Genomic DNA, 144179 nt, shown 5'->3' with positions numbered 1-144179 from the left:
CAAACACGCGGCCCGCGGGCCAAATGTGGCCCGCAGGACACTAGTTTGAGGCCCCCGCCTTGATATGAAAGTTTAATGTTAGTGCGGCCCGCGCAAGTTTGATATGGATGCTGTATGGTATCATGTACCCAGAAAAAATTATTACGTTTGATTAACGTTCATGTTAAAGGTTAAATAACTGTTAATAGTTATCCTCCCTATCCGTGTGGAAGTGGTAAGTTTTCGGCAATTTAAGTTTAAAGGAAATAACTTGAAGGCTACCGTTTAGGTCGCTAGCTCTCTAGTTTGCGAGTTAGCATATGTGTCAAGATCCTGCAGTTGCGCAATATGTTGTAAATAAAAAGATTATAAATGTGACTATAGTCGTGTTTTGTCATGTCTACAGGGCTCTAATAATGCTTTGTTCATTTTAATCTGAAAAAAATAATTTGTCTACCCACCAACTATATGTGGTTTCTTAAGTTTTATTATGTTAAACATTCCACTGTTCTCCAATATCTTACTTTTTATTTTTCTGCATAAAATAAGATGAAAAATAAATAAACAAATCAAGAATAAAGAAAATCAATCAGTAATAAATAAATATAATAATAGTAATAAAACGGAAAATAATAAAAATAGCTTTTATTGTAGAAAATCGGAACCAAAGCACTGAAAAAGTTTGTATATTTTTCTGTTTTTAATAAATGCGTTTTTTTTTTTTTTGGAAAACCTGATGCGGCCCAGCCTTACCCAGACCCTAGCTCCAGTGGCCCCCAGGTAAATTGAGTTTGAAACCCTTGCCATAGAGCATGATTTTGGATCAGGGGCAAATGATAGGTCCTTCCAAACCTTGGTGACTTATTAGTGACTTATCAATGTAACAATCTATTCAATTTGACAAATAAAATGAATGCATTTTCAATTTGAATGCATTAAAACCCATCCCCTATCAATGTATGGTACGCTATAATATTGCGGATCTGCAGGAGAGATCTTGTATCTTTCCTTGCAACCTTTCCAATAAATTCTGTTAAACTGTGCTGTGGTGGAACAGCTTGGTTGGGGAGGCAACCTCAGGCCCAAATACGTATGTCCCGTTGAAGTTTACTATGTGGGTTGTCATCAAGCATAGCAAGTATGATGTGTCGTTTGTGAATGAGATGGCTGTGTACAAAACTTCTTTTCGGATGTCGCATTCACACCACTCTGTCATTATTGTGCCGTGCCTTTTTGAGGTACCGTAAGCACTGGTTGACAGACAAAGTTTGTGTTTGTCGAATCATTGTCTCGCTTGATTCACCTACGTGAACACACTGGCAGACAAATGGACCTTGCTGACACCCAGACAGAGATGTGAACAAGCTGTTTTTCCGTTTGAATGCTCAGCCAAACCGCAAGCCACAATTACACTTGTCCTTGTCTGTCTGACTGCAGCTTTCGGTAGAGCCCTGACATTTTTTTGGGCTTCAAGATGCAAAATGGTGTATGACCCACAGTGTTGGTAATTTCATTAACAACACAAATCACATTTGAGGCGTTTTATGCATCTGCGGGGAAATAACTTTTTAAATCTTGAAGTAGTTGCTTTGGAATGTGTTATAAATTATCTTTAGAGTCATGGTTCTGTTAATGCTGACTAGGATTTCCTGAAATCATTTCTTATCATGTCAGATCAACCTGTGACTGCTCCCTCCTCACTGATAGCACTGCATGTGCTTAGCACTTAATACAATTAGGGTTTGGCTTCATGCATGATTTAGGGCAGGGGTCTCAAACTCAATTTACCTGGGGGGCCACTGGAGCTAGGGTCTGGGTGAGACTGGGCCGCATCAGGTTTTCCAAAAAAAACAACAAAAAATGCATTTATTAACAACAGAAAAATGAATAAACTTTGCTTTGGTTTCGATTTTCTACAAGAAAAGCTCTGATAAAACATTCCACTGTTCTCAAATATCTTAATTTTTATTTTTCTGCACAAAATAAGATGAAAAATAATAATAAACAAATCAAAAATAAAGAAAATCAATCAATCAGTAATAAATAAATATAATAATAATAATAAAATGGCAAATAATAAAAACTTAAGAAACCACATATAGTTGGTGGGTAGACAAATTATTTTTTTCAGATTAAAATGAACAAAGCATTATTAGAGCCCTGTAGACATGACAAAACACGACTATAGTCACATTTATACTCTTTTTATTTACAACATATTGCGCAACTGCAGGGTCTTGAGACACATGCTAACTCGCAAACTAGAGAGCTAGCGACCTAAACGGTAGCCTTCAAGTTATTTCCTTTAAACTTAAATAGCCAAAAACGTACCACTTCCACACGGATAGGGAGGATAACTATTAACAGTTATTTAACCTTTAACATGAACATTAATCAAACGTAATAATTTTTTCTGGGTACATGATACCATACAGCATCCATATCAAACTTGCGCGGGCCGCACTAATATTAAACTTTCATATCAAGGCGGGGGCCTCAAACTAGTGTCCTGCGGGCCACATTTGGCCCGCGGGCCGCATGTTTGAGACCCCTGATTTAGGGCCTTTTCATTTCTTATCATCTTGTGCAATGTTGCACAAGAATAGCAACATTATAAAATAAAAACATTAAACTATACCAGTGTATTTGATACAACAATGAACGCTTTCAATGATGTATAGTTCTTCATGCTACAGAGTGAAAATAAATCATTCTCTCTTTTAAAAAAAAATGTAATCTACAGTATTTGTGACACACTAAGGAGGTTCTGTGGAATTTGCAATGATGGATCTTTTATAGTCAATGTGCACTTGACTCCTACTGGAATATCTTGCAATCATTCTTTTATCTTTTCATATGAACCTGCGACTGGTACCTCACAGCAGGCCTACACTGCACCACTGCCAAGCCTCCCAACCACAAATCTTAAGGTGCTCTAAATATTTCCATGCATACCTGCAATGGAATGCAAAAAAAAGGGCTATCGCTGGTGCTTAACACTTTGTAATTCTTTGCTTTTGAAAATTTGAAGAACTGATGCATTTACAGTAATCCCTCGTTTATCGCAGTTAATTGGTTCCAGACCTGGCGGTGGTAAGTGAATTTCCTCCAAGTAGGTTTTCCTTATTTATAAATGGAATCGGATTAAGAATGTGAAAAGTCACATTGTAGGCTTTGTTACATTTAATCATGCTACAACTTATTTCTATCTATCTACAGCAGGGGTCTCAAACTCAATTTACCTGGGGGCCACCGGAGTTAGGTTCTGGGTGAAGCCGGGCCGCATCAGGTATTAAAAAAAAACCCAAAATTTATTAAAAACTGTAAAAAAAATCAATAAAAAAACTATCTTCAATGCTTATGCTTCTGCTATACCCTACACTTTTTCAGTACTTTGGTTATGGTTTTCCACACCAAAATATCTGATAAAACATTCCACTGTTCTCAAATATCTTAATTTTTATTTTTCTATACACAAAATAAGATACCAAAAAATAAATAAACAAATTAAGAATAAAGACAATAAATCAATCAATCAGTAATAAATAAGTAAAATAATAATAAGCAAATAAGAAAAACGTAAGAAACCACATACAGTTGGTAGAGAAATTATTTTTTTCAGATTCAAATGTACAGTATTAACAGTTATTTAACCTTTAACATGAACATTAATGAAACTTAATAATTTGACCCAATTAGCAAGTTAGCATCGCACTCAGTTCCAATCTGGGAGCAGCGCCGTAACTTTAACAACATGTTCGATGAGAGGCTTTATCTTGACGTGTATTTTCCCTTTTATTCCAAATCATTTCCTGCATTTATTTGTACCCTAGCGTCATAAGCCTTTAGCTTCATTGCTAATCCAAAGCAAAACAGGGCGGGGTAACAGGGTAGGGTAACAGTATGGGTGGGGCAAAATCATGTTAATTGTGTCCGGTGTGCACACAGCTTTAAGCTTTGGTATCAAGGTGGGGGCCTCAAACTAGTGTCTCACGCGCCCCGCATTTGGCCCGCGGGCCGCAAGTTTGAAACCTCTGTTTTACAGTATGTAACACTATCTATACCGAAATAAGATTATCCCCCTACACACACAAGCAGAGGAGTATTTTATTAAATAAACGGAACGCTGGGTCTCTTGGTGTTAGTCTCCAGTTTTTGTTTTCTCAAAGGAGAACACCAGACGTATGATTTACAGAGCAGCTGGATTCTTGAAGAAATGTTAAATCCTTGAGAGATGGCCAAGAATGGAACTAAGCGTGTGTGCATTCTTGTGTATTTGTCTTGGTGAAGATGAAGATGAGGACATTTTTTTGAAGATGGTGTTTGGACTGGACATGCTGCAATGCGTGGATTTAAAGTGTGTTATTCTTAAATCGTTACTTAGTTATGAAGGGTACTGCATAGTCTAGTCATTTTTACTATGTCCTCATTGACTGTTTAGCAAAGATCTAGTGACCACACATGTAAAAAAAAAACATTTATGTGTGGTCTCCTCCGTCACTACCACACAACTCTTTTGTCTCATTCCTTCGTTCTTACTCATCTTACTCATCTGCCCCTGTTTTTGCATTCCTTCCGGCTGTATTTTGTTTTTTCATATTTTTTCTTAGTCCCTTTTTTTTCTCCCAGTGGCCCACTTTCCCTCTCCAAGGCACAGTAGACTTGTATGTACCTGGCTATGTATTTTATTGTCCTGTCCGGGGCCTGCAGAGTAGTTTCAGCACATAAAAACTGTCCGGCGCAAGAAGAAAGCAGCGGCATGAGGACATTGGGTATAAATTTATTGGAACAGTTTTGTTTTGTTTTTTTTTTTAATGAACAGCTATGATTTTTCCTTCTTTCCCTCCTCACTGCAAAGAGCGTATGACTGCAAACGCTCTGACTGAACACACGTCTGCAAACCTAAGTTGAAACTTGTACACCATTTGACGTTAGTTTATACAGCGTTCCCAACATGCAAGATTTATGGTTATGTATTATGATGTTGTACACACAGTGCACTCTGTGTGTGGTGGAGGATGTGGTGTGGCGTATTTGTAAGTACTACTTGCTACCACAGACCACAGTGTTGTTAGCGAGGCAATTTTGGCTGTCGATCATGTGGCAGGTAGTCTACAGTTGTCGACTTACAGCACAACAATAAATACGAGTTCAGTTTCAGAAAACATGAAAAACATAAGATGAGTAAAAAGAAGTTAAATACAAGAATGAAATTTATTCATTTTCTACCGCTTTTTCCTCATGAGGGTCGCAGGGGGTGCTGGAGCCTATCCCAGCTGTCTTGGTACACCCTGTACTGGTCGCCATCCAATCACAAGGCACATATAGACAAACAACCATTCACACTCACATTCATACCTATGGACAATTTGGAGTTAACCTATCATGTTTTTGGAATGTGGGAGGAAACCGGAGTACCCCGCATGCAAACTCCACACAGAGATGCCCGAGGGTGGAATTGAACCCTGGTCTCCTAGCTGTGAGGTCTGTGCGCTAACCACTCGACCGCTGTGCCGCCTGGCTGTAGACCACTGAGACTCAATCTCTTTTGTGCCGAGTGCCATGTTTCGCTATTTATTAGTATTTGTATGTTTGCAGTTTTCTTCCCAAGAAAACCCACGATGTCGACAAAACGTTCCACGCCCAAAAGGCAGAGGAGGATGCTAACCATCGCACAAAATGTTGGACTTCTGGGGATGCTGAAGGAATTTAGAAGTCTCAGTCTAAACGGTGCCATTATGGAATAGTATGTTTTAACAAGGATACAAAAATGCTACAGTACAGCGGTATAAAACCAGTACAGTACAAAATAAATCAATGATGAATCAATTATCCAATTCAAATAATATTATTTGTTATTTTAACATGTACTGGTAGCTCCAAATCGTCCATAGGTATGAATGTGATGAATGAAATTATACTGTAATAATAATAATAAAAAAAGTTCACATTTGCAGAATCGGCCAGCCCTGGGTTGAAGTGGTTTCTTCCAGGAAAGCAGTACTTCCATCCACCTACAGTACATCACAAAAGTGGATGCAGTAAATACTTGAAGTTCAGTGTAAAAATTAGCAGAGCAAATCACTGAATCTCAACCCAGAAGATCCCAGTTTGAGTTTTGCTTTCCTTCACCAACAACACCAAAAAAGGCAATATGTTTTTGTAAGGAGGGAGTCCATCCATCTAGTAGTACTTCAGACTTGTACAATCTACTCCAAAGTAGACTGAACTTGTTCTGGCAGCTCCAGGCATATTATGTTGGTTTTTCCCTTTCATTTCTCATTTGTCTTGAAGGGAAGGGCAACATATGACTGCTTCTCTCTGGTACACCACACATGTATTTTTGTGGTATTCTCAAGAATCTGTCTTGTATTTCTTTTCACTCACTTCATTTTGTAGGTAGCAAACATGGAGGTAATTGCATCCATATCGTGCTCATCTCCACCAGACTCTACTTTTTGTGTCTCCGTAGTCCTTGTATGTACTGTAGTACACAAAATCTCTTAACTTCCTTTAAAGGGGACTATTATGCTCATTTTTTTGGCTGTTGCATTGGACTCCTATAGAGCAGCTGCACACAATAACCAGCACAGAAAGGTCTGTAGATCTTCCAGAATCCGCACCTATTCCAGCTTTGGATTTGAAGAACACAGCTGTAGCACCTTGATTTTGGTGTATGTAATAAGTACATATGTAATAATATAATTTCTGTGTGGAGTTTGCATGTTCTCTGGGTACTCCGTTTTTTTGGCACATTCCAAAAACATTTTGTCTATGTGTGCCCTGCCATTGGCTGGCGTCCAGTCGAATATGAGTGTGTTTACACCGTGTTGTGCTATTAGAATGCCTGCTGATGTTGTGCAAGTTCTGAGTGAAATTAGGTGCAATTCTTGCACATAACTGTCACTATGAGTCTTTTAGAATCAGAATCAGAATCAGAAATGGTTTTATTGCCAGGTATGATCAAACACATACAGTAAAGTCTTGTTATATCGATATTGTCGGGAGTTGGAAAAAATATCGATATAACCGGACTGTCGATATATCCGATCCTGCGCCGAACTGCATTAAAAGTGGGCAATAATGCACTCGACATTGTTCTATACTATAGAACAATGTCGAGCAACTTAAATCAATCTTTGCTTAAGGATTTCAATACCAAAAAGAACACGGCGAACGGCTGCTTCCAGTCAACTTTATTTTTCACACTTCCACCACCAGAGCGCAGCACACACACCATTTCCCGCACTTCCTGGTTCACAGGTCATGCTCAACCTGCCCCACATAGCTGGCCAAACACATGCCTGCAACAGAAGAACCAACGAACGCCAGCATGTACATATGAAAAACAGTGATTATTGCAAGCGATAAAAAGATATCTGAATACAACACAATTAAATACATGTATTTGTACGCTTGTGTCTTCGTTGGAATAGGTGTGTATGCTATGTCAGTTGGTTCTTCTGTTGCAGGCATGTGTTTGGCCAGCTATGTGGGGCGGGTTGAGCATGACCTGTGAACCAGGAAGTGCGGGAATCGGTGTGTGTGCTGCGCTCTGGTGGTTGAAGTGTGAAAAATAAAGTTGACTGGAAGCAGCCGTTCGCCGTGTTCTTTTTTGGTATTGAAATCCTTAAGCAAAGATTGATTTAAGCTGCTTTTGGATCGATATAAGCAGACCAAATTGGCTGGCGGGAGATGAAAAGGGCATCGTAGTAACCGGATTATCATAATAACCGGGTATTGTACTAACGGAACAAATTATATCATAAAAGACTAGAAATGTAGAAATGAAAATAGTATCGTAATAAGCAGTAATTCGTTATAACCGATATCAATATAACAAGACTTTACTGTACTAGGTATTTGTTTTGGTGAAGTAGGTGCAGACACATCTATTAAAAAATGAAAATACAAAATGAAAATACAAAATATTCAGAATACAGTATAAATATATATGCATATACATATATTTAAAGCTTGTTTACACCTCTGACATCAATGTGAATGCAACCCCGCTCAGCACAGGAGTTTTTTCAGGTGCTTAACAACACCGGAATAGTCTGGTATGAATTTGGAGCATCAAGACGTCATCTTCAGGAATGACCTCACTTTGGGCAGGTCTATAGGTGGAGGTGCTTGAGACACAGCTGTCATATGTGAGCTGTCAGGCTGTAGTGTTTTCATGGAACTGCATCGCCCAGAAAAGACGGTTCTGTCTGTCTGAAATTGCATTTGGAGTGATTGAGCTGGACCCCAGCATCCTGTCTACGTCAAAGCATAGCTTTTAGTCTTTTGTTATGTTCCTCGGTTGCTGCACCTGAGACGATTATGTCATCAAGGCAACCCCTATCTGACCTTTGATGATGGTTGAGGTCATTCGCTGGAAACAGCTAGGCACGGATGAAGTCTCTTGTGGCGTTAAAAGCCATTGTGTGTAATGAATGCAGCTCCACTACGACAGCCTTCGTATAACTGCATCTGGTAATACGCGTTCTGGAGGTCTAATGTGGAAAACGCCCTTGCTCTTCTCAACTCGGAACATTTCCTGTGGTGTCGTGGCAAACCGTCAACATCTTTTTTTGTGGTGACTACTGTAGGTGAACTCCACTGTCATCCTCCTCTTATTAGGAGGATTAACTGAGACGTTTTAAGCATACAAATGAAAATATAACCATATGACTATCGGAGGGCTTATATTCAATCTCGGGACTGGTTTTAAGGAGTGTTTTGGTGTTCACAACCATGACTATCCATAATGAAGCGATTAGATGTCGATGCAAAAGTTGCGCAGCTCTCTGTGTGGGACCACTGTGTTGTACAGGCACCCAGGGGAGACAGTATAAACCAATGAGTTGGTAGTAAACATAGCCTAGAATAAAGAAAATCTTTGTTTCTGGACACACTGACAAGCATGCACTTTCCCCTTTTGTCAGAGTTACTTTCTTTTTGGGTTTCTACTGAGGAAAGCATGTGTTGCGAGGACAAATTCATGTTGTCTTTTGTAGGTACAAGCTCTGTTTGTTTTGACAGTTTCGTTCCATTGTACATTATTTAAAAAAAAACAACCAAAAAACAAAAAAAACAACAACCCCCCCCAAAAAAACTGGAAAGCAGGAAGTGAACAAATGTAACAGTTACTGATTGTAAAAGTACTAGATGGAGGGGTAGAATTAAAATTAAAATTAAAATTAAAATTAAAATTAAAATTAAAATTAAAATTAAAATTAAAATTAAAATTAAAATTAAAATTAAAATTAAAATTAAAATTAAAATTAAAATTAAAATTAAAATTAAAATTAAATACTGTAGTTAGCCAATAGCTTGCCAATGCTAAAAGCGGCGGCTGTTTCTTGTGTTCATGCCATGATCAGGCTAACAAAGTGAAAACAACTTCTCCTCCCATTCCGTGTGGAAGTGGTAAGTTTTTAACTTTTTTGTCCTTCTTGCCCACTCCGTTTGAAACACTTTGAAGTGTTGGAGGCTAACTACTGTAGTTAGCCGGTAGCTTGCCAATGCTAAAAGCGGCGGCTGTCTCTTGTGTCCCTGCCATGATCAGGTAGCCTGTGCGCAAGTGTTTTCAGTCACTTATTTTGAATCCATATTTTTTAAGCTATATTTTTTTCCCAGGCTGAATTAATTGGACGCTTGGGGGATCTCGTTTCTGTGCGTGAGTGTCTGAAAGGGGATATCTATTACTGCAAAAAGGTTTCAGGAAATGCCACTATAGGAGCCTGATGTTGCCATAGATTGCAAACAGACACACACACACACACACACACACACACACACACATATGCACTTAGAACCCCAGTCACAAGTTGGCTCAACTGATTTTTACTTTTCCATGTGTCAGCAAGCATGTGTAAATCACATTGGAGTGTGTGTGTGTGTGTGTGTGTGTGTGTGTGTGTGCGTGAGCTAGCCTCTGAGGTCATTAGAGGCAATTAGCTGTGGCACTGCAGGGCTCGTTAGAGGCCTGTTGATGGATTGGAAACATCCACAGGGCAGTCACACTAGTTGCACTCTCCTCAACGCTCCTCGATGCTATTGTTAACTCAAGTTTGTATATGTGTGTCCGTTTGTGGCAAAGCAAAGCCATTACAGTATGTGTGTGTCCTTTTGTTTGTAAGTAGATTTGATTTCAAAGGTATGTCTTAGGCCGATTTGAATCATTAAATGTGATTAGTGGAGAGGGAGGCACCCCCCTCTACTTTCTTTACACCCACAGAGGGAATAATTGACTGTACTACCAGGTGGTATGGTATAGACAAAGAATAGAAACAACCCTCTTTTGTCCTTTGACTTTCATTATTATGCTCTTAAATTGATTTTTTTTCTTCCTTCCACATTCCAAAAACATGCATATTAGGTTAATTGGCGTTACTGTTTTAATACATTGAAACAGACCGTTTTCGCGAGAAGCATGAAATCCAAAGAAATACAATTGAATAGGTACAGATTCTAGAACAGGGGTCTCAAACTCAATTTACTTGGGGGCCACTGGAGCTAGGATCTGGGCGAGACTGGGCCGCATCAGGTTTTCCCAAAAAAAAAAAAACAAAAAAAACACATTTATTAAAAACAAAAAAATGAATAAACTTTGCTTTGGTTTCGATTTTCTACAAAAAAAGAGATAAAACATTCCACTGTTCTCAAATATCTTAATTTTTATTTTTCTACACAAAATAAGATGAAAAAAATAAACAAATCAAGAATAAAGAAAATCAATCAGTAATAAATAAATAAATATAATAATAACAATAAAACGGCAAATAATAAAAACTTAAGAAACCACATATAGTTGGTGGGTAGACAAATTATTTTTTTCAGATTAAAATGAACAAAGCATTATTAGAGCCCTGTAGACATGACAAAACACGACTATAGTCACATTTATACTCTTTTTATTTACAACATATTGCGCAACTGCAGGGTCTTGAGACACATGCTAACTCGCAAACTAGAGAGCTAGCGACCTAAACGGTAGCCTTCAAGTTATTTCCTTTAAACTTAAATAGCCAAAAACGTACCACTTCCACACGGACAGGGAGGATAACTATTAACAGTTATTTAACCTTTAACATGAACATTAATCAAACGTAATAATTTTTTCTGGGTACATGATACCATACAGCATCCATATCAAACTTGCGCGGGCCGCACTAACATTAAACTTTCATATCAAGGCGGGGGCCTCAAACTAGTGTCGCGTGTTTGAGACCCCTGTTCTAGAAGATATGTCCCGTTTAAAACTATTCCCTTAACACTGATCATGCTATAGTTAAAGTGATTGAGTATTGTTCAGGTTAATATGCACCAATGTGTTTTCTACTGGGATATGGTAAATGGCATAAAGTCATTAGACGGGGCCCACTAATCCCTGTGTACCTTGGAGTGGGCTCAAAATCACATGACTATTACATATTTGAAACATAAAATGTAGGCTATACAGCCGAGGACGGAATGTAATGCCCTGTAAATAAGTATAATAAGATTTTTTTTTTTACTAATAAATCTCCATCAAAATTTTTATGTCCTTGTGCCACATACCCATAAAGCTAAAATGTGCTTTTAAATAATCCGTCTGGCAGGCCACAGTCTGAGAATGCAGTTTGGTTGTTTTATGCATTTGTGCCCAAATAATGTGTTCTTCCTTAGCATGTACAGTGGTTGATTGACCACTTGATTACTTAGTTGGACTGTTATAACAATGTATGTATGTCAGATGCCAGTTAATTATGGAGAATATTATTGTGTAGTTGGTTGCATTTGAAAATATTTTTGTGTGTGTGTGAACGGCAAGTGTTCACTTTTCAATGTACGTGTTTAAAGGGACCTATTATGCTCATTTTCAACACTTTGTATTGAGTTGTGGACTCCTATAGAGCAGCTACACACATAGAAAGCTTTCTAGATCTTCCAGAATCTGCACCAATTCCAGCTGTATTTTCTTGGATTTCCAAAACAATCTGTTTTGGAAATCTGTTGTGATTGATCACACTTGTACGGCTTGTACGGCGACCAGCTTGGACCTGGGCATGCCCATATAAGGAAGTCTGGCTCACTGTGACATCACAGGGAGCAATGTTAGAAAAAACTCTCTGAAACCGAGCATTCAAAGCCGCTCCAAACTTTTTTCAGGGCTCACTTCCAAATGCGCAAACCTCATTATCTTAAACTTTAGCCTCGTTTGACACAATACTGCAACATTCTAACAAAATGTATAGGTCAGAAAAGTGGAAATAACATAATAGGTCCCCTTTGAACAGTATCCTTGACGTCTTACTATGGTATTACTTTCTGCTATTGTGAATAGCTTATTATATTCTTTCTTCTTAGATTTAAAGGTGTGATCTCTCCTTGGTTTCATGGGGGCTGATAGATCGGAGCATCTCTAGTTCTAAATGCATGTACTGTAGATCCTGATGTCATATTGTAGTACTTCTCACCAATGCACCCTCACTTTGCAAAATTGTCCATCAGGTATAAAAGTAGATATCACAACCATTCTGGATCAAAACTGAATTGAGTGGGATCTGCATCTTATATGCAGATCGTTAGTCGGTACATTATACCATAACCACCTATGCGGCGACAAACTCTACACACATGCTCAGCACTCAGTGGACAAACTAGCCCCTTGGTTGCCAGAGCATATGCAGCCCTGTGTGGAAAGATGTTTGGCTTGAGTAGTCGCGTTTGATGAAAACCCTGTGATTATCATCCACGCTCTTACATTTCTGTTTCAACCATCTGATGTCATTTTGTTGGCAATATCCACTTACACGTCTCTGACTGTTTTGCTGTTTAGAGGTTCAAGAATCTAGTCAGGTACATTCTGTCATACGACAGAAAAGTCCTTGTTCATTGTGTCAGGCATTCTTTGCCTGTGTTGTCTGTGTGACAGAGACACTGAGCATATTTTTTTTTTCTCTTGTGGATTTGCGCATGTTTGTGTTAATGTGGAAACGACCACAGCGTTGTAGTCTCAAATTAGCCTGTGGTTTCTCTGAGCTTTGGAATAGAGTTTTCTTAAGCAGATGCAAGAGATTGGATGAAATGGTAGAGTCGTGCGCGCACATCTGTGTATGTTCGCTTACTTTGTTCACCTTAAAATAGCCATTGAAATAGAAATAGTTTTATTACAGTAATAATACATTTGAGTTTCTGTACCCAAACCAAAACAAGAAGTAGAATTACTTTAACTAATACATTGAATACAGTGATTGTGAAACGCAAAGAAACTCAACGGTTCTTCTTCTTTCTCTTTGGGCCTTTCCCTTCAGGGGTCGCCATATCACTACATGCCACTACATCCATAAACCTCCTCTTTGGTCTTCCTCTACGCCTCCTACCTGGCAGCTTCCTTCTACCAATATATTCACTATCTCTCCTCTGGACATGTCCCAACCATCTCAGTCTGGCCTCTCTGACTTTATCTCCAAGGCCTCTAACATGTAATGTCACTCTGATGTACTCCTTCCTGATCCTATCCATCCTGGTCACTCCCAATGAGAACCGTAGCACCCTCACCTCTGCTACCTCCAGTTCTGCTTCCTGTCTTTTCTTCAGTCGCACTGTCTCGAGACCAAACAACATGGCTGGTCTTTTGTAAACACAAAGATTACAAATAAAAATCAAAACAGGCCAATTTTTTTTCCCAAATTTTTCACATTTCCTAAAGATGACTCTTACTCACACAGCAAAGACAGCCAATGATGGTGTAGTTAGACCATTCTGAAAGGTCTGAGATGATAGCTAACCAAAGAAACACTCAAGAAACTCAAGTCTCAGGGCAGTGGAAGAATACAATATTGTCTAAAATTAGTAGTTTTCTTCTTAAGGTAATTTAATTACTAGCTGATTTCTAAATATGGAAGATGCAGCTACCCCCCCCCCCCCAAAAAATATATAAAAATAAATAATAATGGAGGTGTTGCAGTTGGATGGATACTTTGCCAAAAAGCAAAGGCCAACAGTCTTAAACATGAAATAGAGCATGTCAAGGGAAGGCCGCCATAAAGTAGAGACATATGATATTGATAGAAGGAGAGGTTGAGGCTGTTAAGAAGGACCTGGCTGGAGTTTAACAAGTCTGTCAGAGAAATGTGCACACGGCGGATGAGAAAAGCCACGGATAGTAGAGAAAACACAGGCTACCTACATGATTCAGCTAAAAGCTAAATAGGTTTTACTGCTACTAATTCTACTGCTACGAATGTCGCCACACGCAGTTGACCTTGATATTTGTGCCTTGAATGACCTTGCATGATTTGAGGTTGGATATTGACTCTAATCAAATTTGTCACATGGGTGAGGTTGTCTTTGTTTGAAAATGTCTTTGTTTGTAAACGGCGACTTTGACAATTAGAGACCTCTAGCCATGAAATAACACCCCTAGAGTCACCTTTGCACTTATAGTACCTAATATAGTCAACATCCATACATTTTCTGTACTGCTTATCTTCATGTGGGTTGCGGGCATGCTGGAACCTATCCCAGCTGTCTTCGGGCAAGAGACGGGGGTCCACCCCGTCTGGACTAGTCGCCAGCCAATCACAGGGCACATACATAAGACTGGTGGTCTTGTGTGTTGCTATAAGTGTGTATTATATTTATCTGTAAGTGCAGTTTCTTTGAATAAGGTTTAAAAACATGACATTTTGTTGCGTGTTTCTTAAACTACCTGTCCACACACACAGTTTAGAGTTTTTCAAAAATCTCCACTCTCGCTGGACTTTTTGCATCATGGCCTATTAAGGAAATTAGACAATGACACAATCTGGCCCCCACCCCAACACCATAGATGCGTTTAAGTCCTGTGGGAAACACCGAGAAGGAAAATGTAAAAAGAAAAAAACACGGTTGAGTGGAAAAAGAGAGTGTTTAAATGTGTGTTGCCGAGGCGCAAACATATTTCTAGTAGTTTACAAGCCCATAACGAAGGAGCGGTGTTGCTGTCCCTGCTGTGGTTGCATGAATGAGAGATGAGGATTATAAAAACGAGGAGAGAATTGAGTTGTGGTCGCAGCTGCAGCCGAATCAAAGGCTGGAGCGAGTGCTTCTGTGTGTCAACATGTGTTTCGGCTGTATCTCAGGGCTGCTTCATCTGTTCCTTATTTGACTTAAAATGTTTGGCCGTTTCTGTGTGTCTGTTTCTGTGTATGTGTGTGTCTGTGTGCTTGTGATTGATAGCAACAATGGAAAAAAAAAATGCAATAGTCTGACCGTGATTCTGTAGATTCTAGTCTGATGTAGAATATATATGATTTTGGATATAGTATCATCACACTCGTACTATTTGAACAAACCTTGTTCTGTTGTATTGTCATTTTGTGACAGTGTGTCTTCAGTCAAAACATCAGAATTCTTATTGCTCATGAGTTGTTTTATCTGAATGGAAGAATACACTGTAAATCAGGGGTCTCAAACTCAATTTACCTGGGGGCCACCGGAGCTAGGTTCTGGGTGAAGCCGGGCCGCATCAGGTTTAAAAAAAAAAAACAAAAAAACAACCCAAAATGCATTTATTAAAAACTGGGGAAAAAATCAATAAAAAAATGCTTTAATGCTTTTGCTTCTGCTATACCCTACACTTTTTCAGTACTTTGGTTCCGGTTTTTCACACCAAAATATCTGATAAAACATTCCACTGTTATCAAATATCTTAATTTTTATTTTTCTATACACAAAATAAGATAAAAAAATAAACAAATCAAGAATAAAGAAAATCGATCAATCAGTAATAAATAAATATAATAATAATAATAAAACCGCAAATAATAAAAACTTAAGAAACCACATATAGTTGGTGGGTAGACAAATTATTTTTTCCAGATTAAAATCAACAAAGCATTATTAGAGCCCTGTAGACATGACAAAACACGACTATAGTCACATTTATACTCTTTTTATTTACAACATATTGCGCAACTGCAGGGTCTTGAGACACATGCTAACTCGCAAACTAGAGAGCTAGCGACCTCAACGGTAGCCTTCAAGTTATTTCCTTTAAACTTAAATAGCCAAAAACTTACCACTTCCACACGGATAGGGAGGATAACTATTAACTGTTATTTAACCTTTAACATGAACATTAATCAAACGTAATAATTTTTTCTGGGTACATTTAATTAAGAATGAAGGCAATAAAGACAATAAATCAATCAATCAGTAATAAATAAGTAAAATAATAATAAAACAGCAAATAAGAAAAACATAAGAAACCACATACAGTTGGTAGAGAAATTATTTTTTTCAGATTCAAATGTACAGTATTAACAGTTATTTAACCTTTAACATGAACATTAATGAAACCTAATAATTGTACCCAATTAGCAAGTTAGCATCGTACTCAGTTCCATCTGGGAGCAGCGCCGTAACTTTAACAACATGTTTGATGAGATGCTTTATCTTGACGTGTATTTTCCCTTTTATTCCAAATCATTTCCTGCATTTATTTGTACCCTAGCGTCATAAGCCTTTAGCTTCATTGCTAATCCAAAGCAAAACAGGGCGGGGTAACAGGGTAGGGTAACAGTATGGGCGGGGCAAAAATCATGTTAATTGTGTCCGGTGTGCACACAGCTTTAAGCTGTCATTTCAACATTAAACTTTGGTATCAAGGTGGGGGCCTCAAACTAGCGTGCGGCCCGCGAGACGCAAGTTTGAGACCCCTGCTGTAAATGGTTCATGTTCTGTAATCAGTTCAGACTCAACACACACTTAGAACTCAGTGCTGGTTCTCAGGCTGTGTAATAATGTGGGGTCAGAGTTGGGGCTTCTCGTCAATCAGCACGTCATTAGAGTGCTTTAATGACCCACACCCCATTTTTCTTCTCTCCTTTGTGCCCCCTCCCGTATGTCATTAACTCCTCTTCAATGATGTAAGGATGCTACTAATCCTCGGGTAAATCCTAGCGTACCCAAATGTTACATATTGTGGTCATGAAAGCTTTTTTGTCTGATTTTTTTTCCAAAGACCAAAGTTACTCAAACCAGGATACGAGGTCATTTTTGTGACCATAACTACTCTTATCAATGTGAAACTAAATATGTCAGTCTTGCTTGGGTATCTATGTCATTGTCGATAAAGACAAAGGACCAGTTGTATCACTGCTTGCATGCTACCGACCCTGTTAGGAGTGCAACGGTATGCCATAATCATGGTTCGACAAACAACCATTCACACTCACATTCATACTATATTCAAATAATAAAAACTTAAGAAACCACATATAGTTGGTGGGTAGACAAATTATTTTTTTCAGATTAAAATGAACAAAGCATTATTAGAGACAAAACACGACTATAGTCACATTTATACTTTTTTTTATTTACAACATATTGCGCAACTGCAGGGTCTTGAGACACATGCTAACTCGCAAACTAGAGAGCTAGCGACCTAAATGGTAGCCTTCAAGTTATTTCCTTTAAACTTAAATAGCCAAAAACTTACCACTTCCACACGGATAGGGAGGATAACTATTAACAGTTATTTAACCTTTAACCTTTTTCTGGGTACATGATACCATACAGCATCCATATCAAACTGCGCGGGCCGCGCTAACATTAAACATTCATATCAAGGCGGGGGCCTCAAACTAGTGTCCTGCGGGCCACATTTGGCCCACGGGCCGCATGTTTGAGACCCCTGTGCTACATTATTCAGTGTGTCTATAATACAGTCCACATTCACAATGCCTTCTCCTCTGATTTCAGTTCTACATTTGCAATAAAAATGTAGTTCCAACTGCAATAGTTTTCCATTTCACCCTTTTAATTACCATTTTTCCAATCCCCACAAAGTAAACTAACAAGAACCCTGTTCTCCCAAGAATGTTCACATAACATTTTCAGGTTGTAAAAGTAAAAGTTAGGTATAATATTCTATTCACGCTTGGTCTGTCTTCCAAGAATATGATGGTCTCGCAACCTCAAGAAACACAACATGCTTGAGGACACAATTTTCCGTTCAAATCCTCACTGTCATTTGATTACTTGAACGATAAGACTTCGGACAGACGCCAGTGTCGAGTTGCAACCACTTCATGTGTCACAGTCTTCCGAGTGGAACCCATGAGACCTCTCCATATCTCCAAATAGCTTGCACATTTTCCTCCTCCCCTTTTTCTTTTCCAAATGGCAACAATAATCATTTTCCACTGTTATTTGTCCTGTACCCCCTCTTAGGTGGAGACCAATTTGTCCGAGACGTGTGATTATTACAAGTACAAGGAATCACATACTCTCGACCAGGGGTCTCAAACTAAATTTACCTGGGGGCCACTGGAAAAAAAACAAAAACATTCCACTGTTCTCAAATATCTTAATTTTTATTTTTCTGCACAAAATAAGATGAAAAATAAATAAACTAATCAAGAATAAAGAAAATCAATCAATCAGTAATAAATAAATATAATAATAAAACGGCAAATAATAAAAACTTAAGAAACCACATATAGTTGGTGGGTAGACAAATTATTTTTTTCAGATTAAAATGAACAAAGCATTATTAGAGCCCTGTAGACATGACAAAACACGACTATAGTCACACCCTTTTTTTAATTTACAACATATTGCGCAACTGCAGGGTCTTGAGACACATGCTAACTCGCAAACTAGAGAGCTAGCGACCTAAACGGTAGCCTTCAAGTTATTTCCTTTAAACTTAAATAGCCAAAAACTTACCACTTCCACACGGATAGGGAGGATAACTATTAACAGTTATTTAACCTTTAACATGAACATTAATCAAACGTAATAATTTTTTCTGGGTACATGATACCATACAGCATCCATATCAAACTTGCGCGGGCCGCACTAACATTAAACTTTTATATCAAGGCGGGGGCCTCAAACTAGTGTCCTGCGGACCACATTTGGCCCGCGGGCCACATGTTTGAGACCCCTGCTCTAGACTCTAGTCTTCCAGTCAGTACCTGAGGAGAAAGATGAACTTTCCTCACATTATTTAACAATCGGCTGTGCTCGGGGCTTGGAAGGTGTCAACATTCTTGTCCCATGACATGAATTTGTATGGTAGGATGGTACTTGCGGTATTATATGGCTCCACATGAGCTCCACAGGCAGTACTTTCTTTCAGATTATACTCGGCGGGTTTGATTTTTAAGACCCGCAAGTCAAACAGCACCATTATTTATAGCTGATGTGAGAATTGGCTGCAGCCGAGGGTGCCAAAAGAAATACCTGTCTGAGGCTCCTTCCAGACCCCATTACACATATAATTGGCTTTAGTAAATAGGAAAAATGAGTTCCAACTTGCATGTCTTTTTTATGATGACAAATTTGATAAAAACACATCAAAAAATAAGACAGAACTACAATTCTCAACAATGTAAGTGCCACCCACTGTGTTTATATTGTTTGAAGTCTTTATTCTTCTTAGTGCCTGCATTGGGGAGGCGTACTACACACTCCTTCCAGTACCATCTGTCCAACCTTTTGACTTGTTCAAATTCTCTCCATATTATTCACAAGAGTCATGAATATACAGTGCAATTAATGAAAGTGGAAAAAGTCCTTTGACGGTACAATGAATAAGCACGGTTTGTATTCTACCAGCTGCCCTCTCTGTGTTACATGTGGAAGCAATATAATATAAAATGTGTTCCTCATTATGGCAGCAGCAGCAGAGTATATAGACATGGTTTGGATACACAGACAAATTAGCTCATTTCCCCTAACACACACACACACAGTCACTCACACACACACATACATACTGAAACATTTGCAAACTTGCATACACACATGGTAAAGCATGTACTTATCAAAGCTCAGTCTGCATTTAATTTCATTTCAGACAAGTCAATGTAAAGCTGAAGGCATTAAAACAGGGGTCTCAAACACGCGGCCACTAGTTTGAGGCCCCCGCCTTGATATGAAAGTTTAATGTTAGTGCGGCCCGCACAAGTTTGATATGGATGCTGTATAAATACATACAATCAACCATATTAAATGTATTTTGTGTTAACTCCGATTCAGATTCATTGGATTTGCATTACTTTGTATGGGAAACGTTTTCAATTAGTGTATGTTTCAGGTTTAGTCGGACCTTATGGAACAGTTTAACGATGGTAACCATGGTTCCACTATAATGGCAAACTATTGTGCAATTTGAAGTCTTTCTAAACTGTCTGCTACAAGAACTTAGCATTCAGCATAGAACAGCTCACTCAGATAACACATGGACTCAGGAAAAACACCCTGCCAGACACATACTCACACAAAGACTGTACAAACATTGCTCACTCGGTAGGTCTGAACCAAGATCAACAGTGAATGTGACATGAGAATGCGTGTGGCTATTTGAGGTGGTATCCAATTTAATAGTGCGCACGCACAAACCTATACGGTTAGTGCACAACTTCCTCAACAAAGTCATAAAAAAAGACCATTCCCCCCCCCAGAAAAAAGTTCAACAGTGTGACTCTCAGATTCCAGTCTAATAAAAGTTGTTCATTGTGTCACTGATGTAGTCATTTCTCACTTTGCCCCCCCTCCCCCCCCCCCAATCACCCACCTAACCCCAATACAACACACATGCACAAATTTTCTCGCTGTAAAAGAAATGTGAAGTTGATTAGCGGGTTTATGACGAACAAATGCGACAAGACTGAATGAGCCTGCATTGAAGGGTTGTCGTTACTGCAACTTTGTCCAAGACACAGGAAGCCAAACCCTTCCGTTCTAATGCATACACACCTACACACACACACACACACACACAATGACACACACTTACAGACATAATTTAAGCTTGCTCACTCACAAACACACACGAGGGGAATAAGTAGGGTGATTTTTTTTCTAATCTTTCTTCAAGCAAAGCCTCTGTGCTTGGTTCTGCATGACCCCGATCATACTAAACGTATGGATACAATATACTATGAAACACATTTTAATGCAGGGGTCTCAAACTCAATTTACCTGGGGGCCACTGGAGCTAGGGTCTGGGCGAGGCTGGGCCGCATAAGGTTTTCCCCAAAAAAAAAACAAAAAAACGCATTTATTAAAAACAGAAAAATGAATAAACATTGCTTTGGTTCTGATTTTCTACAAGAAAAGCTTGTTCTCAAATATCTTCATTTTTATTTTTCTACACAAAATAAGATCAAGAATTAAAAAAAATCAATTAATCAGTAATAAATAAATATAATAATAATAATAAAACAGCAAATAATTAAAACTTAAGAAACCACATATAGTTGGTGGGTAGACAAATTATTTTTTTCAGATTAAAATGAACAAAGCATTATTAGAGCCCTGTAGACATGACAAAACACGACTATAGTCACATTTATACTCTTTTTATTTACAACATATTGCGCAACTGCAGGGTCTTGAGACACATGCTAACTCGCAACCGCCCATGAATGATACGGGAAAAGGCCCAAATGATACTGTGTCAAAGCCCAGGGCAGTGATACTGATAAAATATAGAGTTTAACCATGTCCAGTATCAGCCCCCACGTAGCTGTCCACTCAGAGCGCGCTGCTCTGGTATCGTGCCCGTGAAACAACCAATCAGATAACAGCGCACGAGTGCTTAGTGCCTAGTGCTATTCCAGTCACCAAAAAACCCAAACTTGATTAATGGAACTTTAATTGTCAGACATTGATAAGATAAGACTGTTGATAAAATATTATTGTTGAAATATTTTTGCAATTATTGTGTTTACACTGTTTAGATATAATACATGTAATAAACTGAACATTTTCTGGAAACAAAATGGTCTTTTGATTAAATAGTACGTGATAATAAGCTCATGATTAAATAGTATGTGATAATAAGATCATCATAATATCATCATATGGTTTGTCTGTATGGTTTGGTTTGTCCCCGCGTGCCAGTATGATACTGACACGTGGGGGCATGATACCTGGCCTGATACCAGACAAACCATGTGATAACCTATAATGGTTAAACTCTATATTTTATCAGTATCACTGCCCTGGGCTTTGACACAGTATCATTTGGGCCTTTTCCCGTATCATTCATGGGCGGTTTCTAGGGTACAGGACCAATTAATACTGTAGTATGTAATATAATAATAATTCTTGATATTGTTCGATATTCTATCATGGTAGTAGCTTATCTTGCTTCTCTCTGCAGCATTTTTGTGTGTGTATAAAATAATTTGTGAGAGGCGCATGTGTCTTTTTATGTATGTGAGCCGAAACTACGCTGATAAGAAGAGTTACGTGAAGAAGACAGACAGAGCTCGTAAGTCAAATAAACAAAAAGGAAGGACGAGTAGATAAGAGAACTCTGTAATTGCGAATGAGTACACGAGTAAGATACGAGAAGACAAGAGGGAGGGGGTGACAAATTTTTACAATGGTGTCAAGCTAAGCGAGTTAATGATCAGACAGATGTCCGAGCTGCTCCTCTCCCTCTCGGTCTAATGAGGCAGGAGCACTCAGCCTAGACTAATGCAGCTTTTATCCTTCCTCTTTTGTAAACCCTGCTGCTTTTTATGGGCCTGTTCGCTGTTTAATTAGCGGTCAGAGCAAGGGACGGCTTGACTGAGGGAGAAGCTAAGGAGTTGAGGAAAAAGAGGCCGCCCAGATCAATAACAGACAGGCAAGGGCTATTAAACTTGTCGCTGCCTCCTTCTGCTGGTCTCGTCAACTTTTCCATCCTTGCCACACTTGTCTGCTGTGGATTCTAACCCAACCCACCCATGTTAAAAAAAAAAAACTGTTCCCACAATGTCACAGTTTTGCTTATCTCCTACTTGTGCTGTTTAACTGGTTAATATGTCACAGGCAATTCACAGACACCATTTAAATATCTGCCTAGGGGTTGTTAATAGGATAGAGCGGTGATTTTCAACCACTGTGCCGCGGCACACTAGTGTACCTTGAGAAACAGTCAGGTGTGCCGTGAGGAATTATCCAATATCACTTTTTATAATTATCATTTATTAATCATCATTTGCAAATATTATGTCAATAGCCATGAATATATGGACCCAAATATTCCAATTGCATTTGCTTTATTTGCTCAAACGGAAATTGAACAGGGATGGAATATTCCTTTAACCAATCCGATTGAGGTATCTTGTTGAAAGTTTTCAGGGTGCGTTCTTCTTCGTGGTGTTTTTCTTCTTCTGTTGTTTATTGGCGGTTGGCAAGCAGCTTTTGTGTGCATTAGCGCCATCTGTGGAACAGAATCTAAACCCTTCTATACGCCATTCACAAGTCCAGTTTTATTAAATAAGAAAATATATATCTATCTTGGTGGGCAGACATTATTTTTTTCAGATAAAAATTAACAAACATTATTAGAGCCCTGTAGACATGACAAAACACGACTATAGTCACATTTATACTTTTTTATTTACAACATATTGCGCAACTGCAGGGTCTTGTGACACATGCTAACTCGCAAACTAGAGAGCTAGCCACCTAAACGGTAGCCTTCAAGTTATTTCCTTTAAACTTAAAAAGCCAAAAACTTACCACTTCCACACGGATAGGGAGGATAACTATTAACAGTTATTTAACCTTTAACATGAGCATTAATCAAACGTAATAATTTTTTCAAACGGAAAGAATTGAACCTTTGTATACGCCTCATTCCGAAATAATATTGCCAATCCGAATAAATATATAATCGGATTAACAGGGGTGGAATATCCCCGATCCGATTTGAGGTATCTTGTAGGTCGCTCAAACGAAAAGTTGTCAGGGTGCGTTGTTCTTCTTCTGTACTTCTGTTGGCAAGCAGCTTTCGTGTGCATTAGCGCCATCTTTGGAACAGAATCTAAACCCTTCTATACGCCATTCATAAGTCCATAAGTCAAAAGAGAATATATATCTATATAAAACATGTACCGAGTTGAATTATAAAATATTAGCAAGCTTGAATTTGATCCTTTCCTGGTTAAATTTATCATATCGCATGCTCAGATATGACGTAACACGCAGATCCAGACGTTCTTCAGTTTTAAAAATGGAGGCCAGCAATCGGCACTGGACTGATGCGGAAAGTTTGTTTTTGATCCAAACTAAATTTCAAGACTGGACAAACGAAAAACTGTCAATACGGAATTATTCCAACAAGTGAAAGAACAACTCGGGGAAGTCGGTATCACGTGATGTTGGTGTTTACGCTTTACTGGGCATGCCCCATTGACTATTCTGGTTGATTATAGCGACGCATGTAGACAAGAGATTGGAATATTCCTTTCCATGTATACCATTGTTTCCGGAAAAGTCATTCGGAAAGAGAAAAACTCCTCATGTAAACATGGCTACTGTGGAGTCGGTCCGTGTGGCAACACCTAGCTCGTTCCTCCTATAGACTTAGTAATGTTTTCCAATGTAAAAAAACGTGCCGTGGCTCAAAAAAGGTTGAAAAACACTGGGATAGAGTACGGCATCAGACACCGTCAAAGCACCGATCCTCTGAAGTGATTCCATGATATTACCAAAACTCAATTTACTGTATGAATTCAAATCAGTATTGCTGCAATATGTGGTTAAATTGAGTGGAGAATCACTAATTTATTTCAATGATTTCACAGCCGTATGAGCTCAACATGATTATAATTGGACACGAGTTGATCTCCAAGTAGCCGGCTGAGTCAGAGCAATTATGGCTGTGTGATGGAATGTTCTCACAACAGACGAAACAAAATCACCTTTAGCTCGTAAAACCTTTCCAGAGTCAGCCGGTATATGCGGGTTGTGACAGGAGTCTAATTTTGCACTGAAAATATCAAAGTTTGAAGAGTAGTTCTGGCATTTTGATTGAAATCTGTATATATATAATATCATATAGCATCGGGAGTCTTATCATAGTCTTTTCTTACTGGAACCTTTGTATTTTTCCTATAGAAAGTACCTCAGTGGGCAATGTTTTGGTTTAAATGTGCTGGTTGACTATTAATTGACTATTTCAGTCGTTAAATATGAATTGTTGAAATGTTGTTTCTATTAATCAAGTAATCTTTAAGGCCCAAGACGGACGCCTAAATAATCCATGAATCCATGCTGGAGCCTATCCCAGCTGTCTTCGGGCAAGAGGCGGGGTAAACCCTGGACTGGGCACATATAGACAACCATAAACAACCATTCACACCACACTCACATTCATACCTATAGACAATTTGGAGTCACCAATACATGTTAAAATGAAAAAATACTCTCTACTGTAGCATTTTTGTATCCTTGTTAAAACATACTATTCCATAATGGCACCGTTTAGACTGAGACTTCGAAATTTCTTCAGCATCCCCAGAAGTCCAACATTTTGTGCGATGGTTGGCATCCTCCTCTGCCTTTTGGGCGTGGAACGTTTTGTCGACATCGTGGGTTTTGTCGGGGAGAAAACTGCAAACATACAAATACTAATAAATAGCGAAACATGGCACTCGGCACAAAAAGAGATTGAGTCTCAATGGTCTACAGCCAGCCAGGCGGCATGGCGGTCTAGTGGTTAGCACACAGACCTCACAGCTAGGAGACCAGGGTTCAATTCCTCGGCCATCTCTGTGTGGAGTTTGCATGCGTGGGTTTTCTGCGGGTACTCCGGTTTCCTCCCACATTCCAAAAACATGCTAGGTTAATTAGCGACTCCAAATTGTCCATGAATTGTCCATGAATGTGAGTGTGAATGGTTGTTTGTCTATATAGTTGTTGGTTGGTTATGTACTCAGCTGCATGGCGGTCGAGTGGTTAGCTAGGGGACCCGAGTTCAATCCCACTCTCGGCCATCTCTGTGTGGAGTTTGCATGTTCTCCCCGTGCATGTGTGGGTTTTCTCCGGGTACTCCGGTTTCCTCCCACATTCCAAAAACATGCTAGGTTAATTAGCGACTCCAAATTGTCCATAGGTATGAATGTGAGTGTGAATGGTTGTTTGTCTATATGTGCCCTGTGATTGGCTGGCGACCAGTCCAGGGTGTACCCCGCCTCTTGCTCGAAGACAACTGGGATGAAATGAATGAATCGGGCAATGAATGGTCTACAGCCAATCAGGATGTAGAAGACAGGGCGGGGCAGACAGACATTGATACACAGAGAGAGAGACACTGAACTTCCCACAATGCATTTCTTGCATTTCAAGCATTGAGCAAGGCAACACTGTAATACATATTAGATTTTCCTCTATTGTTGAATACTGCATTCATTTGTGTAAATGAGATAATGTGGGCCAATGAGTTCAAACACTCGTAGGACACGGCCAGTGTCTATGAAATGATTTAATTATAAAATGATTTGATAATGTCAGGATAATTAAGCTTTGTTTCCTATGCACGTATCACCCGATCTGCTCCAGTGATCATTCATCCCACCATCTCCGTCTCGCACTACTTTTCCGCTCTGCGGGATACCAATTGGCTGGACCACCTGTTGCTGTTGGCGACAGCGCCCTGACAGGAGAATGTGATTGGATGGCGAGGTCGTTGACCTCCGCTTAGAGAAGGAGGTGAACCCCGGCAGGAGGGGGGCGATGAGGACACACATCGTCTTAATGAACACACACACACCCCTGCTTACACTTACAAATACCCAAGCCACGGACACACAGACAATCACACACATTTAAACACACACTCTCCTTCTCTTCTAGTGCTTTTCCTCCTCCGCTCAGCCAGCGTTTAGCAAAACAGCGACCGGCTCCATTGAAAACCGGCCTCTTTTCTCTTCTTCTCTTTGTCCACAGCTGATTGGCAATTTGTCTGGATAGGAATTAGTTAGCTGGTTTCACAGGAGCGGCTGAATGGAATAAAAGGCCCAGAAGCCAAAGAATTAGTGAGCTAGTTAAGAGAGTGGCATTGAACGACGAGGCCGAGCCAGAGAAAGGCAACCGTTCTGATTGCAGGAGAGGAAGGTTGAAAAGAGTGAATAAGAGTGTTGATTGAAATGCCGTCTATGGTCCTCTGAAGCCTTTGAGCCGGGACGGAGTGCTTCGGGCAATTAAAAAAAAAAAAAGACTCGCTTCTGCTCGGCTTCCATTGTCATGGATTGGAAGCATTTTGCATACCTTAAAGCATCGGTCTCAAATATGCGGCCCGCGGGCCAAATGTGGTCCACAGGACACTAGTTTGAGGCCCCCTTGTTGATATGAAAGTTTAATGTTAGTGCGGCCCGCGCAAGTTTGATATGGATGCTGTATGGTATCATGTACCCAGAAAAAATTATTACGTTTGATTAATGTTCATGTTAAAGGTTAAATAACTGTTAATAGTTATACTCCCTATCCGTGTGGAAGTGGTAAGTTTTTGGCTATTTAAGTTTAAAGGAAATAACTTGAAGGCTTACCGTTTAGGTCGCTAGCTCTCTAGTTTGCGAGTTAGCATGTGTCTCAAGACCCTGCAGTTGCGCAATATGTTGTAAATAAAAAGAGTATAAATGTGACTATAGTCGTGTTTTGTCATGTCTACAGGGCTCTAATAATGCTTTGTTCATTTTAATCTGAACAAAATAATTTGTCTACCCACCAACTATATGTGGTTTCTTAATTTTTTATTATTTGCAGTTTTATTATTATTTTTATATTTATTTATTACTGATTGATTGATTTTCTTTATTCTTGATTTGTTTATTTATTTTTCATCTTATTTTGTGTAGAAAAATAAAAATTAAGATATTTGGGAACAGTGGAATGTTTTATCAGAGCTTTTATTGTAGAAAATCGGAACCAAAGTAAAGTTTATTCATTTTTCTGTTTTTAATAAATGCGTTTTGTTTTTTTTTTGGAAAACCTGATGCGGCCCAGTCTCACCCAGACCCTAGCTCCAGTGGCCCCCAGGTAAATTGAGTTTGAGACCCCTGCCTTAAAGCTTTTATGGTACTTTGCGTGGCTCTTTGGTTCACTTGCATTACATTTGTATTTTTTACCTTAATGCTATGATAGCAACTTTAGCACCAAATAATAATGTGAGGTGTATAAATAAATTGAAATGTATTTGTGCCTCCTTTGTGGAGGAATTACCCATAAAAGATGAGGGTTAAGACTGCTAATCCATTGTTCTCTGCATGTGTGGGATTGAATCCCATTGTAGGTTCAATTGTGTGAAGTCTTGTTTGACTCTTTGAATCCTCTTTGTGCTGATCCTTGTCGATAAATCAGCAAGGCCCCTCGCTGTAGTGGAAATGAAACAAGAACGGCATGATACAATCCGCACGAAATCAAGAGTCATAATTACGTGGGTGCCACCCTAACAAGTAGCTACCTGCCGGCTGTAAGCCTTGATTGACAATAGAAGATGATGTACGTATATGATGCACACTGGTTGAATGATAGAGTTTAAAGCAGGGGTCTCAAACATAAAGGTTAAATAACTGTTAATAGTTATCCTCCCTATCCGTGTGGAAGTGGTAAGTTTTTGGCTATTTAAGTTTAAAGGAAATAACTTGAAGGCTACCGTTTAGGTCGCTAGCTCTCTAGTTTGCGAGTTAGCATGTGTCTCAAGACCCTGCAGTTGCGCAATATGTTGTAAATAAAAAGAGTATAAATGTGACTATAGTCGTGTTTTGTCATGTCTACAGCGCTCTAATAATGCTTTGTTCATTTTAATCTGAAAAAAATAATTTGTCTACCCACCAACTATATGTGGTTTCTTAAGTTTTTATTATTTGCTGTTTTATTATTATTATTATTATATTTATTTATTACTGATTGATTGATTTTCTTTATTCTTGATTTGTTTATTTATTTTTCATCTTATTTTGTGTAGAAAAATAAAAAGTAAGATATTTGAGAACAGTGGAATGTTTTATCAGAGCTTTTCTTGTAGAAAAGCAAAGTTTATTCATTTTTCCGTTTTTAATAAATGCGTTTTTTTTTGTTTTTTTTATTTAAAACCTGATGCAGCCCAGTCTCGCCCAGACCCTAGCTCCAGTAGCCCCCAAGTAAATTGAGTTTGAGACCCCTGGTTTAAAGATATGGTAGACATACGTATATATATATATAAACTGTATATATATATATATTCTCCTTTAACCATTCTACCCCGAGCAGCTGTGGAGGAGTGGCTAAGAATGTGGTCTGCAAAGGGCCTTGGGTTCCCAACTGCTCCTCTGGTACTGGAAAGCTGCCCACCGTCTCCTATGTTTCATGTTGTATTCACTACTGTGCCCGGTTACACGCCGATGTCACATTTCATGGATTGCATTAACATAACGGTAAAAAGGTGCTCGGTGAGGGTTTGTTTACATAACACTTGTAAACAAAACAACTAGGGATAAATTGTCATTTGGACGTTTGGTGCATAGGAGTGTTGTGTTTCTTTATAATGGTACATGTCCAACTGCGAGCCTGGCATGCATATTACGGTAATTACAAGAAAAGTTAAAGGGGGAAAAAAAGGATCCTTTTTTCAACAAAGTACAATATTCCATTCTGTTTTTTAAATCCCGGATGTCTACAAAAAGCAGACCACTGTTATCCTCAGCGAAACCTCAGCGATCCAATATTTATTTGGATCGACTGAGCTGAGCCCATTATTTGTGATTAACTGTCAACACATACCCACTAGTGGACTTCCTCTGGGATGCCCCTGATTCTGTTGTTGTGGCATGTTTGATGATATTAACTTCCATGATGGACAATGGCTCTTCCTGAAAGGCTGGGCATGATATCCTCAGGCTCAGTTTCATGCACATTTTCTACTTGTCCATAAGCACTTGATGCCTATTTTTCACTTTTTACTACAGTTAATTGGTTCCAGACTCGGCCGTGATGAGTGAATTTCCATGAAGTAGGATTTCTTATTTATATATTGAATATTTTCGAAGCGAGACCAGTCCAGGGTGTAAGACAGCTGAGATAGGCTCCAGCATACCCATGACCTTAGTGAGGATAAGCGGTATAGAGGATGGATGGATGGAGCATAGAAAACCTGTTTATGTCACCCAGTATAGTAGACACAATAAGCGTAAATAAGCCATTCAGGGCATATATAAGAATGTTGCTATGAATGTGTTCCAGAGGGGAGCAGAGTTGAGTTTTCCCTATTTGTGTTTTAGTTCATTTAGTCATTTTATGCTTTAAATTTATTAATGGCAGACCTCACAGCTAGGAGACCAGGGTTCAATTCCACCCTCGGCCATCTCTGTGTGGAGTTTGCATGTTCTCCTTGTGCATGCGTGGGTTTTTTTTCCGGTTTCCTCCCACATTCCAAAAACATGCTAGGTTAATTAGCGACTCCAAATTGTTCATAGGTATGAATGTGAGTGTGAATGGTTGTTTGACTATATGTGCCCTGTGATTGGCTGGCCACCAGTCCAGGGTGTACCCCGCCTCTCGCCTAAAGACAGCTGGGATAGGCTCCAGCACCCCCATGCGACCCTCGTGAGGAAAAGCGGTAGAAAATGAATGAATGAATTTATATGTATGAATAATGGGCGGTCAATCATGAAACAGTGGTTATTTATGAATTAATTTAGGATGCAAAGGATGATGTATATTTGTATTTTAGTTAATTTAGCCATTGTTATGCTTGAAAATGCTTACTTTAGGCAAGAAATATATAACAATTGCTTAAATGTGCATATGTTTACATTAATAATATTGGTCAACCATGAATTACCCAACCACAAAACACTATGATTTATTAATACAGTTTAATATAGTGACATGATGTTTTGACATCAGAGCAAAAAGAAGCCGTCATCATTTCAAGCCAAGCGTATGCTTTGTCTAATTTTGTTTTGCTACACTCAGGTGTTGCTCTCTCCTACTTGCACACACGTCCACAATCCAAGCTGTTGCGTCTATCAGTCGGTGTGCTTAAGTGCCAAGTGTTGAAACGCTAAGCACACGTTGCTGTGTTATTTCCTCTGATACGGAACATATCCGTGTCTACATGCTGTTGTAATAATTGTCCAAGTGCATTTTTCAGATGTCTGCCGTTAGACCACCTCATTGCTGCTGTCAGCACGGGAAGGGCCAAAGAGACAACAATTAGACGGTTGAGAAGAGGCTTATTTAAAAAAAAAAAAAAAAAAAAAAAAAGTCTTAAAGGTAGAAATGGAGCTAAGGAGAAGCAGCAGGGTAGAGAACAAGAGACAGGGCTGTTTAATCTAATGGAAATGCACATCTGTCATCAAGGCTCAAGTCCAAGAAATATCCTACATGCCCTTCATTATATATGGATTAAGCACGCACACATGCACAATTGAGGAAACATGGTCAAATTACAATATTATACCCCAGCCAAGCTGTCCATTCACAGCAATGTTCTCAATCGATGTAATTTGTTTCAAATGCACCCCATTCACCAATCAAACATTCTAAATCAGGGGTCTCAAACTCAATTTACCTGGGGGCCACCGGAGCTAGGGTCTGGGCGAGAAGAAAAAACGCATTTATTAAAAACAGAAAAATGAATAAACTTTGCTTTGGTTCCGATTTTCGACAATAAAAGCTCTGATAAAACATTCCACTGTTCTCAAATATCTTACTTTTTATTTTTCTACACAAAATAAGATGAGGGCGGCACGGTGGTCTAGTGGTTAGTGCGCAGACCTCACAGCTAGGAGACCAGGGTTCAATTCCACCCTCGAGCATCTCTGTGTGTTCATGTCTTGCATGTTCTCCCCATGCATGCGTGGGTTTTCTCCGGGTACTCCGGTTTCCTCCCACATTCCAAAAACATGCTAGGTTAATTGGCGACTCCAAATTGTTCATAGGTATGAATGTGAGTGTGAATGGTTGTTTGTCTATATGTGCCCTGGGATTGGCTGGCGACCAGTCCAGGGTGTGCCCCGCCTCTCGCCTGAAGACAGCTGGGATAGGCACCCCCACGACCCCCAGCACCCCCACGACCCTCATGAGGAAAAAGCGGTAGAAAATGAATGAATGAAAATAAGATGAAAAATAAATAAACAAATCAAGAATCAAGAAAATCAATCAATCAGTAATAAATTAATATAATAATAATAATAATAAAACGGCAAATAATAAAAACTTAAGAAACTTAAGAAACCACATATAGTTGGTGGGTAGACAAATTATTTTTTCAGATTAAAATGAACAAAGCATTATTAGAGCCCTGTAGACATGACAAAACACGACTATAGTCACATTTATACTCTTTTTATTTACAACATATTACGCAACTGCAGGGTCTTGAGACACATGCTAACTCGCAAACTAGAGAGCTAGCGACCTAAACGGTAGCCTTCAAGTTATTTCCTTTAAACTTAAATAGCCAAAAACTTACCACTTCCACACGGATAGGGAGGATAACTATTAACAGTTATTTAACCTTTAACATGAACATGAATCAAACGTAATAATTTTTTCTGGGTACATGATACCATACAGCATCCATATCAAACTTGCGCATACTTGTTTACATCAGCTACCACAAAGCATTTGTTTATGTTATAAATTGAGTTGGCGTCAAAGTGGTTTTAGTGCTAGTTGGCCACCATGTACAATCAATATGCACGTTGGCATGAGGCCCAGTACCTTTTTCATAAAATGTAATAAATGTAGGTTGCTGACATGCAGCTGGCTCCCACCCAACATAGCATCCTGTATTATACACGGAAAGACTGAAGGTACCTTCTAGTTTTCCCCTAACTCCCAGTTAGCCTTTGTTTCTGTTATTGTCCACTTTTTCTAGGCTGTGTGAAGGGCAGTCGGGTCACATGTTCTCTTTTTACTGGCTCTGTTTCACCCATCATCATCCATTATAAGTTTCCCCCTCTTTCGCTCTCGCCTGCCCCCCCCCCCGCACTCAGCGTCTGACTCTTTTCCGATAAATTATCCCTCATTCTGCAGCAAAAAACAGCAACTCCCATGTGCTCTCCATCTTTGTCTCTTTTGTGGCTGCATCGTTTACTATGTCACATCATTTTTCTTGCTTATTCTCGCGCGCTCACATTTCTTCCCCCAGCCGCTCGCCTCTCTGGTGGAAACAATACACAGGAATGGGTGTGGATTAGAGGTAAAGTTGCTTTTATGATGTTAGTGATGTTAGGGACATCCTGTTGCACACACACACACACACACACACACACACACACACAAAGAGGATGTTTGCTGGACAATGGATAGCTCTCAGGAGTGTTTTGGAGGAAAGGGGCCCGTCGATACTTTCCCTTCAACTGCCTACACATTAGCCACGTTTACATGAGTTTTTCTCTTTCCGAATGACCTTTCCGAAAGCTATGGTATACATGGAAAGGAATATTCCAATCATGTGTCTCCATGCGCCGCTATAATCAACCAGAATAGTCAATGGGGCATGCCCTGTAAAGTGTAAACACCAACATCACGTGATACCGACTTCCTCGAGTTTTTCTTTCACTTGTTGGAATAACTCGGTGTTCCCAGTTTTTTGTTCAGCCAGTCTTGAAATTTAATTTGAATCAAAAACAAACTTTCCGCAGCAGTCCAAAAAAAAAAAAAAAAACGCATTTAATTAAAAACAAAACATTTTTAAAAACTTCGCTTTGGTTCCAATTTTCTACAAGAAAAGCTCTGATAAAACATTCCACTGTTCTCAAATATCTTACTTTTTATTTTTCCTGCACAAAATAAGCTGAAAAATAAATAAACAAATCAAGAATAAATCAGTAATAAATAAATATAATAATAATAATAATAATAATAATAAAAAAAGAAAAATAATAAAAACTTAAGAAACCACATATAGTTGGTGGGTAGACAAATAATTTTTTTCAGATTAAAATGAACAAAGCATTATTAGAGCCCTGTAGACATGACAAAACACGACTATAGTCACATTTATACTCTTTTTATTTACAACATATTGCGCAACTGCAGGGTCTTGAGACACATGCTAACTCGCAAACTAGAGAGCTAGCGACCTAAACGGTAGCCTTCAAGTCATTTCCTTTAAACTTAAATCGCCAAGAACTTACCACTTCCACACGGATAGGGAGGATAACTATTAACAGTTATTTAACCTTTAACATGAACATTAATCAAACGTAATAATTTTTTCTGGGTACATGATACCATACAGCATCCATATCAAACTTGCGCGGGCCGCACTAACATTAAACTTTTATATCAAGGCGGGGGCCTCAAACCAGTGTCCTGCGGGCCACATTTGGCCCGCGGGCTGCATGTTTGAGACCCCTGCTCTACACGCTCTACCCTTTTTGACAACAGAAACACAAAAAATTGCATACCATAACAAAGTGAACACAAACTGTGCTGCTTAGCTATTAATCTGACTGTAAAACCTATACAAATACATATTCCCATATCCACTCACAGTGGAAAAACCAGTTCATAACTATTTGTTAAGCAAGTGTCAACTGAAAAATACAGAACAGCTGGAAAAGCATGTGTAACTGAGACATAGTGTGATTAAAGATATGTAATATGAAATATATATTTTTCACTATACAGTCCGTGTACTGCTTTCCTCCCCGTGGGGAGGGACCACTTTGGGACCGTGTTTCCTGCGAGTTCTTGTGATTGGAGTGGGAACTCTCGGGTCCGAGTCATCCAAGCACGACATCGCCAAAACATATGTTAATGAGCTTTTGTTGGCTTTATATAAAACTTCCAGTGTATGCGAGGAGGGTGTGATGTGGAGATGAATGGAGGTGGAGATTGAGAGATGGGGGAGAACGGGGGAGAAAAGGAGGGGAGTAGCGACAGAGAGGGAAGGGAGCAGCGGCCCCCGGTGCTATTGTCCTGTCTGTCAGCTGCTGGAGGGGAGGAACAAAGCAAACTGGTGGCCTGTGGCATATCAAATGTCTGTCTAACTTGCTCTGACTCTTAGCCATGTTATTCACTCTCCCACTCAGTACATTCGCCCCGGGAGATGGGTGACTCTCTTGTGTTTGTTCTGCCCCGCGGCCCCCCGAATCTCTTTTCTCATTCTTGATCTTTTCCCTCATTCATTTTCCATTTCCGTCCCCCGTGTGCAAAACATTTAGCGAGCGCCTTCCCAGGTGAGTTATACCACTATGGGACTATCCCACAGGTAAGGAGTTCCCACAAGGCGAGTACGTGCCACACCCGTCCCTCGGTGGGTTTCAGTGGATGAATAGAGGAATGACACACCTGTTCCGAAACGGTTCCGATTTTCTTTATCAAGTACCGTGCAAGGGCAGATAATATCCTATACTTTCTGTACTTACTGTATTTTTGTACTAGATGGAGAATTTAAAAATTAAAATTAAAATTAAAATTAAAATTAAAATTAAAATTAAAATTAAAATTAAAATTAAAATTAAAATTAAAATTAAAATTAAAATTAAAATTAAAATTAAAATTAAAGAATGAAAAAGTTGAAAAATTGAAAAAAACTAACTTAAATTATATTAGGAAAGCAGGAAGTGAACAAATGTAACAGTTACTGATTGTAAAAGTACCAGATGGAGGGGTAGGATTTAATAAGCTTTGCTTCTTCCTACTCCTTTTGGACATGTGGAACTGTGAACTGATTATGGGATGCACTCAATTGTAATCTGATGCATGTTCAAAAAAAAAAAAAAAAAACATTACCATTACCATACCAAAGATGCAGGTATATAGTTTTATATTTTTATGAACATGAATGCCGGATCCCAACAACAGATTTAGACGTCTGTTACGTTTGTTTTTGACTGAGAAGTGATGATGCAACCGTCCACTAATGCATTTCAGCTCAGAGCAATTTTACAAAATTTCAAAACCTCATTTTTTCTCTCAAAGAACGAGGAATTGATCTGGGTAGAAAGAGGGTCATTAGTTAGTTGGAGTGGTTTGAGGTAGTGGTGGGCAAAACCGTTCATTGCAGTGAACCGGATCATTCTGGTTGATTCAGTAAAAAGATCAGTTCATTTTGGTCATTTTGTTCATTTTGTTCATTTTGGTCATTTTGTTCATGTTGTTCATTTTGTTCACTTCGGTCATTTTGTTCACTTCGGTAATTTTGTTCACTTCGGTAATTTCGGTCAATTGGTCGTTAGCCTTGTGCATATACCCGGTCAGCCGTGTCGAGTCAGTCCGTTCTCTCATTTTCACGTTCATTGTGTCGGTCATGAATGAACGGCCGATCAGTGTCAGTCAATCTCTTGGTCTCTGTCTTTCAGTCAGCTAACCCCACCCACCCACAGAGCGAGGTGCGACGATAGGCTACGACAGGCAAGCACGCAGATAGTCCCGCCATGCAAAAGGAACAGTAAACTGACTCTCCAGCCAATCAAAAAAAAAAGCATTTGCAACTGAATGTACTGAACGGGTATTTTAAGGGCGGTGACCTCGTTCATTCTGTTCACAAAAAAGAACTTCTTTTGACCTGTTCGTTCATGACTGACACACCACTAAACTGCTTTGGAATCCTACGCTTACCCTATTTCGAAATAGTCCGGGACCTCTTGATGTGCTCCATACTCAAGTTATAGACATAATTGTAACAATTTTATGGCTTTTTGGTAGAATCCAGTTGGCTGGCTACTTAAATCCAAATGTAAAGTCTTCAGTGAACCTCCATGTTTTGCTGGTACTGCTGAGAATCCACACAAGCACAGGGAGAACACACAAGCAGTGAAAACAGAACTGTCTTGCTGTGAAGCAGCTGTGGTTACCATTCTTCCACTGTGCTGGAGCACGTTGGCCTTAAAAAGGAACATCCAGCCCATCATCATACGGTAACACAGTATGAGGTGTTCAGTGTCTTAAATGCAGTACTTTGTTTTAGGTGTTGCTTCTGTGTTACCCCATATAAGACAGAACTCTCTTCTTCTGTGTTAGCTTCATGGTATTGACAAGCTCAGTGACCTGAGCGCCATTTCCACGGAGGGGAATCCCTACTTATTTGGCTCTGAAAACACACTGACTCATGTCGAGGTCAGAAGTCGAAATCGAGGCTCCTTTTTTTCTGATCTGTCATCTACTTCACCGTTCTTCCTGTTTATGAGCTACACTGTACTGTAAAATATCTGTGGGATGGATTTTCGGGAGAACATTTGTGGTTTCCAGATAGCGTTCCAATAAAAGCAGACCTCCACCTTAATTTCTGTCAATTGTAGCTGGAGCTTCAGATGTTTCTCGTCTGAACTCCAGCTTGGCTTGCTTCTTGATGAATGCGCTTCATGTGTATTGGGAGATATATCTTTTGCTGTTTACCTGGTGTTACCTTCTGGAACACCAGGAATGGTTACCTTCTCAATTTGATATTAAACTTAGGCTATTTGCTATTCGGGAGTCAGCTTTCATGACCTCACAAACAGTATATTACATATTATATCTTAGTCAATAAATTATTGCTGTTTCGTGGTTGAAAATGGTTTATTATTAAAGATCGACCGATACATCGGGCTGATATTTGCGTTTTTTCCTTGAATCGTATCGGCCGATATATTTTTCCGCCGCATGATTTAGAGTCAGGCATCCGCGGGGGAAGCAGAGGACCCCGCAACACACGCAGTCGCGGTACCCCGCCGCCACTGTTGAATCACATCAAGGGCGCATTTTCACAAGTACTAGAATTAGCTTGCTTTTTACACCTTACAGTCATCACATCAATGCTAGATAAATTGAAACTACGACAAATGTTTTGCACATGGTTGAATATTTATAATTATTCATAATTATATTAATATATTGTATTCATTATATTAATATTTTTTATTTTTTATTTTTTATTTTTTATTTTTTATTTTTTATTTTTTATTTTTTATTTTTTATTTTTTATTTTTTATTTTTTATTTTTTATTTTTTATTTAATTTATAATAAGTTGATAATGCCGTTTAAATGTGTGTTTAAGAAAGCTGAATCCTACTGTGTTCAGTGTTTACATTTAAATAAATATTTGTTTAAACATGAGACCTGTAATATTTGTTATCATGGTCATTTTTTCATGTAAATTGAGGGAGCAAAAGCAGTATCGGCCCAAGCAAAATCGGCCATCGGCTAAGCGTGATGGAAAAAAAATCGGTATCGGCATCGGCCCCCCCAAAAAAAACATATCGGTCGATCCCTATTTATTATTAGTTCAAAAAACATTAAAAGACAAATTATATGTAGTATTCTAGTCAGCGCGCTATCAGTAATGTCTACATCTCAAAAATATAGGGTTACTATTTTTGTGTGAATCACAATATGGTGGAAATTTGGGCTCTTGGCAGGGCTCTTTGTTGTTTTTTGATGATGGAAATTCCAACGGTGTCCTATTTTGCTTCATATAGTGGCTCATAGTATCCAGAATGATTCTATTATCTGGATCAGTCTTGGATATTTATACCTGTTCCTAGCTGTTTTACTTAATATAAAAAAAAACAATGGTTGCAGTTGTTTTTAATACATCCAGACCCCTGCAAGAAAGGTGATAAAATCACCATGAGAGAATTCTGAGCAGCACAAATAGCCTTCACAGCATGCATCGCTTGTTGATAGACAGATAACATGGCCGCTGCTGCTATTTGTTGACAGGATGCAGGCGGGCTTTAACCTTTGACTCATGCCAGTGGCCAACTATGACCTCCTGACCTCCTGCTTTGTGTGTATTTTTTTTCCCCCTCCTTTTCGTCTTCCTCTTTCCTCTTGTTTTGCCATCTAGATTTCCCAGGAGGTAACAGTACACAGAATGTGTCGGGTTTCTTTCGGGCTCCACGCCACGTGTGTGTTTTGGCTAATGCTCATTTTTCCCCTAAATGTGCTCGACTCCTCGACTTTGCACAGATCACAGTCATCACAACATCAAGCAAGTACAATGGAAACTTTGACTATCAATTAGTTGTGTGACCTGGGCAAACTCTCATAACTTTCATATTTATTAAGTGTTTCAAACAACATTTTTAACATTTTTTAGCAATATCAGCATGAATCGTATATCAGAGATTTTAGATGTGTGTCGATAGATAGAAGTGTTTTTGTGACTTCACTCGAAAATATACGTATTATGAAATCATCCTGTTTTGTAAGTAAAATAATATACATTCAAGCATAAAAATGACTAAATTAACTAAAATGCATTTCCAAGGCTTTCAGAAGATGCATTCAAAGACGCTGTGAATGAGACGTATTATTCTCCACAGGTGACAGCAGAATAAGTGTTATGTTTGGTGAAACACACAAATGCCAGACCTGATTGCCGGACCAGACTTTATTATTATTATTTTTTTTTTAATGTTTATTTATTTTTATTTTTATTTTTATTTTTATTTTTATTTTTATTTTTATTTTTATTTTTATTTTTATTTTTATTTTTATTTTTATTTTTATTTTTATTTTTATTTTTATTTTTATTTTTATTTTTATTTTTATTCTTTATTTTGTATTTTATTATTATTCATTCATTCATTTATTATTATCATCTCACCACAGGCACAATAATACCCCCTCCCCCCCAAAAAAAACGATGTTGGGACGATGGGGTGTTATTTCAAGTTTAGACGATTGTAATGTTTTTTAAAAAAACATATTTAGAAGGTAGTACACAGTTTTTCTATGCACTAACTATGAAAATATTCAATTTCTAAGGAGTCCTACTTGGTAGACATCATGATGTTTGATGGTTATATATTTGTCAAGCATATGCATATTTATGCCATAGTTACATATCATTTGCATAAATTAAGCATTTCCAAGCATAAAATAGCATAAATGAACTAAAATACAAATATAAGGCATTCAAAGATGTTGATTTGTATAATATTGTGTAGTATTTTGCACCTCTTCACTACATGTCAGTAATGTCAAGTGTCGTGTTTGGTGAGACACAAGCACCAGACTTGATCGCTGGAACAATATAGCCTTGTTTATTATTGGAATTGTCTCACAACACTTAAAATAATCCCACATAAAAAAACATGGCATACTAAAACTTAACACAAGTCTTATTCATGTCTTAAATGGCTTATCTCTTATGCCTACTATATTGGGTAATACGAGCGTAAAAGTGACGACATGTCTACAGGGCTCTAACAATGTTAAAACCGTATTTAGAAGGTCATAAACAGGGTTTTTGTGTGCTCTAAGTATAAAAATGTTCTATTTATAAATAAGGAATCTTATGTGGGATTACTGTATCGCAAAAAGTCATATCAAATAAATCTCTGAATTGAGGCACTTTTGACATTTGATGCCTGTTTAATATAATGTACGTATATGTATGTGTGTGTGTGTGTGTGTGTGTGTGTGTTGTGCAAAGAATCTGACACTGCAGTACACAGTCAACCCCATCTTGCAGTTCTGTCTTGTTAAGTGCATGCGTGGACCCATGGGGAGTGTTTGTGAATGGAACTGGGGTGAAGGTGATTTATGACCCATATTTTAGACACCTTAGAGCTGAACTCTGACCCCCGGTGACGGATTGTTCTGCCAGCTTGCGTTAAGTGACACCACCAGCACACATACATACGCCGAAACACAGAAGCTTTGCAATAGACTCCATTTTTGACTTGTCGTTTGTCATTTATAATCTATTAGAAAAAAAAAAAAGTAGATTGAAACCAGACCAGATCTGCGTTCGTGATAAATACTGGAAAGTATGAAGACTCTGTCTGTCCTCCCTGAAACAAATGATGACATCTCCCAAGTGTATGTTCTTTATCTCGCTTAACTGTACGTGCCTCAGGGGATATAAATCTGTCACACATAAATCAGTCCCATTTTGGAGGTTTGACTCCCTTTTAGGGGTCAAAAAGCGATCTGTTGTGATACAAATGAGCAAGTTTTAGGTGTGAAAAAAATGCCGTCGTGGTAATGTTGAAGTGAAGTGAATGCAGTGTGTAGGCCACGACAAGAATTCAGTGAACGAACGTGTCCTAATAAAAAGATAACATTACACAGCTCGCTGTGTGTGCGTGTCTGTGAGCTGTATTTATGAAACCTAAGGTCAGAGGTTATCCTTTCTAAGCTACCCACCCTCCACAGATGCAAATGCACAAACATTCCTCTCCCTAATAACTCAGGGTTTTGTCTCCTAACTCAAATACTCCTTTGAAGACCCAAGAGAAACAAAAAAAAAGACAAGAATAGCTACTCTTTCTGTAGAGACTAATCCCTTGTCGTCACCATGGCGACAAACTATGGCCGCTGTGGTCACCAGAGGGTTCAGGGGGTCAGCAGGTGACCTCTACTGGTCCCATCTGGGTCAATTCTATGAGAGAGCACGACAGCAGAAGGGTTGGCGTGGTGGAATTAAGAGCTCCACAGTCAGGGGAACATCGCTAGGTGACGCTACTTACTGTTCTAGTTGTCGTTTTACAAAATACTTATTGTTATGTACTTTTATTTCATTTGAACATGCATCAGATTACAATTGAGTGCATCCCATAATCAGTTCACAGTTCTACATGTCCAAAAGGAGTAGGAAGAAGCAAAGCTTATTAAATCCTACCCCTCCATCTGGTACTTTTACAATCAGTAACTGTTACATTTGTTCACTTCCTGCTTTCCTAATATAGTTTAAGTTTTTTTTGTTTGTTTTTTCGTCGCGTACCGAAGTATGAGGTGATATGACCATAAAATGACATAATGGGTACCATAGTAACTGTTACATTTGTTCACTTCCTGCTTTCCTAATATAGTTAACGTTTTTTTGTTTGTTTTTTTGTCGCGTACCGGAGTATGAGGTGATATGACCATGAAATGACATAATGGGTACCATAGTAACTGTTACATTTGTTCACTTCCTGCTTTCCATAATACAGTTTAAGGATTTTTTTTAAATAATGTACCTCGTACCGAAGTAGGAGGTGATATGACCATCCAATGACATAATGGGTACCATAGTAACTGTTACATTTGTTCACTTCCTGCTTTCCATAATACAGTTTAAGGATTTTTTTTTAAATAATGTACCTCGTACCGAAGTAGGAGGTGATATGACCATCCAATGACATAATGGGTACCATAGTAACTGTTACATTTGTTCACTTCCTGCTTTCCATAATACAGTTTAAGGATTTTTTAAAAAATAATGTACCTTGTACCGAAGTATGAGGTGATATGACCATACAATGACAAAATGGGTACCATAGTAACTGTTACATTTGTTCACTTCCTGCTTTCCATAATACAGTTTAAGGATTTTTTTTAAATAATGTACCTCGTACCGAAGTAGGAGGTGATATGACCATACAATGACATAATGGGTACCATAGTAACTGTTACATTTGTTCACTTCCTGCTTTCCATAATACAGTTTAAGGATTTTTTTTAAATAATGTACCTCGTACCGAAGTAGGAGGTGATATGACCATCCAATGACATAATGGGTACCATAGTAAGTGTCAATATAACGTAGTCCTAGCATAGAAGTGTTTCAAATGTACTTCTTCCCTGAGATCATATTTCTCCTCTCTTGTAGAGAAGTATTGGATGACATTTTTAGCTAATTGGTTATTTTTAGCCTTATGCATTATTTTAGCTGTTTGAAGATGAACTATATCAGCAAGTTGAAGTATTTGTGATTTTAGAAATAAGGAGTTAGTATGTTCTCTGTAGGCGGCATTATGAATTATCCTTACTAGCCTTTTTTGCAGTACATTTAGCGAGTGAAGATTGCTTTTATAGTTATTAGCCCATATTTCCACACAATAAGTAATATATGGTCAAATCAGAGAGCAATAAAGAGTGTGGAGTGATTGCTTTGTTCAATACTGAAATATTTCTGGCCACCTTATGTTGTATATTTGTAATATGAGGTTTCCAGCTCATATTTTCTATCGAGGTGACGCTTCTTACTGTGCTAGTTGTTGTTTTACAAAATACTTATTTAATTAAGAGGATGAATTGGCCTAAAAAGTGAAGGCGAGAGAACATAATATGTTGTTAAATCAACAAACATACACACAAAGACGTGCATGCGAGTTCATACAGCACCACAACCTCCTTGTGATGTTATGATGTGATGATAAGATGTGACGGGATGTCCGACTTAGCCGTCTGGTGTGCTGTTTACAAAATCAAAAGACTGGAGAAAAATCGGTCTTTGAATTTTGCGACGGTGGTTTGTAACCAGATCATAAGTAGAAGCACCAAAATGCAAAAACAAGAAACAGGAGCAAGAGATCCAAAATAGAGAGTCTGTAATTTATTGAAAACTGCATGCGGATCAAAAGTTAAAGGCTTAAGCCTTAAAAATAGATTTGGAACTGTAGAGCACGCCGGTATATTAGCCACACCCACTGAATTTTAAGAGAATTAAAGATTTATACAAGTACAGGCTGCACCTATTTAGTAAGATGTTACACATAAGTGTTTTTTAAACTTTTGTTGAAATCAATGCTTTCCTTTCCAAACAGTGTGTATAACATGGCTGGTTAAACAGTACAGTAAAAGTTCATCACTGTTCTCATCATCCTCCTGGGAACTAAAACCCCAAAGTTATCCTCTTCTTCGCAGTTGAACAGCCTCCTCCGTCACACACACACACACACAGTCTCTCTCCCTTTCGTTATCGCTTTTCCATCTTGATGCAAAGTCCAAGCTTGTCAAAATGTAGGGTGTCTAAAGTCAGTCTTTGACAAGACAAAGTACTTTTTTGGCGTATTCTGGCTCCGTTTATTCAACGTAAGATGTGAGCACAACGTATCACAGCAGCAGTCTCCTTTATATGACATCATCAATGCTCCTTGTTTTCCAGGCATGACCAATCAACCTAGGCTGAACTGCGGAACTGTAGTTTTAGCCATAAATTAAACGCCTCACTGTACTTGAAAGTGTGACGGAAAAAAGTAGTGACTGGTACACTAGATATTACAGTAATTAAAATACTTCTATAATATCAATAAAATAATTATGAGGTGGGCTGCATGGTGGGGAAGTGGTTAGCCGCAGGTCTCACAGCTAGGAGACCTGAGTTCAATTCCATCCTCGGGCATCTCTGTGTGGAGTTTTCATGTTCTCTCCCCGTTCTCCCACATTCCAAAAAAACATGCTAGGTAAATTAGCGACTCCAAATTGTCCATAGGTATGAATGTGAGTGTGAATGGTTGTTTGTCTATATGTGCCCTGTGTTTTGCTGGCGACCAGTCCAGGGTGTACTTCAAAGACAGCTGGGATAGGCTCCAGCACTGCCCGTGACCCTCATGAGGATAAGCGGTAAAAAATGAATGAATGTTTTCTAGTGTTATAAATTATATTTTTTAAAATAATTATGTTCTGTAAAGAAGCCAATCCAAAATAACAAGACAAAATGTAGGTGTAAGATAGTAAGACAGCTGGGATAGGCTCCAGCGCCCCTGTGACCTTCATGAGGATAAGCGGTAGAAAATGAATGAATGAATAATAATGAGTGAAGGACTGCTACTTATATAGTTTTTCAGTTTATTTACTTATGTTTACATTGGTACAGTTGTTATTATGTTACCATGGTTTGGTGGCCTCTTACGATGCACCGTTGCAACCAAGGTTGGATGCAGTAAGATAGCGATTTTAAATTTCCTGAGGTTTATGGGACAATAAAGTCCAAGTGGTAGACCCCCAAAAATTGTTAAATACTCTAATCAGGGCTCTTCTTTGAAGACCCAGGCTGATTCTCACCCCAAATTAAGGCCCTAAAATATGCTGACTCTTGCCTAATAATCATAAAATGGCATATCAGAGAGAAGGGCTTGAAGATGTAGCTTCAGGTTGTGTAGTGGAATCTATTGGCAGCTGCATAAATGAGATTATTGTCTTATTGTTCTGTTGGTAGACCAGCTGCAACACCATTATACCTTTGTGATTCAAGTTAATACATAAATGGTGTACTATGTGTGTGTTTGTGAGCACATTTGTGTGTGTACATCCACTCCCAGATATCAGGTACCAGCCAAAATGTGGTGATGTCATGGCTGTCATGGCCGTTTGTCACAGTGGTGTCAAGGTTGCATACAGATGTTAAATTGTTAAGAGTTTTTTTTTTTTTTTTGCATTGTGCCTTCGATGAAGATGAGTTAAAAAAAGTACAATCACAGATGGCGAGGGACTCTGTAACTCCACTGTGCTCAAACAAGCCACAAGGAGCAGTAAATTATATGGTTTCCACCTCAACTGGTGTCCTCGGAGTATTCAACAATGCACTGACTGTCGATGCGATTCGTCCAGGTGTTTTGATATATGACTGTCCCATTCTTTTCTCCACAGCATAACACGATAACTCGCTGTTTGCTTTGAATTTAACATCTGCAAAAGAGTCCAAATGAATGTCTTTGTGGAGAGGTGTGAAATACCATGTCACTTGGTGGATTAAATGACTGGAAACTGTGAAACAAATCACCTCGTTTGTGAGGATAATCATGCTCGTACAGATGGTATGCAAGTTTTTTTTGGACTCATTTAAGTGTTGATTAAGTTTGATCCATTTTCTTGCATTTGTTAGAAGAGCAGATGTGCCGATCTGAATTTCATTCATTCATTCATTTTCTACCGTTTTTCCTCACAAGGGTCATGGGGGGTGCTGGAGCCTATCCCAGCTGTCTTCGGGCAAGAGGTGGGGTACACCCTGGACTGGTGGCCAGCCAATCACAGGACACATATAGACAAACAACCATTCACACTCACATCCATACCTATGGACATTATTTAATTATTTAACCTAGCATGTTTTTGGAATGTGGGAGGAAAAACCGGAGTACCCGGAGAAAACTCACGCATGCACGGGGAGAACATGCAAACTCCACACAGAGATAGCCGAGAATGGAATCGAACCCTGGTCTCCCAGCTGTGAGGTCTGCACGCTAAACACTCGTCCACCGTGAAGGCCACATAATCTTCATACATTTTTTTGTCATAATTTCATATTATAACTCCACCACCCCCAACATTACTACTTCTTCTGTTATTTGCTCATAACAACAAAACATTATTCTTTAATATTTCAACTCTAGGCTACTAAAAGTGACATATTTCCTCATAATAATTTTGACAGCAACTTGAGAAAAATAAAGAAAAACATTCAAAGTTGACTTTAGTTATGTTAGTTATGTCAAAAGCAAAATGAAAGCATTTTAGTTGCTACAAACTCCACAAAATATACTTCACACAGTGGAATCAAACCCTGGTCTCCTAGCTGTGAGGTCTGCACGTCTAACCACTCGCCCGCCGTGCCGCCCCGATCTGAATTTTTTTATTTTATTTTTTTGCACGTGTGCTGTGATACCCAATTCAAGTAAATAGAGAACTCGAGTCACCTTAGCGATTGACTCATAAAAAATTGAGTCATGAAACAAACATTTATTATTAGAGTGATGACAATAACAAAAACTACAACTACAACCATGAAACTAACCATGGAAGTCTTAGATTTATGTGATTTGTGACGTTCATGAGTCGTGTGTGTGAATGTGTGTGTGTGTGTGTGTGGCTGTGGGTAAGGGATTTGGGCAGCTGCACGCAGAGTGGGCAGTTTAGTTTGCTGATGTTGTTTTAGCATGCTTGTGACTGACAGTAGCCTGTTTTGTTTTTGCAATTAAGAGATCCGAGTAAATGTTACAATACTATCTTTACCCTTAGCTATTGTAGCGACAGTCAAGCAAAGTCGAGTAAATTTCACGTTTCTGAACTAAAATGTAGTTTTTACTTAATTTATGGGAGCGCCTACGTAACCATGTAACATCATAACATGGAATGCTGTAATCCAGTGGTGTACACGGCCTGGGGGACATTTGTGGCTCACAGCTCATTTTACATCGTCCCACAGCACTTTGTAGAGATGAAATTAAGCAAGCAAAAAAACAAACAAAACAATGACACCAACTGGGAGCAAGAATGAATGTAATGGTAATGGTAATGGTAATGGTAATGGTAATGGTAATGGTAATGGTAATGGTAATGGTAATGGTTTTATTTCATTTGAACATGCATCAGATTACAATTGAGTGCATCCCATAATCAGTTCACAGTTCCACATGTCCAAAAGGAGTAGGAAGAAGCAAAGCTTATTAAATCCTACCCCTCCATCTGGTACTTTTACAATCAGTAACTGTTACATTTGTTCACTTCCTGCTTTCCTAATATAGTTTAAGTTTTTTTTTGTTTGTTTTTTCGTCGCGTACCGAAGTATGAGGTGATATGACCATAAAATGACATAATGGGTACCATAGTGACTGTTACGTTTGTTCACTTCCTGCTTTCCATAATACAGTTTAAGGATTTTTTTTAATAATGTACCTCGTACCGAAGTATGAGGTGATATGACCATGAAATGACATAATGGGTACCATAGATTACAATCAGTAACTGTTACATTTGTTCACTTCCTGCTTTCCTAATATAGTTTACGTTTTTTTTGTTTTTGTTTTTTTGTCACGTCCGAAGTCCGAGGTGATATGACCATACAATGACATAGTGGGTACCATAGTAACTGTTACATTTGTTCACTTCCTGCTTTCCTAATATAGTTTAAGGTTTTTTTTTTTAATAATGCCGAAGTAGGAGGTGATATGAGCATCCAATGACATAATGTGTACCATAGTAAGTGTCAATATAGTGATATATATAGCACATCATGACTGGTTCAAGACTCTTCATCCTTGTATTTAGCAAACATCAACTGCTTGTATTGTTTCTTGAATTGGCTCATCGTTGTGCATTGTTTGAGGGTCTTACTCAATCCATTCCATAGTTTGATTCCACATACTGAAATGCTATGGCTTTTTAACGTAGTCCTAGCATAGAAGTGTTTCAAATGTACTTCTTCCCTGAGATCATATTTCTCCTCTCTTGTAGAGAAGTATTGGATGACATTTTTAGGTAATTGGTTATTTTTAGCCTTATGCATTATTTTAGCAGTTTGAAGATGAACTATATCAGCAAGTTTCAGTATTTGCGATTTTAGAAATGTGTTACAGAATGTTACAGATGCAAGCATCGTAAAATGCTTGTTTAAATTAACAAGCGGTAAATCACAACACTGTGTAAATACACACTTAGTCGTGCACACACAGTCACACTAGCATGCCCTGCTAAACTAAGCTAAGCCAGCCATAGGTACTGTACGTATTATTGCGTATTACGCCCCCTGTGCTGGGGTGTATTTACCTGCTAGGATATAGTATGCCTTGTGGCTATGATGGCTTTATGCTGTCATGTCTGAATGGAGGAGAAAATGGGCAAGTCAACAGATAGGACTTAGCGTGTTAGGAAAAGTGGGTTCAATATTACCATCCAATGTCTGGTTACAAATTTCGACGGGAAGTGAATAACTCTGCAGAGTCCATGACAGCTCCTTGGTGATCCTCCAAAGACACACGTGTATCGTAACGCCATTCATATGACTATGCGGCTCTATGCAGATTTATTGCTGCTGTTGCTTTGTGGTAACCCAATAAGGCTTGTATTAAATTTGACATCTGGACTTGGTTTGAAACAACAAGAAACAAATTTGCACCATACAGACTTCAACGGACGATGACTTGTTTGATCAAGTAAAGAAACGGTTCCTTCAATTTGGCGCTTGACCAAATTCGAAAACGAGAAGCGCCATGGAGTAGCGAAAGATAGATGTGAGGATCGGAAGAGAAACATGAGCGTGGCGGAGGATCATCTGTGGTTCCCATGATCCACAGAATGAGCTGCTTGTGCTCACATGGCTGAAGGTGTGTGTGTGTGTGTGTGTGTGTGTGTGTGCATGCCGTTGCGTTAGTGTGTATGTGACACTGGAGTCCCCCAGAGCGCATAGACCAAAGGGGTCTCACCGTGACACCTATTATCCCAACGAAACATGACACACCACCAGGGAGAAAGGCATAGTGAGAAGGGTGCGGGGGGGGGTGCACACATTCCCCTCGTTTCTCTCTCTCTTCAAGTGACAGTTTGCCTTAGCATTGATCATACGGCAACATTGAGCTGTGGCGTCTGTCTGAAACATCGGAAATCACATGAAGCCACGACTCAGTACAACGGTCTCATTCACGATGATGGAAGGCTAAAATCCATGCAAGGCTAAAATCATCACACAGCAACTTAACACTTAAAAGGTAGCTAAGAAATATACAAGAAAAGTACCAGTTGATGCCATGACTGCCCGGGCCACCAGAGGGAGCCATGAGCTCTGGTGGCTATCTTGAGTGGTTTATTATGCAAGGCATAATATTATACCCCCCCCCCCCCCCGTATTGGGGGGAGAGTGTCAATATTGCTGCAATGTTGCTTATGTTTGAGGGGGTGTACATTTTTAAGGTGGGTATATATAAGTGGAACCTCTTGGGAACGGGGTGTGTGTGTGTTGGGGGGGGGGGGTGCTACACGGAGATATTCTAAACTCAGGTCGGTCTTTGTTTTTAAGCCTGCTCAGATTTCCTAAATGCTGCCAGCTACAAAGCAATACGGAGCTGAGAGAGCGCCCAAGAACATGGGGTGTTTAGTGAGGTGGGGGGGGGGGGGGGGCGAGTAAAGTGGGTCCAGCAGGAGGGAAGGAAATCCAAAGGTATGGAACGTAAGGGGCTATTTATACAAAACCATTCATATGCATGACAGACTTCTTTACTTTCCATCCGTGGTAGCACTTTATTTCCTATGTATTAGTATCAGAGTACTCCCAAAAAAAAAACAACATAATTTTTACTACTTTGTTTTTTGTGGGAGGTAAAAGTAATGTATGAAGAAATCTGTAAAAGGCTATAGTGGGAGACTGCCATTAGAAAAAAAAAGAATAATTTATTAGTGGTGTTTTGAAATAAAACGGGTCATAGTCTGAAAGTCAAAGCAGCCCCCGTCTTTCTGCCTCTTTCACGCTTTCTTTCACTTGAGAGCCGTCAAAATAATGGATTGTCACGCTAAAAGGCCGGATACAAGAGGGCAAAGAAGTTGCCCGGGCAAGGGGAGTCAGCGAAGGAGGGGGGTCATTGTCGAAGGCCAAGTGGGAAAGCGACACACTGAGGGGTCTGCTATGCTTCCAAGGCAATTTATTCTCTATTAAGGAGTGGTGACAACACAACATGAGAGACCATTGTTATTCCAATGCTGAGATCGGCCTATTAACTGTTTTGAATTTCAGGTCGACAGTCCCTCGTTACGTAGCGGTGAGACATATTCGGTGAGACACACACCAGACTTGATTGCCAAAACAACAGGCTTTTATTTCAGGTGTAAATTATTTCACTACAGGCACAATTATAATTGTATAATAATATTAATAATAAGACTTTCCAGTCCACTACCTATTCTGCTCGCCTACAACCAGACTTGATTGCCAAAACAACAGGCTTTTATTTCAGGTGTAAATTATTTCACTATAGGCACAATTATAATTGTATAATAATATTAATAATAAGACTTTCCAGTCCACTACCTATTCTGCTCGCCTACAACCAGACTTGATTGCTAAAACAACAGGCTTTTATTTCAGGTGTAAATTATTTCACTATAGGCACAATTATAATTGTATAATAATATTAATAATAAGACTTTCCAGTCCACTACCTATTCTGCTCGCCTACAAGCAGACTTGATTGCCAAAACAACAGGCTTTTATTTCAGGTGTAAATTATTTCACTATAGGCACAATTATAATTGTATAATAATATTAATAATAAGACTTTCCTGTCCACTACCTATTCTGCTCGCCTACAACCAGACTTGATTGCCAAAACAACAGGCTTTTATTTCAGGTGTAAATTATTTCACTATAGGCACAATTATAATTGTATAATAATATTAATCATAAGACTTTCCAGTCCACTACCTATTCTGCTCGCCTACAACCAGACTTGATTGCCAAAACAACAGGCTTTTATTTCAGGTGTAAATTATTTCACTATAGGCACAATTATAATTGTATAATAATATTAATAATAAGACTTTCCTGTCCACTACCTATTCTGCTCGCCTACAAGCAGACTTGATTGCCAAAACAACAGGCTTTTATTTCAGGTGTAAATTATTTCACTATAGGCACAATTATAATTGTATAATAATATTAATAACAAGACTTTCCTGTCCACTACCTATTCTGCTCGCCTACAAGCAGACTTGATTGCCAAAACAACAGGCTTTTATTTCAGGTGTAAATTATTTCACTATAGGCACAATTATAATAGTATAATAATATTAATAATAAGACTTTCCTGTCCACTACCTATTCTGCTCGCCTACAACCAGACTTGATTGCCAAAACAACAGGCTTTTATTTCAGGTGTAAATTATTTCACTATAGGCACAATTATAACTGTATAATAATATTAATAATAAGACTTTCCTGTCCACTACCTATTCTGCTCGCCTACAACCAGACTTGATTGCCAAAACAACAGGCTTTTATTTCAGGTGTAAATTATTTCACTATAGGCACAATTATAATTGTATAATAATATTAATAATAAGACTTTCCTGTCCACTACCTATTCTGCTCGCCTACAAGCAGACTTGATTGCCAAAACAACAGGCTTTTATTTCAGGTGTAAATTATTTCACTATAGGCACAATTATAATAGTATAATAATATTAATAATAAGACTTTCCTGTCCAATACCTATTCTGCTCGCCTACAACCAGACTTGATTGCCAAAACAACAGGCTTTTATTTCAGGTGTAAATTATTTCACTATAGGCACAATTATAATTGTATAATAATATTAATAATAAGACTTTCCAGTCCACTACCTATTCTGCTCGCCTACAACCAGACTTGATTGCCAAAACAACAGGCTTTTATTTCAGGTGTAAATTATTTCACTATAGGCACAATTATAATTGTATAATAATATTAATAATAAGACTTTCCAGTCCACTACCTATTCTGCTCGCCTACAACCAGACTTGATTGCTAAAACAACAGGCTTTTATTTCAGGTGTAAATTATTTCACTATAGGCACAATTATAATTGTATAATAATATTAATAATAAGACTTTCCGGTCCACTACCTATTCTGCTCGCCTACAACCAGACTTGATTGCCAAAACAACAGGCTTTTATTTCAGGTGTAAATTATTTCACTATAGGGACAATTATAATAGTATAATAATATTAATAATAAGACTTTCCTGTCCAATACCTATTCTGCTCGCCTACAATAAAACTGTTTTAAATGGCGTATTTTGTTTGATTATATATAGTATAATGGGTAATATGAATATAAAGGTGACTATATTTGTGATATTTCATGTCTAGAGGTACTATGTGAAAATTCACTTACCAAAGCAGGAATCTGCAACCAATTAACCATCATAAAGGCGGGAATGCTAAGGAATACAGTTTTTATCAAAACATCTTTGAAGCATCTGTCAAAACATCCTACTCGTAGTTGGAACCAATTAAATTTGGATATTTATTCACTTTTCACTGGCTATACCATCTTATCACTTGAATAATCGGTATTGAAATTGGAACAACTTGGAGGTCAACCAGCATCCCAGATTTTGGAGGTCTGGATTTATTACTGCATGTTTAGCTCTTGTAATGTCATTTTGGCATGAATAATTTAGGTATATATAACATTTGGAGTTTGGAATTTAACTCAAGTGCGGCTACAATGCAGTAAGTTGGAGTCGGATATCATCTTGAGGTAAAACAGGTTTTTTGCTACATGTAATTGATCGTGGCGGTGCGCCACTATAAAATAAAAGTGCCTCAGAAACCACATGAGCAGGTACTTGGCGACAGAGGCAATGAAAAACTCCCTCAACAGAAGAACATAGGAGAAACTTTTCTTTAGCAACAAAAACAGTATATGTACATCCAATCACAAATTAAATTGCGTAAAAAAAATATGTTATAATGTGATTTGCCGTCCCACCCACTCATTTTTTTTGGCAAGGCTTCGGTTTTTAGCAAAATTCAACACAGCCACTTTACGCTTATGAATATTTTTTGGCAGTCGCCGGTAATATCTTTGAACAAGTTACAATGTATCTTGGCAGTTGAAGTGTTTTTGAGGTGAATTTTTTCCTGGCCCACTTTTATGCTGGTCATTTGAGGCTTCACAGTGCTTCGGGCTGCTTGGAGTGTGAAACTGAGTTGAGCCGCAAAACCCCCATCGTTGCACATCAGGAAGAAATGGGAGTCTGTGTCTAAATATGTCTTCTTTGACTCAACGATGTGTGATGCCTATACGCTGTTAGGGCATTATTAATGGACATATTTAAAGTAAAACGACCTACCACATTGTTATCTGTGAATAAAGTTTCAATACCATGCTTGAAGTACCACAGCTGCTTTGCTAAAGGCTGTTTGTTGGTGTTTAGAAAGAGAAGGCTCGTCTTTCTTTCTTCTTCTCCTTATGTTCCGCCCTAGCAGTGTGTTTGATGTATTTTTGATGGATCCCAATGTCCATGCATCTTTTTTTTCCCCTGCTGACATCACAGGATCAATAGCTGGGATGTGTGCAGAGCGGAGAAGATGAAAGTGGGACGTGTCCATCTCATGCTTTTGCACTTAATCGCCATTAACAACAGACATCCAGCTGCAGACCAGTGAGGTACAAGAGGAAAAGATAATGGCCCACCTGAGACCGTCCTAGCCCAGTGGAGAGTTTGGCCGCATATTCACGTAAAATAGGATTTAGTGGAAAGGTATGCAGATCATATTGTAAGATTCCATCAACCATGAAAGGAAAAAAAGCCATACAGCATGTTTGGGAATGGATGGACCATTCAGTCACTTGACACCGATCAATGGAAAAATTGAACCGGGGAAACAGAATGTTGCACATTCAGAGGACAGTGTTCCAGCGATCCGAGAGATCTACCATCTCTGATCGTAATAACAAGCAAGCTTCTATGATTCCTAATAAAATTCCCCAGTAAAAACATCACCTACATTTGGGATCGAGCTTGTAGAAATCCTACCCCTGAAGACTCTAAGTGGGTTTCGAATAGAGGATAAGGGAATCTTAAAGAACCAAATTATAGAATGAGAACCAGATTGTTTATTCCTGACAACAATACCTAATACAGACGTCCGGGCTTATCTGCAGTCCCTGTATGCCTACAAGTAAGCGGGTTTTATTACAGTGCAGCTGCAAAAAAAGCAGCCTTCCTTTCCCTGCCCGGCCTTTTATACACTTGAGGCTGGAGTCCTGGACCAATCAGCTTTCACCACTGCCCTTGCTTGAACCGCTTTCCTGGTGTTTCTGCTTTCGTTTGTTCGCTGGGGCATCAAGGCTTCACTGGGGCATCAAGGCATCTTTCCTTTATTATTTCCACGGTAGTCCTTTTTTTGCGTGGGTACGTGTACAAGTATCCTTTGTATTCGTGAGACTATGCGTTTGCTTTTATCTTTAGCTAGCAAAATTGAGCAAATACCTTCAAGCTGAAACTCGACTCTGAACCCTGATGTCACTTCCTGTCCGTCCTCCACCAGAAGACATTTACAGCAACACATATGACCACGGGTCTACTCAAATACAAATTCTGTCCCCTCGGGTGTTCAATACAGAAACCCCTACTATATGTCGAGATGGGTATGATCTCGATCTACACCTTCTCATAAGTGCGAATGTTCTTTTCTCCGGCGGTCTCAGACAGCCTGAACGCACAGGTGCCGTTCTTCTGTGCATGTGCTTCTTTCTCCACTATTTTCTCTCATATTTCACATCTATTCTGCTTCCAGTGATTTCTCCCGCTAAGACCTCTGGGACAACCCAAGCGAGCATGTGTTGCATCCCTCCTCCCCATGTCTAGGATGCTGCAATACCTCCATAATGAAGTGATGGTGCCTGTGGGCCTTCTCAGTCATTTGAAATGCAACCAAACAAGGTCTCTGTGGAAAGCTCTGAAACAAAAGCACTCCTTATTTTCTGGGCATTAATTCAAGTAAGGATTTTTTTTTTCCTGTTGAATGGCTCCAAAAGGACCAATCAAGTCAAGGTGAACACACACAAAGAGCATGTTTGGTTCAAACAATGAGCATAAGTGTGCTCATAGGATTAGTGGTATGATTGGAACATCCATTGTTACTGAATCTGTGTGGAGGGTGTGAGAGAAAAGGCGGCCAAAACGATAAATTAGTCTCTTGTATCGAGATGGGTGGAACTTTTTCAGGGGTCGCCGCAGCAAATCAATGTCCTCCATTCAACCCTGTCTTTTGCATCTGTCTCTCTCAAACCTCCTCTTTGGTCTTACACTACGCCTCCTACCTGGTAGCATCATTTTACCAATATATTCACTAGCTCTCCTCTGGACATGTTTGAACCATCTCAGTCTGGCCTCTCTGACTTTATCTCCAAGGCCTCTAACATGTAATGTCCCTCTGATATACTCCTTCCTGATCCTATCCATCCTGGTCACTCCCAGTGAGAACCTCAGCATCCTCATCTCTGCCACCTTTCTGCTTCCTGTCTTTTCCTCAGTGGTTGTTTTGGAATTTAGACATAAATGCATATTTCCACTCATGCTGGATACACATACCCCACTGGGGGGGTGGGGGGGGGGCAATGCCATTTAATTAGAATAAAGCATTCCCATTTTTTTCGCAGATGTCTTTAATTCAGTTTGTTATAATAATGAATGCCGGTTGTGTGATCATTATATTTTTGTTACAGTATTTGCAGGATATGACAATACATCATGTACTTTAGTAGCTTCAGTTTCCTGGAAGGGATCACATTTCTAATTGGAAAGGTTTGTCAAACCCTGCATGACAGTATGAAATAATATCTGTGAGTGTTTGATCAAACGTGTGTGGGACTCACTCACTCACCACCCGGATTGAAGCCGTGTTGGAAACCACAAACGATGTTTTGAATGGGAGTCTAACGTAGTCAATTAAGTAGACATTGATGGAGTGCACATGTGAAAGTAATATACTGTACTATATACTATAATTGTTCCCCCTAAACATAAAAAAGAAGAGCGTTCGATTCTTCCTTAAATCAAGTACTAGCTCAAAAAACAGATTTTTAAATACAATTTTACATATGTAATGACCAATAAAAAACAAGCTGCAGGCCGTGAATGAACGCAGAGCTGCACTTTGGACACCACTACACTAAGGCAACATAATGATGTTGATAAATACAAGGATGAAGAGTCTTGAACCAATCATGATGTGCTATATATATCACTATATTGATACTTACTATGGTACCCATTATGTCATTGGATGCTCATATCACCTCCTACTTTGGTACGAGGTACATTATAAAAAAAAAAAAAAAAAAAAAAAACCTTAAACTGTATTATGGAAAGCAGGAAGTGAACAAATGTAACAGTTACTGATTGTAAAAGTACCAGATGGAGGGGTAGGATTTAATAAGCTTTGCTTCTTCCGACTCCTTTTGGACATGTGGAACTGTGAACTGATTATGGGATGCACTCAATTGTAATCTGATGCATGTTCAAATGATATAAAACCATTACCATAATGATAATTAAAATCATTATTCCAGGTCTTGACACTCCCGACTTCACTCACGCCCGCCATGCCCATTTATGTGCATAGACACGTCCAAATGTTCAATGAGAGCCCTGGCAAGCAAAGGTACGGGTGCAAACACATTAGTGTAGTCATGCAAACACATGCTTGTGCACTACAAACAAGTGTGGATTCCCTATCAGCATGGAAGGCAAACACTCCATCAATCCTTCCCCCTCCCCTGCTCAAATATACACACACACACACACACATACGTCTTGCACACGGTGCGAAAGTTTGTGCTGTCCTCTCTGGTCTATTTCAGAGGTGAGAAGAAAATGATCAAAGCAACGTGAGCAGTACATGAATGACCTTCTAACCGTCTCTAAGGTGTCTTCCATTACACACTCACATACACTTTTCCACGTTTACAAATTCAGACAACAGTTTTGATACCTAAATGTGGAAAACACGCACAGGCGTCTCCGCTTGGAACTGATGGTGGAGGCATGCAGTAGACTTGTAGTGTCGGTTATCCCCAGCTTGAGAAGCACGTCAGCCATTCTTCCTTACTTCTTTTCTCAGTTCCACCTTCTAATTGCGTCCTCTTAAAGAGACAGTACATCCTGTACACTTGTGCGCTCTTCCTTCAGCTCTGGCTGACTACGGCACTCCTGTCAAAGGAATTTAATTTTTTCTGAAGTATATTTTGTGGAGTTTGTAGCAACTAAAATGCTTTCATTTGGTTTTTGACATACGTAACTAAAGTTAGATTTGAATGTTTATTTTTCTCAAGCTGCTGTCAAAATTATTATGAGGAAATATGTCATTTTTAGTAGCCTAGAGTTGAAATATTAAGGAATAATGTTTTGTTGTTGTAGAATCATTATACTCATTCATTCATTAATTTTCTAGCACTTTTTCCTCACGAGGGTCGGGGGTGCTGGAGCCTATCCCAGCTGTCCTCGGGTGAGAGGCGGGGTACACCCTGGACTGGTGGCCAGCCAATCACAGGGCACATATAGACAAACAACCATTCACACTCTTTTTTTGTTCAAAAAATGTTGACTACAGTAAAGTCTCATTATATCGATATCGGTTATATAGAAGTACTGCTTATTACGATACTATTTTCATTTCCCGGCAAATTTCTAGTCTTTTATGATATAATTAGTTCCGTTAGTACGATACCCGGTTATTATGATAATCCGGTTACTACGATGCCCTTTTCATCTCCCGCCAGCCAATTTGGTCTGCTTATATCGATACAAAAGCAGCTTAAATCAATCTTTGCTTAAGGATTTCAATACCAAAAAAGAACACGGCGAACGGCTGCTTCCAGTCAACTTTATTTTTCACACTTCCACCACCAGAGCACAGCACACACACCGATTCCCACACTTCCTGGTTCACAGGTCATGCTCAACCCGCCCCACATAGCTGGCCAAACACAAGCCTGCAACAGAAGAACCAACTATTCTATACTATTCTATAGTATACTGTTCTATAGTATAGAACAATGTCGAGTGCATTATTGCCCACTTTTAATGCAGTTCGGCGCAGGATCGGATATATCGACAGTCCGGTTATATCGATATTTTTTCCGATTCCTGACAATATCGATATAACGAGACTTTACTGTATTTTGGTTAATAACTCAAAAACAAAAGCAGCACAAATGTAGCACTAAAAAAATTGTCTATTTGACCAGATTGATTAGCATGTTGGCCACAGAGTCAGGAGATGGGGAAGACTTGGGTTTGACTCTCCACTTGGGCATCTTTGTGTGGAGTATGAATGGTGTGAGTTTGTTTGAGTGTGAATGGTTGTTTGTGTATATGAGCCCAGTGATTGGATACTGACCAGTCCAGGGTGTACCCTGCATCTCACCCGAAAACGGATGGACGGAAGTACATTTAGCCCACAAGAGGCCAAAATAGATTCATTGTTCAGTTGATGGGCGGCATGGTGGTCTAGTGGTTAATGCGCAGACCTCACAGCTAGGAGACCAGGGTTCAATTCCACTCTCGGGCATCTCTATTGGAGTTTGCATGTTCTCCCCGTTCATACGTGGGTTTTCTCCGGGTACTCCGGTTTCCTCCCACATTCCAAAAACATGCTAGGTTAATTGCCGACTCCAAATTGTCCATAGGTATGAATGTGAGTGTGAATGGTTGTTTGTCTATATGTGCCCTGTGATTGGCTGGCCACCAGTCCAGGGTGTACCCCGCCTCTCGCCCAAAGACAGCTGGGATAGGCTCCAGCACCCCCGCGACTCTTGTGAGGAAAAAGCGGTAGAAAATGAATGACTGCAAAGCAAGGAGAAAAGACTAGAAATGTAAACGACTGAAATTGGATAAAACCTGTAATGAAAAGCAATTAGTGTGCATGGGAGTAGTGTTTCCTTACGAGTGATATTGCCAACTACTAGCCTGGCATGCACGGTATATGGCTGCATTTCAGATTCCGGACAGGCATTACGCTAATCATGTTGTCATTGTTCCTATGAAATATGAAACAAAAAAGCAAGGTTATTGTTGTCTTATCATACAAAAAGTGCACTGTCCACGGGGGCCTACAGAGCCTACAATGTTGTTGCAGATATAGCAGATACGGGGGTCACTTGCGCCCCATCACGACATAGCATTCAAATTGTGATGGCCTTTGATGTTGATCCTCTACGGAAACATGAAGCTGCCAACAAACTGCAGCCAAGTGGACATCTCGTTGCCCCGCTCCCTCGTACGGGCTTCCCTCACACGATCCTCCCAGGGGGACAGTCTGTTTCGGACTCATCACCTGTCTTAATGTTTCTGGCATCGGACTTACAGACGAATGAATGCAAGGATGCGTGCATGTGTGAGGGTGTTTTGTATGTTGAGAAGTAAAGGTCAAATCTTAAGCAGTTCTATTAATATTGTCAATGTCTGCTCAGATTTCGCCCCCACACACACACAAGCACTTAAGATATTGGGTCACGGTCGAGTTAAAAAAAGGCTTTGGCTAACAACTCATTTGGTGCATCAGTATTACATAAAGGTGCTAATGGTTCCATCGGGCACGACGCCAATGTACATCTGTCTACCTCGAGTCTACTGATGATGATGAACATGGGACCATCCATGCCAACAGTTGCCCTTTAAAGTTAGTCCACCGTCTTGCAGCATTGCTATAAACATTGACACACTGATACTTCCTCTTTAGCCACATAATGGTCCCGGTACAGGTTACATGGAGCTGTAAGGTGCAACAAAAACATTCCTGACCTAAAATGGCCGTGTAAAGGAGTCTCCGGAGAAATAATGTTACTCGTACACACAGTCCACACTAGATTCCACACTAGATAAACCATCTTTCTCCATAAATATGTCAATTTGTTCTTCAAAATTGTTGAAATTAAACAAATGCTAATTTAGTCAGGGGTGGCACGGTGGTGGAGTGGTTAGCACGCTGACCTCACAGCTAGGAGACCAGGGTTCAATTCCACCCTGTGTGGAGCTTGCAGAGGGTCTTGCTGTTGCAGCTGCATTGCTCCAAATCACTGGTGTGTGTGTGTGTGTGTGAGTGACAGGAAGAAAAGCTCTGACTCACTTGTGGAGACATCATTTGGCACCGTGATATAGAAGACTTGACCATTTTCTACCACTTTTTCCCTCACGAGGGTCGCGGGGGTGCTGGAGCCTATCCCAGCTGTCTTTGGGCGAGAGGCGGGGTACACCCTGGACTGGTGGCCAGCCAATCACAGGGCACATATAGACAAACAACCATTCACACTCACATTCATACCTATGGACAATTTGGAGTCTGCAATTAACCTAGCATGTTTTTGGAATGTGGGAGGAAACCGGAGTACCCGGAGAAAACCCACACATGCACGGGGAGAACATGCAAACTCCACACAGAGATATGCTGAGGGTGGAATTGAACCTAGCTGTGAGGTCTGTGCGCTGACCACTCGACCGCCGTGCCGCCCGACTTGACCATTTTTCTCTGAAAAAAATACCACTTATATTTGTGTTCATTTTTGTGCTAGTATGGTAAATATGTATTGGATTGCATGGCCCCCCGAGTGGCCTCACAGCTAGGAGACCAGGGTTCAATTCCACCCTCGGCCATCTCTGTGTGGAGTTTGCATGTTCTCCCCGTGCATGCGTGGGTTTTCTCCGGGTACTCTGGTTTCCTCCCACATTCCAAAAACATGCTAGGTTAATTGGCGACTCCAAATTGTCCATAGGTATGAATATGAGTGTGAATGGTTGTTTGTCTACATGTGCCCTGTGATTGGCTGGCCACCAGTCCAGTGTGTACCTCGTCTCTCGCCCGAAGACAGTTGGGATAGGCTCCAGCACCCCCGCGACCCTCGTGAGGAAAAACGGTAGAAAATGAATGAATGAATGAATGAAGTTAAGTTTAATTCAGGACGTTGTATACGGTGAGGGGTACATTTAGAAGCCGCAATGTCCAAATAATAGCTCAATAGCTCATGTCTCATATCCTCTTTACCAGACTAATGCTTATGTTTCAAGCCGGTCTGACATGCTGTGTGTTTCTCTTTTACAGCCACCGCAGAGGAAAGTCCAACTGCTTTGTTTGGGTTAGACAACACGGGAATGATGACAGGGAAGTGGGGGGTATGAAAGATGAGGGAGCTTGGTTTGAATTTTAAGGAAATGTGAGGTAGATCGAGTACAGGCTCCAATGAGAAAAAAAAATGTGACTTTTTGTGGGTGTTTAGTGGAGCTGATGTGGCGGAGGACCGGATAATTAGATGGAGGAGAGCATCCAAAAGGAAATGACATAAGAAGAAACAGACAGGGAAATTGGGAAACGGGAAATGAGTCCTTATAAGGTGGGGGGAGAAGCCATGGTAGGGGACAGAAAAGAGGGGAGGTGGTGGTTGGGACCTCAGGGTTACATTCCTGAAGTGCAACCAACCTGGTGTAGCTCCTCTGCCCCAATGTAAACACAGCATGCATGGAAAGGACCACCGGAAGTCTGTCCTAGCCACTCGGAGAAAGACGAATGAGGAACAGTATAAGAAGCTAAACCATGACAGTTACTTCAATTAAGTCTATGATTTAAATACTGTACACTGTCAGACACTGTCAAACTAATAATTGGCATCTATGATCGTGTATTCAATTTAAAAATAAATACTTCCATTGTCTGATGAAATGTTGCCTTGCAGGATTGTTCATGCCGCTAGCACGTCTGGACTCGTTGAAAATGAATGGATTACTTGTCGGTGCCATAGCGACACCTAGTGGCCATAGAAGATAATGCAGGTGAGACCAACACCACTGTACAGTACATACGTATACAATACGTAGACTATTCTATGTGGCTTAAAGCGGGGGGTTACAAATGTAACAGTAATTCCCTCCCTAACTTGGTTGGGACTGCGACTAACTGTTGTATGAAATACAAAATATTCCGTAACACTACGCTCAGCTAAACACCAGACCAGACGAGCGGAACAACAACCGTTTTTTTTAATTAAGGTCCAAAAGAGCTATGCTCCTTAACAGCATCCGGGTTCTGTCTCACTTCCTGTCCGTCACCCCTTTTCCTTCCCAACCCCGGAACATATCTCTCCATTGAAACACATGCACAAATGCAACACGTCATTAAAATACAATAAAATTTAATGTGTAGATTGTCTCAATGTTTTTAACATTTTACAATTCAGTCTATTCAATTCAGACAATAGCATGTTTATTCATTGATGGCAAGAATAAGAATCCCTTGTCAAAAGACAATCTGTAATGACTAACGTGATTAAAACAACACATACATAGCAACAATGTGAGAACAGTGTTTTGAACATCTTTACCTTTAAAGGCAGTGCTCTTTCAAGTAGTGAAATGTGTAACAATTTCAAACAGCACATCCCAGAAATGTTTCTTAGGTACATATACTCATAAGATCTACAGCAGAAAACAAGAGCTGGTCTTATTTGAAAGATGTATTGTAAGTGTATTAATTAAACAATATGTCTAATGAAGGTGTACCTGATACCAGTTGTGTTTCTAGTACTGTATTATCTTTACCTTACATAACTGAAAAATACTATAAAATACTACAATACAACAATAAAGTAAGTATAAATTAATGATGGCTTTCTTACAGATAGCCGATACTGTCCAGCACTTCATTACAAATACCGATATCAACTCATACAGTTTTTCCCTCAAACTGTAATGAACACATTGTGCTTATATTGTGATGCCACCGGATGCATTTCACAAGTAGACATAGTTTGTGCAAAATATGGGAAAAATACTTCAATAGGCAATACAAGTTATAGAAAAAGTGGCAAAACACTGCTTGTGATTCTTCCTGGGGTGTGATATTACATTAGAATTATAAAAAAAGAAGACCCCTTACTTCCACCCCTGCCTAACCAGTGCTTTGTTTTTGTGTTATTTTGTTTTGTGCCTTTTAGTCACATTCGGCACAAAAGAGCAAAGCGTAACACTTTACAATCCAAAGGCGAGACGTGGAAATAATTCTGGACTGTCGAAATATTGCTGTACTCGACTAATATCCCTTGTAAAAAATGGATAAAAATATTAAAATACAAAATATACATGTGACAAAACTCACATAACATCATAAAATACTGCTCATTTGAGCTACTTACACAACAGTGATTCTTATCTTTAGAATACAATTAGACAAGAATGATTGCAGCTTAGTGGGTAAACAGTCCATCCAACTGCCGTATCATGGACACCATAACAAAATAGAAAGAACTACTGATGATGACGAAGGCACTATGGGATACCATAAGGAACCACTTTGGAGTCTTGATGGCCGCAGTTCACAGATGTACAATCTTTGTTCTTTGGCTTTATTTGAGCGGAACGATTTCTCTGAAATCAGGCGGGAGGAAGGAAGTGGCCAGTGATGACTCTTTGAGTGTGAGCATTTAAAATGATGTCCTAGTCTATCTAGTCTACTATGGATTTCTATTTGGTAGCATTTTCCATAGCTGGTTAAAACACAGAATAATGTGGATAATGGTGGAATGCAATAACCATCTAAACAAAATGACTGAGTATTCCTCCTAGAGAAGTTGTACACAAGCCAAAGTAAGGGATTAAGTGTAGAAATATTCACTTACTTTGGGTCCCCAGCTTCTGTAAATTGAAAAAGAAAAGTAATTACTATATTGGCATCGACTATCCTAGTAGCCAAGTTTCAGAAATGCTTTTTTTTTAATTGCCACTAATGTATTTTTAATGCTTCCTTACCTTTACTTTTGTTTTCTTTTTTACGTTTCCGCACCAATGGAACCAATGCAAGCCCCAGCATGGAGAAGATTCCAATCCCAACCCCAAGCGGAATGGAAATGTTAGGAGGATCCTTTGGAACACCTTTGGATGAGAAAATGTCACTGTGGTAAAAAGTCATTTTTGGAGTCAGGTGAACGCTAGCTGGCTGCTAGCTACTGCCAATACAAAGCACAGCCAGCGCCATATAGGCAAATTGTGTAAACAAAGATGCAATACTAGTTGAACTGCCATAGGTTTGGGAAGGGCACGATCAAACACTCTGGCATCTCAAGCTCATTAGGAGATACGTCGTTTTGTCGGCATCCCGAGGTTGCACAGCAGAAACGCATTTGATACCGATCGCATGTGTTCGGTGTGCACATGTGGCCGTTTGACCAGAGCATCCCAATGAAAATGACCCTATGCTTGAGTGCGGTGCAATATTAACCAATGGCTGTAAAATAGCATGGAATGTAGTCAGTCAGCCATAAAAAAAAAAAGTCTTGTGTTTGTGAATGTGAGCGGGTGTGCCTTGTTTATTAGCAACCTGGCCAAACTTAAGCAGGGGGGGGGAGGGATTGACAAGGCAAGCATGTCAGTTCATGTTGTGTTACATAGGGGAATTCCACCTACAATGACGACTCCCAGATACAGTACGATGAGACGTTTCATGTTAGAGCTATTGACCCAGGCACCGAAATGGCTTCCTATTATTTTGGTAATCTCATTTTTTTAACTACTTTATCCGAGTTGAATCAGCAACCGGACTCGCTAGATTTTCTTAAAACATGTTTCACCTCAGGCTGCAGGTGAAATATGTGGTTAACACGCAGGCCTCGCAGCTAGGAGACATCAGTTCAATTCCACCCTCGGCCATCTCCGTGTGGAGTTTGCATGTTCTCCCCGTTTTCTCCGGGTACTCCTGCTTCCTCCCACATTCCAAAAACATGCTAGGTTAATTGGCGACTCCAAATTGTCCATAGGTATGAATGTGAGTGTGAATGGTTGTTTGTCTGTATAGTTGTTGGTTGGTTGTGTACTCGGCTGCATGGCGGTCGAGTGGTTAGCGTGCAGACCTCACAGCTAGGAGACGTGAGTTCAATTCCACCCTCGGCCATCTCTGTGTGGAGTTTGCATGTTCTCCCCGTGCATGGGTGGGTTTCCTCCCACATTCCAAAAACATGCTAGGTTAATTGGCGATTCCAAATTGTCCATAGGTATGAATGTGAGTGTGAATGGTTGTTTGTCTCCATGTGATTGGCTGGCGACCATCCCAGGGTGTACTCACCTCTCAGCTGGGATAGGCTCCAGCACCCCTGCGACCCTCGTGAGGATAAGCGGTAGAAAATGAATGAATTGAACATTTTATGTAATTTGGGTTGCCGCTTGTCCCCGAGGGATGGTGGTGGGTCCTGCAGCCAAACCAGTTGCAAACCACTGCTACAGATGATGGATGGAATGTAGTACTCACAGACAGATAACACATCAGATGTGACATCACCCACGCAACAACTGATCTGCCTTTTTTCCACGTCGGAGCAGTTGAAGGATGAAGTGCTGGAAGTGTTGTACAGCCAGGTGTCCGGATCGCGCTCTTCACTGACATTCAGAACCTTCCACCATTGGCTGCTGCCGTGATCAACATCATTCCACGTCAGCTTGGCGAGTGGATAACCTCCGTGTGAGGCACACGTCACCAAGCAGATGCTGTCATCGCAGGACATGGTGATTTTTGGTTTGCTGTACCTGGCTGGAAGATGATACAAATCATAGTGTAAATAAAGCGAGGGAGACTTTCTAGGAAATAATGATAATGATATTTGTACCTGTGACACTCAGGTGTATGACGGTAGAGGAAACATTTTCTCTGCCATAGTACTGGATGTGGCAGTCATAGTCCCCGTTGTGTGAGGCGTTCAAATGTAACATTTGCACTGTAGCATTGCCGCGTACCACATTGGTGTTTTCCCATTTCTTTTCAATCTTTTTTGAAGCATGAAAGCCATTTACAAAAACTTGAGCCTTCTGAAGGTAGAAGAATTTGATTTTTTGTCTTTCCACAGGGCAAGAAATCGTCACATTCTCACCAATCTCCCTTGTGAGCTGAATCAGAGCAGTGCTTCCTGGAAGAGAAGCAAAAGGTAAGAGTTCAGTCCATAAGCATGATCAGTACTAAAACGTTTTGTCAGCTGTATGACACAATCAATAATGTATACAGACATTATTATATGACATTATAATTAGGTGTCCGGGCTTGTCCAGCCATAATATAGATTCTTGATATTGAAGAGCGATTCAACCACCACTCAACACACTACAGTCAATTGAAAGTTCATTTTGAAAATAAAGCCAAGCCAATATACCATTAAAATTAAATTGGAAGGATTAGAAAAAAAAATGAAGGATATGTCAGCATTAGCAAGTACAACAAAAATTCAACGTGTTTATACATATTTATTATATTTATTTCAGATCATTGAGTGCTGGACTTCTCTTTTTCCAACTGTGAGGGGGTGTGAAGATCATGATGCAGTAAATGTCTCATTTCCTCTCACAACTTGGCGGTTCTTTATTCTTATCCCCTTTACACTTGTTCCGAGTTCCTCTACCATACAGTCGTCGTTTGCCTTTCTTCCAAATCTAGTTAATGTAGCCTTTTAATGCTTACGATATTGATGGAAGTCTATTCTATTCTACTCATTTTCAGTCGCATATTTACAAACCCTATTGTACATCTTGAGGAAACGATCAGTGCGGACCACAATGAGGCGTTTGTGACTTTTTAACCACATATTTCTTTGTGGCTTGACAGTTGTTAATTTATGACCACAATCATAACTCCTTCCCTGTTACTAACGAGTCGATCTTTAAGTAGCTGTACTCAAGAGTTTCCATGTGTCTGCATTTCTGTAGTTTCCAATTGTCATAGGTGTACGAGAATAAAAATGAAAAACATTATTAATGTGCCTGAATGCCTCACGGTGCCTGCACAAAGCGGACAGCAGAAGGGAGACAGAGCATGAAGCATGATTGTTCTGCGTGTATTAACATGAAGCACATAATCAATGATTTTGATTAATTAATTTATATTGGACAAGAGAGTGGGTTTCTCCCAACAATGAGGCGTTTTTGAATTTTTGGAATTATCATGTTTGTTAAATATTTCCCTCTTTAATTTGGTATCAAATTAATATGCAGACTTAAATCATGGTGAGCAGACAAAAAAAAAAGTGCTCAAATTCAAACCATTCAAACAGAAGGATCTCGACATCAACCTGGAATAAAATATATGTAGAATAATTACTTATCTATTTATCAGTGCTCATGTGAGACTTTATCAAAATGTGACCGTGTCAAATAAATGTTATGGACCGGGAATTCTGTGTGTGAGTGTGTATGGAAATGAAAAGCGTTTAAACAATGTATGCATGTAAACAAAATGGACAATATGATACGAAATATGACGTCATGCTGATATAAAAGTAAAGGAACCACTCACCTGAGAGCCAAATCACAGTGAGAAACACAGCCAATAGTTGATGGAGACAACTTTTATTTCTAACAAGAGAGAATGATAATCCACTCAATATGAACACATGAGACAGTGATATAAAGTAGTACCTACAAGCAAGTACTATTAGTTTGGGTTTCTCAGTGCAGTATTTTGTCTCATTTGACCACTGGAATGAATGCACATTACTGCATTGTGGCTTGGACTGGATGTCATCGCCTTTCCACTTTGCAAATACTGTAAACCCAAATGTACTACTGACTCATCATTTCAAGCAGGGTACATCAAGTACTTACATAAAATGCATTGCTACCCGACTTGATACCTGTTGAATAATAAAAAAAAAACAAGTTGTAAAATAAGATGTAAACATATAATGCAATTACTAATGATGTAATGGCCACACCTAGAATATCAACGAGTACAGACCTTCACAGAGGGTGAACTATTAACATTTATTAGACAACTACTTCCTGGTTCATGGATGATGACAAAGAGATGGGGATTCTAATATTGTTCTGGGGAGTGCACTATTCCATTGACTTAACACTTTTATCCAGAGCCTCACTAACATTTAATGGCGTCTTATTGGGTAAATGTGCCACCCCTCTACAATAATTGGTGGAAAGCGGTTTAGTTTTTTGTGTCTGTACTTCTATTTGCTGTTTCACTTTGGAAAAACGCCGGCAGTAAGAAAGATATTGTACTGTATCGAATTACAGCAGTCTTTTGACAGATGTGAGGGAATTCCTGAGAACCTGTGCCAAGAGTTATGACTATTTGCTTGTGGCTGATTAATCCGAGATATGTCCTTGCACATTTGGACCTTAATGAGGTTTTAAGTAGAGCTATAATATGCAAAAGCAAGAAGTGGGAGTGAGACAAAATCATCTGGAACTATATGTAATAATAAACCGAAATAGGTTGATTTTCACTTGCTCAAAAGTTGAACACCATAGGCTATAAAAGGCAAAGTCACCCCCCTTAAGGATTGAATGGTGGGCAAAATTAAAAAAACGTGCAGTTCCCCTTTAAGAGAGCGTTCTGTAGTGATGCAAGATGCTACAACATGGCAAACGACTGTCAAGACGACTGTAATACCTGAACATTCGAAATATATGGCCAGAAGGTGCAAACAGTATGGCATTTTCTTCTCATTTTTGTTTGAATGTTTTGTTTCAATGTTTTTTTCCACGGTGTTAGCAGGAGAAAGGCAAATAAAGCGTGGTCTGTTTTGCACCATAAGAACCCAGTTGGATCCAGTTATGCGTGTATACTTGTTGGATTTGATCGGTTTATCATTTTAAATTAAAATCTGTGAATATCTTTCTAACTTTACCACAGTAAGACAAGTGAAGACTTGACACTTCAAACGTAAACGACACTGATTTGTTACAATATCATTTAAATGAGATAATGGAAAACAAATGAGTAAAAAAAATGCCGCTTACCATCATGCTGTGAGTTGTCAGTAAGAGAGAGTCGAATGAAAAGAACTTCCGCATCGGGCGGTTATGTTCCACCTATCATAGGGCAATGGGCGTGGCCGAGAGTTAACTTTTAAGAGCGGTTTAAAGTCACAGTGATATTTTTGTGTGTTTGATAATAAATACTGTACTATATGTACATGTTTTAGAGGGGGTTCACTGACCACGTTTCCTGCTGCATGTCATCAATAATGATGGTAGATTTGATAGATTATTGTAAGAATAATCCTTCGTCCTCCCCAAAATTAATAGATTTTTTTTGTTTAAAAGATGACATGACATGAATTTCAGATTTGTATGTGTCCTGGTTATAGACTAGCCAACGCAACATAAAAAATTATACAAACTACAGAAGCAACACATCCTTCTTAAAATACGGATTAATCCACATTGTTATCTGGGTTATATTTATAAATATGTAAAAGTATTTTTATAAAGAGTTGTGAATCGACAGCATAGTACAGAAAAAAATGCTACGTTAAATGCGTAGGTTTTTTTGGCGCTGCACAGTCACGTGACACTTTGACGTTGTTACGTGGCAACCACGCAGGCGTAATCTCGGTAGCGAACGGCAACAGTTTGCAATGCATCCATTCACTGAATTAGTGACTTAAATATTACGAAAGAGGACTGAATGTGAGCTTGAGCATCGACAAAGTGCTATTTTCTCCAAAATACAAGGTCCTCAATCTAATCTACGTGAGAAACATCCGCTCTCAGAGGTAACGTGCTAATGCTAGCTAGCTTCTTAAATTGCTGTTACGCTGCAGCAAAACATTGCTAACATTTGCTGCATTTTGCGTGTCTAGTGTTGTAAGAGTTGACACATATATCCATCCATTACATGTGTTTGCACGTCACTCGTATATTTGTTGTGAGTTTCCCCGTATTATGCGTTTTCTTCTCTGACTGTACGTAGTAATCGTCCTCATAGATAGTTTAATGACAGGCTTTTATTAATTAATATCAGTATCAGCCATCACACGTGATCAGTCGTCGTAGCAAAACAAACGACGTTAAGGATAGCATAACTAGCTATGCAATTAGCGTGATGCATGCTTGCAAACATTGTACCTCACTTTGGCTAAATGTCAACAAATAAAAGGAAACATTTTAACATGGTGTTGCGAGTTATGTTGTCAGGCCGACAAATAAGCCACATTATGTAACCATGCATGCCACTACTATACTATTAATATGTACTATTGTTATGTACTCGATCATATTGAGATGTATTAATAATGTTCAGGCAGGATATTTGAATCTCCTCTCATATCTGCACCACAAGTTGTAAAATGTAAGAATAGGTAGAAAATACCAGCCTAATAATTGTGAACATCAATCACACTAATTATTAGACACTGAATTAAATCTGAGAATTATTACACTTAAGAAGGTGTTACTGTATCTTATTGATTGCGTGTCATTTACCAGCTATTGTTAGAAACTGTCATGTTTGACATACTTCTGCAGTGTGAGCTTGTTCTTTACAGCAAATGACCCAGGAAGCAAATGATACTCGTAAGAAGTTTATTCTTACCACGACGGGAAACTTCTATGAGCTAAATGCGCCGACCACCTTGAATGACAGCCCAGAGCTCAACAACTTCCTGGACGATGGAAATGAATTTGTCTTGTCCATCAGCAGACATGAAAACAATCTGCAGCTGTCAAATAAGGTAGGAATTACTGTAATTATTGTTTTAATTTATATTTTTTCAGCATTTCTATGAAGCAGACCTACCAACAAGATAAAAACTCCTCTTCACTCATCAGATTGAAGCATTGGAAGGCAGTAGAGACAAAGTGTTGGTGTTCTTCAAGCTCTACCCTACAGTTATCACAGAGGAGAACATCCATCAGAGCATCCTTGTGTCATCCATGCTGGAGTCCCCCATCAACACTCTGTACCAGGCTGTGAGACAGGTCTTTGCGCCTGTGCTGCTCAAGGATGAACGCTGGAAGTCTGCTTTTGATCCGAAGCTCGCAGGTCTGCTGAATGAGTTGGAGCTAGGTTTGGGTTCAGTCATTCGCCAGTCTGGAGCACAGACTTCTGCCTTGAAAAAAGGCAACTCGGAAAATGATGTTTTGGGTATGTACATGCACACGTTGCCAAAAGAAAATGCATACAGTGTTACTATGACTGCTAGTGACATTTTATGTATTATCTCCCATTTTGTCTTTACTACTGATATTTGCCACACCAAACCTAGCTGGGATAGGCTGCAGCTCAACTGCAGAAGATATGTCAGCATGATCTTTACATTATGATCAAGGCTGATGAAATTGTCTAAGATCACTAACACTAAGATGTCTAACACTGTAGTGGCCACTCAGATCTTCTATGCAATTATCAAACAACTCATACATACTGTTTTTTTTAAGCAATATATCTCACCTCTTCACACAGGTATTCTTACCCCTAGTGATGAGTTCCTATACTGGACAGACATCTGTGAATCTGCAAAGAAGACCGAAGTGAAAGAAAGAGCTACGTATTTTACAGAGCAATTTAATCTTATAGAGAAGGTATTCATCAAAAACACAATACAAAAGTATTGGTGTGAAATGAACTCCTATGTCTAGTACAGCAATATTAATTGGTTGTTAGAAATCCACCTACTGTATCTTCTGTAAACTGTTTTATCTTTACTAAAACCATGGTAACCGTGTCTCTGTGTTCTCACTAGGAGTATTGTGGTCTTGATGGCCTGTCTATGTCTGATGTTCTGGATCTGGTGGAGCAAAGCAGAGACACTTTAGACGGTGTCTGGCGGCAGCTAGATTATGAACCTTATCCAGAGACACGCATGGTCCGACTAATGGATGTTATTGGTGAGTCTTACTAACGTGAACATATACTATATCGACAGTTATTATGGTACCCATTATGTCATTGTATGGTCATATCACCTTGTACTTCGGTACAAGGTGCATTATTTAAAAAAAAAACTAACTAAACTGTATTATGGAAAGCAGGAAGTGAACAAATGTACCAGTTACTGATTGTAAAAGTACCAGATGGAGGGGTAGGATTTAATAAGCTTTGCTTCTTCCTACTCCTTTTGGACATGTAGAACTGTGAACTGATTATGTGATGCACTCAATTGTAATCTGATGCGTGTTCAAATGAAATAAAACCATTACCATTACCATATACGTACCAAAATAATTTAGCACACAAACACATACCCTGAAAATGGAGAGGAATTGTGGAGTCGTGTATTCATGTAGTGTATTTCTGTTATGTTTACTTTTTCCTTTTACAAGGTGGAGCCCTTGGCCGTTATGTCCAAAAGAAGCTGAGTGATCTTAAAATCTTTGAGCAGCCATTTGTGTCTGTGAGGGAGAGCTTGAAGACAGGCGTTACTATCTGTGAGCAGTGGGTTGCAGTTTGTGAGCATCTGACTGGACAGGTATGATGGACCAAAACATTTCAAAGGAGATCTATGCACAAAATATTACTTCAATAGCATCTTTCAATGAAATTCTCAGGTGTGGAAGAGACACGCACCTCACGCCTGGAAGGGAAACAAACACTGCCCACAAACCTTGCACTGCCTTGGCAAACGATTGGATGAAGTAAGATATTCATTTTTCTATCTATCGGTCTGATATCCATCCATCCATCCATCCATTCATGGATACTGTTTTATATCTATATTCATCAGGTGTTGTCGCTGCGGATTTTCCATGAGAAGCTGCTGCGTTTGTTACCAGCTGGAAAGCAGCAGGCTCTGACTTCTGATTGTGTTTTTGAACCATTCTCTGGCCTCAATCCTCTCCAATACAACCCTTACACCGAGGTTAGCTGTGGACTGTGCTTGTGCATGTCAACGTGTGTAACCTGAAAGTTAGTCAGTTGACCTTTTTATTGATTATTGTCTCAATCCTTGTAGCCTCTTTGGAGGGCGGCGGTGGCCCAGTTTGAACGCATGATGGCTCCCTCAGAGCGGGAGATGGCAGGCAGACTAAAGAGCTACATTGCTGATGTACAAGACAACCCTCAACAGGTGCAAGTAGCCAAGATGACAAAAGTGTTGGTTTGTGGTCGACGTGTGCTCACGTTATGTGTTCACATGTTTGGGTGTTCCTAGCTGTTACAGGTGTTTCAAAAGCACAAAGAGTTAATCAGGCGCCCCACTGTTAGAAATGAGCTGCAGTCAGAGAGAGACACTCTACTGGCGAAACTACTGGATTACAACAAAGGTATACACCAGTACAGTATCGACCAAATTTCATAATTTCTTCAAGATACATGTAATTTTATACTTCTAATTCTAGGCTTGAAGACAGATTTTGAAAGTCGCTGCCATGGAAGTCCTGGAGAGAAGTCTGGGCCACTCATGGGCAGAAACCTTTCGGATGTGGTCAATAAAATTGTCTGGGTTCAGCACATCATACATAAGGTAGCTTTATGGGCACACACTCTTAATACCCTGACTCACACTGGTGGTGTTATTTGTAGAAATCACACAGAGGTCAGTGCATTAACTGGAAGAAGGAGATAATTTGGGAAAGGCTGTTATTTCTGTGTATAACTTAAGTGTATAACTAAGTCCATCCATCCATTTTCTATACCGCTTTATCCTCACAAGGGTTGCAGGGGGTGCTGGAGCCTATTCCAGCTGTCTTCAGGTGAGAGGCGGGGTACACCCTGGACTGGTGGCCAGCCAATCACAGGGCACATATAGACAAACAACCATTCACACTCACATTCATACCTATGGACAATTTGGAGTCGCCAATTAACCTAGCATGTTTTTGGAATGTGGGAAACCGGAGTACCCGGAGAAAACCCACACATGCACAGGGGAGAACATGCAAACTCCACACAGAGATGGCCGAGGTCACCAAAATCAAGTGTTTAACTTTTTGCTCGAGATTGACTTTTAAAAATATGTTTCATTTGTTTTCAGGTAGAAGACTGTGTCCGGATTTCTGAGGCTTTGCTGTCAGATCTGTCAGGGTTCAAAGGGTTTGTTCATTTCTGTGATGACCTACTGGAGATTCTGAGGGCTTATGAACAGGATCAGTTTGACGACTGGTCCAGAGATGTCTTATCGGGCTTGGCTGATCCAAAGTCAGGACTCAGGTGTGCACACTTTGCTTATTAAATCTGCAAATATATATCGTATACCTCTGCGGTATTGAATACAATACTTATTATGTCTTGCTGTAGTCTCCAAGCGAGTAATCGAGTGATGGAATTGGACCATGGGGATGGCAGGCTGAAGATCCATTATTCTGACAGATTGGTCAGTCTGCTGAGGGAGGTCAGGCAGCTGTCTGCTCTGGGCTTTGCTATTCCTGCCAAGATCCAGCTGGCTGCCAGTACTGCAGATAAATTCCACAGGCAGGCCATTGTCCTCAAACAGGTGACATTTGGTGACAGGGTTATTGCCTTCTTCATTACTGAATCTGTCTCATGTTCACCATCTAAAATAGTCGGGACATGTTGCAGGTGGCAAATTTCTACAATACCATCGACCAGCAGATGATTCCTTCTCAAAGACCAATGATGCTCACTCTTGCTTTGGCCTTTGAGCAAGTCATCAAGGTACTGTGCATGCTTGAAAGTCAGTCTGAATGAAGATTTCTGGCATGTTTTGTGCACCCTTAATTACTTAGCGGTTCTTTTGAAGTTTGTTGCATTTCACTCAGTGCCAGCTTTCAAGCAACGGCTCAGTTTCATAACACTCCTCATACATACAAGAGATGTGCGTTGACAATTCAGCGACATGTAAGGGTGCACATTTCAATGTTTCTTGCATCATGCATGTGTTCTTATACAAACCATCAACAGAGCTCAAGCAACCCTAAGCAGGCACCAAAGTAGCGAGCTTGTGCAATGCGCATCTGAAAGCTTCCATAATACAACCTAGCCTCTGACCAACATAGCAAAGAAGGCCGAGCTTGGACACACTAGCTTTCCTGACAAAACACAGGTGTCCAAATTGTGGTGCAGGGGCCATCAGTGGAACATTGCTTATCTCATCTTCACATTGCAGAAATAAAATAAACAAAAAATAAGAGTATAAAGAAAAAAATATGGCAGCGTGAGATCAATAGGCAGATCGGCGCAGCGTCTGCAGTTTTGTGCAGTAATCTCATACATTGTCTCGTCTCATGAGTTAGGTGTCTTGTGACACCCCTAGTGGGAATACATATGCAGGTCACTAAATGAGTTGAATTTGACAAAATCTCTTCTTTGCTGCAGAACCCACGCTCTCAGTCAAAGGACTCGGGCGGTAAACTACACATCACCTGGGACAATCCTAAAGAGTTGGAGGTGTACATCTCCAAACTGCAGTCTGCCACCGAGAAACTATCCACGGAAAACAGGAAGCTACGCAAATGGCACACAGACTTCATTGACAAGGTTGTCGATATATCACGTTGGTATCGGACAGAAAGGATTATAACTGTTATGCACATACGTGTAGGATACTCTTGAATGATTCCAGACTTGCTTGATGCTGGGTGTGTTTCCACAGGTTGTGACACTGATGAATGTTGACTTGTTGAGACATCAGCAGAGGTGGAAAGAAGGTCTACAGGAGCTCCGTACTGGCTTTTCCACTCTGGAGGCTCAGGTATTTATCGCCACTTTGAAGAAAACAAAACAAAACAGAAAAAACGTCATGTTTGTGTGTGCTGGCGTTATGAGACACAGTTCTAGCATATGCTTGGATATCCGTATAACAGAAAATTAAACAAATGAAGTAGAAACCAATATATATACTGTAGATTAATGTCTTTTTGTTTGCCGGACATTTTTTACCATGAAATCAAATGTACAGTACCACTCCATTGGTTGTACTTTATACTATTAATCAATTGACATTCTCTAGACTCATTCATGGTACAAAAACCTCTTTGAAATCAGGGCTTTCGATCTGATGACATGCGGGCATGGCGTCAGCACTGGAATCATCAACTCTACAAGGCTCTGGAGCACCAGTACCAGACTGGACTGGAAGCTCTGAACAAGAACCTACCTGAAATACACATTGATCTCACTTTCAAGTTTGTACAAATCTTACTTTTTTGTCTGATTGTGTACATTTCACAAACTAGATGTACCCTCTGTCCTCCCACTGTGTAGACAAGGACGACTGCAGTTCCAACCTTCATTCGAAGAGGTGCGAGCCCGCTATTACAGGGAGATGAAGAGGTTCATCTCAATCCCAAACCAGTTCAAAGGTGTCAGCGCACCGGGGGATCAGGTTATTTTCACTGCTATGATTGACAGGAATGCTTCTGGATTCCTCACCATCTTCAGCAAGGCTGAAGATCTTTTTAGCCGCCTGCAGGCTATCCTACATAAGTACAAGGTACCTTTTATTGATTGTCACGACAGGCCTATGTAGTCAGACATGACATGACGATAATAACGTCTGGTAAACATGATGTCAGTGGGATTAAAAATGCCAGGGAGGGATTTATGGTGTACAAATGTCTTTTTCTATACATACTGTATATATATTGCAAGGATGAATCATATCAATGTAGTTTTTTTCACATTACATTATATGTTATGTATGCCTTGGTAGAGGTTTGCTTTGCATACTGTACTTTTTAAACTCATGATTACGTTATTTTGTTCCTCAAAAGCACTTCATCGGCATAGAAATAGTGTGCTGTTTTCTTTCAAATATTATACTTCTGTTTTTTTCTGATGTTATTAGCATGTTTCACTTTCCCAAATAGGAAACACTGGAATGCTTCTCCCCCATTTATTTATTTGCAGTCACAAATTTGAAAGGGAAATCCCACTTTCTTTAACTTCTTTTGTGAATCATCATTGTCCTTGGTTAAATATAACATTTAAAAAGCGGAACTGTGCACATCTTACAGTTTTTTTTTTGTTCCATTGTGTTTTGTGTTGTAGGAGTGGGTGGTGCTGGGTCAGGTGGATTTAGAGAAGTTTGTGGAGAAACACCTGAACTCCGTGCAGGATTGGGAGAGAAATTTCAAGGCTTTGAAAGCCAGAGGAAAAGAATTAGAACGTCTGCCAAGGTACATATGACTCATACAAACCATATTAAAAACAAGATGTCAGTAATATTGATCTCTAATCAGAATAGGCAGCAATTATAGACACAAAAATTTACATGTTTTTAACATTATAATTTAGTGTGACATCTCTATAACAATATTTCATTATTGTGCAGTTTCAAGTATTTCTTTCTGTTTTTGTCAGCCAGGAGAAGGTGGACTGTATCACAGTCAACTGTGAGCCACTAAAAAGTGCCATTGATGGCCTGATCCAGAGGCTCTTTGACCTCCTGCTGATGTCACTCAGAAAGTCCATACAAGGTAACCACAATAATTGATAACTGTGTCCCAGGGTAATTGAACAGTATGCATCATTAACGTTGTTTGATGACATCCCTTTTTTGCTCTGCCTCCTTTAAGGCCACACACAGGACATAGACAGCTTTGTGTCTGAGTCAATGGAGACGTTGTCCACACGACCAGAAAATATTGAAGAGATTAGTGCATCCAGTGGCAAATATAACCAGATAGTTGCCCGCAAACCCGAGGTAAAAGCTCATTAGCCACATACTCAAGAACTTACAATAAAACATTTTTTTTAAGTATACAATTGCACTCAAAAGTATTCAACCCTCGTTGTCAATTATTAAATTTCAGTGCACTCGTAATTGCACCATTGCTTTTTCATTTGAAAACACTGAAAAGTTCTGCGACACATGGAAAGTGACAAACCTCTGTGGGTTTATATGATTAGATTCTACCTCAGTTCAAGTCGATGGAAGAGAAGAATCGTTTGCTGCGAGTAGTATCTGGGGCGGGCCTGGACTCCTTGTCCCCCCTGAGGGCCAAATGGGACAAACTCGAGCTTGTCATGGAGAGCCATCAGCTTATGATCAAAGATCAGGTACAAAGATCAGGCCACACATTTAGTGCAGCTACCTGCAGTATATCTTCCGGTGGTTATCTTGTCTTATAATTTCCAATGTACCTCATCCTAAGGTGGAAGTGATGCGGTGTCATACTACTGATCGCATCAATGCCTACAGAACAGATTTGGAGCGTTTTAAGGCCCGCTGGGACCAGCTGAAGCCCAAAGATGAGCTGCTAGAAACTGGTGATCACACTGCCCTCCTTGCCAATCTTCAGACCATCAGGGATAAACAGCAAGAGTTCCAGGAGCTGGAGTTAGTCCGCAATAAACTAATGTAAGGAGTTAGTTTGGAGTTCATAAAATGCTGTTGTGCTAAAGAAGGCATGGATTCAGATCTAACCATTCTATGCACGCCGTTCCTCCACTTCTTATCTTTCTTCAACTCTCCGCAGGGACGATTGTGCCTACTTCAACTTGGAGGTTTCAACTTTCCCTTTGGCAGACGAGACGAAACAAGACATGGAGGAGTACAGCCAGATGTGGGGGCTGTACGAGGAGTGGCACCAAGGTTTCACAGAAAAGGCTCAGGAGGACTGGATCTCCTTTAGGTAAGGACATCAGCTCCTACATGAACAATGGACTCGAACTTTGAACCAGTTTTTTTTTCTGTTTTACAGGAGCAAGACATATTTGTTTGAGGAATTTCTTTTTGCGTGGCAGGACAAACTTAGGAAGCTGGACCAACCTACAGCCATTTCTGTGAAATTGCAAGAAGAAGTGGATAAATACAAGGTACACAGTTTAGATTGTTGATGGGAATGTCTTCACTTCAACTAGTTTCTTTGTTATGTGTTTACATGTTTTAATAAAAACAACAATTTAACAACTTTCCATCTATGTGTTCAGAATATTGTTCCGGTGCTGAAGTATGTGCGTGGGGATCACCTGTCCCAGGACCATTGGTTGGATATGTTCCGTTTGCTTGGTCTTCCAAGAGGGATGACTTTAGAAAGGCTCACCTTTGATGACCTCCTTGCAGTGGCAGATAATATTATAGCAAAGGCCTTAGAGCTTAAGGTACATGCATACAATCGAAAATTCACACATACAGACACAAGTATATTATTATTATTAGGGCAAAATGACCAAAATGTCCAGATATAAAGAAGGCACAGTTTTCTTTCAATGGTCGTTATTGTTGCAGTAAGTGATAAGTGACACTAGAGGGCAGATGCAACAAGAAATTGAAAAGGTCTTCACCCCTCCAGCACTGAAGAAGTTTGACCCGCTTTTCTACATTATGCTGTACACAAAGTGTTTGTATCCAGCAGATATTGGCCATTAGGTACATAATGCTAATAGAAATTATGCTAACTTTTGATACATGAACAGTTAATTCCATCCATTCTTGCATCAGGTCAGGTAAATGGACATAATAGCTCCCCTGATGTACCCTTGTTGTATTGACTACAGTAAACTAAATTTCAGAATCAAATCAAAGGAGATGTTTATGTTTACATTATAGTAATATATTAGTAAGTTCAAGCTGCTACAAAGTATAGTCCATTAAGAGAACCCATCCTCATTCCTGTATTTTGTGTGTTTTGTGTGTGTAGGATCTGAACAGCCGCGCCCAGGCGGAGGTGACAATCAGAGAAGCCCTGAGAGAGCTGGATTTGTGGGGGGCTGCGGCTACCTTCAACCTCACAGAATACAGTGGCAGCAGCGGCCGCACTCTGACCATCATTAAGGACTGGAAGGATATCGTCAGCCAGGTACACGCACAACCAAATATGCAAAACATGCTGTCATTACAAGGTAGTGTTAGGCTGCAAGGAAGACTTTCATTCATTCCACATTCACATTAAATTTGACTACCCAGCCTTCTGTTTGTGTTGTTGCTGTTTATGGACGGCGCTGTGAAAGGACAAAGGGACAGAGAGAGTTAAAATTTATCCTGAGGGGCTCAGCGAGGTACCGGTTGGTACACCAAATGTTGCATGTACAGCAGTGTTTCAGCATGCCAACATGGTCTTCTCTCTTTTTATTGAAAATATGTTTTTTGTTAGAGGATTGAATGATTTATGAGACTATATTTATCAACGTCCCCACTAGGTCGAGCAACTACACTATTAATTGTTTTTTCATGCACTGTCTTGCATATATTATTATTTGGAATGTACAAGACATACAGCAGATGTGAGCTTTTACAGAATGCATAGTGGTCATCTATAATTCCTGCATTTCTTGTTTTATTTCTATGTGACATTTAAAATACATAGCTTAAGCACCCTTGAAAATGATTTCACACAAAACAAATCCTTCTGACTGGGTGTCCTTATGAGTGCCCGTGAGCAGACTGAGCTATTGTTCCACTTCACTTTAAATCTGCTTTACCCCCCTTTTGAAAAATCCCTTTGTGAGATGGCAATCAGGGAGATTTATACACCCAGATATCATTTAAAGGCCACTGGATATAGGAGTGTAGTAAATGTATTCAGCAGTGACTTGGTGCCTGAAAGCATGATGATACTGCTTTGGCTTGTTAGAAAACTGCAGTTTGTTTTTACTATACACTAATACTTTAGTCTGGGCACCTCATCTAAATGACTGTAATCTAGATTAAATGTAATTGCTTACACACATGTAGCTATCAACAGACCCCATTACTGTAGATGAAATCTTTTGAGTGCAGTCTGTGTCAGCTTTATCACCACTCTGTGTCCATTCAGGTAGGAGATAACCGCTGTCTGCTGCAGTCTCTGAAGGACTCTCCCTATTACCGCAACTTCCACGACAAGGTCAGGTGAAAGGGTGAATTGGGGTTCTTTGGATAAACACTAACAAGAATAAAATTTCTACAGTATATGATCATTATATGTACGTCTTTATGTGCAGGTCAGCTTGTGGGAAGTACGACTGTCAGACTTAGATGAATACCTGCTGAGTCTGAATGCCATCCAGAGGCGATGGGTTTATTTGGAGCCTATCTTTGGACGGGGAGCATTGCCCCGAGAGGAGGCCCGCTTCAAACGGGTTGATGAAGACTTTAGGTGACGTGGAGCGTCTGAGGCTTTGTGAGAGGATGGCAGATTTAATTATTAAATCAATTGAATTCATAATTTATCAATTTGTGTTTGGGCTGTAACCCTGTTAGATCACTCTTAGACTCGGGTGTTCATCTTTTCGGACATTTCTATGCTGCATTTTGTGAAGACCCTGTGCTGTTAAAACATGACTGTACCCCAGTGCACAAAACAAGGTCCAGAAATACACGTTGGCAAGAACTGGATTAGACTGTTGGGAGCTAGCAGGTTCTCTCTCAGGTCCAAGATCAGTGACAGTTGACCTCACAAAGAAAAAACACATCCCACAGAAACACTTCCCACATCTTGTAAAAAGTCAAGTCAAAAGAGTGGAAGCTGATTATAATTTTTCCGTTTTCACTTCCTGTATTTACTAGGGGTCCAGATACCCTATAATAATTCACGAGGAAAACATTCTTTATACTACAGGTCCATCATGTCAGACATTCAGAGGGACAACCGAGTCATTTCTCTGAGTTCAAGAGCTGGCATCAGAAACTCCTTGGTCACCATAATGGATCAATTACAGCGCTGCCAGAAGTCACTCAATGAGTTCCTGGAGGTACAGATGCACCAAGAACACAAACACACCACATCCTTACAAACGTTTACATTTTCATGTTTATGTGTGACTGTTGTAGGAGAAGCGCTCTGCTTTCCCAAGATTTTATTTCATAGGAGATGATGATCTGTTGGAGATTCTTGGTCAGGCCACAAACCCCACAGTCATCCAGTCACACCTCAAGAAACTCTTTGCTGGTCACATTAATTTATTCTTGAAGATATTTTTTTTTCTAGTAGTGGGTACTATTCAATCCTTACTAATCAATATATGTTATATGAACAGGCATCCATAGTGTTGTGTTTGATGAGCAGTGCCAGCACATTGTGGCCATGTGTTCTTTGGAGGGAGAGATGGTACCTCTCAGAAATACTGTTCTTATCTCCAGCCTTGTGGAGGTAAGCCAGCTATGGTTGGTGCTATTTATGTCAAATAAGCGTGCTACCCATTGTTTCTGAATACATGGCGTTTTTAGGTGTGGTTGAATGACCTGTCTAATGCAATGAAGGGGACTTTGAAGCAAATGCTGTATGAATGTGTGACAGCAGGGAAACAAGGGGAAGTGGACCCCTCTCGTTATCCATCACAAGTATACATACACACACAAACACATTTTCTTAATTCATCTTTTTGTTTTATTTGTAATTCCATATTGTATCATTTTTTTTTTTTTTTAAGATTTTGTGCCTCGCCGAGCAAATCCAGTTCACAGAAGATGTGGAAAGAGCTCTCAAGGAACAGAATCTGCAGCAGCTGGAGTTAGAACTCAATGCCAAACTGGAACATTACACTACAGTGGACACCACCTCCGATGACCACACAAATACAGGTATGGTGGTTCTACATGCTTTGTGGTGAAATAATCATAAAAATAATAATAATAATAATTGGTTGGGCTGTACGGCGGATGAGTGGTTAGCATGCAGGCCTCACAGCTAGGAGACCCGAGTTCAATTCCACCCTCGGCTATCTCTGTGAGGAGTTTGCATGTTCTCCATCTTATCCATAGGTATGAATGTGAGTGTGAATGGTTGTTTGTCTATATGTGCCCTGTGATTGGCTGGCGACCAGTCCAGGGTGTACCCCGCCTCTCGCCCGAAGACAGCTGGGATAGGCTCCAGCACCGCCCCAAATAATTGGTCTATCAATATCATAGAGCTTTTAAAATTATTTTCTGACACAAACCTGTCCAACGTCCTTCTGTATCTTTTGTACCAACCACATTTCTCACATTATATACCATCTGATTTGCATTTCACCATCCCTGCTCCATTTGCCCGCTCGTGTGTTTGTGCATATTTATTTGCTACAAACAACACATTAAGATGAACCTACTTAACATCTTACTATTAGTAACAGTGGTTGTGTGCAGGGAGCATGTGTATTGAAGGCTTAGCATTGACAGGATCATTAGCCGAGAACATAATCTCATTGTAAAACTGTTAACTGACTGTTTTTATGAGATAATTTTGCAAATAGGATTGTCATCTGATCTGATCAACTTATCTCCTGCTAGCTGATTTAATGCAACCTATGCAATAACTGCACTGACATATGCTTTCATGCATCTTCGATGCTGGTTAAGACAGTTGTTTTGCTTTATCAGAGTAGCATATGTCCATCCATATTTTTCCCTCTTATCCGACATCAGGTTAGCAGCCAAAGCAGGGAAGCCCAGTTTAGAGATTATACATCACAGTTTGATGTGTGTAGTATGTGTGTAGACAGTGTAGTAGCATGAATTAACTTGCATGAATTACAACATTTGGCAACAAATATGAGGTGAAATAAAAACACAGGAAAAATACAGTTTAGTAGTCTAAAGAAAGTTAGTGCACGTACACAGCTGTGGCATGTTCACATACCATCCAACAAACTGGGACGGTTTGCCGCTCACCAAAACACAATAGAACAAAGTGAATTAAATTTAAAGTTGATATTACTGTTCGTGTATTGTTTACTATGCTTATGCACTATATTTCATTTGTGATTGATCACATTATTTTCTTCATATGGTCTTGTATAGACACTGGTATTCTGCAGCTGAAATTGAAGGCCTTAATTCTGGACATTATCCACAACATCAGTGTAGTGAAGCAGCTGAAACAGGCAGGAGTCAGCAGCCTCGATGCCTGGGCCTGGCAGAAGCAGCTCCGCTTTTACATGGGCCCAGACAAGTGCTGCCACATTCATATGGTGGATGCACAGTTCACCTATACATACGAGTACCAGGTGGGTATGCTTGTTATTCCTGCTCTTACTCGTGTATTCATGTTTTCCCTGCAACAGCTCACCTCCTGGACACATGCAGAGGAAAGCTTCTCCTTGAAGCTCTCCTTGAAATTTATTTGGCAGTATATCTGCAAAGATCAAACGTTGCCTCACACTCAATTCCAAACCTTAATCATTGTGCTAAAGCGATTTAAAGCTACATAGCTTAATCCTTTATTTAAGGATGAAGTAGCAGCTTAACATTTGATTCACCATAACTTGTATGCAGAAGTAACGACTAAAGGTCATTTGGTAGACATCTAATTTGACTCGTTTTATAGATTTCTGCTTTTCAATGTAGAGTAGCCTTGTGTGAAGGCTCTCCTAATTTGGATCAGGATCGAAATGTGCACCTTCATATACTGTATACCCGGATTATGTCTTGTATTGTTTTAATGATCTTTTTCACAGCCATCATTTTGGACATTTTTGGACACACAGAGATTACATTACATTTTGGACAATGGGGGTTATAATTACAAAGAACTAATTATTATGTTTTATAATATATATTATATTAACTGGCCACTGTGGCCCTGTGATTGGCTAGCGACCAGTCCAGGGTGTACCCCGCCTCTCGCCCGAAGACAGCTGGGATAGGCTCCAGCACCCCCCGCAACCCTTGTAATAGGTTCCCCATAATTAAACCATATCCCATCCCAAAGTTTCATATTCAGACGGCCCAATATATTATCATTAGGGAAATAAGGAAATGGCAATAAATGCATTAATTTCTATTCTATTTCTATTGATTGTTGTCATGCTCACATTCATTCATTCTTATGTTCATTCCATCCATCCAAACTTGGCTGGGAAGCTTTACATTACGCAGTGCACAATTTACTTTGGCAATAACAGATACATAATCATACTCATATTCATAATAAACACAATGTACAGTATTTCCACGATATATACAGAGGGTCCGCTAAATATATGAACAAAAGCAACACTGATCACCCAACTGATCCCATTACGATGCATGCTGCCACCTACAGTCCTGTTCCTATGATGTGTTTATAGTCAAGGGCGATCAAGTGGCACCAAATCTATTTGTGGAGGGTTTAATTTAATTGTGGCTGATCACTACCAATAAATGAATGCATGGAAAACACTGATCATGAATACAGATGCTGTATTCTACATGTTGTGAAAAAATGTATAACCATTTGGGGGAGCTGTTTATTTAAGAAAATAATGAAAGTACATGAAAATATGTTAAAAATGACTCTCTGTCATTTTCATTTATATATTTAATATTTTATTTTATTATATGCATTTTATTATATGCATCCACCTAATGATATCGTATAAACATCCCGTCGCTCTTGGTCTCACTTTTTTCTGTCCTTCTCCTGTTTCTCAGGGTAATGCAGCAAAGCTGGTGCATACTCCGCTGACTGATAAATGCTACCTGACTCTGACTCAGGCTATGAAGATGGGGCTCGGGGGAAATCCCTATGGGCCAGCTGGAACAGGCAAGACTGAGTCTGTCAAAGCACTGGGGGGCCTGTGTGGACGCCAAGTGTTGGTATTCAACTGTGATGAGGTAAAACATGCTCTTAGACAGTGTGGGGAAACATCCAAACATCCATACCTAAAAAGGTACCAGGCTTTTGCAAACTAAATTGTGGAAATTAGTTGCCAGTTATCAAACTAAAAAGTGATCATCAATGAGGCATGTAGTCTCTTTGCAAAACAATTTTTGATTCATATTTGTTGTAGTTAATTCCTGTGTTTTATCCATCTGTTTTCTATGCCACTTGTCCTCACCGGGGTCGCAGGTGCCGTAGCCTAAAAACATTGACACATGAAGATGAACAGTGATACATGTACTATATGCTGTACATTTGATTTGTATTATAATGTTTTTATAAATTTATTACCAATGCAGGGTCAATGATGAGATGTATTTTCTGTGAAAGAAACTACCTTTTTTTTAACCAATCTGTAAATTGCAGGGTTGTGAATGCTGAATCGCCGCTGTACATCAAATATGCTCTGCTCTGCATATTTGATGCGTATAAAGCATAGATCAAATGTGCCTGTATATGTATATTTGACCAGCTATAGTTTTCCCTATAAACCCATTTAAAGTAGATGTATGACTTCAATAGGAAGAGCAAATAATTGGCTATTTTCTTTTGTGGCTTTCTTCCCCAGGGCATTGATGTGAAATCAATGGGACGAATTTTTGTGGGCCTGGTGAAGTGCGGTGCGTGGGGCTGCTTCGACGAGTTCAATCGTTTGGAGGAGGCAGTGCTATCTGCAGTTTCTATGCAGATTCAAGCCATTCAGGACTCTCTTAAACATCAAAAAACCACATGCGAACTCATGGGGAGGGAGGTCAGTGAATAAGAACAGATGCAATCTCATTTAATGTTGCACAAACAAATGCTTAGTCCATTATGCGTCTTATTGCCGTTGTTGCTCAATGATTCTCTTTCTCTTATTCAATGGCTTTTTATGGCTTTGTACTCTAACAAATACTGTGCAGGTCTGCTGTTGGGCGACTTTTTAACTTACACGGCGAGTAATTTGTCTTACGTTCACTCATTTCTTGGGAATTTCAGCAATGAACCATCCTTTTATATTATATTGTCAAGCAACATTATAGTTATTTTCTCCCTATCCTAGGTGGAATTGGACCCAAACTCTGGTGTGTTCATCACACTGAATCCCGCTGGAAAAGGATACGGAGGCCGACAGAAGCTCCCAGACAACCTAAAGCAGCTTTTCAGGCCTGTGGCCATGACCAGACCTGACAATGAACTTATTGCCGAAGTCATTTTGTACTCTGAGGGCTTTAAAAATGGAGAGATACTGGGTGGAAAACTGGTCGCAGTCTTTAACCTGGCCAGGTACAAGTTGTACTCAGTTGTGCTGTTAGTGTTTGTTGTATTTTTAAATGACCCGTAACAGCATTGGAGTCTATTGATTGTGTGAGAAACTTATGTTTGCACTGAACTCAGAGCTGCAGTCACTTTGCCTTTTTTTTTTTTTTTTATGTCTAGAGAGCTGTTGACCCCACAGCAGCACTACGACTGGGGTTTGCGTGCTTTGAAGACAGTGCTAAAGGCCTGCGGTAGTTTGCTGCAGCAACAGAGGAGAAGCCATGACAAGGACAAGAGTGAGACTCCCTACGAATAGTTTTAATATATGAAAAATTGCAATATTTCTGTGACTTTAATTCAAAGGTGAAATCACACATTTTGTGACCTGGAGCCACATTCACCGCTATAAAAACTGCTAAATGTAAAATTATCAGCAGTGGAAAATATATCTGACTAACGTGAGAGCGCACAATAGAAGCAGAGTAGTCTAATTTAGTGGCTGAAAAGCAAACAGTCTCTTGGAGGACAGCAGGGGTTATGCATGAGTGTGCAAATGGTTCTATTGAGCACCGCTTCTCTGTCTGTATTGTCTTTGCCCTCCAAACATCAATTGACTCAAACTCTTAAAACTTTTTCAGAGTAACCTCAGGCTATAATTTGTCACCGCTTTGCTATACTGTTTTCTATCTTTTTCTCTCTGCCACTCGTATCCTTTCTCTCTTTGCTTAAATCCCAATTCCTCGTGGCCTACCACCCAGTCTTTATCTGCCTCACACACTCTTGTCCACACAAACAAACACTGCATGCCCCTCCTGTGTGGCGATGGTTCCCCGAGCCTCTCGTGCTTGGCTCAGTGTGTAGTCTGGCCAAGTATTCAAATGGACTACTTCTTCAATTGTTGTGTTTTCCACTTGTTCATCCAGAAACTTGACATTGGATTGAAAATGTTTCTTATGTGTATGCAGTTCAAGAGAGCAATCTGGTGGTTCAGGCACTGCGACTTAACACCATGTCCAAGCTGACGTTTGCTGATAGCTCACGCTTTGATGCCTTGCTGAGGGACGTCTTCTCCGGGGTAAATTTCACTGATGTTGAGGACATGACCCTTACGCAGGCCCTGGAACAGGTCTACAAAGAGAGCCGACTGGAGCCTATACCTACTCAGGTTTGTGTGGTTGGAAGACCATTGCTCATGCCCCATTTAGAACTGCTTCACACATATTCCCCAATGATTAAATAGTAAAGTTCTGAACGTACAAATTTCTTGCCAGCGGGATACCTTGATGGATTGGTGGCGCTAAAATGAAGTGATAAATAAATGTGTGCATGTGTGTGTGTGTAGCTGAAGAAGGCACTGGAGCTAAATGAGCAACTGAGACAGCGTATGGGTGTAGTGGTTGTGGGGCCAAGTGGAGCAGGGAAGTCTACTCTGTGGAGGATGCTCCGGGCTGCTCTCAATAAGACAGGCAGAGTGGTGAGTGATTAATACTCTTCTTTCACCCCTTTGAAACCAACATGTTCTCATTTTGGGGGTAGCCATTCATCTTAGTCAATATGCCAATTTGTTTTGACACATTTCAGTTATGTTTTTTTTTTCTTTTGGTAGGTAAAGCTGTACACAATGAATCCTAAAGCGATGCCTAAACAACAACTTCTGGGACACATTGACATGGACACCAGAGAGTGGGCTGATGGTGTCCTGACACATAGTGCTAGAAATGTGGTTAAAGAATCCCAGGGTAAGAAAATCTGTATGCTTGCATTTTATTTGTTGGGGTATACCATAAACATTTCAGCAACCATTTTATTATATCTTCTCAATGGACAATACTATAAAAAAAATACTTGAAACTTGCATATAACTTTATAAGTCAACACACAGCTGTTATTGTCTAAATAGCTTGCAACATAAGTCACAGTGAACATGTCCAAATTGTGTCTAGCACTGCATTAGTCCTCTTGGGCATGGCACTGACCATATTTTGTTACCAGAATCCTCTTCCATCCCTCCATGATGACATTACAGAGCTGCTGGATGTTAGATTCCTGCTTCAGAATGTCACCATACATGTTGGAATCCACGTTTCCATAAATGAACCGCAGCTCTCCCCAGTACTCATACAACTCCAGACTATGAGCCTATTGCCACCATGATTGACTGTAGGCCACACTTGGTAGTAATGGCTGTGTGTAAGCTATGCAAGCTGAACACTGACTACTGATCCATTGTCCCTTGAGAAGGTCTAAATTGATATACTGTACTATGATATAGTATATATTAGTGGTTTACTATACTACATTTCTCATTGCATATGCAATTTCCTTTGTTAGATGTAAGCTCCTGGATTGTGTGTGATGGTGACATCGATCCAGAGTGGATTGAGAGTCTGAACTCCGTGCTGGATGATAATCGCCTGTTAACCATGCCTAGTGGAGAACGCATCCAGTTTGGACCAAATGTCAACTTCCTGTTTGAGACTCACGACCTGAGCTGTGCTTCTCCGGCGACGATATCTCGCATGGGCATGATCTTTCTCAGGTCAGTGAGTTGCGAACAATGTTTTGTGTGTTTATTTGGGCCACAAAAATAGTTGTAATGATACAATAATTATAGCTAGTAACCGTCCATATTCCAATACAAACCCGGCTGATGTTCATAGCCGGCTGATTGCCATATATTTATCATTTATCATATTTGTAACACTTCAGATGATTTACACTAAAGTGTAACAAGGTTTAACATTAACAAGGTCCTCAGCTGTCCTCGTTGTAACATAGGTTGAATATATTATGCTCAGACTATTATTGTCTATTATTATTACTACTATTATTATGATAATATTGCATTACTCTTACAAATTTGAGATTGCTTTTTTGCTAATATTAACACTTTTTTATTTGAAAAATATTGTAATTATGACCTGATTCTCATAATTCTATTTTTCCTAATTCTAACGTCCCCTTTGGTTCTTTAGTGATGAGGACATAGATGTAGCTGCTTTGGTGAAATCATGGCTCTGCAATCAACCAGAGGAGTCTCGCTCTAATTTAGAGAACTGGCTGGCGGATTACTTCCAACGATCCCTGGACTGGGTCTTCAAACAGGTAACCTTCGTCTTGCCGCTGCGATATACACCCACCCGACACTGTCTAATGAGTTCAAATTCCCCTTCCTAAGGAAACAAAATCAAATTATGTTCACCAAAGTGCTAAAATCACCTCTCATTATGATATAGTCCAGTTCTATACAACCACAATAATAAACATATTGTTACATTAATTCTTCCCAGACTCTATTACTCAAACGTCAATTATGCATGGACTATACTTTCATGGTTTGTCATGTGTTATGTGATGTTATTTGTGGCTGTAATCTTCTTGAAAATGGGTATTAACAGCCATTTATCTTTGAAACTGTGTCCAATTCTTCTGTTGTTCTTTTCTTCCATGAGAATGACTTTGTGGTGGAAACCAGCCTGGTGGGCACCGTATTCAATGGCCTGTCTCATCTCAACGCTGTGACTGAGCGAGGTCAGTTCATCATCGGCCTTCTCAGAGGGTTAGGAGGAAATCTCAATCTGAAAACAAGACAAGATTTTGCCAAAGAGGTGAGCGCTTTTTTCCATAATGCTGTGTGTGTAGAAGTATGGATCTATGGACATTGAAACTGAATAAGTGTTGAATGTCCTGTTTGTGTGTTTGTCTAGTTGTTGAGCTGGGCTAGAGAAAGCCCACCGAACATGAGGAAGCCTCTGGATACCTACTTTGACTCTGACAGTGGCCACCTTGCATCGTATACATTCCAGCGCCCTGATAGTCTCACGTTGGAGCATCTCTCCCATTCACATTCTTTGCCTGTTATTGAGACTCCAGACATGCAGAGGGCACTGCATTGCTTCTCCCCATGGCTCACCGCTCAGCACAGACAACCATTCATGGTGGTGGGACCAGAGGGTTGTGGGAAAGGGTAACTGCACATATGTAATAATACACTGAACGGACACCTCATTAGGTTCACCCTAATCCAAGGAGACCCAATACAATAACTGACCAGATACATTTACATAGATATCCTATTACATCTTTCACAAAAATGTTTCCTTTTTGTTTTGAAAAAGTCAAAATAGACCCTCTTTTCATTTCAACTGTATCACAGATGTTGTAGCAGCATGCTTGTCAACAATAATTGACGAAACATTTAAAAGATGATATGTTTTCTGTGCCATCTAGAATGCTCTTGCGCTTTGCTTTCTCGCGGCTGCGCTCCACCCAAGTGGCCGTGGTCCACTGTAGCGCCCAGACCTCATCCCGCCACGTCCTCCAGAAGCTCAGTCAGACCTGCCTGTTACTCAGCTCCAACACCGGTCGAGTCTTCAGACCCAAGGACTGTGAGAACTTGGTTCTCTACCTAAAAGACATCAACCTACCAAAACCTGACAAATGGGGGACCAGCAACCTCACAGCCTTTCTTCAACAGGTACACCGTTTATGAAGAATATAAAATATAACACGCAGTAACTCATTCACAGGATTAAGAATGATGATTTAATGATTTAATGAACTCTTAACATATCCCCATTTACTAAATTAATTAAATGTCTAGGCCAGGCGTCTCAAACTCAATTTACTTGGGGGCCACTGGAGCTAGGTTTTCAAAAAAAAACAACAAAAAAACGCATTTATTAAAAACAGAAAAATGAATAAACTCTGCTTTGGTTTCGATTTTCTACAAGAAAAGCTTTGCTAAAACATTCCACTGTTCTCAAATATCTTAATTTTTATTTTTCTGCACAAAATAAGATGAAAAATAAACAAATCAAGAATAAAGAAAATCAATCAATTAGTAATAAATAAATATAATAATAATAATAAAACGGCAAATAATAAAAACTTAAGAAACCACATATAGTTGGTGGGTAGACAAATTATTTTTTTCAGATTAAAATGAACAAAGCATTATTAGAGCCCTGTAGACATGACAAAACACGACTATAGTCACATTTATAATCTTTTTATTTACAACATATTGCGCAACTGCAGGGTCTTGAGACACATGCTAACTCGCAAACTAGAGAGCTAGCGACCTAAACGGTAGCCTTCAAGTTATTTCCTATAAACTTAAATAGCCAAAAACTTACCACTTCCACACAGATAGGGAGGATAACTATTAACAGTTATTTAACCTTTAACATGAACATTAATCAAACGTAATAATTTTTTCTGGGTACATGATACCATACAGCATCCATATCAAACTTGTGCGGGCCGCACTAACATTAAACTTTCATATCAAGGTGTGGGCTTCAAACTAGTGTCCTGCGGGCCACATTTGGGCCGCGGGCCGCGTGTTAGAGACCCCTGGTCTAGGCTATTGTATTGAAATGTTATTAGTTTCCTAACTGTTTATTCCTCTGTCCCTGTCCAGGTCTTAACATATAAAGGGTTCTATGATGAAAATCTGGAGTGGGTGAGCCTGGAGAACATTCAGGTGGTGGCCTCAATGTCAACAGGTGGTGCTGTCGGGAGCCACTCTCTCACATCTCGCTTTTCATCAATTGTCCGCATCTGTACCATAGAGTAAGCATTATACTACAGTGCAGTAGTCATATCACCTTCATTATTTTTATTTCCTCTCCTCTGCCATTCTCGCCCTCCTCTCCTCCCCTACACACCCAACTGCTTTTGGTGCATCTACCCTTAGCTATCCAGACCGTGAACAGCTGCAGACTATCTACTCAGCCTATCTGCAGCCAATTCTCCAACACAGTTTGGGCAGCCAAGCGTCCTGGGCCAGCACAGGGAAAACACACCAGCTGGCTGGTTCTCTGGTGCAGCTCTATGAACAGGTACCAAATTGGACAGACACTTATGTTAACATCTATATTTGTGGCAACAACCTTGCCTCTCTAATGAGTCAACATTCAGGAATAGGAACACACCCTGACCTTTTAACTTTTTACGGTGTGCAAGTATTGTTATGGCACATCTACTGAATCTACACCTCATGTTGTGTTATCATGTGCCTTTTTATTAATATTCCTTACACCCGCTTTAAACAAATTTGGTCTCTTTTTAGGCTTTTTGGTCCATTAATTTGCTAATTGCATGTTTGTATCCGGGGATGCACGACGGCCGAGTGGTTAGTGCGCAGGCCACACAGCTAGGAGACCCGGGGGAGTCTGGTTTCCGCCCACATTCATGCTAGGTTAATTGTGCATAGGTATGAATTGTTGTATGTCTATATGTGCCCTGTGATTGGCTGGCGACCAGTCCAGAGTGTACCGCCTCTCGCCTGAAGACAGCTGGGATAGGCTCCAGCACCCCTGCGACCCTCGCAAGGATAAGCGGTAGAAATTTAATGAATGAATAAACATTTTTGTCTTAATAACCGTATCATCATACAGGTGAAAGCCAAGTTTACAGTAGATGACTACAGTCACTATCTTTTTACACCGTGTATCCTGACGGAATGGGTCCTCAGCTTGTTGCGATATGACCTCACTGCAGGTAAACAAACACACACGGTCCACTCTTTATAACTGAGCCACTCAGTTGGCTACACTATTTTGTTTTCATTTGTGCTTTTTATTCAGCTCAATCAGATGTGACTGATAGCGTTCTTGAGGTGGTAGCACACGAGGCCAGGAGGCTCTTCAGAGACCGTTTGGTTTCCTCCAAAGATCTTCATGCATTTGATAACATGCTCTCCGCCATCATCCGTGGCGACTGGAGCTCTGACGCTCTCGACAACATGGCTGGTAGGAAATCGCTTACTCTCATGCACTTATATCATTTTATACCTACACATGAAGACATATTTTAGGCTCAAATAGATTGAGATGATATTCTTTGGAAATGCTAGGACACAAAATGTATACGATACAAAAATGGGCTTTTATGTCTCTGGTATTGCTACCCAAGACATGCAGGTACGGGATATGATTACATTTGTGAAAAAATGATCTCACAATAATGTTGACAATAATATTATCAGTAATAATTAGTGGGGTGTGACAGATCTAAGTGATGCATTACCTCTTTATAGATTATGTTGAGTATATTTTGTCTGCCTTGTCATTGGCTGTCTACACATTTGAAAACCTCACCCCACCCCCATGTACAGATGGTTTCTATGTGACGTGGGGTGTGTCTGAAGGAGTTGTAATGACTCCAGGCCAGTCTCTTCCTCCTCACGGTAAACAACTGGGACGTCTGCATTCTGCTGACCTCAAGCAAGTAATTCAGAAGGTACACAACAGTATGTTTTTTGTTTGTTTGCATAATAATTTCACGTCACAGCTCTACACTTTTACAACACCATTGCCTCTGTGTGAAAAGGGAATAATGTTTTTCTTTAAGGATAGCTACTAGGTGTGTTGCAAGATCTCGCCAGATTAAAAGTCAGCTGTGATAGGCTCCAGCACGCGTGTCACTCAAAATAAAAGATAAACCAATGAATGTTCAGGCTTGTTTCTTAGTGTATGTGAGTGTTAGACAATGACAGAGTTTGGGCCCCTACTACACGTGTTTGTATCTCCCCCTCCCTAGGGACTAGTGCTGTATAGTCGTGATAACAGAGAGCTGGACCTCCTTCTCTTTTGGGAAGTGTGCGACTTTGTGTCGAGGCTGGATCGCGTGCTGAGCCGACCAGGTGGTTCGCTGCTTTTGGCAGGTCGGAGTGGAGTTGGGCGGCACACAGCCACATTCCTGGTGTCGCACATGCACACGTATCCCTTGTTTACTCCAAAGATCTCCCGGGGTTATTCCCTTAAAAATTTCAAGAATGATCTCAAGACGGTACGTGTATTTTATTGACACAATTTGGACATTTGATGTTGACATCAGTTGATTCACGTTTGGTGTACAGTCTGTGCTTCACATCTACAGTATCCATGTTCTGTGTATTGCTAGGTGATGCAGTTGGCAGGAATAGATGGGCAGCAGGTTGTTTTTCTGTTGGAGGATTATCAGTTTGTCCACACTGCTTTCCTGGAGATGATCAACAGCTTGCTCTCATCTGGTACTATATTGTGTTTTTGCTATTAATTTTATATGGAATGATCTGACTTGGAGGAGTTTGCAAAAGTTTGCATTTCAATTGACGTGTTGAATGTGTTGTTAGGTGAGGTTCCTGGGCTGTACACCCCAGAGGAGCTGGAACCTCTCCTCTCTTCCCTCAAAGATTCTGCTTCCCAGGATGGATTCACTGGACCACTCTACAACTACTTCTCCTTCAGTATGCTTTATAAAGCTTTACCTTTTTTTTTGGACGATCTATTCTGCTGTATCATTGTCCTGTATTTGTCTCCATTGCCCCTCTTCTCCTGGAAACAAGTGTACCATAGAGATACTGCAGTGTCACTGATGTTTAGGCTGTTGCCAGGGAATTTAATCAATAGCTTTATTATCGTTAAAGTCAAAGCACTCAAGAGCATCCAGCTAACCCTCACTACTCAGTTGTGCCAGAGAGCTAAAGGCTAAATGGGCCAATATAGCATGAAGAAACAACAGTACGTTCTATGAGTAATTGTATACGTTTCTGCTCATCTTTCTGCGTCATCTCTCCCAGGAATCCAGCAGAACCTTCACATCGTTCTAATAATGGACTGCTCTAATCCCAACTTCACTATTAGTTGTGAGAGCAATCCAGCTTTTTACCGCAAGTGTTCTGTCCAGTGGATGGAAGGATGGTCTGAAAGTAGCATGAAGAAGGTCAGAGGATAATAATAATTATTTATTTAAAACTGAATTGAAAAATGAAAATTGACATTATCCAAAAATTGTATGTGTGTGTATATAAATAACGCTTAATAATAACAGAGCGGTAACTAAATGTTTCTCACTAAAACCTATTTCACCTATAATTTTAATCAGGTTTAACATTGTGTTATTTCCAGATTCCTGAATTGCTGCTTGCAAAGACGAGTCCCGATGGAGAGAATGACGCCAAAAAGAAGACAAGTACCAGAACTTCTTTTATTTACTCTATACATTTTGTTTCTTGTTCCACTTAATATGTTATCTATAATTATTGCATATAACATGTGATTTAACCTGCTGATAATGGACAATTTTCAAAATCTTAATTGATTTTTGTCTTTCTTGACTTTCTCCTCACTTCAAGGAAATGAATGACAATTGTAATTTTCTGATGTTCTGATCTCCATCAAAAAGGTTGCATAACAATATATGAATGAAATAACTTTTTATTGAACAAACAAAACTTTCACCACTAAAACAGCATTTGTGACTTTATTATTAAATCTGGCATAAATCTGAGTGTTGTTTGTTCTCTATTCTGTTGTCGTTTTGCAGGTTCAGGTCAGCAGGAAGACGTAAGCCGTCTGTTCCTCATGGTTCACGAGTCATGTAGACAACATGGCGCCACACCAAGCCAGTACATGGCCTTTCTACACCTTTACAATGCCATATATGGCCGGAAGCAGATGCAGCTCACAACGAGACAACAACATCTGCAGGTATGATATGTGTGTATCTACAGTATGAGTATATTAAGGTATTAAGGTATTTTATTAATGAGAGGATTATTAATGCTTTCTCTGGATACTTTTATTGTCCTATCACAATATATAAGGTCTGTTTACTTTAATATACAAATCAGAAGTAACAATGACATGTGTTTACAGGCCGGTGTGTCAAAGCTTAATGATGCCAAGGCTTTGGTTGATGAGCTGAAGAGGCGGGCTGCAGAGCAGAGCATACTGCTGAAGACTAAACAACAAGAGGCTGATTCTGCTCTGCAGGAAATCACCAACTCCATGCAGGTATGTGATTTGATTTGCAAATATTACACTTTGCGGACGGCACAATGGTGGTCATGTCCTTCATTGTCCTCTGCAACTTAATCTGTGCTTCTCTCCATTTGTCTCCTCTGCAAATATTCTTTATTTTCCAGCTGTGGACACAATATTCTTGGAACACAAATTTCTTTGTTTGTTTCATTTCATACCATCTATCTTATTCTCTCCGCACATACTAATATTTTTATGTATTATTTCACGATGAATGATAATCTCTATTTAGAATGGAAGCAAGAAACAGGAGATGGATACCTTTGACCTTTAGCAAGCAAGTCGGTTTCATTGATATAACACCAATCCAACAGAAGTTATTTCAAGGCACTTTCATAGACCTAATACATTAGAGTAAAACAACCTAAAACTACACAAACAGGAACTTTGGCAACACAGACAAAATGGCCCTCTAAAAAGTAAACCATAAATGGATTGACGAGGGTTGGGGGGGAAAGTAGCAGTTTGGGGATCAATAGTCATTTTTAAAATATGCCTGGCCAAAAGGGGAGCGTGCATGGAGCAGTGAGTGGAAAGGAAAAATTACGTTTCAGGAGGGAATACGATATAAGGGAAATAACAATACAGAATAGCAGATGGAAATAAATTGTGGAGGTAAAATTACTGTGAGTGATTAGCATGCAGGCCACACAGCAAGGAGACTGGAGTTCGATTCCACCCTGTGGAGTTTGCATGTTCTCCCCGTGCATGCGTGGGTTTTCTCTGGGTACTCCGGTTTCCTCCCACATTCCAAAAACATGCTAGGTTAATTGGCGACTCCAAATTGTCCATAGGTATAAATGTGAGTGTGAATGGTTGTTTGTCTATATGTGCCCTGTGATTGGCTGGCCACCAGTCCAGGGTGTACCCCGCCTCTCGCCCGAAGACAGCTGGGATAGGCTCCAGCACCCCTGTGACCTTGAATGAATGAAAGTTAATGTCATTACAACGAAATGACATATCATTTGGACAATTTCAGATTATGTGTGGTGATTTATGAAGCTTTGATTTATATCCAACTAGTGTTTTTATTTTATTTTTTTAATCCATCAAAATGAATTATTTTTGCCTCTCCAGAATGCCAGTGACCAGAAGGCAGAGATGGAAAAGATTCAAGCGAGGATGGCTCAAGAAGTATCCAAGATTGAAGAAAGAAAGGCCAAAATAGATAATGAACTGAAGGAAGTAAAGGTAAGATTATTTTCTTGATTTGTGTCTGCAGAAATATTCATAACAACAGCTGCCTCCCACAGTGGCTTAGTCACACTTACATACTGTTGATTTTTTAAATTATTTTTTTTTAGCCTTTGGTGGATGAGGCGATGCATGCGGTGGGAAACATCAGGCCTGAAGCTCTGTCCGAGATCCGTTCACTCCGCATGCCACCGGATGTCATTCGGGACATTCTGGAGGGGGTACTGAGACTGATGGGTACCTTTGACACTTCCTGGGTCAGCATGAAGAGGTGAGCTGCGGTGGGAGTGTGAGGAATGTCCTTAAGGGGCTAATTAAAAAGTAATAAAGATGTTACACTTGCACATTCAATCCTCATTTCTGTTTGGTTTCTTTTTCCTCCCACCTCCTTAGCTTCCTGGCGAAGCGTGGTGTGAGGGAGGAAATAGCCACATTTGAGGCCAGGAACATTACCCCTGAGATTCGACACAGTGTGGAAGAGCTGCTTAACAGGAACAGAGCCTCCTTCGACCCCAAGGTCATTTATTATGCACACATTTATTAACACACTTGGAAATACTGTACCGATTGCTATTCAACTGATAAAGCTGTTTCTGACTTGTCATTCTTCTGTCATGGCCAGAATGCAAAACGGGCAAGTGCAGCAGCTGCCCCACTCGCTGCCTGGGTCAAAGCCAATGTCCAGTACTCCCATGTACTGCAGAGGATTGAGCCTCTGGAGCGAGAACAGGCCGGACTAATGGAGTAAGAACAAGCACACACTACTCATAGATAGACATTGAGACAACAGCCATTTTATACTGAAGTACGGTAATTAAACCTAGTGCTAAACTCATTGTGTTGAACAAAAACTGTATTGTTCATTGTGGTTACATTGTTTTTACTTTTATTCCATGTTAAATAACCTGTTTGTAGCAAAGTGTATGTACTGTAGATTGAGTTTTAGAACTATACATACATGTGGTTGCATTCTCACCAGTGAGTCCTGTTGTTGTTGATGGGATTTTTTTTTATTTATCCAGCAACCTGAGGAAAACGGAGAGCAGGAAGAATAAGCTTGAGAACCAACTCAACTCAGTTGGAGCCAAAGTTAATGAGCTCAAAGAGAAGTATGAATCCTGCTTGTTACATTTCTGCCAGTGATACTGAAATATTGATAACTTCCAAAACCAGCTCTTCATGCACTGAAATCAATTCTCAAAATATTGACACTTACGATACTTCGGTCATTTGAGTTAAAAAAAAAAAAAGTTTTTCTGTTGAAACGTTGACGAATCTTAAGCCGAACAATGTGTGAATTGTGAATAAGGTTTTAATAAAGTAGTTCATAATAATTAATCATTAATTTTAATGTTTTCACCACAAAGCTGTGGTGAGACCAGCCATGTTGTTTGGTCTAGCGACAATGCCACTCTCTCCAGTGGAGAGATAGTGAATATATTGGTAGAAGGATGCTGCCAGGTAGGAGGCATAGAAGAAGACCAAAGAGGAGGTTCATGGATGTAGTGAAGGAGGACATGAGGGTAGTTGGTGTGAGAGAGACAGATGCAGAAGACAGGGCTGGATGGAGGCAATTGTGGCAAACCCTGAAGGGAAAAGCCGAAAGAGAAAGAAGAAAATTTCATAATTTTTTACGAATTTTTTCATGTTTAAAATTTAATTTTTTTTTTTTTTACAATTCTGGGCACACTTAAATGTTTCAGATCATCAGACAAGTTTAAATATTAGTCAAAGACAACACAACTGACTACAAAATGACATTTTTAACTGAAACATTTTATTATTAAGTGAGAAAAAATGCAAACCTGCATGGCCCTGTGTGAAAATGTGATTGCCCTTTAAACCTAATAACTGGCAGGGCCACCAATGAAGCATTTGTGATAACTTGCAGTGAATCTCTCCTGGGAAGGTTCACCACTCTTCTGTGTTTTCGCCATTTGTGGATAATGGCTCTCACTGTGGTTGTCTGGAGTCCCAAAGCTTTAAAAGTGACATGCATATATGACCTTGGTGTGGACTTCACATATGAAAACCTATAGAATGAAGCAGAAACAACATTACAGGAGAAGTAAATAGTTGCTTAAAAGGAACATTTCTTCTTAAACTCACACCTGAGTGTCTATCATCTTCCTTGGAATGCAGTCTTCATGTTGCAAGATGGACACGCTCCACGTCAGCCTTGCATCCTTGGAAAAAAAAAATGTTACTGCCTGTTAACTCGCTGACTATCCTTGTCATTGAGGGCATAAACAATCACTGCTGAAGGGCAGACTTCTTCCCCTCTTAAAATGCACTGGACCATGATGATTGCAAATTCCAAAGGTCAATAATATACTGCGGATGACAGTAACACCTAACTCGTTTTACTTTCATGTAAGATCCTTAACATATACTTTTCAATAAGTCATCCTTCTTTTCACTGCACCAATGGAAATACTAATAGAGGCCACAAGACCACTCAAACATGACAGTATATTTTTTGATGTAGCACTTATAGATGTCATTCCTATTTTTCTGTTAGGTTTCAGTGTCACACTGCAGAGGCAGCTAAGCTGGAGGCCGAGGTGACAAAAGCTCAAGATACAATCAATGCTGCCGAACAACTGATTTCCCAACTGGACGGAGAACATAAGCGGTGGAATGCACAGGTTGTGTAAAAAGTATCGATGCTTTTATTGGTGTTATGGCCACTTTAGACGAAAATTGAAACGTAAAACGACTTGGTGCTGACAAGACGATGGCTCTGGATGTCTTAGGTCACATCTTTGGCTGTTTAACACCTTACTACAGCATCTGTCTGTGCCTTAATTAAAACACTCAATCTCATTTTGACACACAAACACCCTCACTGCCTCACACTCACAGTGAATGAGTTCACTGTCTATGTGGATTTATCTTACCCTGACACTTAAACACATGTAAGTTTCACACTGCATGGCTGTTTTGGTTAGCTTCATATTATCTTAATGCTTTCTAATGGCCTTACTCTGCTTGGGAGAAAATTGGAAATGTGCATGCAGTAGTTAAGGTTATGAGAAATTCAGATAAAATGTAGGTATTGCACAGATTAACTTAAAAATCAACACATTTTAAGTGTAGAGCACTGAAAAGAAACGTACCAGTTTTACCTTAAATATGTTTGGGATATCATAAAAAAGGTCAGATTGAAGATAGATGGTTTAGTACAGGGGTGGGCAAACTTTTTGACTCGCGGGCCGCATTGATATGACAAAATTTTCTGGGGGGGGGCAGACTATATATTTTACACGTAACAGTCCACCTGGTATTATTGTATCTGTAAAATTGTCATGCAATCTGCTATTATTATTTATTATTTTATATTTATATTTAAATATTTGAAAAATAATAAAGTATTATAATAATTACAATAAAGTTAAAATAATAATTATTATATTATTATGTAAAATATGCAAATATAACAACAATATTATATATAATTAATATAATAATTAGCATTAATACAATAATTATAATAATCATAATAGTTCTAATAATAATTATAATAATCTAATAATCTAATAATAATAATAATTATTATTATTATTATGTGCTTGTGTCCCTTTTTTCAGGAGCACTTTGCAAACAACAGACCATGTCAAAAAACGAAATTGATAAAACCATCAAAAGGTTGGCTCAGGCCATGATGCCAGGTTGTATGTTGAGTTTAAATGAAATACTTTGGAAAGATTGGGCGGGCCGTATTCAAACACTTGGCGGGACGGATGTGGCCCCCGGGCCGTAGTTTGCCCACCCCTGTTTTAGTATCATCTCGACTCTCGTTCTCACAGCTGTTGTTTATCTTTATTTCTCTTTTAGATGTCTGAGATCAAGAATGAGTTGGATACACTCCCCATGAGAGCAATGCTTGCTGCAGCCTTCATCACCTATTTGTCTGCAGCTTCTGAAGATCATCGAAGACATTGTCTGGAAACTTGGATGTCTCACTCAGGCCTGCAGAGTAAATATTCTTTTTGCATTAAACAATATCTAATTGACACCTTATGGGAAAAGGTATGCACTTTTGCCAAATCCTCAGTAAGAAATCCACTTTCCGCTGTCATAGAAGTCTTGAAATGATGCTGTCAGCTAATTTGCATATCATTTCCGTATGATGTTGGAACAGATGCTGTCGGGAAAAAAATCAAAAGACAATGAACTGAGTAAAAACACCTGAATTATGTTCTACAAATAAACCTGATCTGCGTCTTTATGCTTTAGTCCATATACTGTATAAAATAAGGGACTAGGTAACGTTTATTATTATTTGTCCTGAAATTGATCACTAGAATAATTTATTTATGTGTGTTAGAATTTGACTTCAGGTCATTTCTGTCCTTGGAGAGTGAACAGTTGATCTGGAAGAGTCAAGGGCTGCCGTCCGATGACCTGTCCATGGAGAATGCTATTGTCATCCTACAGGTACGGAATCCATTTTTGTTCCGTATTTTTGACTTGACAACCACATTGGCATAATTCAGAACTTGACTTACAAATATTACAGTACATGTTTCATTCTTCTTGTCTTCCGTTCTTCAATACATCACATCTTCTGTGCCGTTTTGGAATGTTTTTGTGCAAAGTAGTAAACAATATAAATACTGTATATCATCTACATACATGATATTGTTGAATCTGTTGTCATTCATGTGTGTATATTACATCTGTCTTTGTTTTTGTTTCTCCATCTCTACTTTTAGATCAATGAACTTAAGTTGCGGGTAAGGGGTTACTCCTACCTTAGTGTGTTTGTGTTTGTTACTAGTTTGTGTTTACATTTATTTAGCTTGTACACATTCATGATGTACACACTCACAGTATTATGAGAGATATGCCATAAAATGGATTCCGTCTAGCATTAAAACACTTTAGTGGGATTTGTTCCCCTCCCATGATCAATGCTGCCCAACATTAAGACATATAGGACACTTTTACTCGTGTGTTTTTCTTTTCTCCAGCCGCCAATAAGGTACAGGACACCTTCAAAATAACTTAACAATGAATGTGTGTGTTTTTTTTTTCTCATCAGAGTGTTGCATGTCCTTTCCTGATTGACCCTTCCTCTCGTGCCACTGAGTGGCTTTGCACACACCTCAAAGAAAATCGACTTGAGGTCATAAACCAACAGGTAAATACATCTTAAAGGACATTTTGCTTACATCAATCAAGGATAAATACCAACAATACAAAGATTATAGGTTTAAGATTATAAATTATATTTATTTAAAAAGTGTATCAACTTGCATTAGTTTGCAATAAACAGTTCAAAAACATAAAATGAATGACATTTTTTATGGCAACTGTAAAAATTAATGCATTTATATTAGTACCCAGCTCACTCATGAATGAATAAACACATTACAACCACATACAGAATTTGAGTAGAGCAGGATCACTATGTTAAATAACTTTGGACTTTTAGTCTTGTTTATATTGACTCGCTGTAGGTTGATGCTAATATTTTTTTGCAGTTGTATGCCACCTCTCAATGCATATTTTGACAATACGAGACAATTGTATGTCTGTATAGGACAGTAACTTCATGACAGCCCTGGAGCTAGCAGTCAGATTTGGAAAAACTCTCATCATTCAAGAGATGGATGGAGTGGAACCAGTGCTTTACCCACTGTTGAGGAGGGACCTCGTCGCACAAGGTACACATGCATAAAATCACTGTTGAATGGAAAAAGCAGGGTCATGACTTATATATGTTGGAATTATTGCTAAAATAACCCACATCATGTCATTTCCTGTATTAATAATTGTTGTTTACTAATTACACCCCGTGAAGGCTGATGAGTGTAATGGTCAATTAACTTGTACGCCATACTCATCTAAACTGGCCAGATTGTATGTCCTGCTTTTAATTATGTTTTGTGGAAAATCCCTACCTGTTCCGACCTGGTGGTGTTAAGTATGGCAGAAGAAAGTCATGACTAAGCGAAACCATTACCGCCATCACCCTTCCCATTACCAGTGATTGCTGCATTGCAGCCATTAGAATGGCAAAGTCCAGCAGGGGAAACAAGTAAAGGTCTGAGTCGGGATTTAAAGTTACTTTTAAGCCTGTCTGAGACTCTGCTGCTTTTTCTTTCTCTCTGTCTTTTTTTTGTTTTTTTTAATCACACCGATGCATGCATATGCACGCAGGGCCAAGATACGTTGTACAGATTGGAGACAAGGTTATTGATTACAATGAGGACTTCCGACTCTTCTTGGCAACACGCAATCCTGCTCCTTTCATCCCCCCTGATGCGGTCTCTGTGGTTACGGAGATTAACTTTACTACCACAAGGGCAGGCCTGCGAGGACAGGTGATAAAAATCTTACTGTACTCAAGATATGCACTTTTTCTTACTCAAACGGTGTTGCACACGTCTGTGTTGATAGCTTCTGGCATTGACCATCCAACATGAGAAACCAGAATTAGAGACGGAGAAAACAAGACTACTACAACAAGAAGAAGACAAGAAAATACAGCTTGCTCTTTTGGAGGAGTCACTGTTGGAGGTACAGTTTCACTTTTCATAATCCAAATTTTTTGGGATTAATTAAAGCGACAGAAATTTGACTACACACTATGGATGAGCGAGTACACTAATATCTGTATCAGTATCTGTTCATCCATCTTAATTATCTGTATCTGTTTCTGTACTCTGAGTGGGTGGGACATAGACCAGAAGTGGGCGTGTTTAACAGAAAATGGGTGTGGTTTAAATTGATACATTATTTTAAGTTGGCATTTCTCTATTTTCAGTTCCTGGTCAGATATCCCAGTAAAATAATTTATCATCACTTCATCATCAGAATTGAATATTCTTATATCATGAATACTGTGATAGGTAGCTGGTACCTGTTTGTTTTTCTTTATATAAACGACAGAAATACCCTTGCAGCAGACTTATTGACATGCATAATTTAAGTCACTCCCCAAACTTTTGGCCACGACTGAACAGGAACTTTGAACTAAAAACTTTATTTTTAACTGTTACGCTATAGACCTGCCTATACTGGTGGAAAGTGCATTGAAGATGTTTTAAGCTAAGCTTCTTATACATGTTGACATGCTCGTATAGCTCAACAAGATTCGGTGTGTTTAAATGACTTTATTAGACTTTATTGATCCACAAGGGAAATTGCTTGCTTGTAGTAGTTCAACTGCAGAAAAAAGAAAAACAAACACTACAAAATGAGTATTTATTAAAATAAAAAAAGAGGTACGTATTTATGTATAAATAGCAATGCAACAGAACCGAAAGAATATTGGATATGAGAAGATTTGCATATTTACAAATGGGCCAAGGTTTATATAAAAATAGAAGTAAATACAAAGTCAATTTACTGTGTAGACAAACAGGAGAGAGAAGACAATGCAGTGCAATAATGAGGTAGGTGAGCAAAATGACATTAATTGAAATATGATTGTGCACTATATTCCAATTTATTGATATGCTGCTTTACATTTGAATATATTTCAGCTCTGACCTGAAAGCAGGATTTATGCTCCTCCATTATGATTTTTCTTCCTTTGAATAAACAAGCAGTACTCGTGGCTTCCAGTGGTTATAGTCATTAGTCATTAATTTTTTTTTTTCACATTCTACACCACTCATTAAGGTCACGAGTGAGCTACAGCCGATCCCTGCTGACTTCGGGCCAGAAGCGGGGTACACCCTGGACTGGTCACCGGTCGTTTGCAGAGCACATTTTAACAAACACCCATTCACGCTCACATTCACACCCATGGATAACTTAAGAGTGTGCAGTGAACCTAACATGCATGTTTTTGGGATGTGGGAGGAACGAGAGTACTCAGAGAAAACCCGCACAACACAGGAAGAACGTGCAACATGATAACCAATTGGACACCGTGCAAGAGCTTTATATTTTATAGTCCACAAATCAGTATGCTCGCACAATATAATATAATTATATGGACTTAAATAATGGAAGCGATACAACTGTTTCTTCATACTCCTTTTTGTACTCCTTTTTTGTGCAGGTGTAAACATGTGATGTTGCAATTTAACAGCTTAAGCTTGACTGAAAGATATTGCCATTATCCTCATCATTTAGATTAGTAGTAATTAATTGATTATTAATTTGTTAAGAAAAGAAAGTAATTGTCCTGATCAGAAGAGGAAACCCAACCCTGGTCGCTCAATGCTTGCATCCTCGCAGATTATATTTTCTTTTCACAGTACAGTTTTTAAAATACCTTTTGCCAGCCATTTGTTACCAGTGCAGAAACCAGCAGTTAATTGCCTCCCTGCCAATGTGGTAATGACAATATAATGACAAACACGTGTTGTTATCAAAATAAGACTCACATCAATACTTTCACAATCGAATACACATAGATTTTCTGTTTGTTTGTTTGTTTGCACGGCAAATACACAGACAGGTCCTCGGTGGTACGAGGAAGCATTCTTGAGATTTATTATGGTCAGCTTAACATTTCCATGCTTCGCTGCTTTCTCATCTGTTTTATCTGAATGTGTTTGCAAGTGCGTTTTATTTTCAGCTAGTTTCAGAAAATGTGTTCCAGAGGTGGTTTGATAAATCTGTTAATGTCTCACATCAGACTGTTCCAACACGGCAGCACTTGCTATAATAGATCTTGTCGCTGTGCCTTTTCCCCTTGTCAGACCCTGGCCACATCGCAGGGGAATATTCTGGAAAACAGGGAGCTGATAGACAGTCTAAACCAGGCCAAAGCAAGCAGTGCCCTCATCCAGGAGTCACTACTTGAATCACACCGGCTGCAAGCATCCCTGGACCAGGTACTTCACACGCTGTAAAAACTATTTTCATGGTCAATCCCCTCATCAACACCACAGGCAAGGTCTGGTAGTTAACTTGACATATCCTTGCTGTTGCTCAGTGCTTTCAGCCGCCGCCTTGGTCAACGGTAGACCTCGCTGGAACGGTGGTTGCTGCAAATGTAGTCAAACATCTCTGAGAAATGGGGCCAATTTTTTACTCCCTGGATTCCTTCCCACATGTATAATTTCTCACAGATTATTAGGCACTATTCATCTTGCCTCTTTTATGTCTGGCCTTTGGGCTATATTAGGAATGCGCAAACAATATTGTGTGGCGTCTCTTTCTTGCAGTTATGTGGCACTTTTTTTTTTCCCTCTATACTTATTTCATAGCCTAACTCATTCGGTTGATGATCAAATGAATACTGGACTTTCTGTGACCAGTACGGGTTTGATTCCTCATCTAAACTCATATTGTATAGTAACATGGTAACAAATGTTAAAAAAAAAAACAAACGATGAGCGAATTGAAGAAACAAAATAAGCAGTTGATGTTTGCTAAATACAAGGATGAAGAGTCTTGAACCAGTCAAGACTGTATATACCCTTACGAAAAGAAAATATATTTATCAATATATTACTTTAAATATATTGTATTATATTATAATATATTATTTTTCCAGTATATTTTCCAATACATTATATATTATAAATACATGGAATAATATATTTTTGTACATATATTATACAATATATTATATATTCATGTAATATATGGCAATATATTGCAGAATATACAAATGATTGCCGCTTTCAATATATTGAAATATCTTAAAGTAGTTGAGTGGTTAACGCACAAGCCACACAGCTAGGAGACCCAGGTTTGATTCCCTTTGTGTGGAGTTTGCATGTTCTCCCCGTGCATGCGTGGGTTTTCTCCGGGTACTCCGGTTTCCTCCCACATTCCAAAAACATGCTAAGTTAATCGGCCACTCCAAATTGTCCATAGGTATGAATGTGAGTGTGAATGGTTGTTTGTCTATATGTGCCCTGTGATTGGCTGGCGACCAGTCCAGGGTGTACCCCGCCTCTCGCCTGAAGACAGCTGGGATAGGCTCCAGCACCCCCCGCGACCCTCGTGAGGAAAAAGCGGTAGAAAATGAATGAATGAATATTAAATCCAAATATATGAGTTTATATATCCCAAATTATATGCAATTTTATATATGTAAAAATATAGTCCTTTTTTGGTCTTGATCTTGATCGCAAGATATTTTTTATATGTATCAATATATACACATATATGATCTATGCATATATTGCAATATATTGGAAAATATAAACATAAGATCCCATATATGGAAATATATTTCCTAATACATTGTATTATATTTGCCAATATACTGCAATATATTTTTTTTCCATAAGGGAGATTATATATTATATAGATTATATATAACACATGTATATATTAGGAAAGCATTAAGTGAACAAATGTAACAGTTACTGTTTGTAAAAGTACCAGATGGAGGGGTAGGATTTAATAAGCTTTGCTTCTTCCTACTCCTTTTGGACATGTGGAACTGTGAACTGATTATGGGATGCAATTGTAATCTGATGCATGTTCAAATGAAATAAAACCATTGCCATTACCATAACATGGACAACTCACAATTCATTTTTTGTGTGAGCATTGATCTTGTTTTTACAACACTTAAGGAAGAGGATGCTAGCGATACGAAGATTAGGCTGTGATGCAGGGGCAGACTGGCCATCGGGAGTAGCGGCAGTTTTCTCAGTGGACCGAGCAGTAATGGGCCGATTGATGGCCGTTTATTTATTTATTGCTGCGCCTCGCCTTGGTAACTATGGTACCTAACTCCAGGGCCGTCGCTGGAACATGTCACTGCTGACACAACAAACATACAGAAGAAGTGCCCTTCGTAGGGGACCACATTCCATGGGGTGCGGGTGGGGGGGAGCACTAATTACAGAATAAAATCAAACATTCATCCACTCTGTTGGTTCAATGAGATGTGTTATAAGATGCAGACTTGATCCCCATCCTGCACTGGTTCTTTCTTTTTTTTAATATATGTAAACAATGGGAGGCTTGTCATCCTCTTGGGAGCAGTGTTTTACCGTACTATACTTTACTATTTTCTGCCCCCCCCAGTTTTCTTCTGTCTATTGGTAATTCGTCTTCTCTCTCTCCTTTTGTCTTGATCAAAACAACCACTTCCTGTTCTACTTCCCTATTTATGCGTGTCTGTCTCTTCATTCCCTCCTCCTTGTGTTCGGATTTCAGGAGCGCGACGCCTACCTCCCTCTTGCAGAGAGTGCCAGCAAGATGTACTTTGTCATCACAGACCTGTCGAAGATCAACAACATGTACCGCTTCAGCCTGGCTTCATTTCTGCGCCTCTTCCAAAGGGCTCTTCAGGCCAAGAAGGTGACTCAGTTTTTCACTTCACTCCAATCCTTCAGAATAACTTTATAGAACCCTTAATAGAAAAGTACGGATACAGCTATGTGTGTTCACCCAAAAGTCGATTTCCCATAAGTCTTGGTAAAAACTCCAAGGGGTTGTTTTTGGGATAATTAGAAATGTAAATATTTTGTGGGTATAACTACATTTATACAGCGGTGGTAGTATACAGTATACAGTATACTAGTCACATTCAATGATTGGATTCATGATTCATGATGGATTCATGAGGTCCATGATGATACCCGTGCCAAATGGGGTGGTACGGGGTGGTCAGGTCCCTTTGCAGGTCGTCTAGCACGCTGACCACTTGGTTGGTTCTCACTTCCTTTAAATGAGTGGCATTTAGCGAATTTGAGTGGCACCCGTCATCCGGTTTCACATGAATCAGGGTGGGATGTGGACACTTCTATGCCTTTCAACCTGCTGATGACACCGTGACATTCTCAAGCATAGAGGCCACATCCCTCTGAGAACATCCCGTTTGAAGAATGGCGATGTGCTGTTGATTATCAGTCCAAAATCCGAATGGCGGGATGAGTAGAACTGGTTCAATTCCAATTGAACCAGGACATTTATCCATGAATTCTACCATTTTCATGAAATTGCTCCCTATAACTCATCACCGACTATTGTATTTATCATGTTTATCAATGATCTATCTCCAAATGTTACACACATTGTTATATAGTTTCATAAATGTTCAGAATGTTTTAGTACACATTATAAAGTATTATATTTTAGAATTTTGTTGTTAAAGCTCAATACAAAGGACATGTACAATACAGTAATAAAAAGATTAAAAACAAGAATTTAATGCAGCACTAATAAAAAAAAGAGAGGAGATTCCTTTTTATTCCTGTGACTTATTGGGAGGAGGAAATATAAGAGGCAAGAGAACACAGAAAACAATCTTTTAGCTTTCTCCTGAATCATAATAAGGCTCACTGGGAGATTCTGGTTTCCCAGCTAATGATAAGACCACTCTGCTGCTTAGTTGTTACTGTTGCTTTCATAGGGGCAAATACTTCAACATGCTTATTTCATCTTTATCTTCAATTAGGCCTGTCATGATAATCAATACATCAATTAAACCCCATGATAAATAAAATCTATGCCAGCCACAAGGAAGTCAGGGCTTTTCTTTTTCTTGGCACATTTCCACCAGAAGAGCCTGCATTAGAATTGGGAGACATAACGTTTTAATTGATCATTTTGATTGATTTCTGAGTGACAAAACACCGTAACACAAGGACCACCTGTACTATAGCAACAATGTAGTATTAAATCAAAGTTAAAGGGACATATGATCACTGTGTCATTTCACAGCACTGTAGGTGCATGACAACACATAATTAGCTTGATCTTAATGCATTGTAATTATTTTTTAGGCAATGAAGGTTATAGTCAGACGTTATAGATATGGCAGGTAGGCTTAATTTAGATCAGGGGTCTCAAACTCAATTTACTTGGGGGCCACTGGAGCTAGGGTCCGGGCGAGACAGGGCCGCATCAGGTTTTCCAAAAAAAACCCCCCCCAAAAAAAACGCATTTATTAAAAACAGAAAAATTAATAAACTTTGCCTTAGTTTCGATTTTCTACAGGAAAAGCTCTGATAAAACATTCCACTGTTCTCATATATCTTACTTTTTATTTTTCTACACAAAATAAGATGCAAATTAAATAAACAAATCAAAAATAAAGAAAATCAATCAATCAGTAATAAATAAATAAATATAATAATAACAATAAAACGGCAAATAATAAAAACTTAAGAAACCACATATAGTTGGTGGGTAGACAAATTATTTTTTTCAGATTAAAATGAACAAAGCATTATTAGAGCCCTGTAGACATGACAAAACACGACTATAGTCACATTTATACTCTTTTTATTTACAACATATTGCGCAACTGCAGGGTCTTGAGACACATGCTAACTCGCAAAATAGAGAGCTAGCGACCTAAACGGTAGCCTTCAAGTTATTTCCTTTAAACTTAAATAGCCAAAAACTTACCACTTCCACACGGATAGGGAGGATAACTATTAACAGTTATTTAACCTTTAACATGAACATTATTCAAACGTAATAATTTTTTCTGGGTACATGATACCATACAGCATCCATATCAAACTTGCGCGGGCCGCACTAACATTAAACTTTCATATCAAGGCGGGGGCCTCAAACTAGTGTCCTGCGGGCCACATTTGGCCCACGGGCCGCGTGTTTGAGACCCCTGATTTAGATGTTCTTTCTTCTCAGTAAGCTAGTTTAGATTGCAGTATGGCCTGTTAGGAATCGTTATAGATAATGACTCCTCCATATGAACTCTAAACCTACTGTGATAACCACAAAATACATGCCATCATCATGGGGTTAAACATATTGCACAAATTTGTCCAATTCCCGTGTGTGTTGTTTGATGCGGCGCTCTCATCCAAGAACATCAGCAGGCAACAACTGGTCACCACAAGCATGCATGTGTTTGTGTGTGTGTTTTTTTCAGCGGGTGTGGTTAGAATACTAAAATACCGTTTTGGTAGATTCTCCTTTTTGTACTATTTGGCTGTTTTCTGTGTTTAATTTCCATGAGCGGCAGATGGTTTGTGGGATATGAATTAGAATGAACATCTTCTTGTTTGATGGGATTGATATTTAACATTTCTATTTTATATTTATATTTTTATACCTGTTACATTTGGAACATTTCAGTTTTAACATGTCTTAATGTTGCTAGAAATGGAAGTGGAGTCACCAAGCTGAGTTGTTATTGTATACTGTGTGCAATGACAATAAACATCCATCTACTGCATCTATCGATCTGAAGTACAACAATGAAAACACACAAGTCTTAACCTTCAGTCCGATCAGTAATACACAATAAATAAAATAAAATAGTGCAAAGCACCTTAAATAATAACACAGCTCTTCAAAGTGGAAAAACTGTATCCAAGCACAGATAATTCATTCATACTTAATTTTCTGTACCGCTTATATCCTCACAAGCATCGTGGGGGCATTCTGCAGTGTATCCCAGCTGACGGCAAGAGGCGGGGTACACCCTGGACTGGTCGCCAGCCAATCACAGGGCACATATAGACAAACAACCATTCACACTCACATTCATACCTATGGACAATTTGGAGTCGATAATTAACCTAGCATGTTTTTGGAATGTGGGAGGAAACCGGAGGACCCGGAGAAAACCCACACACGGGGACAACACACAAACTCCACACAGAGGGAATCAAACCTGGGTCTCCTAGCTGTGTGGCTTGTGCGTTAACCACTCTTTTTAAGTGATTCATATTTTCTCACAATGTGCTCATTGTTTGTGTGTATTGCAGGACGTAGAGAATACTGAAGACAGGATAGCTGCTTTGGAAGCAAGCTTGAAGAATATGGTGTACGAATACGTCTGCCGCTCGCTTTTCAAGGTAATACATACCGTATATTTGCACTCCAGAAAAGACTGTTCATTTGAATGGAAATGGAATGTATGTACAAACACAGATGACCCGTTATTATCATTGAACAAGTGGTAAAGTAATATAGAGACACAATAAAGAGACACAAGCAGTATTGACTAGCATCGTGCTCATGCTGTGAATGATTGAATTGTGTTTGTCTCCATGATTGTATTCTTTATGATGTGAACAAACAAATATGCAAGAAAATTCACTTACTGGCCACAATATTTTGTCAGTGTCAGTCAAAAATGAGCATTATCTTTGTAAAGGTAGCATTTTGATACATCTCATCAGATTGTATAACTATGGAGGGCTTTAGTTTCATTGTCCCATCAGGCTAGTCTGTTCCTCAATGATTGGAATAAAAATGTAGTGAAAATTCAAAATGAATCCTCATTCGACATGGCATGCATTCTCTCAAAAAATGTACATCTTCTATTCATTTTTTCATCTTTTCAGAATTTAACATACATAATTCATTGTATCTGTCAGGTTGACCAGTTAATGTTTGCAATGCACTTTGCCAAGGGCATGTATCCCGAGCTCTTTAAGGAGAATGTGAGTATGCACATTATCAGTTTACTTTTTGTCAGTACTGCAGTTTCAATACAGAACCTACTTTACTTTATGAACTTGTTGAAAATATATTCTTTAGGAATGGGATGTCTTCATTGGCTCCATTGTTGGGGAAATGTTTAAACACGAGGTAAGAGTTTTTTTTTTTTCTGCAATTAGTAGAAAACAATAGACTGTTCCAATAACCTTTTCTTTGCCTTGTTGCTCTCTCAGGATTTCCCATCCTGGATTGATCAGGAGAGACATCGATCAGTAGCACTTTACAAGGTAAAAATTGAACACTAGAGTTGTCACGAGAAAAGACGATACACGAGATTGAGTAGGCAATCGAGACAAACCGAGACAAAGAGACTCACATAAGGGCTCACTCTGTTCATGCCGTTATTCTATGGAACAAATGCGACTCCAAATTGTCCATAGGTATGAATGTGAGTGGTAATGGTTGTTTGTCTGTGTGTGACCCTGTGATTGGCTAGCGACCAGTCCTCGCCCGAAGACAGCTGGGATAGGCTCCAGCACCCCCGCGACCCTCGTGAGGATAAGCGGTAGAAAATGAATGAATCAATGAAATATGCCAAGGTGCTGAAACCAATGGCCAGAGTGAACTTGTTGATAGCAATAGAAGAAGAAATGCTAACTGCAGTATATTTAGGGGAGTTCATTTTCATTTATTGTATCATTAATTTGTTCATTTATTACCATCCCAGGCTTTAAACTCACACTTGTGACACCCCTACTCAACACAAATTAAAAAGGCTTTGTGTGTGACATATCTGCAGATGACACATATCTACTTATGTGTGACAAATTGATGTATTACTATTTGCAATCAAAAATTGTTTTGGATTTGAACTCACAGCTCATATTATACCTTTTCTTTGGTGTTTTTTAACATCTGCCATTCGTCTTCCTCAGGCTACATTTACAGCCCTCTATCAGTCCCTGTGTTTGAATGACTCAGACCTTTGGATGTCCTTCGCACGGAGCTCACATTGTGAACAGGAAATTCCAGCCACCATTGCCAAGAAAATGACTCCCTTTCAGCAGGTCAGCTATCAATTAAATTCAATGTTCATTTCAAAATACAGTGGCACAACTTATGTGTTATGGGTAGACGCCTACTCACACACACAAAGTATATTGCCATCTCCTCTTTGCCAAATAATGACTATGTGGAATGAACTTGATGAACACATTCATTGTGCAAGATTTACATTTCATCGATACACATGCTTATAATAAAATAATTGCATAATGTAGCAGCAAGCAGGATGTGGCAGATCGATTCTATCACATTACAGTCTGGATTTTGGAGTGTGGTCATATGGTGTGACATAAAATGTGAAAAACATGGAGCGACATTAAAGGTTAAAACAAATCATTTTTACATTTTTAAAACGCTGCCTGAATAATGTGAATAATTGCTATCCCCATCCCCATAAAAAATGTCTATTGATTACATATGGCTCAAACCCTCCTGGTAGCTTCACGTTGATGATTTTGGATCAACATTTGCAATGAAGTGATTGTTAATCGATTCAGTTCAGCTCCAGAACCCTCTTCAAATGCTATTGTTCACACGAAACACAATCCCGGTTTAAGCCCTAAATATATTTCTGCACCAAAAACACCCGCTATTTACAGAGTAAAAAAAAAATCTAAATAAAAAAGGGATATTTCTATTGCAATAAGTCTGCGAATATGTGTAGCCGTGCATCGCGACTGTGCAGGGATCGACTGTATTCTTCTTTTTGATCCTCTGTTTATCGTTTTATCATCTTCCCTCCAGCTGTTATTGGTTCAAGCAGTCAGACCAGATCGACTTCAGAGTGCTATGACAGCCTTTGCCTCGCAGGCCTTGGGTAAGTGCTTTAATATAGTCATATTTTTTGGTTCCGCTGCAAGGTCTACTCCAGCTTTTTCCCAATCTGACCCATCTTACCCATCACCCTGAGTTGGATGAATGGATGAATATATTTTGATGAATCTTTATTTAAGCTTTCTTATATCATAAATAGGTCATTAGCAATTGCAACAATAATTTTGTCGTGTATATACCAGGAATACCATTAGAGTCCAAAGCAGGTTAAATCAGATCTTTCTGTCTATTGACTGAATTTCAGTGTCAGATTGCAGCTTTAAAATACAAACCTCAGGCTGACAACAGGCAAAACTCTCTAGCCACTATGTTGACATCCTATTTCTTCTCTGCTTATGAGCCCATCTCTCCATGCAGGCGATGCCACCTCATTAAAGCATATAGATTTTTAGCACCTTCACTGTGCTCTAATTTATTCCACTTTTCTTGCAACACCTGCCCTGTGTGCAATTGAGAATTAAGATAATCTGTCTCACACACTTCCAACTGCGCCAGCAAAGCTTTCTGAATCATATATCAAATATGTGAAAACATGGGCAAGAAATGCCACTTTATCCTTGTGTGTATCAGAGTGTTTGTTTGGCTGCTTAGTGCGTCTCTGAGGTTCGGAGCTGCTGTTGAGTTGTGGATTTGCCTCAGATTGTCTTCATTGTTTGACAATGCAATGCTTAATAATACTCACAGTAACTCAGTGCATTCCCTTGATGACATTGTCTTACATCTTCAACAGTATAACTCAAAATGAGCACAAATACAGCTCATATATCGGATCTTATTGGACTGTGAAGTTGTGGGACTATGAGAAAGGCCCCTAAACTACTTGAACTAGTCATTCCACCATTGAAGTTGCAGTCAGTATTTAGGTAGTGTCTATATATGAGGGAGTGACAGCAAAACAGGAACGTCGAACGTAGCAGTGTGTGCATTTTGTGTCTTTGGCAGTAAATCGGTATGCTAATGAGGCATGGTCTGTAATCCTCTTACAACTAATCTCCCCGAATCCCTTCAGTCTAGGGCTGGCCACTGCTCACACACAGGCATGTCTCGCATAACACATACACACACACACACACACAAAATTATCTGTTTGAGATGTCTTATTTTCGAGCTCGGACGTCCATCCAATTGGACACCTATCAAATGCAAATCTTTTTATTATTATAGCGTTCTTTTTTTTTTTTTTACCAAAACGTCAGGTACTGTACAAGCTTGTATGCTTGAGAAATTTCCTCCACTAAGCTTTTAAACCATTTCAGAAGCCATTTTTTTCCCACATGACTGCATGTTCCAAAAATCAAGGTGAATGTTGTAATTCACGGCCAGGATGCCGGTTTACAGCAAGAATACTGATTAGCTGACAGTATCAAAGTTAGCGATGTGCATCTTTGTGCAAGTGCATGCTGTGGAAAATACCCCGTGTCGTTGCAAGCCACGTGGCCACTGTTGCTATGGTGATTCAATATTGCCACACGCCGTGGCATCCAGAGTCTGCTGTCTGCTGTGACATATGACATACATGCCGTACTTTGGGTGATTGTTTATGGTTAGATTTGCCGAGATATGTGTACTTGGAAGTGAACATTGGTTTGTGTGTGTGTGTGAGTGTATGATACTTGGCTGATACTTGCGTCAATGAACTCACAGCTGAATTTCTAATAGATTCCTGTATCACAGCTTGTGTGCCTCTATTCACTCTTATCTGATTTGCGATTCAGTAAATTACAGCAGAATTAGAGCCCCATGCTCAGTGGGAAACACACACAAACACACACACACACACACGGTGTATGACAAAGAGCCTCAGCACCAGGGGGCTGACAAGGTATTCTTGTGCCACAAGGTTGACTCATCTGCTTGCGGCATTACTCAGTTTGCATAATGAATCAGGCGTCTAATTTATCTCACTATCTCTTATCAGGCACTTTTCTCTTTCTCCATTATCATATCACCTCTGCTCTCCTCACTGACAGTGTCAAATGTAGACCACCCTCCCTCGCCTTGCAGTTGATGATCCACTGCTACATTTATCACGACTGAATCACTTTTCCCCAATATTTCTCTTGCGGCTTCGATTTACATTTGCTTCTAGTAGGTTTTTTGCATTTTCGACATGCATTTTTTCCCCCCTCTCAATGCACCTGAGCCTACATTCATTATGTCTTTAATTTACATAAAATAAATCCAACATTCTATATCACAGTCTCTGTTCTGTTCCAGGGTTCTTCCTCAGAGTTATACCTTGCCTCCGCTTCCAAATTGTTTGTTCATGAGGGTTCCGTTGGTGTTGTTTAATGTTTGAGGACTAATGATGCTACACCTGCTCAGTGTGTAAAGTGCCTTGAAATAACAATAACAAAATTGTCCTGACTTGACTTTCTTTTCTTTGATTTTTCCTTCAGGTATGAAGGAGCTCTCTCCTCCTCCGCTGAACCTGCGACGTCTATACTCTGAGACACTGGAATGGGAACCTGTGCTGATCATCACCTCACCAGGAGCCGACCCCTCCCAGGAGCTCACAGAACTTGCCACAGACACTGTGGGTCGGGACCAGTATCACGAGGTAGACGGCAGACATTAAATGACGGATCGAATTAGTGCATCGTATCCACTTCGAGTTACGAGTGTTGCATATTTCAGCAAGTCCATTTGTGGTATGTCAACTTAAATTAGCAGGAAATTTTCCTTACATTAGAAACTGATTCTTCAAGTATTTCATGCTTGCACTTAGAATAAAAATAAGAGAAAAAAAACACATTATCTGTCAATTAACCACAGACAAGATGAACAAGATGAAATACATAATAGAATCCAATTTTCTATTCCATTGCCTTTGTTTGGTACCCTGTCTGAGTGTGTCTCTCTGTCTGCTCAGATCTCGATGGGTCAGGGACAGGCCGACGTGGCCTTGGCTACACTCAGAGAGTGTTCCCGAAATGGAGAGTGGCTTTGCTTAAAGAATCTTCATCTCGTCACAGCGTGGCTACCCCTCCTAGAAAAAGTAGGTATTGTATGTTGTCTGCTGTGTTTGTGTATCGGTGAGATTTTATTTGCTATTGTGTTAGTGCTAGTTTTTTTTTTTTTGTTTGTTTTAACCTCGCAAAATAGCTTGCATTATTAATCTACTATAGAAATAAAATCCAACGTATTTTACCTAGCCATTAAAAAAAAAAGTTCCTTTGACATTCGGTCAGCAGCAATAACGTAAAAAGATGTAATTGTCAATTTTAGTATTTTAAATATGTTATGCAATTTAAACCATGCAACTTAACTAACTTAAAAACTATCGTAATTGTGAAAAATCTAAACAAATTTCCATTTTTTTAACATATTATAATTACCCATCCATTTTCTATACTGCTCCTCACGAGGGTTGCGGACATGCTGGAGCCTATCCCAACTGTGTTCAGGCGAGAGGCGGGGCTACACCCTGAACTGGTGGCCAGCCAATCACAGGGCACATATAGACAAACAACCATTCACACTCACATTCATACATATGGACAATTTGGAGCCGCCAATTAACCTAGCATGTTTTTGGAATGTGGGAGGAAACCGGAGTACCCGGAGAAAACCCACGCATGCACCGGGAGAACATGCAAACTCCACACAGAGATGGCCTAGGGGGGGAATCGAACCTTGTTGTGTGGCCTGCATGCTAACCACTTGCTCCACCATGCAGCCCATATTATAATTATAACAAACCAAAATAATGATAACAATATTACATGCCCTTTATTTACATGAATTATGCTGACATCTAGTGACCAGTGTAGAATACTACATAACACCTTTTTGAATGTGCCTTCTTAATGCCTTACAGTATATTTGTATTTTAGTTCATTTAGCCATTTTCATTCTTAAATATGCTTATGACATTCTTTGACTAATAATAAGCCGTATTCAACCACAAAACAGCAATAATCTCTTTAATATATTTGGAAAAAGTACATGTAATTGGAAGTGCAATGTGGCGAAGGACGACTGTCTGACCCCACATCCCCTCCTGCTCATTTCCAGTTGAACATTTTCAAGTTTTCAAATGATGTATGCAATTTCTGCTTCATTTTCATTTTTATATTACTGCACACACTGCTTCACGCACAGTGTATATTCTTGCTGTTGCCCAAATTTCCATATCTAAAATTAGTTTCTACCCTTCTGGTGTGAATATACATATTTTAACCTTTTCCTTGCAGGAGGATTCTTCACTGTGCTGTTGATTGTGTGCCTCTGCCCTGGTGTGGTTTTGTTGTTTTCCACTGTGCATAAGTATTTAATGCTGGCTCTGCATGAAGCGTTGTCTGTGTTAGCCTCTGTGTCACCTGTTTGTTTACTGTGGTGTACATGTTTTTTATTTTACATGAGGGACCGTCCTTCTTTTGTTTTATTTGTTCTGTTTTGTAATGTGTCAGAATGGCAGGTCAAAACTCTGCGGGAGGCACAGCTTTTGACAGTGATTGGCCAGAGTATGCGTTCAAGTGTGTGTGTGTGTGTGTGTGTGTGTGTGTGTGTGTGTGCACGGCCCTGTACATGTGCATACAATTGTGCACCACGGGGTTGGTAATATCCCTTCGAGCCAGTGCTTATACTGTATTTGTAGTATGACATCAAGCCTTTACTCTTTTTATCTCATTACAATTTGTTCATTTACTTCATTTTCCAGTGTGTTACATCTCAGATATCATCACACCATATTTTCTATCAGTAATACACGGTATGTAGTACATATAAACATTAAACCCTAGGTTCCCAAAGTGGGGTACGCAGATTTCCGTTGGGATTATTTGAAAAAATTTAAATGACTATGACTATGTTGCCGCCAAGCATTGATATTTCCGTAATGCACTCAAAAGCCTCATGCGAACAACACAGACAGACTTGTATTTACTATTCTTCCTTTCACCTCATCCTTGTTTACAAATATTAATGCTGTGCTTAAATTCACGGAGGTGAGGTTTAACAATATTAGCTCTGTGCTGCTGTGCATTTTCTTTTGTTGTGCTATTGATGTGCTGATTTACCCAAGATTGAAATACAGTATACATACTGCTTCAAGTATATACTGTATACTTAAATATTTTAATATATGGTGCTCAAGGTTGATGTGGAATGTCTTTGAGCCTGTCAAGGGCAAGCACGATTGACTTCTCATTATTAATCATGATCGACTGCTTCTCTTTGGCAGCGTAAAATGATTAGCTTGTCAGGCATTTATTGCAGATTTAAGAAGGACAAGTGTATATTCACACAGGCTTGGGACATCTTTTAGAGCAGGGGTCTCAAACTCAATTTACCTGGGGCCACTGGAGCTAGGGTCTGGACAAGGCTGGGCCGCATCAGGTTTTCCAAAAAAAAAAAAAAAAACGCATTTATTAAAAACAGAAAAATATACAAACTTTTTCAGTGCTTTGGTTGCGATTTTCTACAATATAAGCTCTAATAAAATATTCCACTGTTCACAAATATCTTAATTTTTATTTTTCTGTACAAAATAAGATGAAAATAAATAAACAAATCAAGAATAAAGAAAATCAATAAATCAGTAATAAATAAATAAATATAATAATAATAATAAAACGGCAAATAATAAAAACTTAAGAAACCACATATAGTTGGTGGGTAGACAAATTATTTTTTTCAGATTAAAATGAACAAAGCATTATTAGAGCCCTGTAGACATGACAAAACACGACTATAGTCACATTTATACTCTTTTTATTTACAACATATTGCGCAACTGCAGGGTCTTGAGACACATGCTAACTCGCAAACTAGAGAGCTAGCGACCTAAACGGTAGCCTTCAAGTTATTTCCTTTAAACTTAAATAGCCAAAAACTTACCACTTCCACACGGATAGGGAGGATAACTATTAACAGTTATTTAACCTTTAACATGAACATTAATCAAACATAATATTTTTTTCTGGGTACATGATACCATACAGCATCCATATCAAACTAGCGCGGGCCGTACTAACATTAAACTTTCATATCAAGGCGGGGGCCTTAAACTAGTGTCCTGCGGGCCACAGTTGGCCCGCGGGCCGCATGTTTGAGACCCCTGTTTTAGAGGCTTTTGTAAACAACTGCAGATTTCAAGATCATAGTAGTAAAGGTTATTGTTTAGAATGATCAAGAATAACTCAGAAATGACCAATGATCAATTCTCTCATGAACGAGAGGGTGCTGACCAAAAAAAAAAGAAATGATTGTTTTGCTGCTAGTGGTACTGGTGCATTGTAGAAGATGAATGGTGACAGTCCCTGTTTTTTGTATTTCGCTGGTCATATGCATCAATGACAGTGGATTGGGCATTTGAAATAAGGCAGAAACACATTGATTGTGTGTGTGTGCGTGTGTACAGGACCCTGATGCACCACCGTGCTATTTTTAACCCTGAGTGTTTGAGAGCGAGATGAGGGAAGGAACGCACGAAAAGTGAAAGCTGTAGAGGTGAAGTGACACCTCGAAACTGAAAGAAAATGTAAAAAAAAAAGGAACAACAAAGTAACATTATGGTATATAAAATACTAAACAAACTACTAATGCTATACCCGTCAATAAACATTTTCATTCTTTTTCTATAGTGCGGGAGTATGCTGGAGCCTATCCCAGCTGTCTTAGCGTGAAAGGCAGGGTTCGCCCTGCACTGGTGACCCGCCAATCACAGGGCACATATAAGACAAACAACATTTTAGACTAAAAACGACTAAACAGGGCGGCACGGCGGTCTAGTGGTTAGCGCGCAGACCTCACAGCTAGGAGACCTGGGTTCAATTCCACACTCTCTGTGTGGAGTTTGCATGTTCTCCCCGTGCATGTGTTGGTTTTCTCCGGGTACTCCGGTTTCCTCCCACATTCCAAAAACATGCTAGGTTAATTAGCGACTCCAAATTGTCCATAGGTATGAATGTGAGTGTGAATGGTTGTTTGTCTATATGTGCCCTGTGATTGGCTGGCCACCAGTCCAGGGTGTACCCCGCCTCTCGCCCGAAGACAGCTGGGATAGGCTCCAGCACCCCCGCGACCCTTGTGAGGAAAAGCGGTAGAAAATGAATGACTGAATGAACAACTAAAAAAATATTGAGCTTGCATAATAGGCACACTTTTCAAAATTAGTCATAATAATAATAGTAGTCCCATAGCTATATTTTGTGGGTGGGTGTCTGACAAGGGTAACTTTAAAAAGTTGTGACCTCACATTACAGTGTGTTCAGTTCACAATCACTGTCACACATCCTGGACCAAGTGTGACTGAATGTGTGCCAACACCTTCCACAGGAGCTAAATGCACTTCGTCCCAAAGAAGGCTTCCGGTTTTGGATGACATCAGAGGTTCACCCGAGATTCCCTCCCATACTGCTGCAGTCCAGCCTCAAGATCACTTATGAGGTACACTTTTGAATGTACTTCTTCAAATCCTTTATAGTTGATGCACTTATAATATTTCACTCAAGCCATTTTGTCACGGCTAAATGAGTAAATGGGGTGTGTTATAGAAAAACAAAAGCAAATTTGTAGCTGCATGCAAACTAATTAGGTGTACAGTCATCACTCGTTTATCACATTTAATTGCAGACCCGACTGTGATAAATGAATTTCCACAAAGTAGAATTCCTTCTTTATAAATTGAATATTTTTGGTAGGTAGACATTAGAAAACCTGCTCACATATGATTCTACATATAGTTTTTAACATTATTAGAGCCCTCTAGACATAGAATAACAACCCTATAGTCATCATTACAATCATGTTACACAATATAGCATATATGATCAGAGAAAATAAGCAATTGACCAACAATTTATCTACATCGCACACACACAAAAGCAGTCTCAGAGAAGTAACAAACTATTTTTATTCATGCCGATGATGGCTTGCTATCATTACATGTCAAAAACATAATTAATATGTGTGTGTGTGTTAAGTTTACATGTACGTATATATGCCTGTAGTACATTTGTGAGGCAGCAGCTTTAATTTGATGTTTTTTGTCAACTTTATGTGACACCATGCTATTAATAATGCATCATGCATATTTTGTGAAGCACAAACTAATGTTCCTGAATCATTTTTCTTTTTTTTTTTAATCATTATACATGTGTATATTTTGTAGGATCCTCCTGGGCTGAAGAGGAACCTGTTGAGGACTTATGAATCCTGGTCTCCGGAGCACATCAGTAAAGGTCCGCCTGCTTCTCATTTACAATTTTAGTTTTAAGTGACGTTACAGATTTATATGAGTTCATTGCATTTTATGTTGGATGTATTTTACATTTCATATTAGAAAATGATATCCAAAGATTGTTATAACATTATGGACGATGTTAATGGAGGAGCCAATTGCTTTGGTTTAGGAGGAAAACTGGCCCGTGCCCAGTCTCTCTTCTGTCTGGCCTGGTTTCATGCTGTCTGTCAAGAGAGACGCAACTACATACCACAGGTAAGAAACTCACGCACACATACCGTTAACTACTTAAATGGTCAAAGTGCCTCCAATTCTATCAAATGCACTTCAATTTAGCGCATTTTTCAAAATTACCTGCAAACATAAACACACTATATTATCTTTGCCATGAGTACTGATAATGGGAAACAGCAGTACTTCAGCTGTATACCCATTTGGGTATCTTTCAAATATATACATTTCCCATTCAATGGACCGACAACTCGCATGCTTCTCCATTTTCCATGTCTCCTCGCCGCTCCTCACCTTAAACCTTCCCCGAAGTGGCTCTTTGACTGTCTGTTGTTTTTATCAAAACATAACTTGCATACAGAAACAGAAATTAAAAATGAAATTAACACTGTAATTAATGAATCACAATAAATGTCTTTACCCACCTGTGTTTTTAGGGTTGGACTAAGTTCTATGAGTTTTCCTTATCAGACCTGCGTGCTGGTTTTGACATCATTGATAGGCTATTTGAAGGTAAGAGCCATCTTAAAATGGTGTTTTATGAGCAAGTACCGACTAACTCATTACAGATTTCACTGACAGTACTATGTACTGTATGATAGCTTAGCAAAGTCATAGCTTTTCTCTTGTTTCTTCCGATATCCCGCAGGAGGTAAACCTTTCCAGTGGGAGTTTGTCCATGGTCTGTTGGAAAGCGCCATCTACGGCGGACGCATCGACAACCCATCTGACCTCCGCATCTTACGCTCCTACCTGGAGCAGTTTTTCTCCGCACGACTCTTATCTTCCCTCTCAGCCGGGCAGGGAAAGAGCAAAGGGGCACGCTTTCTTCCATCTCAGATCAGCCTTCCAAATTCTTGCTGCATTCTGGTAGTTTGAGAGGATTACACAACACACACACACATTTTAATTTACAGATTCCAGCATGTGTGTGTGCTCTATGTGAAGCACTAATCTTATGTAACGTCTCCTTTAGGTATTCCAAAAATATTTTTTGCTACAGACAAATATTTAAAAAGGAGCACTTCAATCTTTGCTTCGGGAAGCAAAATCTGCAATTTAGTGTCTGTGCATCTTAAATGAACTCTGCTGCATGAGCAAAGCAAAACGTATTTCAATGAAATGAAATGCTAGTGGCCACCGTGGCTTATCAATGACTCAGACTTCTTGCTGGTTTTGCAAGTGCATGTTGTGTTCATCACTTAAAATTGGCTCCCCGTTTGGCAAGGAAATAGAAAGTCAATGTGGGAATCTTTTGTGTGAATTTTCAATATGCAAAGAAAGTAACAACTAGTTTTAAGTGGGAGTTCATTTTCCACTATGTGACTCATTTTTTATTGCAAAGTACATATTGTTAGTGGACGCTTGTGTCAAGTTATGAAACGGCAATCAAGATCATTTCAGTCTGTTCTCCCACATAACAAATGAGTTTCACATCTTACTTAAGAATATTCATATATGACATTTTGTCTTTCTTTGTTTCCTGTGGGAATACTTTTATGTCTGTCCACTCCCAGGATTACCGTGGTGTCATCGAGAATCTCCCAGAGGATGACAGGCCTGTATTCTTTGGACTGCCCGCTAACATTGAAAGAACCTCACAGAGGATCATCAGCTCGCAGGTGTGTAACTAAACACACACAGACACACACATTCTTGCCATGGAGGTTTGGATATATCTTCTGCCTGTAATAATAATAATAATAATAATAATATTAAGCTTATTTCCAAAAACTGCATTTTGTGTTCAGATGTATTGTCATTGACTAATATTTCAATTTGTCTTTGGCCACAACATAAGGCACACCTATGCTTTATCTACAGCATCAGGAAGCCCTCTTGGAATGATGCAGTGCAGCAATGCAGCATAGCAACAACAAACAGTAGTCTCAAAACAAGCAGCCGTCTGTTGTTTTTTTTTCTACCTTGCTATTAGATCAAAGTCCCCATGTAGAGACACAACATTTATAACATCACATTTGCAGTTTGCAGAGTAATCTAATCAGTCAAAACGTCTGTTGTGTCTGAATCAGGCAAGCTTTATGTTATGTTATTACTGTGTCAGCTTGTTATTAAATAAACTCCACAATAAAGATAATGACATTTTCATAAGTAATACAATGTTCAGCAGTATTGTGGATCAACAGATGAAAGTGGATTTCATGCACACAAAGGGTACATCCCATAACATAAAATAATATGTGCCATTTTTGGTAATGATGAAAGTAAACTTGGGGCTGCACGGCGGGCGCGTGATTAGCGCGCAGACCTCACAGCTAGGAGACCCGGGTTCAATTCCACCCTCTGTGTGGAGTTTGCATGTTCTCCCCGTGCATGCGTGGGTTTTCTCCAGGTACTCCAGTTTCCTCCCACATTCCAAAAACACGCTAGGTTAATTAGCGACTCCAAATTGTCCATAGGTATGAATGTGAGTGTGAATGGTTGTTTGCTTATATGTGCCCTGTGATTGGCTGGCCACCAGTCCAGGGTGTACCCTCTTGCCCGAAGACAGCTGGTATAGGCTCCAGCGGTAGAAAATGAATGAATGATGAATGAAAGTAAACTTGATTTTTGTATTTATTTATTCGTGAATTAGATAAATTCCTCAGATCAAGTCATATTAGGTATTTTGTATTCAGAGAGAAATTGAAGGGACAAATTAAGGATTTAGTGCAAACAGTCACATGTGCACACACACACACACACATGCATGCAGACATATAGGGACACACACTTCATCAACCCAAGCAGTGAAGATAAAGCAGGTGTTTTTAAGGGATTCGCCTCAACCTAATGCAAGCCATTCATCACACACTCTTGTCTTCCTCACATACACATTCACATTAACACGCATCTTGTTTTTATTTTTTGTGACTCTACTATACGGCCCTCTTTATACGTTCCTCTCAAGCATGTAAGCATGTTTGATGAGGTGTGGAAGGATCTCCTGCGACTTGTATTCATGGTTTTGTCCCTGCAAATTCGAATCTATGCTCCGTATAAATTGTATTTTTCCAGTATTTTCCAGTCATTTGTCTTATTCAAACATGCTCAGTGAATGAATTTGGCCATAAAGTGTTTTTTTTTTCTTTCTGTTCTTATATTCTCCTTGTATGAGGAACAATGCAAACAATATTAATTTGTTAATCATTGTTTGACAGGTGATTTCACAACTTCGTGTCATAAGCCGCTCGGTGGCAACAGGGTCCAAGTTTGACAGGGATCTCTGGTCTCATGGACTGTCACCCATCCTCAACTTGTGGAAAAAACTCAACAAGGTTCAAGTATTATCATTTGTTTTTACAAATACAAATTGGAAATTGACAGGCATTTATTTAACTCTTGTGTTCTTCTGTCTATTCGTGGGTTTTATAGACGCTGCCTCTTGTTGGTGTGCCAATGCATTACCTGATGCCCTTTGAGCGTTAAAAACTGTTTCTGTCTGCCCACCCTCTGTTTTCCAGGGTTCTACGCTGATCCAACAGAAGGTCACACCACCTACAGATCATCGTGGGTCACCAGTACAATCATTTATTGTTCTTGAACAGTTCAATGCCATTCGATTGGTTCAGGTATGTACTAAATGCAGAAAGGAATTGTGCATTCTGACTAGATATCGACCCATATGTTTTCTTCATTACCGATACCAATACCGATTTTTAATACTCAAGGAGGCCGATAACAGTAGAAGCAGTAAAAGTGAAAATATTAGCGACAAAATTTTGAATAATAAACTCTTGGACTATTGGCCACTCTAAATTGTCCATAGGTATGAATGTGAGTGTGAATGGTTGTTTGTCTATATGTGCCCTGTGATTGGCTGGCGACCAGTCCAGGGTGTACCCCGCCTCTCGCCCCAAGAAGACAGCTGGGATAGGCTCCAGCACCCCATGCAACCCTCGTGAGGAAAAGCAGTAGAAAATGAATGAAACTCTTGGACTTTTAGCTCAAACTAACCATGTGATACAACTCATCAGAATACCATGTGTACTAGTGTGTAATATTGTATGTGTGCTATAACCAGATATTTATTTAGTTGTGTGCCACTAGGGTTCCTGCATTTATGTAAGGTATGCAGACATATTGTGTGAAATATACTAAGTACATATAATACTGAGCTTTTGATCTATTATTGGCCATTGCAGATATGTGTCAAAATGCTGAATACTTCCACTGATAATTAATTGGTCTGGCCCAATTTCAGCCGATCGCTTGTTATGACATTCATGACTGAATCACCGAAACGGTCATTGGCTTGATTGACATCTGAAAATGTGGTCCTGTATGTGCACTAAACTGCCATTGTTGTCACAGAGTATCCACCAGTCTTTAGCTGCCCTCAGCAAAGTGATTCGAGGCACTGAACTTCTCACTCCTAAGGTCCAAAAACTGGCATCTGCCTTGCTCAATCAAGAGGTAAGTTGAGCTCAAAAAAACATATGGGCTTAAATGTAGTATGAGTGAAATGTTATCTTTTTAATGCATCATTTCATTTGACACAGATTCTGACAAGTTGTGTAAAGAATAAAATTAGCCCAGTGGTTGATTGGTGATCAATTCAGGGTGTACACCACCTCTTAGCGAAGGTCAGCTGGGTTTCCAGTTTCAGATTAGGTGTGAAAATGCTTGACTAAATGAAGTTTAACATTACCGACATGAGCCCATTAAAGCCTTCTCATGCACAGACAACAAGTGTTGGCTTCTAAGCATTATTAATGTTAAAAGCCTAAACAGCTGGAGTCCTCAATAGGCCACCAAACATTAGCCAAATAATGAAACCATTCATGCAGCACTTGCAAGCCGGATAGCTCAGTGGGTCATGATGCTGGTTCTTAGTCCAAGGGGACCAGGCTTCAAATTCCAATCAGGGTGCATGCTAGTATGTACTACTATTATCATTATTTTTTTCTGGTACTGTCTCTGAGTGTCTGCTGAGAAAAACTGGATAAATGCAAAGAATAAAATTAGCCCAGTGGTTGACTGGTGATCAGTTCAGGGTTCCCACTTTTCTTTGGAAAGGGTGTAAAGAATAAATACAGTCTCGTTATAGTAAGTAATATAAGTCTTGTTATATCGATATCGGTTATAACGAATTACTACTTATTACGATACTATTTTCATTTCCCGGCAAATTTCTAGTCTTTTATGATATAATTAGTTCCGTTACCCGATACCCGGTTATTATGATAATCCGGTTACTACGATGCCCTTTTCATCTCCCGCCAGTCAATTTGGTCTGCTTATATTGATACAAAAGCAGCTTAAATCATCAATGGTAAATCATCACCATTGTTCTATACTATAGAACAATGTCGAGTGCATTATTGCCCACTTTTAATGCAGTTCGGCGCAGGATCGGATATATGGATAGTCCGGTTATATCGGTATTTTTTCCGACTCCCGAGAATATCGATATAACGAGACTTTACTGTATTCAGTCTGCAACTTGAAGGACCATCACAACTTCATGTAACGGGTAATCACAGAATCACGCAAGATTAAAACGTGATGATATATCTTGTTTAAGAGAAAAGCTGTCTCACGGGCACAGGCCAGTAATAATAGCAGCGCTACTGTGAATGTTAATACGCGTATGGAAGTGGCAGTATACGAGAAGGAATTGGAACCCTACACTATAAACCTTGCAATCCTACCTACCTCAGTGCTCACAATGTTGTTTGCTTGACAGGTTTTTTTCATTGAAGTTCAACTGTTTATGTCCACGCAGAAGATGTAGTAATTATACATTTGATCAAAGTTACTTAAGATTTGTCACAATTGATTCATTCAATTCATATTCATATGTATGGAAGTGGCAGTGTGCGAGAAGGAATTGGGTCCCTACACTATAAACCTTGCAATCCTACCTACCTCAGTGCCCACAATGTTGTTTGCTTGCCAAGTTTTTTTCATTGAAGATCAACTGTTTATGTCCACGCAGAAGATGTGGTAATTATACATTTGATCAAAGTTACTTAAGATTTGTCTCAATCGATCACAATCATATGACTTTCATCAAAGTATTTGACACCAGTGTCTTTTGTTTCGTCTATGGGAACCCAATATTGTGTGTGTATCGTGACACCCTTAATAATAAGGTATAAAGTGTAGTATTATGTATCGCACTGTATTATAGGTATTTATTACAAAATGTATCAAAGTGGCCCAGTGCATATTTTTCCGTATGCGCTTGGACACCCCCGCTGTAGGTGTAATGACCTGGTGTCGTGATGCTTATCTGTGATAAAAATAGCATTTGAATATTCAGCATTCCGCCACTTACTCAAAGGAGGAGTTGTTGCTTCCTTCGGGCCACTGATGTATTTTTCTTAGGTACAGGAACAACATACCTTAATATTACATATTTGTATGTTTTACATTATGACTTATTTAGTGATTATTGACTGCGGATTTAGGCATGATACTCTTTTCGATGTGCTTGACACTAATTCTCTCATGAACAACAAATGACACCTTTGAACATAAGCATCCACCCATCCATTGTTACAGCACCACATAAGCATTAGTTCAAATTTGAGTTTGTTGGAATTATACATACGTCACAACCGTGACTGTAAATTCGCAGATAAGATGAGCGAGGCTTTTTCTGAAGCTCAATAAAGGTCAGATGCTCAGTCGGTACTTTTGTATGCGCAGCCAGCCCTCCCGTCCTCCATTATCTTTTCAGTTACTCCATCACACTATACGTGCATGCCGGAAATTGCACACACCACAATGTACTGACTTTTCAAATCTGCTTCACTTTTTATGTAAAACACAGCCAAGGGACTAATCCAAGCAACTTTTTGGGTAGACATGAGCTACTTTACCCTGAGGGATGGCTTTAATGCAGCTCAGTGAATTAGATTTCGTGCTGCGCTATGTAGTTTTCTGCACTGACAGCAAAAGTGAGCAAAAGATGTGTATTCATTTGGACACACAACAACTGAAGCATGTAGCTTTCTTTTATATTTATTGCTGTGGAAGTAGCAAACGTGTTTAAATAACTTGCTTGTTTTCCCCCTTTCCTATAGTGTCCTTTGACATGGCAAAATATGTGGGAGGGACCAGAAGAGCCAATGCAGTACTTAGGAGCTGTAGTCATGCGTGCGATTGCCTTACAGGTAACAAACAGTACAATCGATCTGTTGTTTATACTCACCACCCATGAGGTACACCATCCATTAGATATAATGTCTATTTTTTGGATGGTGTCATTGATGCCCATGATGCATGTCATTTTTATGGACACGGTTGGAAGACAAAGAAACAAAAGTCTTGTGTCGGGACTGTGGTCGCAGCCCGAATAGAAAAGACTCTAAGCCCGCATGCTTCTTTCTGTCTCTCGGGATTGTCAAAAGACCGGCGTGTTGTGAGCGTAGGTTTCTATACGGTGCATAGGGTACAATTAGGTCAATCAGATAGGAAGGTGCCAACTTGTGTAATATTTTGTAATCAAGTAACAGGGCGTTAACGTCACATCCTAAATGCAGTGCAAGCTGGCTAGTACTGGAGAAATGTATGCGTCTTTGTAAGGAGTTGTGCTGCAGCATTTAGTTCTAACTGCAGGCTTTTCAAACTAGACATCAGAAGACCAGAGAGCAGCACATTACAGTAATCAAGGAGCGACGTGACAAATGCATGGACCAGGAAAGAATAGGCCGATGAAAAAAATGCTGTTTTAGTAACATTCTTAACGTGCTTATGAAAGGATAGAGTACATACAAGTAAATCAATATGCCTGCAATAAATTAAATATTGACTAAAAGAAATTAATAATAGAATTATTAAAATTACCGTATTTTCCGGACTATAAATCGCTCTGGAATATGAGTCGCACAAGGCCAAAAATGCATAATTAGGTAGAAAAAAAAACATACATAAGTCGCACTGGAGTATAAGCTGCATTTTCTATACTCCAGAATTTATTTTACAAACGAGTTGACCAAAACAGACATTACGTCATCTTGAAAGGCAAGTTCTAACATTAATAAAACAATAGAGAACAGGCTGAATAGGTGTAAGATATGCTAACACAATGGTTATTCAGCTACACCAAAAATAAACATAAACCGAAAAGGTGTCCAGTGGTTATTTAACATAACAGTTTTAAGTACAGTAACGGTCGCTCTGGAGTATAAGTCGCAGGAACAGCCAACCTATGAAAAAAGTGTGACTTATAGTCCAGAAAATACTTTAGTAAAATCTAGATTAGATGATAAATCACAATTGTTATCGTTTAAATATATTTGTGCACAAAATACACAAATCCTTATATGGATTGAAATATTCTTCTTGTGTCATGTGACTTGTGCCAGCATAAAAGCCCTGCAATATATTTTGTGATAGTCAGTTTAATAAATAGAAATCACTAAAGCAGTTGTAGGCATTTTACAATTGAGTTTTTCAAAAGGTGCAAGTAGAGTTTCATATAAAAGACATGTCCGCCTTAGGCTCATGCCAGGAAATAAAGGATCTGGCTCTGTCTCCTCACGATCGTGTCAGAATATACGCCTACCTCAATATGTTCGGGCAGCCTCGAGTAGACACACACACACACACACACACACTCTTGCGTGTGTTGAGAAATATTTATGTCCATGCGAATGCCATGCATTTCATTATCCGTGTGAGGCTGAGCCTTCTGTCTGTGTCTATCTGTCCGCTCTCTTGTCTGCCTGCACATTCAATTTTGAGTGTGAGAAAGAGAGCTTGGCATCATTGTTTCTTCACTATCTGCTAACCTTCTTGCACTCCAGCTGGCCTTGTGTGTCTGTCTTGAAGTCGTACTGGCCCTAAATATCTATTTACAGTACGCTCTTCTCAACTAAATGATTGCGGCATACCATGTTGGCTCATCAGTGGTAGAAAAGGTGAAGGAAGCCATAACTTGCTGCTGGTTGGGTCCACCCTCTATGCACAACATCATCTTATGAGCACATATAAACTCACATGTATCTCAAGGCACACATTGACTGCATGCATTATAACATCTTTTTTTAATCATATTTGTCAGTGTGTGCACTTTGTTCTATGTGGGGGTGCATTCATTTGTGAGTTATTAGTCATATCTGTCAAAATGCTCATCTCCATTTATCTTTATTCCTGTATTGAATTTAATTTACATCTATAATGGTATAGGTAATGGTTTTATTTCATTTGAACATGCATCAGATTACAATTGAGTGCATCCCATAATCAGTTCACAGTTCCACATGTCCAAAAGTAGTAGGAAGAAGCAAAGCTTATTAAATCCTACCCCTCCATCTGGTACTTTTACAATCAGTAACTGTTACATTTGTTCACTTCCTGCTTTCCATAATACAGTTTAAGGTTTAAGGTAATCAATTTAAAAACATTAATATCTAATGTCAGCTTATTTTGTGGTATTTTCTTTATTTTTTTTTTTTTGCTCTAAATCCACCATCTCACGGTAAGTGTAGAAGAATAAGATGTGTTAGAACCGATCAGAATTCCAATCTTAAGGTTATCGCCCAAGGATAAAAGCTTAAACGTGATAGACTTCTATCATTATAAGTTTGGCTCTGGGTCTCAAAATGGACCGCGCCGACTCAGCAACATCAAATGGAAAAGAATCAAGCAGTATATACTGTACACACACACTCCTGATCTGATCAAATGCAAAACAAGACTGAGGCTTAAGTCTCTAGGACCTGACCTTGTTTATCTAGTGTTGCTTCTTCAATGGCTTCTTCTGTATCACAATAAACAGTAAACAATATGTTGCAAATGGCGACAAAGGAAAATAGGCTTTTCATCAACACAAAACCCCATGAAATTAAGAACTCAATAATGAGTAGCTGTGTTATTATTGTTAATCACCTCCAAAATGTGTTTTGGGCTTGTTTGATGCCAGTGTTTCCAGGAGGATAGTGTGATGTTGCTCCAGGTGGAGAAGATGGCTTCACGGATGGCATCCATTGTCTGGAACTGATGTCTGAACTCATTTTTGTAAACTTCCCTGCTATCCATCCATCCCTATATGTTCTCTGTTGGATTAGGGTAACATACAGAATGTCTGTGAACTGCAGTGCTGTCCTGTTGAAGTAGTACTAAATAGTTGCCTTTTTTGGTAGTGATAGAAGAAAAAGGGATTGGAGAAGCAGCAGAATCTTTGATAAAAGTGGTGCTCAAAAAGTGTATTTTGATTCAAGGATGCACATTTAATGGGATGTTGGTTTCCTCAACATACACCTCATACATCTGTGTGTCTACACAGGGTTGGGTGGAACGTGCAGGCAAGCAAGCTCTTCTATCGGACACGTTGGATCTGTCGGAGCTCTTCCACCCTGATACCTTCCTCAATGCTCTAAGACAGGAGACTGCCAGGTGGGATTTGTGTGACCTTGTTCTACAAAGAAGAAGCAGAAGACGTAGTTGGTAACCTCAGCTTGTGGTTTTAGATCTTTGGGTTGTTCTATGGATAGTTTGGTGTTTGCATCATCATGGAGGAGTCCCATTGTCGGAGCGATGCTTCAAGTCAAGGTATAGTGAAAGCAGACACACAGAATCGACATAAATGCATAATATTACAGGACTGATTTGGATTATTTATTGTAGTGTAAAATATCACTCTCAGTATTTAGTATGTTTCATGAAAAACGTGGTACATTTGGTGCTGTAGACGTGTTTTTTAATTAAAGCAATGACTTACTAAACTGCTACTAAACTCTTCCAGTATGAGGTACACATCGATTAGAAAGATATTTCAATTTTTGATTTTTTTTTCCAACAATGTCATGTCATAGCCCTCAATTTGTCCATTGAGGGCTGCATCCCAAAAAATCTAAGCATGTGCATGGGCGTTTTGATGTTTCATTTTATGTTTTTTCAAGCATGTTCTATGCATTTTGTCCCTTGTTTATTGAGGTTAATTGGTTCCAAACCCGACCACGATAACTGAATCCGATGATTCAATATTAATAAACAAAATATTTTTGTAGTTAGAACAGAGAAAACCTGTTTCTGACTTTGTAAATACAGAATTTAACAATATTATAGCCCTGTAGACGTGAAACCACACCCCAATAGTCACTCCTATTATTCTTTGTTTACATCCCATTGCGCATTCCATGGGATCACTGACTGCCGCTAGCAGAACAAGCTACCAAGCTAAATAGTTAGCCTCTGCAATTTACTCATTCTGTAGGTAAAGTGTTTCAAACGTGGGGAAGGGCAAAGAAGCAAAAAAAAAAAACAACTTACCACTTCCACACAGAATGAGAGGAGAACCTTTTTTCCATTTGATCTCAGCCCTGGCTCTGCTGGCTCAGTAGCCAATCTCCACGCAGTGTGAAATGTAATCTAACATCATGTCTTAGAATATTATATTGTTACAATAAGCCGCCTATGTTAGTTTGATTGATATGTCAATATGTGATAAGTTAATATGTTATTTGCCTCAAATAACATTGAGCATTTCACTGTTGAAAACATTCATGATCTCAATGTTTTTAACCATTTTTGTAATGACGCAACGTGTTTTAAGTGTACAGACAGAGATGAGAGGAATGTGGGTGCCGTAAGCTGCGCCTGCACAGAGGAAGACATTGAGGATATAATTGTTGTGCTGCTTTGCTGAAACACACACACACACACACATGCACATACAATGTAGCTTTGTCTAGATTTGTCTCTCTTCCCCTTATTTCTCTCAGCCAGATTATGGTGATTTAGTAGTTGTCTTTGTACATCTGGCTTGACGCCAGAGTTCCTTCTATTGTCTGGGCTGCTGTGGAAAATCTCTGAGTCAGTGGACTGAATGCATTCACACAAACATGATCAGTAAAAATAACATGTGGGTTCATGTGGATGTGGATGTGGATGTTTTCTCCTCAGTTTGGGACTTTTATCTGCTTCATTCTTTGTATTCTTTTTGCAACTTTCTTCATATTCCACTTTTCCATACAACCTGCTTCCTTCTCGTCTTATCTTTTCTTCATAGTTTCTTTTTTGGTACTCGAGACAAGTGCAAAAAAGGTGTTCTTTTGATTGTACAATGATCACTTTTTCCTGCTAGAACCAGACTAGCCTGATAACTAACAAACACAAGAAAAGTGATTTCTCCACAAATCTCTTTCATTTAGGTGGGAGGTCTACAGCTGGAAGGTTGTAGTTTTGACGGTGTCCATCTTTGTGAAAACCAGCATGATTCTCCCGGTGTGTCAGCTGTGCCTCTCTGCTACATGGCCTGGGTTCCACAGGTATGCGTGCCAAAGTGCTGAACATTGAATAGATGAATCTAACCGTACCGTTCTTGAGTCCTCCATGCACACGGACATGCATGCACGCAACATAACCAACATATTAAAAAAAAGCTGAGAACATGCAAACTCCGCACAGAGATAGCCGATGGTGGAATCGAACTCAAGTATCCTAGCTGTGTGGCCTGCATGTTAACCACTCGTACACCATGCAGCCTGGTTGTATCATATTGTGCTTATTTAGGACCTTCTTAAACTTTGTTTTCCGGGTTCCAAAATAAAATCTGGATTGGCTGCTTTTTGGTTCAAAGGTCCAGGATGTCAGAAGCTGACTCATTGACTTGGCAGGTGACAGATGTTTGAACCCTGCCGCGGATCTGCACTCTCTCTGTGTTTGTGTTCCGAGCTAGAAAGATGTCAGTCATCATCTGCGTTTCATGCTCACTCGTAGAATTCTACTGCTGACCAGGCTGCTTCGGAGGAGAACATCTGGCTTCCTCTGTACCGTAGCTCTGAGAGGGTGAAGGTAGTCACGCACATCAGCGTGCCCTGCAGAAGCAACCCCAGCCAGTGGATACAGACCGGCGCCGCCCTTTTTCTTAAACAACAATGACACAGCTTCTTGGACTACATGTATGTCGGAGAGTTTATTTTCCTCATTGTATATATTTTTTTCGCTAATAAAGATGATATTCTTCTGTATGCGATCCCTACACGTAAACACATTTCATTTGCAACTTTTTCCACCTCAAAGAAAAAGGCTAAAACACTCAGATAAACAAATAAACTTTTATTCATTTAGTGATACAGAAAGCAATTCACATAGTCGCATAGGAGAATGCTTGGTAAGGAGAATCTGTTCACTGTTAGCTTTGCTCGTAACTTTGCACAAGGGCACTTAAGCCCATCTAGGTGGTGTGTGTAGACTCCGGCACTGTGAAATCCAATATCCAAAAGCGCTTGTCGAGTGTAAGACGTTAAACCAGACCCAATATGAGCAAATTAAGAACTAAAAAACTGCAAATCTGGGCTTCGCTTTGTGTACGCATCGGCATCTTTTGTGTGTAAAGGTCTTCTGTTAAACACACATCGTTTTCAATTCCTTTTTAACACAAATGAGGTTACTTTTTTTTAAATCAAAATAGGCTATTAATAACAAAAACAAGGACACCCCATGTAGTCAGAATGGTACTATTTTGATCACATGACATTTTCAGATGATTCTACTGTGAGATTGCTAGTCCAATCACACTCCTCCGAGTCATCTAGTCAACTATACTAAGACACACCTAGTGGATATTAAATCAGCACTGCTATACAAGCTGTACACTGACTATTCTAAACTAGATCCAAGTTTAATATTTATAGTATTGTCCCTTGAGAAGATTAACTGTAATAACCAGATAGTGAAGTGATGGGTGGAGTCACCTTTTGAAAACAACACATATTATTTCCGGTTCTAATCCTGCAAAACGCCATGGCCAACTCTTGCATGGCATGGATAACGATTTTGTTTTCAGTGTTTTTTTGTGTGTAAAGGAAGTTCATTGATTGGATTGAAATGCCAATCAAATTGTGGCACCTGAAAGTAAAAGCACACAGATGCGTTTGATTGCGTGTAGGTGTGTCTCTGCACTGCGGTGACACTTTCCTATCTGGGCTCACTGTTGAGCAGTAAACAATACACCTCAGGGCTCGCTTTGCTGCCTGCTTTCACTGGTGCTGAAACAGACTATCCTGGCATGAAACGCTTCACTGTTTTTTAAAGTAAAAGCTGATGCTCTCTCACTGACACACACACACACACACACATGGAGTAGCGCTAAGTTTGTCCCTATAACCTTTGTGTGATTAGCTCTGAGCTGAGGTTGAGTGGAGTCATTGGTGTGATGGATGACCACAGAGCTACACTGCGGGGTGTGTTTTCTTGTCCGATTGTGTGTACACATGTATGAATGGATAACACATTATGCAGCACATTATGATAAAAGACTGAATTATATACAGTATTTTTTTCCTTGTATTCATCTGTTTACAGTTGTGCAGATGATTGTGACAAGATGTGTGCAATCTTGTGCAATGGAGAAGGAGTGGGTATTGTGTGTGCACTGCAGCGTGGAATGAATGGGAATGTTACCGAAAGAAAAAAAGCGGGGATAGAATTGGATTTTGTGTGGTGGTGCATGACCCTTTGGGTCACAGAGCAAGTGTGATGGAGGCGGAGAGACAGGGAGGAAGACTATGTCAAACCTGTGTGAGGAAATGGTACAGAAGTGGAAAAATAGGGATGACACAGACAAGTGAGGATGGGAGGAGACATCAGACGGATGGAGAAGGATAGGGCCACTCATGTAATGAGAGCATCTTGTGATCTATCTGTCTCAAAACTATCACATATGTACTTTCCATGTCTTAAAAAAGTAATTGCACTTTGTAATGTACAGTGATTTTTTTGTGCATCATTGCCTCAAACAGGAACAGCGTCTTCAGCCGCAGATTTGCAACACTTGTAGGCAGTGATGGCACCATCTGTGTGTGTGTGTGTGTGTGTGTGTGTGTGTGTGTGCGGGTGTCTGAGATAGCGAAGCAGCAGTCACCCAATACAGCCTGATGATTTAACTACACGGGTAATAAATGACACCAGTTACTTTTTACTCTTTCTTAGGTTATGTGTTATTTCTGTGCAACCACCCACCTTTTTATGTTCCCTCCCTTCTTCCATGCATGACTTTGTTTGCTCATTACTCTGCAACTGTTTGGATGTTTGCTTTTATTATATAATACTGCAATAGTTCCTCTCTAAAGCCTTTCTTCCCGGTCACACAATTTTCTTATTATAAAACAGAATCAGTGTATTTTCTTGTAGTGCTGAACTCATCGAAGAGGAAAATTGTGTATATCAGTTGCCGCACCCATCTAGAAACCTGAACCGCTGTGTGCACATACAATGCAGTCTCACATCGACTAATCCATCACTTTTGGTAAGTACGTCTATACTCATCATTAAACTGTACCGCCGACAATTACTTCATGAGTTACTATCAATTGCTAAGTCTGTTGAACATTGAACAAATATATGGTAATTGATGCAAAATGGATGAGGGCAGCTATTTACTAATTCGGCACAGTGTCGTTCCGGGACTTTAAAATGGATTAGGAGCCAAAGGACAGAAAAGACAAGTGATATGGCCGTGTTTTGGAGTATTAGTGAGGAAACATTTTACACCAACTCCAGTATGGGTGCATTACAACAACCAAGTCTCCAATTGATGAATGCATGAATTTATTTATTTTTTTTGCCGCTCTTGATAAAAAGGGCTTTGCCATTGGTAATGGTAATGGTTTTATTTCATTTGAACATGCATCAGATTACAATTGAGTGCATCCCATAATCAGTTCACAGTTCCACATGTCCAAAAGGAGTAGGAAGAAGCAAAGCTTATTAAATCCTACCCCTCCATCTGGTACTTTTACAATCAGTAACTGTTACATTTGTTCACTTCCTGCTTTCAAAATTTAGTTTAAGTTAAAAAAAAATTATTTTTGTCATTCCAATTGTGTGCATCCCATAATCAGTTCATAGTTCCACATGTCCAAAAGGAGTAGGAAGAAGCAAAGCTTATTAAATCCTACCCCTCCATCTGGTACTTTTACAATCAGTAACTGTTACATTTGTTCACTTCCTGCTTTCATAATACAGTTTAAGGGTTTTTTTTGTTTGTTTTTTTGAATGCCAGGAACCTGAGGTGGAAAAAACCCGCTCTTACTCCAGAGCAAATTTCTTTACCCAACTTAAAGTTTGAATGTCCACCAGAGCTCCAGCTCGTGAATTGAATGGTCATTTTTCTACCTTAAGCCATCTCCAAAGGTGTTTCAGAGAATTTGGCACAATTAGGTACATCTCACCAAAGTGATCCAAGTCAATATCATGGATGTTCTATCAGACAACTCTACTTGACTTAATGCAAAAGTCAACCACAAAGCACGACACGGCGGTGCTGTATTTCCTACAACGAGGAAGTCAGCCAGCTTTACAGAATATCTTCTGCCTCGGTTTTGAAGTTAGATCCAGAACTGGGTGGTGACCTCTCTCGTAGGTAACCTGTCATGGCAGCTCTTGCGCTCTTCCCCTGCTGGTGATAATGTATGATTGTGACCTTTCACTACGCCATTCCGCCAATTACCACCCAGGATTCCTAAAGAGGTCATGTTAGGTTATGAGAGGAAGAGGAGAGCGTAAAATACTGTACTAGTCTGACTACTGTCATTCATTCAGAACGATGTACTCAGGATATATTTCTGAACATTTTGGGGTTTGATACCCTCAAAATGGTATGGTATTAAAGGAAAGGTTCCGGCCATTGCCCTGAGAGCGTAAAGAGCATAAACCAACAGGACAATATAATGGGCTTCACTAGTGGCAGCAGGGCTAGCTGCTAACTTTCCATCGACCTGCTGTCCTGCTGGATTCATTGAAGGGAGTGACCACTGACCTCCACCCATCGAGTAAATCTAGCAGAATAAATTCACACAAACAATTTGTTCATGCACAGCACGCTCAGTTTCTGTAGTCTTTTGATTTAACTTACATTTCACGCCAAGAGCCAGGCCATTTTTCAATTGTGGTGGTCTTTCGGAAAAAAATACAGTTTGGTTTAATGTTGTCTTGTTGATTTATGTACATTTTCTGGTTAGTGTACAATATGGTACACATCATATTATGAATATACTGTGTGGTATTTTAATAGGCTGTAAAAGCACCCAACACAGACATTCTGAGCACATTTTCTATCACTCCTATTCAGGATCACAGGTATGCTGGAGCCTATCCTAGCTCACTTTGGGCGAGAGGTGGTGTACACTGTGGACTCAATCAGTTTATAGTTTATAGTCATTTATTTATAATCAACGCTGTTTGGATATTGCCCTCTCACTGTTTTGTGGTTGACTATATATTGTCTATTATTACATCAAAAATATTGAAAATCATATGTAGTATTCTGGGCTGCACGGTGGTCATGTGGTTAGCGCACAGACCTCACAGCTAGGAGACCCGGGTTCAATTCCACCCTCGTCCATCTCTCTGTGGCGTTTGCATGTTCTCCCTGTGCATGCGTGGGTTTTCTCCAGGTATTCCCGTTTCCTCCCACATTCCAAAAACATGCTAGGTTAATTGGCGACTCCAAATTGTCCATAGGTATGAATGTGAGTGTGAATGGTTGTTTGTCTTGTTGAGGATAAGTGGTAGAAAATGAATGAATGAATGAATCAATATGTAGTATTCTGGTCACTAGGTATTAGTACGGTTACATCAATGAGACATATGACATTACCTTAACACTGGCATGATAGAGTGAAACAATGTACTCCCGTTCTATGTGGAAGTGGTACATTTTAGTCTTCTTACTTTGTCCTTTCTGAAGTTAGAACAAATAAATTGGAGGCCAACTTGGTTCCTCGGTAGCCTGCGGCCGTCTCTTATGTCCCTTCAGTGATGCTGTAGCCTGCACAATGTTGTGTAAACAAAAACGACAAGGAGTGTAAAGGTGACTATGGGTATTACTTCATGTCTATACGCTCTAATAATGTAATAACGAAATAACCACAACATCAGACATTCATTCATTTTCTACTGCTTGTCCTCACGAGGGTCGCGGGTGTGCCTATCCCAGCTGTCTTTGGGCAAGAGGCAGGGTACACCCTGGACTGGTGGCCAGCCAATCACAGGGCACATATAGACAAACAACCATTCACACTCACATTCATACCTATGGACAATTTGGAGTCGACAATTAACCTAGCATGTTTTTGGAATGTGGGAGGAAACCGGAGTACCCGGAGAAAACCCACGCATGCACGGGGAGAACATGCAAACTCCACACAGAGATTGCCGAGGGTGGAATTGAACCCTGGTCTCCAAAGCTGATTATTCATTATTATTCTCCTTAAGGCAGGTGTACCTAATGCTGTGACCAGTCAATGTAAAATCATACGTGTGTGTCTGTGTCTGCTCTCCGAAGGGACCCGATCCCTCCAGTAGATTCCGAGTGGCTGACAGATGATCACAAGGTCAGTGGCCACTTTGTACTGAGATCCTCTCTAGAGGCTCATGATACTTGAGGGGGTGTTCGTTTCACTTCTTTGGGCTTTTGTGGTACTCGCTAACAGTAAGGGGTCCTCTCTCATCGGTGCCTTTGTGTTCAGCGCACATTTCCCTTTTCCTCTTCTTGTGATCTTTCTCGCTCCTTCTGTTTCTGTTCTCCATCACTTTGTGAAGCAGCTTCTCTGTCTCTGCTTCAGTGTTTGATGTCTAACAGGTAAAAAAAAGAGTGATTATTGTTTTACAGTCACATATTAATTTGGTGTGACATGGAAAATGTATCACATCAATGACCAACTACCAGTTCACATAATTATAACTAAAACCATTCCTTTCCACAATGCTTTGTCCGACTGACAGGAAAAGTCAGATTCCCAAAGCACATTCATTGCAATCCTTCAGGGATAACAACATTTACTGTCTCGTGCAGCCGATTGAAATAATTTGCTCTGTGATTCCTGCACTTTTGTCAGAATCCTTCCCAGAGTTGACATGAGCAGGTTTGATCGTTGTCACTACCGCTGCAATTGCTCTCGTTTCCACTCGGCACAGATGCTCAACAGATGGACCCAAACACTGCAGAGATCACTCAGAATTAATGTCGCACACAACTAACACAGAAGGATGTATCAACTACACTTTGCTCTGTTTAACGACGAGGAATTGGCTCATTTGTTTGTTTTTTAATGAAACAAGTGTTCCATTTCATGTGTTTTTTTTAATTAATAATGTGTTTCAATCATAATTTTGTTATCTGTTGAGCCAAGAACCAAGCACACTGTTTGTATTTTCAACAGAGGGGTGAGTACAAATTCTTATATAAACTGCTTTATTGATATTCATTCATTCATTTTCTACCGCTTATCCTCACAAGGGTCGCAGGGGTGCTGGAGCCTATCCCAGCTGTCGCCAGCCAATCACAGGGCACATATAGGCAAACAACCATTCCCACTCACATTCATACCTATGGACAATTTGGAGTCGACAATTAACCTAGCATGTTTTTGGAATGTGGGAGGAAACCGGAGCACACGGAGAAAACCCACGCATGCACAGGGAGAATATACAAACTCCACACAGAGATGGCCGAGGGTGAAATTGAACCCAAGTCTCCTAGCTGTGAGGTCTGCGCGCTAACCACTCGACCGCCGTGCAGCCTGGGCAAGGGCAAAGAAACCAAAAAAAAAAAAACCTTACCACTTCCACACAGAATGAGAGGAGAACCTTTTTTCCATTTGATCTCAGTGGTCGGTTCTGCTGGCTCAGTAGCCAATCTCCACGCAGTGTGAAATGTAATCTAACATCATGTCTTAGAATATTATACGTATTGTTACAATAAGCCACCTATGTTAGTTTGATTGATATGTCAATATGTGATAAGTTCATATGTTCTGATGCTCTGTGCAACTCTCAAATAACATTGAGCATTTCTCTTAGCTGTGAGGTCTGCACGCTAACCACTGGACTGCCGTGCAGCCCGCTTTATTGATATTTCCATTGATAAATGAAAAAAAAGACTGCAATATTATATTTCAAATCAGTGATTGATACCGCTAAACAGACGCCTGCCATAGAAAGACGTACAGTATACGTCAAGACTTAAAGAATGAAACCAAATCTCTCTTGTCTATTTGTTTCCAATCGTGCCCTCCTTGCCCTTGCAGTTCTTTGATGCTTAGGATTCCATCTAAATTCTATTTGAAGTACTTTTCTCATACGGGATCGATGTCCCAACCCTGGCCCACACACACACACCATCTGACAGCAGCTTTCTGGATTGATTTTACATGAAGACTGAATCAATCAGACTCCAACTTGTGGTCACAAATGATGTCTTTCCACTGACATATGTCATGCTGTTGCACTGGGGAGGCTAAAGGCTTTTTTCATTTACTTTGATGCCATCTATGACATGCTTTCTTAACTCCCTTCCTGTTACAGCACATGCACTTGAGTTATGTTTAGGAAATAGTTAGTGCCCATCATTAGTGCCGTATAAACATGAAACAATACCCTTTAAATTTGTATTAACCAATTTAGTAGATACTGTATAATCTGAGGATGTTGGATTTGGAGTTGAGACTAGGCGGTGGTTTCTGCCCACACCAACCACCCCAAATTATTGTGCTTGTCTCTGATTGTCATTCATTTTCTACCACTTATCCTCACAAGGGGGTGCTGGAGCCTATCCCAGCTGTCTTCACGCAAGAGGCGGGGTACACCCTGGACTGGTGGCCAGCCAATCACAGGGCACATATAGACAAACAACCATTCACACTCACATTCATACCTATGGAGAAAACCCACGCATGCACGAGGAGAACATGCAAACTCCACACAGAGCTGTCCAAGTGGGGAATCAAATCTGGGTCTCCTACTGTGTGGCCCGGGAGATAACCACTCTGTACCGTGCAGATGGAAAATAAGACATATTAGATATAAATACTCACATGTTAGTACTTCCCACGGTAGATATTGTCTTATCATTCATCATATTCATTTTCTACCGCTTATCCTAACGAGGGTCGTAGGGGGTGCTGGAGCCTATCCCAACTGTACACCCTGGATTGGTCGCCAGCCAATCCCGGAGAGAACCCACGCATGCACGGGGAGAACATGCAAACTTCACACAGAGATGGCTGATGGTGGAATTGAACCCGGGTCTCTTAGCTGTGAGGTCTGCACACTAACCACTCACCGCCGTGCAGCCCCTATTGTCTTATCAATGTATTATAATGTTGGCTTTTCACCCGTATTAAGACAATATAGTAGCCATATTAAGAGTATATAAGCCATTAAAGACATAAATAAAACTTAAAATTGTTTCCCAGCAGACCTTGCAGGCGGACAGATATGTAGAGGACAGGAAGTTCATAGTTGTCAGAATATAGTACTACATTAACAATTGCTTAATTGGACCAAGTAGAAGTACCATAACCTGGTTAAATATGAACGTTTGTAATAATACTAGGCCGATTTCAACCACAAAACATCCCTCATTTATTCAATAAAAACCCACGATGGCGCGAGGATGACTGCAAAGACAGAAAGTATCAATGACATTGACGAATGTTGCAGACGGGAAAGGTGACAGCGTCTAACTGGACAAGCCCCTCATTGAATTTCCCTCAGAAATCCGTCCAATGAATTGAGAGAAATGAATCCACT

The 144179-nt window shown here is 39.6% G+C and overlaps 2 protein-coding genes and 1 long non-coding RNA gene across 8 annotated transcripts; 2 read left to right on the top strand and 1 right to left on the bottom strand.

Moving 5' to 3' along the window:
• Positions 1 to 62856: 62856 nt before the first annotated feature.
• Positions 62857 to 68423, bottom strand: LOC131134634 (T-lymphocyte activation antigen CD80). Of its 4 annotated transcripts, none has more exons than XM_058080125.2 (8): positions 68403 to 68423; positions 67248 to 67276; positions 66940 to 66998; positions 65267 to 65563; positions 64946 to 65190; positions 63420 to 63542; positions 63290 to 63305; positions 62857 to 63038 (listed from the first exon to the last, which is right to left on the bottom strand). In XM_058080125.2, exons 1-8 carry the CDS (start codon positions 68406 to 68408, stop codon positions 62890 to 62892), a joined length of 924 nt encoding a protein of 307 aa, XP_057936108.2. In that variant the 5' UTR covers positions 68409 to 68423; the 3' UTR covers positions 62857 to 62889. The 4 variants fall into 4 exon arrangements, 2 of the variants coding, with proteins under 2 accessions (XP_057936108.2, XP_057936109.2); XM_058080126.2 differs by having other exon boundaries at positions 62860 to 63038; positions 64912 to 65190; XR_013628016.1 differs by adding an exon at positions 66687 to 66715 and having other exon boundaries at positions 63020 to 63038; positions 63420 to 65190; positions 68403 to 68417.
• LOC131134635 (uncharacterized) lies at positions 63488 to 66489 on the top strand. Its single transcript, XR_009131433.2, has 4 exons — positions 63488 to 63567; positions 64983 to 65165; positions 65504 to 65581; positions 65913 to 66489. It is a non-coding gene; the product is annotated as an uncharacterized LOC131134635 (long non-coding RNA).
• A 527-nt stretch (positions 68424 to 68950) lies between the features above and the next one.
• dync2h1 (dynein cytoplasmic 2 heavy chain 1) lies at positions 68951 to 135613 on the top strand. Of its 3 annotated transcripts, none has more exons than XM_058080101.2 (96): positions 68951 to 69160; positions 69932 to 70117; positions 70215 to 70530; positions 70849 to 70967; positions 71129 to 71273; positions 71709 to 71854; positions 71934 to 72020; positions 72110 to 72244; positions 72338 to 72451; positions 72536 to 72647; positions 72723 to 72847; positions 73358 to 73533; positions 73621 to 73816; positions 73903 to 73998; positions 74659 to 74820; positions 74936 to 75034; positions 75328 to 75467; positions 75547 to 75775; positions 76333 to 76460; positions 76645 to 76760; positions 76860 to 76987; positions 77194 to 77343; positions 77439 to 77644; positions 77763 to 77918; positions 77988 to 78102; positions 78217 to 78387; positions 78927 to 79085; positions 80043 to 80116; positions 80214 to 80363; positions 80826 to 80958; positions 81038 to 81155; positions 81244 to 81356; positions 81434 to 81547; positions 81637 to 81787; positions 82985 to 83190; positions 84596 to 84778; positions 85393 to 85575; positions 85867 to 86090; positions 86244 to 86359; positions 87029 to 87228; positions 87406 to 87537; positions 87670 to 87802; positions 88395 to 88602; positions 89039 to 89168; positions 89516 to 89671; positions 89771 to 90030; positions 90294 to 90540; positions 91489 to 91640; positions 91765 to 91909; positions 92468 to 92570; positions 92657 to 92821; positions 93187 to 93311; positions 93612 to 93860; positions 93975 to 94083; positions 94186 to 94299; positions 94633 to 94775; positions 94961 to 95024; positions 95379 to 95542; positions 95711 to 95848; positions 96953 to 97066; positions 97180 to 97340; positions 97463 to 97586; positions 97692 to 97813; positions 98092 to 98178; positions 99591 to 99717; positions 100907 to 101048; positions 101400 to 101509; positions 101788 to 101808; positions 102117 to 102215; positions 102618 to 102741; positions 103238 to 103401; positions 103478 to 103597; positions 105736 to 105870; positions 108161 to 108304; positions 111691 to 111780; positions 112306 to 112371; positions 112469 to 112519; positions 112603 to 112656; positions 113305 to 113436; positions 114179 to 114251; positions 116668 to 116828; positions 117141 to 117266; positions 121550 to 121660; positions 122385 to 122454; positions 122626 to 122711; positions 123125 to 123200; positions 123337 to 123557; positions 124205 to 124309; positions 125849 to 125965; positions 126152 to 126259; positions 127002 to 127103; positions 129722 to 129811; positions 132928 to 133037; positions 133112 to 133193; positions 134795 to 134911; positions 135363 to 135613. In XM_058080101.2, the coding sequence occupies exons 2-96, from the start codon at positions 69935 to 69937 to the stop codon at positions 135522 to 135524; spliced, it is 12915 nt and encodes a 4304-aa protein (XP_057936084.2). In that variant the 5' UTR covers positions 68951 to 69160; positions 69932 to 69934; the 3' UTR covers positions 135525 to 135613. The 3 variants fall into 3 exon arrangements, with proteins under 3 accessions (XP_057936084.2, XP_078649101.1, XP_057936085.2); XM_078792975.1 differs by having other exon boundaries at positions 69912 to 70117; XM_058080102.2 differs by lacking the exon at positions 101788 to 101808.
• The last annotated feature ends 8566 nt before the right edge of the window (positions 135614 to 144179 follow it).

The sequence above is a fragment of the Doryrhamphus excisus genome, linkage group LG8, assembly GCF_037039965.1.
Source record: "Doryrhamphus excisus strain RoL-2023G ecotype Guam linkage group LG8, RoL_Dexc_Guam_v1.1, whole genome shotgun sequence".
Taxonomy (NCBI): domain Eukaryota; kingdom Metazoa; phylum Chordata; class Actinopteri; order Syngnathiformes; family Syngnathidae; genus Doryrhamphus; species Doryrhamphus excisus.
This window is presented reverse-complemented; position numbering and strand designations above follow the sequence as displayed.

Bases quoted from the DNA above. Each gene is read 5' to 3' on its own strand.
- LOC131134634 (XM_058080125.2), bottom strand. The intron at 66,999-67,247 runs GTAAGTACTTGA...CTCTCTTGTTAG, and splicing joins CGGGTAGCAATGCATTTTAT to AAATAAAAGTTGTCTCCATC. The intron at 65,564-66,939 runs GTGAGTGGTTCC...CTTCTCTTCCAG, and splicing joins CACTGTGATTTGGCTCTCAG to GAAGCACTGCTCTGATTCAG.
- dync2h1 (XM_058080101.2), top strand. From the start codon at position 69,935: ATGACCCAGGAAGCAAATGATACTCGTAAGAAGTTTATTCTTACCACG. The intron at 91,641-91,764 runs GTAAGCATTATA...ATCTACCCTTAG, and splicing joins GTCCGCATCTGTACCATAGA to CTATCCAGACCGTGAACAGC. The intron at 105,871-108,160 runs GTACTTCACACG...TTCGGATTTCAG, and splicing joins TGCAAGCATCCCTGGACCAG to GAGCGCGACGCCTACCTCCC.